Source organism: Sus scrofa, chromosome 13 (genome assembly GCF_054392235.1).
Source record: "Sus scrofa isolate SSC_HxYL_T2T_F1_AM1 chromosome 13, Sscrofa_HxYL_maternal_Yorkshire_Landrace_v2.0, whole genome shotgun sequence".
In the NCBI taxonomy this organism is placed as follows: Eukaryota; Metazoa; Chordata; class Mammalia; order Artiodactyla; family Suidae; genus Sus; species Sus scrofa.
Window position 1 is genome coordinate 136,930,753 of NC_139395.1, and position 134,731 is coordinate 137,065,483.

At 50.5% G+C, this 134,731-nt stretch overlaps 7 protein-coding genes and 1 non-coding gene across 101 annotated transcripts; 6 read left to right on the forward strand and 2 right to left on the reverse strand.

Moving 5' to 3' along the window:
- The first annotated feature begins 6,560 nt into the window (after positions 1–6,560).
- PSMD2 (proteasome 26S subunit ubiquitin receptor, non-ATPase 2) lies at positions 6,561–18,457 on the forward strand. Its single transcript, NM_001243477.1, is given in 21 exon segments — positions 6,561–6,759; positions 7,208–7,264; positions 7,637–7,801; positions 9,601–9,722; positions 9,888–10,112; positions 10,710–10,868; positions 11,025–11,169; positions 11,651–11,711; positions 11,963–12,109; positions 12,398–12,504; positions 12,700–12,827; positions 13,041–13,128; positions 14,763–14,925; positions 15,048–15,149; positions 15,334–15,479; positions 15,715–15,798; positions 16,018–16,186; positions 16,276–16,370; positions 16,600–16,726; positions 17,850–17,968; positions 18,118–18,457. Coding segments are annotated over 21 exon segments (2,727 nt in total). The 5' UTR covers positions 6,561–6,624; the 3' UTR covers positions 18,301–18,457.
- A 4,130-nt stretch (positions 18,458–22,587) lies between these two features.
- EIF4G1 (eukaryotic translation initiation factor 4 gamma 1) lies at positions 22,588–44,435 on the forward strand. 43 transcript variants are annotated; one of them, XM_005670027.4, is made up of 34 exons: positions 22,588–22,718; positions 23,540–23,596; positions 23,814–23,907; positions 24,204–24,290; positions 24,776–24,796; positions 25,342–25,518; positions 25,741–25,840; positions 26,919–27,031; positions 27,842–27,934; positions 28,114–28,180; positions 28,599–29,429; positions 29,687–29,775; positions 29,875–30,061; positions 30,154–30,287; positions 30,416–30,574; positions 30,719–30,907; positions 31,084–31,281; positions 31,508–31,654; positions 31,852–32,088; positions 32,264–32,368; positions 32,494–32,653; positions 32,857–32,957; positions 33,600–33,702; positions 34,366–34,468; positions 34,957–35,189; positions 35,326–35,444; positions 35,570–35,742; positions 36,271–36,396; positions 36,552–36,633; positions 39,326–39,424; positions 39,531–39,665; positions 39,785–39,866; positions 40,008–40,148; positions 43,798–44,427. In XM_005670027.4, exons 3-34 carry the CDS (start codon positions 23,848–23,850, stop codon positions 43,980–43,982), a joined length of 4,836 nt encoding a protein of 1,611 aa, XP_005670084.1. In that variant the 5' UTR covers positions 22,588–22,718; positions 23,540–23,596; positions 23,814–23,847; the 3' UTR covers positions 43,983–44,427.
- Positions 32,702–32,777, forward strand: LOC146397642 (small nucleolar RNA SNORD66). The gene has a single exon (XR_014825408.1). It is a non-coding gene; the product is annotated as a small nucleolar RNA SNORD66 (small nucleolar RNA).
- A 226-nt stretch (positions 44,436–44,661) lies between the features above and the next one.
- FAM131A (family with sequence similarity 131 member A) lies at positions 44,662–53,874 on the forward strand. 8 transcript variants are annotated; one of them, XM_084986930.1, is made up of 7 exons: positions 45,045–45,222; positions 46,651–47,065; positions 47,714–47,856; positions 50,028–50,121; positions 50,371–50,553; positions 50,737–50,853; positions 52,153–53,874. In XM_084986930.1, the coding sequence occupies exons 2-7, from the start codon at positions 46,978–46,980 to the stop codon at positions 52,626–52,628; spliced, it is 1,101 nt and encodes a 366-aa protein (XP_084843056.1). In that variant the 5' UTR covers positions 45,045–45,222; positions 46,651–46,977; the 3' UTR covers positions 52,629–53,874. The 8 variants fall into 8 exon arrangements, with proteins under 8 accessions (XP_005670082.3, XP_084843056.1, XP_084843058.1 ...); XM_084986932.1 differs by having other exon boundaries at positions 46,651–46,711; positions 47,714–49,172; positions 49,749–50,121; XM_005670026.4 differs by having other exon boundaries at positions 46,651–46,711.
- On the reverse strand, positions 53,813–68,922 carry CLCN2 (chloride voltage-gated channel 2). Of its 24 annotated transcripts, none has more exons than XR_014824477.1 (24): positions 68,664–68,922; positions 66,289–66,445; positions 66,018–66,149; positions 65,530–65,658; positions 65,310–65,443; positions 65,131–65,208; positions 64,965–65,043; positions 64,743–64,868; positions 64,562–64,646; positions 64,050–64,151; positions 62,820–62,904; positions 62,526–62,681; positions 62,070–62,139; positions 61,722–61,887; positions 61,282–61,495; positions 60,845–60,978; positions 60,440–60,612; positions 60,205–60,319; positions 59,906–59,979; positions 59,612–59,671; positions 59,430–59,468; positions 59,143–59,247; positions 54,538–54,624; positions 53,813–54,385 (listed from the first exon to the last, which is right to left on the reverse strand). XR_014824477.1 is itself a non-coding variant. In XM_084990581.1 (24 exons), the coding sequence occupies exons 4-24, from the start codon at positions 65,645–65,647 to the stop codon at positions 54,191–54,193; spliced, it is 2,340 nt and encodes a 779-aa protein (XP_084846707.1). In that variant the 5' UTR covers positions 65,648–65,653; positions 66,018–66,149; positions 66,289–66,445; positions 68,664–68,922; the 3' UTR covers positions 53,813–54,190. The 24 variants fall into 24 exon arrangements, 20 of the variants coding, with proteins under 20 accessions (XP_084846707.1, XP_005670099.1, XP_084846702.1 ...); XM_084990581.1 differs by having other exon boundaries at positions 61,722–61,832; positions 65,530–65,653; XM_005670042.4 differs by having other exon boundaries at positions 61,722–61,832.
- Positions 68,923–69,200: 278 nt separating this feature from the next.
- On the forward strand, positions 69,201–75,254 carry POLR2H (RNA polymerase II, I and III subunit H). Of its 4 annotated transcripts, none has more exons than XM_084986941.1 (6): positions 69,201–69,357; positions 69,605–69,711; positions 72,101–72,184; positions 72,257–72,350; positions 73,422–73,505; positions 74,429–75,251. In XM_084986941.1, exons 3-6 carry the CDS (start codon positions 72,136–72,138, stop codon positions 74,544–74,546), a joined length of 345 nt encoding a protein of 114 aa, XP_084843067.1. In that variant the 5' UTR covers positions 69,201–69,357; positions 69,605–69,711; positions 72,101–72,135; the 3' UTR covers positions 74,547–75,251.
- A 4,011-nt stretch (positions 75,255–79,265) lies between these two features.
- On the reverse strand, positions 79,266–85,609 carry THPO (thrombopoietin). Of its 4 annotated transcripts, XM_084986850.1 has the most exons (7): positions 85,476–85,572; positions 83,791–83,953; positions 83,193–83,320; positions 82,811–82,897; positions 80,419–80,586; positions 80,103–80,183; positions 79,266–79,555 (listed from the first exon to the last, which is right to left on the reverse strand). In XM_084986850.1, exons 4-7 carry the CDS (start codon positions 82,824–82,826, stop codon positions 79,518–79,520), a joined length of 303 nt encoding a protein of 100 aa, XP_084842976.1. In that variant the 5' UTR covers positions 82,827–82,897; positions 83,193–83,320; positions 83,791–83,953; positions 85,476–85,572; the 3' UTR covers positions 79,266–79,517. The 4 variants fall into 4 exon arrangements, with proteins under 4 accessions (XP_084842976.1, NP_001431830.1, NP_001431829.1 ...); NM_001444901.1 differs by having other exon boundaries at positions 79,266–80,171; positions 85,476–85,609; NM_001444900.1 differs by having other exon boundaries at positions 79,266–80,183; positions 85,476–85,609.
- Positions 85,610–87,380: 1,771 nt separating this feature from the next.
- CHRD (chordin) lies at positions 87,381–96,566 on the forward strand. 16 transcript variants are annotated; one of them, XR_014824472.1, is made up of 23 exons: positions 87,381–87,885; positions 88,118–88,221; positions 88,685–88,817; positions 88,972–89,100; positions 89,195–89,294; positions 89,418–89,505; positions 89,869–90,010; positions 90,125–90,265; positions 90,354–90,436; positions 90,514–90,661; positions 90,820–90,926; positions 91,051–91,170; positions 91,772–91,928; positions 92,273–92,493; positions 92,921–93,034; positions 93,358–93,630; positions 93,709–93,802; positions 93,918–93,974; positions 94,267–94,370; positions 94,652–94,945; positions 95,331–95,485; positions 95,656–95,755; positions 96,105–96,566. XR_014824472.1 is itself a non-coding variant. In XM_084990561.1 (23 exons), the coding sequence occupies exons 1-23, from the start codon at positions 87,738–87,740 to the stop codon at positions 95,925–95,927; spliced, it is 2,889 nt and encodes a 962-aa protein (XP_084846687.1). In that variant the 5' UTR covers positions 87,381–87,737; the 3' UTR covers positions 95,928–96,566. The 16 variants fall into 16 exon arrangements, 13 of the variants coding, with proteins under 13 accessions (XP_084846687.1, XP_020925617.1, XP_084846683.1 ...); XR_014824473.1 differs by having other exon boundaries at positions 88,688–88,817; XM_084990561.1 differs by having other exon boundaries at positions 94,843–94,945; positions 95,615–95,755; positions 95,901–96,566.
- The last annotated feature ends 38,165 nt before the right edge of the window (positions 96,567–134,731 follow it).

The window sequence follows — 134,731 nt, forward strand, 5'->3', positions numbered from 1 at the left end:
GGGTTTATAAAGTTTGGAGGAGTAAGGGTGAAGCTTTGGCAGTGATTGCTTCTAGGGTCCTTGGTTGCTGGGAGATGGTTCCAGCGTGTGTCCCACAGACTGTATCCTGTCCCAACATCAGACCATCCCCGTAAAGAGCTGTATGTGGGTCTCTATCACATTACCTGGAAGTGCTGCTCACCAAGGGAAGGAAATAGCTGGCTACTCAGAAAGAAGCAAAGTGGCCTTGGGAACTTTAAGACCAAGAGAAAGCATGGCTTGAGTTTCTGCTCTGAGAGCACAACTTTAGGAGGGACGGCAGAGTGTACTAGAAAGATAAGGACCATCACGTCTGGAAACCTGGTTCTGGCTCCAGCTCTGCCATCGCCTAGCTGTGACACTCTACATGGCTTAGCCCCTCTTCAGACCTCAGTAACCTTAGCAGTCTCTAAAATAAGCGGGTTGGATGAGTTGATCTCTGAGGACTAAATCAGCTTTGATGTTTTAAGAAGTGAGCTTAGCAAGTTCCAGAACTCAAAAAAATATTTAAAAATGGCTTGTGAAGTTTGGGCACTGCACAGAAAACAAGCTTTATAATGTCAGTGTAATGGTAGAAGAAAGAGGCTTGGCACCATAAAGCCTTGCCCTTCCCTTGACACCTGATTTCAGAGGCCAGCTTAGGACACTGACCAGCTGGCTGTTGTGGCATTAAAGTTCCATATTTACAAAAGGTCAGAGTGTCAAATAATGATGGTGACAATAACAATAAGCACCCCTCATTTACCAAGTCCTTTTTATGCTTAGGTCTGTGTGAAGCACTTTTAAAACATTATCTCATATGGAGTTCCCGTCGTGGCTCAGTGGTTAATGAATGAATCCGACTAGGAACCATGAAGTTGCCAGTTTGATCCCTGGCCTCGCTCAGTGGGTTGAGGATCTGGTGTTGCCGTGAGCTGTGGTGTAGGTTGCAGATGCGGCTCGGATCTGGCGTTGCTGTGGCTGTGGTGGCTACGGCTCTGATTAGACCCCTAGCCTGGGAACCTCCATATGCTGTGGGTGCGGCCCTAGAAAAGGCAAAAAGACAAAAAAAAAAAAAAATACCTAATAGAAATTCCCTTTGGTGCAGTGGGTTAAGGATCCAGCATTGCCAGCTGTGGTGCAGGCCACAACTGCAGTATGAGTTCAATCCCTGGCCCGGGAACTTCCCCATGCCATGGGTGCACCACCCCCATCATCTCATTAAATTCCCACAACAACTTATAAGGAGGTTCTATCATTATCTCTCTTTTACAAGTGGAGAAACTCAGGAAAAAGATTCTATAACTTCTAGTGTCAGCTACAACACATTACATTAAAGCCAAATTTGGAACACAGATTCTCAGATTTGGAACTCAGGTGCTCTTAATCACCACCATTTAGTCTTCTGAGTTATAACAGAGTTTGATATTTATTTATTTTTAATGGCCACACCCGCAGCCTTTGGAAGTTCCTGGGTCAGGGACTGTATTCGAGCCACTGCTGCAACCTACTCCATAGCTGCAACCTATGCCACAGCTGCAGCAACACAGGATCCTTTAACCTACTGTGCCAGGCTGGGAGTTGAACCCATGCTGTGCAGCAACCCAAGCCACTATAGTTGGATTCTTAACCTACTGCACCACAACAGGAACTCCCATGACAGAGTTTAGAGTTGAGCATATACATCTGTCTTCTGGGCAATTTTATCATGCTGCCAACTGAGACCATCACCAGCAGTGCATTTCCATGGCACCAAGCTCACCTGGGCCAGGTACACATGGCAACCAGGAAGCTTCAGTAAACCTAGGCACATGTTGAACTGAAATTAAGCCAGGTAGCACTGTTTGTTGAGCACTCTGCAGGTGCTCGGTTTCTGAGGCAAGGCAAGGTGAACATCAAGTGACAGATGTGACCTTCACCCTCAGTAGCCTCTCAAGCTGATAAATATGCATCTGTGATATATTCTGGTGTATTAAGGCAGAAGGAAGAATAAAGGATGGTGCTCCTGAGTGGACACATGAGTTATTTGTAAGGTTCTAGGCTATACCCCACACCATCCCATTGGAAGTTCAACTAATTCCCATGTGCAATGAGGTACCATATGCCAAACAATGTGATTTCACACTTGGAAGTGCCCTGGAAGTGTCAGGTTGGAATAGAGTCTCCCATAAAATAAGTACAGTTTTAGTAGACCTATCACGACTCACAAATGGAGACTCCTGATAGTTTCCAAATGCTGGGCTCTGGGCTCCAAAGAGAGCCCCCAATGGGTCATTATTATATACAAAGACGACCTGAAGATAGATACAAATCCATTCAGTCAGTCATTTATTCAACAACTATTTGTCAAGACCTACCACGAGCCATGTATTAAATTGAGTGCTAGAGGCATAAACATAAATAAGACACAGTGCCTGTCCTCTGAGAACTCAGTGGAGGGAGGGAGAGGTATGTACTAAGCATGATAGGAGCACAGGGAAGAAATGAATAACTTGAAGGATAAAACAGGAAAGGCTGGAGTTCCCTCATGGCACAGTGGAAAAGAATCCAGCTAGGAACCATGAAGTTGCGGGTTCGATCCCTGGCCTCGCTCAGTGGGTTAAGGATCTGGCGTTGCTGTGGCTGTGGTGTAGGCCAGCAGCTGTAGCTCCAGTTGGACCCCTCGCCTAGGAACCTCCATATGCTGCGGGTGAGGCCCTAAACAAAACAAAACAAAAAAACAGGAAAGGCTTCCTAAACAGGTGGTACTGAGCTGAGGTACAGAGGATGGGAGAATTTGCTAGCTGAAAACAGTGAAGAGCATTCCGTACAGAAGGAATAGCAATGTGAAAAGGCTGCTCATCTCAAAGGAATAGCTACGCTCAAAAATGGTGAAATGTTTCTGCTGATCAGAAGGAGGCAGGTGAGAGTCTTTAGATGGGAAGTTGTAACAGCAGGCATGAAAAAGAGGGGATTGTAAAAACTGCTTTCAGTCCTGGGAATTAACAATAAGAAGGACCACAATGCAATCTGTTTTTGAAAAATACCACACAAAGAAAGTAGCAACCCAGTGGGAACATTGCAATTCTGTGTCCTGCCTGGAGCATTTTTGGTGTTACATAAGTGATACTTTGAGTTGAGGGATTCTCAGATGATTAGAGCCATCCACAAAATGTGTAGCTCGAGAATTCAGGCCAGAAGTTTGGGGGAAGCATGGCTGGTTAGTGGATGCAATTGGAAGGAAGCTGGTAGGAAGGGACAGGTAATAGGTTGCCCCCCTGATTAGAGAGCAATTTGGTCATAAGGCTGGGAGTTTGGCCAAATGGTAGCAAGAGGTGCTTCTGGGAGAGCAACTGGACTGAAATAAAACTTCAGGCAGGATATCAGTGTTATCACGAGGCCTTGAAAATAACTGCTAGACATTTGCATTTGGCCAGGGAGGCTTGGGGCTTGAGTGCTTGGAGGTGGGGAGTAAGGGGCAGCACTACAAATTTGAGGAAGTTGGAAAATGACAGCTGCCTCCTCTCCAGTTGCCAGGCACCTAGACAGGCACTTTGTATACACTGCCTTGTTTCATTCTCATAAAAAATGATGAGGGAGATACTTTATTACCCACATATCACAGGCGAAACCAAGCTGAGAGGTTAGGAAGCTTGCTCAAGTATCACAGCTGATGAAAGGCAGTGGGTTTTTTTTGTTTGTTTGTTTGTTTGTTTGTTTTGCTTTTTAGGGCCACACTTTTAGCACATGGAAGTTCCCGGGCTAGGGGTCAAATCAGAGCTACAGCTGCCAGCATATGCCACAGTCACAGCAAAGCTGGATCTGAGCCACATCTGTGCCTTACACCACAGCTTGTGGCAATGCTGGATCCTTAACCCACTGAGCAAGGCCAGGGATTGAACCTGCATTCATACAAACACTAAGCTGGGTTCTTAACCTGCTGAGCCACCACAGGAACTCCTGGAATTTGGGGTTTTTGTGTGTGTGTTTTTCCTTTCTCTCTTTTTTTTTTTTTTTCAGCCGGGTCTGGGGCATGCGGAAGTTTACCTTCTGGGCCAGGGATCAAACGTGCACCACAGCAGCTACCCAAGCTGCTGCAGTGACAACACTGGATCCTTAACCTGCTGTGCCACCAAAGAACTCCAGAATTTGGTTTTAAACACCAGATCTGTCCTCTCTAAAGCTCATGTTCTCTAACCCATCTCCAACCTTTTATTTTGAAACATTTAATTTTTTTCTTTCAAATATTTTGAAACATTTTAAACCTACAAAAAAGCTGAAACATGGCACAACAAACATTCAATACCTGCCAGCCTTTTAAGGGGCTGGTGGAGCTATTTCCTGTATAGAAGACAAAATCTGATAATCTGATAGAAGGAAGTCACAGAAAAAAAGAAATTTAGAAGAAATACCTCTGCAGAGGATTGAAGAAAGCATAACAAAGTATGGACATCTTGAAGCCAGATGTAGAATAGGCAGAACAGCTATGGATTGCCCAATTTTTGTCAGCTGACCATGGAAGGTCATCCCCAGAATCCAAGCACTGAATGGAAAAGAGGAACAAGTTATAAAGTGGGCATCAATTCTCTTACTGTGTATCGGGTTAAGGATCTAGCTGTTGTCACTGGTTAGTGGCTCCCGCTGCTGCTGTGGTGAGGGTTTGATCCCTGGCCTGGGAATTTCCACATGCTGCAGCTGCACCTGGAAAAAAAGGAGGGCATCAGATCTTTACATCTATATCTGTACAGATATTTAGCCAGTGTTCATTCAGTGCTAACTGCGCTGGGCCAGGTAGTTTGTTTGTTTTAAACAAACACTTTCGGCATTCTTCAATGCCTCAGGACCCATAAAATAAGACTCCAGGCCAAATGGTGAATGATCCCACCAGATTAAGGAGAGAAGAGTTACTTCTCTTTTCTCACCTTCCAGATACATACACATAGCTCTAACTGAAGAACTTTGAGGTTTGCTAAAATAGCCAAGAGCTTGGGAGTCTGAAAGATCAATATTCATATTCTGATTCTACCACATATTTTAAATGTCCTCTATAAAATGGATACAATCCTACCAGACTCAAAAGGTTTTGCAGAAAAAAACATATGTCATTTAAAATCAGTCGTTCTGGCGTTCCCGTGATGGGGCAGCGGAAATGAATCCGTCTAGGAACCATGAGGTTGTGGGTTCAATCCCTGGCCTCGCTCAGTGGGTTAAGGATCTGGCACTGCTGTGAGCTGTGGTGTATGTTGCAGATGCAGCTCAGATCTGATGTTGTTGTGGCTGTGGTGTAGGCCGGCAGCTGTAGCTCCGATTCAGCCCCTAGGCTGGGAACCTCCATATGCTGTGGGTTCAGCCCTAAAAAGCAGAAAAAAATAAATAAAAATCAGGAGTTCCCATTGTGGCTCAGTGGGTTAAGAACCAGACTAGTATCCATGAAGATGAGGGTTTGATCCCTGGCCTTGCTCAGTGGGTTAAGGATCTGGCACTGAAAGCTGCTGCAGAGATTGCAGATGTGGCTTAGCTCCGACCTGGTGTTGCCGTGGCTGTTGCTTAGGCCTGAGGCTGCAACTCTTATTTGACCCCTAGCCTGGGAACTTCCATATCCCACAGGTGTGACCGTAAAAAGAAAAAAAAAAAAAAAAAAAAAAAAAAGACAGACTGAGGACAAGTCAAAAAGACAGCTCTTATCTTCTTTTGTTTTCAGTTCCAGGATTTCGCATTAGTGCCTAGGACTTCATGTATTCATTTCTTTTTTTTTTTTTTTTTTTTTTTTTTTTTTTTTTTTTTGTCTTTTTGTTGTTGTTGTTGTTGCTATTTCTTGGGCCGCTCCTGCGGCATATGGAGGTTCCCAGGCCAGGGGTTGAATCGGAGCTGTAGCTGCTGGCCTACGCCAGAGCCACAGCAACGCGGGATCCGAGCCGTGTCTGCAACCTACACCACAGCTCACGGCAACGCCGGATCATTAACCCACTGAGCAAGGGCAGGGACCGAACCCGCAACCTCATGGTTCCTAGTCGGATTCGTTAACCACTGCGCCACGACGGGAACTCCCCATGTATTCATTTCTACTCCATCTGGCAACCCTGTGATTTTAAGATGGTATCCACATGTAATATCAGAGCACCTTCCTCAAGGCGCGGGGGAGGGGGGTGAAATGGGGAGGTGGGGGATGTTATGAGGTTAATATTCCATAGTGTTGTGGGTTATAAACACATATTACACAGACTTCACACAGAGGGCATTCAAGCGTCCTGGAGTTCAAGAATCTTGTCTGTTGATCCCACCACGTTGCAAACTGGAGTATCACTGTAGGTTCTATTCACACCGCTATAAGGGACCCTAGGGGCAGTCTCGGCTCGCAGCCGGCTCAACTCCTACAGCAGCAGGCGCCCCAAATCCCGACAGCTCAGGAAACTCCAGGTTCGAGCCGGCGCCCGGAAAACTGGGAATTGTAGTTTCCTTGCGGCTTCGGAGGGCGGGGTCGGAGGGCAAGGGCTCCCAGGCCGCCGGGGTAGGTGGGGCGCCGCGGCGTTTCCGGTCGCAGGCGGGCTCTGGAGAAGGAGGGGCGCCGTGGGCGAAGAGCGCGAGGCCCTCTGGGAAACCGGGCGGTGCGCACGGTGTGCGCGCAGCGGGCCGGCAGTGGCAGCAGAGATGGAGGAGGGCGGCCGGGATAAGGCGTCGCTGCAGACTCAGCAGCCCCCAGCGACGTCCCCCGGCGGCGGGGACGAGAAGTCGAGCAGCAAGGAGCGGCGAGATGCCGGGGACAAGGACAAAGAGCAGGAGCTGGTGAGGCGCAGCCCCGGGAGCCGGCGGAGGAGGCCGCGGCGGGCTGAGTCACGGCGGCTCCGCAGGCCTCGGGCTCGACTCCCAACGGCCGCACAGTGCGGGGGAGAGGGCGGATAGGGCGATCCTCGGGGCTCCCGGCGCCCTGCCTTTCTACCCCCCATCCTCCATTCCGCGCTGTTACCTCCTCCGCCCCTACCAGGCCTCATCACCATCTCTTGTGGGCCCGGGCGTGTCATTGTCACCCCCGCTTTTCAAAACGGCGTTCGAGCAGAGCCTGGCCCAGAAGCCAGGCGGCCTTCCCACCAGGGCTTTCCATTCCTCTCTCTTCCCTTGTCGACCTGATGCCTCCTAAGGAGGCGGACTCACTCTCCACCTGCCCCAGGGTGAATGGGAGGAGGATGGGTTTGGGATTCCTTCTCTTGATGCGCATCTTCCCCCAATCTTCCAGTCTGAGGAGGACAAACAACTTCAGGATGAACTGGAGATGCTCGTGGAACGACTTGGGGTGAGTCAGAATGTCAGCAAGAGCTGGTGTATATATGAATCTTACTCACTTGTTTGCTTTATTCCACTTTGGGGCAACAACTCATAGGTGAGGTATAGGGAACGATGGACCATATTTTAGGTCCATCAGTGTTAGAACCATGTTGTGAGGAAAGGGAGGAAAAAAGATAATTGAAAGATTTTATAGCCTTGTCTTGTGGGAGAAGCCATTCTTGAACTCTTACCTGGAGACATTTGTTTTTGTGCCAGGCGTGTGCAAGGAGGCGGGCAATTGCAGACACAGTTCCTTTCCTAGGGAAGTTGTTAAACACTTCTATATTATGACTTAAGGGATGAGACTCCTTTTGTCTGAGCCCTAACATCTCCTGATCAGGAGAAGGACACGTCCCTGTACCGACCAGCCCTGGAAGAACTGCGGAGACAGATTCGTTCTTCTACAACTTCCATGACATCAGTACCCAAGCCTCTTAAATTTCTGCGTCCACACTATGGCAAACTGAAGGAGATCTATGAGAACATGGCCCCTGGGGAGAATAAGGTAAAACTATTTTGGAAGCTGATGGAAGCCTAGTTTAGGAATTCTTTTCCATCTAGACATGGGGCTAATGGTGAGTCTCAGGAAACCTGATGATGTGAGATCTGAGCTAGTTGAAGGGAGCTCATAATCAAAATGCTCACGTAAGAGCTTGTAGGAGTATTGTCTTCAGAAAAGACATTGTTTCTATCATTTATGATGAACTTATTTTATTGTTAACTTTGTTCTATATATTCCCTGCACTTTCATTTGTTTTAACTCTAAAATACAGCTCCAGCTCATAACTTCTGCCTGTTGGTTCAACTATTACCCAAGAAATTTTCAGATCTCACCTAAACCACTGTAGCAGCCTCCTAATTGGCCCTTTTCCTTTTGTCTGTGACCTCTTACACAGTTTGTCTTTCATACAGCAGCCATAGTGATCTTTCTAGAGTGACTTTTTTCTGCTTAAAAGCTTTTAAAAAATTGTTATTGTGATTGGAATAAAATTCAAAATCTCGGAGTTACCTTGTGGTGCAGTGGGTTAAAGATCTGGCATTGTCCATAAAAAAGAATGAAATAACGCCTTTTGCAGCAACATGGGTGGAACTTGAGTGAAGCAAGTCAGAAAGAGAAAGACAAATACCATATGATATCACTTATATCTGGAATCTAATATAAGGCACAAGTGAACTTTTCCACAGAAAAGAAAATCATGGACTTGCAGAATAGACTTGTGGTTGCCAGGGGGGAGGGGGAGAGAGTGAGGTGGTTGGGGAGCTTGGGGTTAATAGATACAAACTATTGCCTTTGGAATGGATTGGTGATGAGATCCTGCTGTGTAGCACTGGGAACTGTGTCTAGTTACTTATGATAGAACATGATAATGTGTGAAAATAGAATGTGTACATGTATATGTAACTGGGTCACCATGCTGTACAGTAGAAAAAAAAATTGTATTGGGGAAATAACTGTGGCTCAGTGGTTAACGAATCTGACTAGGAACGATGAGGTTGCGGGTTCGATCCCTGGCCTCCCTCAGTGGGTTGAGAATCTGGCATTGCTGTGGCTGTGGTGTAGGCTGGCAGCTACAGCTCTGATTAGACCCTTAGCCTGGGAACCTCCTTATGCCGTGGGAGAGGCCCTAGAAAAGGCAAAAAGACAAAAAAAAAAAAAAAAAAGTATCTAACACACAAGCTTATACAGAACCTTATTGAAAACATTTGTTTCATACAAATTATAGATTATATAAAATTAATATAAATTTATTATTGCATAATTTCTTGTTAGCTTATATTATGCTAATATCTAAAAATATGTACAGAATAAGACAAGGTTAAAATGGCAAAAAAAAAAAAGATCTAGCATTGTCATTGCAGCAGTTTAGGTTGTTGCTACTGTGGCACAGGTTCTGTCCCTGGCCCGGAAACTTCCACATGCCATGGGCACGGCCCCCCACCCCAGAAGATTCAGAGTTCCTGCTGTGGTGCAGTAGGTTAAGGATCAGCATTGCCAAACTGTGGCTCTGGATTTGATCCCTGGCCTTATGCCATGGGTACAGCCAGAAAAAGAAATCAAAGTTTCCATCTTTCTCCACTTTCCCCTTGGTATTACCCTTCAGTCATGTTGGTTCAAAGGGAGGTTGCAGTGGTAACCTTAGGGTTATTATGAGGCTTGGCTGAGATAACATGTTTAAATTTTTAGTACAGAGGCTGGTAATATAATTAACACTTAATTTGGAGGATAGGGACAGTGATCTTGATTCCATAATGTAACATTCCCCTTACCCTGCATTTGACTTAAAAGGACTGCTTTCTTTATAGCGTTTTGCTGCTGACATCATCTCTGTTTTGGCCATGACCATGAGCGGGGAGCGAGAGTGCCTCAAATATCGTCTAGTGGGCTCCCAGGAGGAGTTGGCATCATGGGGTCATGAATATGTCAGGTAAGACCTTTTTTTCTTGGGAATCTGAAGGGGTTCTGAGGTATAGTTCTGAGTTCTGTCATGGAGTACTAGTATATTTAGTTTCCCATACAGTGAATTCCTTGACCCATAGAAAAATGCTTCCCTTAATGCTGTGCTCCCCTAATAGTCTGGGCTTATCCATAGACATCTGGCAGGAGAGGTGGCTAAGGAGTGGCAGGAGCTGGATGATGCGGAGAAGACTCAGCGGGAGCCACTGCTGACCTTGGTAAAGGAGATTGTCCCATACAACATGGCCCACAATGCAGAACATGAGGCCTGTGACCTGCTCATGGAAATTGAGCAGGTGGATATGCTGGAGAAAGACATTGATGAGAATGCATATGCAAAAGTCTGCCTCTATCTTACTAGGTGAGTGAACAAGGTTGGGAATGGTGACAGGCTTACCCTTCCCAGCACTTCTTTCTCAATTGTGTCTTCTTTATTCTCTGAGAGAATCTGCTTCAAAGGTAGCAGTCAATTAGGCTGTAGTTAATTCATTGACACCTGTGTGTTTCTTTTGTATGGGTGTGTGGTTTTTTTTCCTTTTGGTACTTTTAGGACTGTACCCACGGCATATGTAAGTTCCCAGGCTAGGGGTCAAATCAGAGCTGTAGCTGCTGGACTATGCCATAGCCACAGCAGTGCCAGATCTGAGCCATGCCTGCAGCCTACACTGCAGCTCACAGCAACACCAGATCCTTAATTAACCCACTGAGCGAGGCCAGGGATTGAACCTGCATCCTCGTGGGTACTAGTTGGGTTTGTTACTGCTGAGCCACAATGGGAACTCCCAGCATCTGTGAGTTTCTTGAGAGCAGAGACATCATGTTTCCCTACTGGTCCCAATAACTAGCATAAAGCCTGGTATATAGTAGGCATTCAGTGTTTAATTTTGGGTAAGTAAATTAAACTGGGTAAATGAAGGTCTGGTACTTTCTGATTCCTTTATTATTCTCATCTTTATAGTTGTGTGAATTATGTGCCCGAGCCTGAGAACTCCGCCCTACTACGTTGCGCCTTGGGTGTGTTCCGAAAGTTCAGTCGCTTCCCTGAAGCTCTGAGATTGGCACTGATGCTCAATGACATGGAGCTGGTAGAAGATATTTTCACCTCCTGCAAGGATGTGTATGTAAAGGAAAAAGTTGGCAAAGAAAGAGCTAAGCTCTTGGATGGGACATTCACATGAAGTGCTGAGACTTGTAGTTTCTGACTAGGGCTTGAAGGGCTTTTCTGCACCTTTGGTGGATGGGGCTGAGCAGATGTGTTCACTTTCTCCCTCAGGGTTGTACAGAAGCAAATGGCATTCATGCTAGGCCGGCATGGAGTGTTTTTAGAGCTGAGTGAAGATGTGGAGGAGTATGAGGACCTGACAGAGATCATGTCCAATGTACAGCTCAACAGCAACTTCTTGGCATTAGCTCGGGAGGTGAGATTCTTCCCCCTTTTTCATCAGGTTTTTTGTTTGTTTGTTTTTTGTTTTGTTTGTTTGTTTTTTTGTCTTTTTGCTATTTCTTTGGGCCGCTCCTGCGGCATATGGAGGTTCCCAGGCTAGGGGTCGAATTGGAGCTGTAGCCGCCAGTCTACGCCAGAGCCACAGCAGTGCGGGATCTGAGCCACATCTGCAACCTACACCACAGCTCACGGCAACGCCGGATCGTTAACCCACTGAGCAAGGGCAGGGACCGAACCCGCAACCTCATGGTTCCTAGTCGGATTCATTAACCACTGTGCCACGACGGGAACTCCTCATCAGGGTTTTTTGGTTGTGGTTCTACTTGGCATTTCACCTTCCCGATTATGCCTCTGATTAGACTCTCCTTGGTTAAAATTGCTGTTCAATGGGATAACAGAAGGGACAGCTAGGGGAGGACTGGGGGAGCAGTTATGACCCTCTGACTTCTCTTCAGCTGGACATCATGGAGCCCAAGGTGCCTGATGACATCTATAAAACCCACCTAGAGAACAACAGTAAGTAGCCATCTCATGTATGTGGGGATTGGGGATTGTTAATTATGCCCCTTGTATTGGGAATGATGGCTTGGCCTAAACATGCTTGTCCTGTAAGAGCTCAAATTCTTAACATATCTTTTCTCTGGTCACTGTTGGGGTTGTAGATAGAGGATCTTAAGGGGCCAGCTCAGAATCGGAGTCCAGCTGCCATGCTGCGTTCCTTTCTTGTGTACTCTAAACCTCCCTTTCCTCCTTTCCCTACTTTGCAGGGTTTGGGGGCAGTGGCTCTCAAGTGGACTCTGCCCGTATGAACCTGGCCTCCTCTTTTGTGAACGGCTTCGTGAATGCAGCCTTTGGCCAAGACAAGTTGCTGACTGATGATGGCAACAAATGGCTTTATAAGAACAAGGACCATGGTATAGTTCTGTTCCTATTCTACCTTTATGTAGCTTTAGTCACTGTTGTTTCCTTTCTAGGTTCACATGTTACCTGACAATCCCCACTGCAGTTCTTTCAAGAGCTTTTTTTTTTTTTTTTTTTTTTAATTCTAGTTGATTTATAATGTTCTATGAGTTTTTGCTGTACATATATATACACACACACACATATATACACATTCTTTTTCTTGGAGAGCTCTTTGTAAGTTTTCTCATGGTAGGGCCATTTTAAGACTGATAGATTTTTTTTTTTTCCCCTTGGTATAGGAATGTTGAGTGCAGCTGCCTCCCTTGGCATGATTCTGCTGTGGGATGTGGATGGTGGCCTTACCCAGATCGATAAGTACCTGTACTCTTCTGAGGACTATATCAAGGTTGGTCTGGGCACAGCCTGCCAATGCAGACATTCGTCCCCCATGTTTTAGGGCCCTCAGGGCTTCCCTTCCACTGGTAAAGTCCACCTGGGTTTAACTCCACTTAAGGCAGGTGCTCTCATGAGGCCCATGTTGCATCCTTTGTGGTCAGGAAGGTAGAGCAGCCTGAGTGAAGAATCTGTTTGCATTTTGTAGTCAGGAGCCCTCCTGGCCTGTGGCATCGTGAACTCTGGTGTCCGAAATGAGTGTGACCCTGCTCTAGCACTGCTCTCAGACTATGTCCTCCACAATAGCAACACTATGAGACTTGGTTCCATCTTTGGGTAAGGCTTCTTGCTTCTCCTTCTGGTAGTGCTCAGCCTGTAAGTTCTGTGAAAACAGAATCAGGCCGCTTTACCTTTGTACTGCCAAAGACAACCACTGTGCCTGTTGAGTATTTGGCTCTTGGTTATTGTTGAAATGACCAGTCCTCTTTTTGTTTCTTCCTTGCCTTATCCTCGGATGTGTGTTGGGGACTCCCTCTCCCTGGCTTGCAGGCTTGGCCTGGCCTATGCCGGCTCTAATCGCGAAGATGTTCTAACACTGCTGCTACCTGTGATGGGAGATTCCAAATCTAGTATGGAGGTGAGTAGAGGCTGTTGGTCATTTCGGGGAGAGTGAGAGGTGTTTTGAGTTCTAACAGTCTCTGATAAACGGTGGGGAAAAAATGTGTGTGTGTGAGGGGGAGGTGTATCATTTCAGTGAAATTGCTTGGAATTGGGCTTCTCAGCCTCAGGTGATTTTGGTATTGAGTTCTGGCCTATGGGATTCATGAGGAAGTACCAGATTAGAGTGGGGAGTAACTTGACCCGGCTTGGGGTGGATTATTCTCACTCACTGTTTTAGTCATTAGCCAACTTTATTTATTTTTTTGTTTTTTTGTCTTTTTAGGGCCATACCCGTGGCATATGGAAGTTCCCGGGCTAGGGGTCTAATCGGAGCTACAGCTGCCACAGCAACGCGGGATCTGAGCTGAATCTATGACCTGTACCATAGCTCACAGCAATACTTAACCCACTGAACGAGACCAGGGATTGAACCCATGTCCTCATGGATACTAGTCGGGTTTGCTACTACTGAGCCACAACAGGAATTCCAAGTCATTAGCCAACTTTAAATTTTCTTACTTGTGCAAAATTGTTTTAGTGATGGGTAAATATAGTATGGTGGCTAAAAGCATGGATTTGCGTAAGAAAGACCTCAGTTCAAATCCTGCCACCTCTGCTTACAAGCAGTGTGATCTAGGACACATAACAGAATCTTTTCAGGCATCATTTTTCTCTTCAGTAAAAAGGAGAATAACAACAAGACCTGTTTCGTGGCATTGTTTTGAGAATTAAATGTTAGTAGTACACAGAGCAGTTGGCATAGTGGCTGACATGTAGTAAGTAATGGAATGATTACTGCTATTGTTATTTTTTAATTTTTATGTTTATTTTATGGCTATACCACGACATACTGGGCCAGGGATTGAATCTGAGCTACAGGTACTATATATGCCACAGCTGCAGTTACTAACACCAGATTCTTTAACCCACTGTGCTGGGCCGGGGATCAAACCTGCTCCTCTGCAGTGACCTAAGCTGCAGCAGTTTGTTTTTGTTTTTTGTTTTTTTTCTGTTTAGGGCCACACCTGTGGCATATGGAAGTTCTCAGGCTAGGGGTCAAATTGGAGCTGTAGCTGCTGGCCAACACCAGAGCCACAAGGCAGGATCCAAGCCATGTCTACAACTTGCACCACAGCTCACAGCAACACTGGATCCTTAAGCCACTAAGTGAGGCTAGGGGTTGAACCTGCATCCTCACGGATACTAGTTGGATTATTTCTGCTGAGCCACAACGGGAGCTCCAGCAGTTGGATTCTTAACCCACTGAGCCATGGCTATGCTGCTATTGTTTTTTGTTGTTGCTGCTGTTTTTCTTTTAAGGGTTGTACCTATAGCATATGGAGGTTCCCAGGCTAGGCATTGAATTGGAGCTGCAGTTGTTGACCTACACCGCAGCTTTCAGATGAGGCCAGGTGAGTGAGGCCAGGGATTAACCTGCTGAGCTACAATGGGAATTCCCCCATGCTGCTGCTGTTATTTTGACCTACCCTTAGAAAGAAATCACCTAATGTGATTTCAATGGACTGTAGGAATTGGCTATCTGGACTCAAGATAAGTAAACAACTATTTTAATAACTTACCATGTGTAATACTGCTCTTCCCTATTTTTAGGTGGCAGGTGTGACAGCTCTAGCCTGTGGAATGATAGCAGTAGGATCCTGCAATGGAGATGTCACCTCCACTATCCTTCAGACCATCATGGAGAAGTCAGAGACTGAGCTTAAGGACACTTATGCTCGTTGGCTTCCTCTTGGACTTGGCCTCAACCACCTGGGTGAGCGGATGTCTATTTGGGTAAAAAGACTGGTAGTGACTGGATGCAACAGAGAGAGTTAATATATCAGGCTGTGCTAGAAGGGACTGTGTATCCTCTGACCTCTTGAATCTCTCCTGTAGGGAAGGGAGAGGCTATCGAGGCCATCCTGGCTGCGCTAGAGGTTGTGTCAGAACCGTTCCGAAGTTTTGCCAACACACTGGTGGATGTGTGTGCCTATGCAGGTCTGTGTCTTTGATCTTCTCCAGTGACTCTTCACTTCTTTCCTGGACCTTGCTTCAGATCATTTCTCCTTTCTCAGATTGTCCGAACTGCCTTAGATACTTTTGCCTCAGTTTCTAAAGTAGGCTTTTCCTTGGTGCCTCCTTCTCACTTCTACCCTTTCTCACCCTTAACACCCTGTCCCAGGCTCTGGGAATGTACTCAAGGTGCAGCAGCTGCTCCATATTTGCAGTGAACACTTTGACTCCAAGGAAAAGGAGGAAGACAAAGACAAGAAGGAAAAGAAGGACAAGGACAAGAAGGAAGCCCCTGCTGACATGGGAGCACATCAGGTTCTGTGGGCGGCTGGGCACACTCCGAGGGAGAGAGATAAGCATGGCTTTGGATTTGGTTTAGAGCCCCTCTTTGTATCACTGTGTATTGAAATAGCATGAGACTGGGTACAGTACATGAGAGGTTGAGGCATGTGCCTCACAGGACAGCTTTTTCTTCTTAGGTGGGACTTGAGTCAAGGGTGAATTTTTTGTTCCTTGAGCTTATTGAGTTCTGCTACCTCTTCAATTGCAGGGAGTGGCTGTGCTGGGCATTGCCCTTATTGCTATGGGGGAGGAGATTGGTGCAGAGATGGCACTGCGAACCTTTGGCCACCTGGTGAGTATCACATGGAGAAAATTGGAATGTGTTGGTTTTGATGTCTGGGCTTCCCTTAAGAGACTTACCTGATGAGTTTCTTTTTGGTGGAGAAATGGTCTTTTTGCTGTGCCCTTTCTACAAAAAATTAAGGCTCCTTCTGCTCAGTAGTCTATTCCTGAAACCAAGCTTGTTTTTCCTGTTTTCTATGATACCTTTGTTATCCTCTTTAATCACCAGCTGAGGTACGGGGAGCCAACACTCCGAAGGGCTGTGCCTTTAGCACTGGCCTTAATCTCTGTTTCAAATCCACGACTCAACATCCTGGATACCCTGAGCAAATTCTCTCATGATGCTGACCCGGAGGTCTCTTATAACTCAATCTTTGCCATGGGCATGGTGGGCAGTGGTGAGTATCAGTCAGAAAGACATCATAAGCATCTTAGGGGAAAAGTTGAGGTCCCTTTTTCAAGCCTCTGTAATGGTTAATATTTCCAGGTACCAATAATGCCCGTCTGGCTGCAATGCTTCGGCAGTTAGCCCAGTATCATGCCAAGGACCCCAACAACCTCTTCATGGTGCGCTTGGCACAGGTAAAGAATACAACTCTCCTCCTTAGAGTGAGTGTGCCAAGGGAGGTGTCTGTGTGATGGAAGGGAGGAGACATGAGGCTCCGTGAAGGGGACCATTAGCCTAGAAGGGACAATGTGAATGAGTTGTGGGATTTCTGTGTGGCTGGGTTAGGTGAATTCTTCTCAGATGCAACTCCTCACTTCCAGTTCTCTTGGGGTTTTTGTTTTGTTTTGTTTTGTTTTTTTTCAGGGCCTGACACATTTGGGGAAGGGCACACTCACCCTCTGCCCCTACCACAGTGACCGGCAGCTTATGAGTCAAGTGGCTGTGGCGGGGTTGCTCACCGTGCTTGTCTCTTTCCTGGATGTTCGCAACAGTGAGTTCCTGTCAGGAAGCTTACATGGTGGCACATGGTGCCCTCTCTCCACCCCTATCAGGGCCTCCTTGATGATTTGGGAGCCAGACTCCAAATTAACTCTGTACCACTCTGGGTTCCTGAGGTTCTTTGGGTGTCACAAGACTTGCATCTCCCACACTTTTGAACTGACCCAAAGAGATTTTCTTTTGAAGATGAAGAACTGAGCCCAGTTTTTGTCCCTGAGTGACTGGAGACAAGTGATTATCGAGTCTGCAGGCTGGGAGTTCCCACTGTGGCTCAGTGAGTTAAGGACCTGACTGGTATCCATGAGGATGTGGGTTCCATCCCTGGCCTTGCCCAGTGGATTAAGGATCTGGTGTTGCCATGAGTGGAGTAGGTTGCAGATGTGGTTTGGATCCAGCATTGCTGTGGCTGGGGCATAGGCTGGCAGCTGCAGCTCTGATTCGACCCCTAGCCTAGGAATTTTCATGTGCTGCAGGTGCAGCTGTAAAAAGAAAAAAGTCTGTAGGCTATAGGCAGAGTAAGATGGTGGCATCTCCAGTTTGTAGTAGGCTATTTGAGGGAAGGTGTATGGGTTCAGCATTGTAACTGAGGGGTTAAAGGGTCAGGGCTGGGGAGTTCCTGTCATGACTCAGCAGTTAACGAACCTGACTAGCATCCATGAGTACGTGGGTTCAGTCCCTGGCCTTGCTCAGTGGGTTAAGGATCCAGCATTGCCATGAGCTGTGACTTTGCTGTGAGCTGTGGTGTAGGTTGCAGTTGCGGCTAGGATCTGGTGCTACTGTGGCTGTGGTGTGGGCTGGCAGCTACAGCTCCAATGAGACCCCTAGCCTGAGAACCTCCATATGCTGTGAGTGCGGCCCTAAAAAGACAAAAAGGCCAAAAAAAAAAAAAAAGGCTGGGACTCTAATGGGGCAGTGAGTTAAGGATGATTTAGCATTGTCACTGTAACAGCCTGGGTCTCTGCTTTGACATGGGTTCAGTCCCTGGGGGGAACTTCTGCATGCTGCAGGCACAGCCAAAAAAATAAAAAAATTCAGGGCTGGAGTGGGGTCCTAAGGTTCAAGCCAGGGCTGCCCTGATGCCTCTAAAATATACTTGTCCTGTGTTCTTTCCTCAGTCATTCTAGGCAAGTCACACTATGTATTATATGGGCTGGTGGCTGCCATGCAGCCCCGAATGCTGGTCACATTTGATGAGGAGCTGCGGCCATTGCCAGTGTCTGTCCGTGTGGGCCAGGTGAGAGGCTGAACAGAGGGAAAAGCTTAGGCTGTACTTTAGAACTTCTAGAACATGTGTGTACCTATTTCTCTGAAACTGGTGCGGGCACTGGATTGCTGCTGCACTTCTATCCAGAGACCCTTCATCTTAGTTTTCTTACCCTACAGGCAGTAGATGTGGTGGGCCAGGCCGGCAAGCCTAAGACCATCACAGGGTTCCAGACGCACACAACCCCAGTGTTGTTGGCTCATGGGGAGCGGGCAGAATTGGCCACTGAGGAATTTCTTCCCGTCACCCCCATCCTGGAAGGTTTTGTTATCCTTCGGAAGAACCCCAACTATGACCTCTAAGTGGCCACCAAAGACTCTGAGCTGCAGCTGGTATGTCAGCAGGCCATGCATCCTGCTGCTGCGGGTAGATACTGCTCCAGACCTTTGGGGGAATTGTTACCTCCTGTTCTTTTGTTACTGAATGAGATAAATTTGTTGAATAAAGACCTTTATCCCCGAGGTTCCTCTGTGTCTGTTTTCTGGGGTATTGTGGCTGGAGGCCAAACTGGGGTGGGGAGTGGATGTGAGAGGGTATTGTTTGTAGCAACTCTGAGCCTGGGCTAGCAGGGAGGCTGCCCTGAATGGAAAAAACTAAGCCCCTTCTCCTTCTCCCCTCCTTGCTAATCATAAAAACAATGCTTCGTCTTTAGTGGGTGAACCCTTGAGAAGCTGATAAATATAACAGGTCTTTCTAGGAGATGTAAGTATACAGATTTTTTTTTTTTTTTTTTTTTGGTCTTTTTAGTGCCGCATCTGCGGCATATGGAGGTTCCCAGGCTAGGGATTGAATTGGAGCTGCAGATGCCGACCCGCGCCACAGCCTCAGCAACGCAGGATCCAAACTGCATCTGTGACATGGCCACGATAGATTTTTAACCCACTGGGCAAGCCAGAGATTGAACCTGTATCCCCGTGGATACCAGTTGGATTTGTTTCCGCTGAGCTACAAGGGAAACTCTGTGTATACGGATTTTTACACATACTCTTACAAGTAACTTTACAAGGGGTTCATGGGTCCCATACACCCCCATTCCTGCCTGCCAGTGCACAACTTCCTCAAGCCCATCATTCTTTAGACTGTGTTTTATTTTTTGGGGTTTTTTTTTGTTTTGTTTTTTTGGCTTTTTGCCTTTTCTAGGGCCGCTTCCGTGGCATATGGAGATTCCCAGGCTAGGGGTCTAATTGGAGCTGTAGCCATCGGCCTACACCAGAGCCACAGCAACGTGGGATCCGAGCCACGTCTGCAACCTACACCACAGCTCACGGCAATGCTGGATCCTTAACCCACTGAGCAAGGCCAGGGATCGAACCTGCAACCTCATGGTTCCTAGTTGGATTCGTTAACCACTGCATCACAACGGGAACTCCTAGACTGTGTTCTTAAGGGGCATCAGAGTTAGCCCCACTCTCTAATTTCTGTGGTGTTAAGTGAAAGGGACATTTTTACCTCTTATGACTGGCTTGTCCTTTTTGGGAGGCTGCTATTTGAGATTCGATCATGTTAACATCTACCTCTGGGCTATATCCTTGCAGAAAAGGTGCAAGAAAGCTTGAACCTGACCTTCCTCTTAGTAGGGTAATGAGAAAGAAATGGCCTCTTTCCTGGAATATAATCACTCTTGATCTGTATTACTCCTTCCTGGTGGGGCTAGTATGAGTATAGCTACATTGCCCTTGGGGACATGGACCCCCTCCATACAGCAGAGGAGAACATGTGGCCCTGTCAGATAATTGCTGGCATTCATTTAACACTGTGGGTTTAACCTCTGAACAGTGACCATTACTTAATAGATCGTCAATAAATGTTGAATGAACAGTTATACTTCTGAGATGTCAAAACAACTTTGAGAGGTCGGTATTATCCCTGTGTTTTGGTGAGGAACATAAAGTTTGGAGAGGTTCAATAACTTATTCAAAGTCGCATAGTAGTAGAGCCAGGATAGCAATCTAAGTCCATCTGACTTCAAAACACATTCCCTTATTCACTATGTTAATCAGCCTCTGTAGCCTTGAAGAGTTGTGGACCCTATTGCAGTCCAAACTTTTGGCTAGCTGAAAAGAAACAGCGGCTTTGGATTGAGTGTCTCCTTTGCCTTCTCTCTGCTCTCACTTGGCAGCCTGTGTAAAAACCTTTATAAAAGGTGGAAATGCTGGACTTGGGAGTCAACAGACCTGTAAAGCCCCTTTAATGGGAACTGCCATAGTCTTAAGCATATAGCACTTAAGAATGATGAGCCTCTATTATAGCAGGGTTATAGTAATTGCCTTACCTGATTTCTAATGGTGGTGATGTTAAAACAAATTGGAAAGTGACTTCCATCCAAAGAAACATCAACAATAAAAAGTAACAAGTGACACAAGTAACAACGTGAATGAATTTCAAATTTATTATTTTGCATGAAATAATCCAGTTTTTTAAAGTACACTGTTAATTCATATAAAATTTCACTTTTATACAATTTCTAGTGACAAGGTCAGTTGTTATCTGTGGGAGTGGAGAGAAAGATGGTTCCAAAGGAAAGGAGTAAAAGTTGAGAGTGATGGAATTAGTATCTTGATTTGCAGTGGTAGTGGTAGTGATGATATATATCTCAAAACTCATCAAGTTGTACATATATATGTATTTTTTGTTGTCGTTTGTTTTTTAGGGCCGCACCCAAGGTGTATGGAGGTTCCCAGGCTAGGGGTCTAATTGAAGCTACAGCTGCCAGCTTACGCCATGGCAATGCCAGATCTGAGCTGTCTGTGACCTACACCACAGCTTACGGCCACACTAGATCCTTAACCCACTGATCAAGGCCAGGGATCAAACATGCAACCTCATGATTCCTAGTCAGATTTGTTTCCGCTGTGCCACGATGGGAACTCCCAGAAGAATTTTTAAAGATGAAATCAACAGGACTTGATTTTGATCCAAACATCAATAGGAACTGATATCTGCTGAGATGATGTAACATGTGGATGGGAAGGAATTTAGGGGTGAATCCCAGATTTCCTGGTTAGGCCCGCCTATTCACCACATGTGTAATTTCCTGGGCCAGGGATCAAATTCTTACCACAGTATCAACCCAAACCACTGAGGTGATACCACTGGGTCCTTAACCTGCTCTGCCACAAGGGATCTCTGGTAGTACCTTGGTTCTGACTGTTGTTCAAGAGTGATTTCTGAGCTGGGAACGAATTGGCATGTAGGCAGTAATTGATTTTTATTTATAAGTTTGCTTAGGGAGAAAGAGAAATGAGAAGACCAGAGAAGGGAGCCAGCCAGTCAGACATGATAAAGTCACAGAACTCAAATGAAGAGCATCACAGAGAACACTCTAGATCTTTCATTTTTCTATGGTTCCTCCTCTATGTGTCTATTCTGCTCTCCTTTCTTTGGAGCATCAGTTACTCATCCAATGGGAATAATGATACAATCCATTTTGTAAGAAGTTGTAAGGATTGAGATCACAAGGGTCATATATTCAGAGTGACCAGTTCATCATTGGTGCCAAAGAAATTGTTTTCCTGTGAGATTATATGTGTTTGGATACAGAAGGGGGCAGATGTGGAGGAGAGAGAAGAAATAGCCTTTGCTAGGCACCTAGGCACTGTTTTAAGCACTTTCACAGGAATTAACTCCTTTAAATCCTCACAATGGTGGGTAAAAGTTCAAACTTGAGCTAGACTGCCTAGTTTCAAGTATTTCCTTTTTTTTTTTGTCATGCCCATGGCTTCCTGCAGTTTCTAATTTCTAAGCTAGGGATCAAACCTGTGCCACAGCAGTGACACCAGCCAATGCAGCTGAGCCACACAGAAACTCCAAATAGTTCCATTTTACAACCTATAAGTAAGTAGTAGAGTTTGGATTAAATTCTGGGGCTGACTAGGAGTAAGTAGATTTGACTCTAGTATGTCCCTTCAGGCAGTTTAAAATCTTTTGGCTACTGGGCAGGGAGGGGTCTTGGGATTACTTGTTCCACCACTATTTGAAGTTTGTGTGATTGCTTTTAGTTCCTCCCTGGGAATGGCCGATTTTTATTCTTTATAAAAGACAAATCTAGTAGTTCCCTTATTAAAGATCCCACGTTGTCACTGCAGCGGCTCGGGCTGCTACTGTGGCACGGATTCCATCCGAGGTCAGGGGACTTCCATATGCTGGAAGATGTGGCAAAAAAAAAAAAAAAGAGACAAATTTACTAATTCCCTAGTTAGAATGTTTCAATCCTTATTAAACATATAAACATTCAGTTTAATAAGTCTTTTATTGATCTAATCTACATTACTTTCAAAGGCTGCCTAACGTGTGTTTCTTTCCGCATTTGTACCATGATTTACTTCGGCAGGACTGAGTCTTTAATTTCAGTATTCTCAGCCCCCTGCCAGCACTTAGCCTAGCATTCAGTATGCACTCAATAAATGCCTGCTCAAAGTATGAATGAACTAAAGAATCGCGGAACTGAGTCGCAGAGGGGGATCGGTCTGGGAATTCCAAAGTTCGGGAGGGGACACGGGGGCGGGCAGTGGCTGTCACATGACTAGGCGGGGCAAATCCCATGTGCTTCGCGGCACCGGGCAAGGCTCCGCCCTCTGCGCCGGTCACGTGGGGGCGCCGGCTGCGCCTGCGGAGAAGCGGTGGCCGCCGAGCGGGATCCGTGCGGGGAGCCGGAAATGGTTGTGGACTACGTCTGTGCGGCTGCGTGGGGCTCGGCCGCGCGGACTGAAGGAGACTGAAGGTAAAGCCGCCATGTCCGGGCCCGACCCGGCCCCCCCATCCCCTCCCCCCGCATCCGCCGCCATCCGGGCCGGGACCGGCTACCCTGCGCCGCCTCCCCGGCGCCCTGGCTCCTCGGCCCAAGCCCGGGCCCCGGGCCGCCAGGGCCCGATCCCCGGCCCACGTGTGCCCGGCCTGGCCCGGCCTGGCTGCTGGGTGGGGGTGGGGGAGCGCGGGGCCGGAATATGCGGTCCCCGCGGGCTGGGAGGGCGCCGGGTTTCCCGGCTGCTAAGTGCCACCTCGGCCCGACCCGAGGAGGCCCTACGGGCGCAGGCACCGCGACTCCCGGCCCGCCGCCCCCTCCCCCCTTTGCGGCCCGGCCGCCGGGAAGTGACACGTTGTTCTTTGGCACTGGCCGGCGCTGCGCAGGGAGGGCGCAGGGGAGGGAGGCGGCGGCGGCGGGCAGGGAGGAGCCCCCGGCCCCGCCCGCCCTCCAGGCCGACCCTCACTTGCTTCAAACCGGCTCTTCTTCGGCCGCCGCCCGCCTGGCCTTTTACGGCCCGACTGCCGCTTTTCCTGGCCTCCACTCCTGGGCGGCGGCAGGCCTCGCCTCTAGCCCCGTGCGGGTGCACCCGCGGCCACCCGCGGCAGGCGTGCCTTGTGTGCCCCTGGGCCAGGCCCCGAACCCGGTGTCCCCGGGTGGGGGGGTGGGGACACCACGGCCGAAGCTGCTAGCTCCGTTTGTGATCCGGGAGCCTGGTGCCAGCGAGACCTGGAATTTCCGGTCTGGTTGGTCTTGGGCCCCGCGGAGCCAGGTTGATACCCCCCACCTCCCAACCCCAGGCCCTCGGATGCCCAGAACCTGTAGGCCGCACCGTGGATTTATTCTTAACCGAGGGGGTGAGTGAGGGGCTGTTTCAGCAGATCAGGGGGGGTGGTTGGAGCTGCGGGTCTGACAAGGTGTCGGTGGGGACATAGGCTGGGTTTTATGCTCCTTCACCTTTTTGGCGATTCCGGGGCTTGTTGTGGGACCCAGACCTTGCTTCATCCCTCCCCCACTCCATTTGCCTTAAGCTTGGGTCCCTTCCCCTTTCCGAGCTCCGCTCTTTCCCAACAGGTGCTGGGGGGACCCTGATGTGGCACCAAATGAAATGAACAAAGCTCCACAGCCCACAGGCCCCCCACCTGCCCCATCCCCTGGACTCCCACAGGTAATTAGGGAGGAATTAGCAGCAACTGGGGTGGGGGTGGGGGAGACCAGGCAGCCGGGTCAGGAACAGGTTCCAACCTCTGGATTTTCCCACCCCCTTCTGTGTCAGGGCAAAGTGCAGCTTCCTGCTGCCAAATTGAGGCAGGGCCCCGGGGCTGTTCTTAGGGGCTGTCTTGGGGAGGGTATATGTGGACTGTTGAGGCTCTTGCCACAGCTCTGCTCCCCTTACTTCACCAGCTTGAGTTTCTGCCCCACCTGGGTTTCCCCTCTTGCTGAATTCTGGTCTCCCCCCTTCAGCCAGCGTTTCCCCCGGGGCAGACAGCACCGGTGGTGTTCAGTACGCCTCAAGCGACACAAATGAACACGCCTTCTCAGCCCCGCCAGGTGAGGGGCTGTGGGGAGGGGAGTAGGGGGCCTGGGTGGGAACCATGTGAAGCTTAGGCCAGTTTGGGCCTAGGATGGAAACTATGGAGGCCTTGTACCTGCCCCAACTTCCTGACAGTTGCTTTCATGCGGTTCTGCACTTTGCACTGTTGATTACTTACGGTGGCTGGCCCCTTGGAGTATGTAGTTGGTGGGGATGGCATTCCTAGGGGTCCTGGTGCCTTGGGGGCAGTGCTTTGGGCCCTGCTGCCAACTCCTGCTTTCCTGTTTTCTTTTACTGGGAGGTTGCCATTGCTCCATTCCCCATCCATCTTTCTCTTTTGGACTGTGGCAAGATAAACACTCCAGCTAGTTCTTGCCTTTCTCTGTTCCCTAAATTCTTCCTCACAAGTGGGAGAGGATTCTTGTCCTGCTTCCTTCATTTTCTTTCCCTCCTCATCACCTTGGGGATAATTCTTTTCTTTCCTGTCCCCATGTGCTCTCAGGGAGGATTCAGGTCTCTGCAGGTAATACCCCATTGCTAATCCTGAACTCTCTCCGGGTCTCACCCTTACACTCTGCCCTAGTCAGGGGCTAGACTCAGTCTGGGTCCTCAGTCTGAGGCTGACCGATGCATGTTAGGGGCTAAATCTTGTGTAGTTCACATCTGGGAACTGGGAGACTGTTGCATGTTAGCGGTGAGCTCCTCAGTACCTTAGGGTGGAGCAGTGCATGCTGGGGAGTATGTTGCTGAAAAAGGCTTTACTTAGGCATGATGCATCTGGGTGTTAGGAAGCCTCTGCTGAAGGATAGCCTGGTGAGGTGATCTGAGTATGCATGGCAGGGAGGGAGTAAATATACAGAGTGCCAAGTGTATACCTGAGTTTGGAGGGCGTATGTGAGTATAAGAGGCCACTTAGCCATCACTTGGTCAAGTGAGTCTTGGAAGTGTTGGTCTTCATGCTCCAAAGCCCCTGGTACTTCTCTCCTGACTAGAGACATAGTGGAATGGCCCTTTTGCTGTCCACCTCCTCCCCTTCCCATTGCCAACTGCCTTCCTCCCTCCTGACAGCACTTCTACCCTAGCCGGGCCCAGCCCCCGAGCAGTGCAGCCTCCCGAGTGCAGAGTGCAGCCCCTGCCCGCCCTGGCCCAGCTGCCCATGTCTACCCTGCTGGATCCCAAGTAATGATGATCCCTTCCCAGATCTCCTACCCAGCCTCCCAGGGGGCCTACTACATCCCTGGACAGGTGAGGCTGGAGGCTTGGGGGCTGGAAGCCACAGAACCTTGTACCCTCCCACCCTCCCCCCTCCCCTCCAGTCCCATCTCTTCTCCAGAGGTGGGACTTCCTTCTGGTCATTGCCTAGAGTTGGCTTGTCCTGTCTTGTCCTACATACTCTTTGTAGTCTGATATGGTCTTCATAGCTCCCTTAACTCCTTCATTCTCATCCTCCCCTTTCCCCTCCACCAGGGGCGTTCCACATATGTTGTCCCGACACAGCAGTATCCTGTGCAGCCGGGAGCCCCAAGCTTCTATCCAGGTGCAAACCCTACAGAGTTTGGGACCTACGGTAAGCAGGGGAGGGAGTTAGGTGAGAGTGAGTCCCAGGGAACATCTAAACTTGCTTACTAATTCCTAAGACCCTTCCCAGGTTTGTCTCTTGGTCTAAAAATGGTAGAGGTAGTAGGGATTGGTGCTTAATATGTAATTGGTGTGGGGGTGGCGGGAGAGGGTCTTATAGTATCGCTGAGAGTTGGGAGTCCTCCCCACATCAAGGAGTATAGTTCAGGCACCAGTTTGAGGGCCTTTGAGTAAATATTCCCTGTGACACTCATTCCATGCTTGGGGGGAGCCCATGTAACATGGATTTGGGAAGTTTTTGTAGCTGTTTTTCATTTATATTCTAGGAAAGGATTAGTCTGTTCTTTATGGCAGTGGTTTCCAAAATTTTTTGATCATCAGGAAAAATTTTGAGTATGTACCTCTAATACGGGTATGTTTCTATTTGTTTATATGTATGCATCATTTAAACAAATAACACTTATGTTGCTTGTCAGAAACAACTGGAAGCTATGGATGATGTTAAAGAACGCATCTCATTTTGGAGACCATTGCTTTAAGGAATTTTCCGCATCCTGGGCCCAGTTCATAATGTGACTTTTTGTTTCCTTGCCCCTTAGCAAAGGGCTGGAGACTGGAACTGGACTCAGGTTGAATGGAACAGGGCTGGCAGATGTTTTTATCATTCCCAGCCAAAGACCTGATTCTGTTTCAGGTTAAGTAGTAGCTGCTCTCTGAGTGTATGTGTATGTTTTGGTGGGGTGCATACATGGTACCTTATGGAGTAGAAGAGGAACAGACAGAGTCCGGGTGGCTGGAGTGTGGTGGGGAGCGAGTGCCTGCCTATAAGGGGTGTGTGTGTGTCAGTGTTAGGAATGCTTGTAAACGCCGTTCAGACTGGTTCCCCAGCTTTGATAGACACCTAATTCCCTTGGGGAGGAGGGTAGGGCAGGGCAAGGGGCTGGCTGTGGGAGAGGAGAGGTGGGTGGGGAAGGGGTGGGAGGTTTTTAGGCAGACATTTGTTGTGTGGTTGGGCCCTAACCCTGCCACTGTTCTTCTTTTCCCTGTGTGTTTTTCCCCTCCTCAAGCTGGCGCCTACTACCCAGCCCAGGGTGTGCAGCAGTTTCCCACTGGTGTGGCCCCCGCCCCAGTTTTGATGAACCAGCCACCCCAGATTGCTCCCAAGAGGGAGCGGAAGACTGTGAGTAATAGCAAGGGGCTTTAGGACATCTGGGAAAGGGAGAGTCAAGGTCAGGCATGTTGCAGGTCAGGGAGCAGGAAGTTGAGGGAGATCTTCAGCTGAGAGAAGGCAGAGAATGGGGGTCTGTGAAGTGCTCTGGTTCTTTGTAAGGTATAAAGGTACCAGTGTAAAAGAAGTTTATAGGAAAGACTGAAGTGCCTGCTGGGGAAATTTCTGAGAGACCCGAGTTCTGTGGTCCATAAGATAGAAGTTTGGTTTGGGGTTTCTGGTGGCTTGCCTTGGAAATGGTTTGTTTTCTGTGGCCCCACCCCCCAGTCCTGGAAGCTCTTGAGGCCTCCGCCTCTGCTCAATCCTCAAGCCTTGGGCGTGGTGCCCAGAATAGGGTGCCAGGGCTGGGGAAGCCGCTGAGTCACCCTGGCTCCACCCACTGGATCTGGGCCCTGCCCCCAGAGATCAGGCAGACTAGCCACAAGTGAGCCGGATGGGTGCTAGATGGGGGTCTTGGGCCCCAGGGCTTGCAGCCATTGCCTTGGGGACTGCTGGTGGGGCAGGGATGAGGGAGGGAGGGGCATTGTGATGTACGTCTCTGTCTCTTCTCTGTGAGGTCAATGATGTCTTAGGGGTGGGGGCTAGGGCAGGGACTACAAGAGCAGCCGGATGGGTTGACAGTAGAACTCATGGGATTTCTTGCACTCACCCACCTGCTTCTTGGTGGGGGGTGGGGGCTTGGCCTAGAGTCTTAGGAGTGGGGCAGGGTGGAGAGGTGGGTTCCTCCAGCTTCCCACTCATCCCTTAGCTTTCTTTCCCCAGATCCGAATTCGAGACCCAAACCAAGGAGGGAAGGATATCACAGAGGAAATCATGTCTGGGGCCCGAACTGCCTCCACACCCACCCCTCCCCAGGTACTGTCTGTTCTTTGAGTGATGCCTTGGACTCCTAGGTCCCTTGGTCTTTTTTTCAACTAAGGGATTTATTTCCTTGCTTTCCTGGATTTCTAGGCAGCTAATGTAGAAGCGACTCTAATAAAGAAGGGGTGCGGGACCCTTTTAGGGCAAACTTGGTAACCCTTTGTGTCCTGCAGATGGGAGGCGGTCTGGAGCCTCAGGCTAATGGGGAGACACCCCAGGTTGCTGTTGTAGTCCGGCCAGGTAAGTAAGTGGGGCAGAGTTTTAACGGGGGAAAGGAGTGTGACTTAAAAATGCCAAGGAAAGAGGTTCCTTGTGGTATAGCTGGTTAAGGTTCCAGCATTGTCACTGCTGTGGCTCTGGTCCCTGCTGTGGCGTGAGTTTGATCCCTGGCCCAGGAACTTCTGCATGTCCTGGGTGGTGGTAAAAATATGCCACGGAAGTGGAGTGACTTGAACCGGGTGTCAGAAGAATGACGTAGGTTTCAGGCAGTAGGATTTCAAGTAAGAATGGAAAAGACCTGGGTAGGAGAAGACGGATGGTATGGTGGTGATCTGGATCATGGCAGCTGGGTATTAGGTTGGGAATGCTAGGCTGGGAGGAGGAAGAACAACAGCAGTGAAGGACTTGCCTCTAATTACTCGTTCTTCCTGTGCTGCAGATGACCGGTCGCAGGGAGCAAGCACTGGGGACCGGTCAGGGCTGCCCGGCCCAGAGCACAGCCCTTCAGAATCCCAGCCTTCATCACCTTCTCCGACCCCATCACCACCTCCAATCTTGGAACCGGGGTCTGAGCCTGATCTTACAGTCCTCTCTATTCCTGGGGACACTCTGACAGCGGGGATGATGCAGATGTCTGTGGAAGAGTCAACTCCCATAACCCGTGAAACTGGGGAGTCATACTGTCTCTCTCCAGAACCCACTCCCCTGGCTGAACCCATACTGGAAGTAGAAGTGACGCTTAGCAAACCAGTTCCGGAATCTGAGTTCTCTTCCAGTCCTCTCCAGGTTCCCACCCCCCTGGCATCTCACAAGGTGGAAATTCTTCCTGAGCCTAATGGCACAGTCACATCTGAGAATTTGGAACCAGAGGTGGAGTCAAGCCCTGAGCTTGCCCCTCTCCCTTCCCCAGCTTGCCCTTCTGAATCCCCCATGCCCATTGCTCCAACTGCCCAACCCGAGGAACTGCTCAACGGAGCCCCCTCGCCACCAGCTGTGGACTTAAGCCCAGTCAGTGAGCCGGAGGAACAGGCCAAGGAGGCTTCAGCATCGGTGGCTCCCCCCACCATCCTTTCTGCCACTTCAGCTGTGTCTCCTCCAGCTGCTTCCCTTGCTCAGGAGGAGAACATGGAGGAAGAGGAAGAAGAGGAAGAGGAAGGAGAAGCAGGAGAAGCTGAGGGTGAGAAGGGAGGAGAGGAACCACTCCCCCTAGAGAGCACCCCTGCTCCAGCCCACCTGTCCCAGAATTTGGAGGCAGCAGCAGCCACCCAAGGTAAGGTGTGGCTGAGTAGTAGAGGTGGGGCAGACTGGGAGGGTGTGGTTCTTGTTCTTCACTGGTGACCTCCTGTTGGTGCCATTTCGTCTGGGTCCTAGAGGCCCTGGTAATGGAACCTAAGGGCTAGATTTAGGAATTTTAAGTTTAGAGAGGGTGTGACGTAAGAAATACTGTACAGTGGCTGCTTTTTCTTTTTCCCAGGGGTTAGAACTGCTTCTTAAGTTATTCTCACTCCTTCCCCCCCCCCCCAATAGTGGCAGTATCTGTGCCAAAGAGGAGACGGAAAATTAAGGAGCTCAATAAAAAGGAGACTGTAGGAGACCTTCTAGATGCCTTCAAGGAGGTAAGGGAACAGAAAGTAGCAGAGGAAGAAGGGCTAAGTTTGGGTATGGAACAGTGGTCTCACTGCAACCAAAACGGAATATCCCAACAATGGTTACAGGTGAACCCAGGAGTACCAGAGGTGGAAAACCAGCCTCCTCTAGAGAATAATCCCAGCCCAGAACCTGAGGGCAACAGTGTGCCCCTGCAGCCTGCGGAAACGGATGAGACCTGGGACTCAAAGGAGGACAAGATTCAAAATGCTGAGAACATCCAGCCCGCTGAACAGAAGTATGAATATAAGTCAGGTATGCCGAAGGAGGGGATGGAAAGGGCTGAGTATTCTGATCAGGGCCTCAGGAGAGATCACTGGGATTAGTTCATCCTGTTTTCCTTGCAGATCAGTGGAAGCCTCTAAACCTTGAAGAGAAAAAGCGTTATGACCGTGAGTTCCTGCTTGGCTTTCAGTTCATCTTTGCCAGTATGCAGAAGCCTGAGGGATTGCCCCATATCAGTGATGTGGTGTTGGATAAGGTTGGTAGGCTTGACGGGGAGGTTAAGTTTGGGCTGGTTGGCTGGCTGGAGAGGAGCCAGAGGTCCTGAAAGAGTTGTCTGTAGCCCTAACTAGCCTGTTTTTGATACTTCTCCTGTCCTTTTTGCAGGCCAATAAGACACCGTTGCGACCGTTGGATCCCACTCGGCCTCAAGGCATAAACTGTGGCCCAGACTTCACTCCGTCCTTTGCCAACCTTGGCCGACCAGCCCTTAGCAACCGTGGGCCCCCAAGGGGTGGGCCAGGTGGGGAGCTGCCCCGAGGGCCGGTGAGTGGGACTGGCAAGGGGAGTGAGGGTGTTGGATCCCTGTATCTCATAGTGGAGTAGGAAGAAGTCAGCCCTGGAGATGTGATGGTGTCACAGGTTGGCTGACTCATTCTGTGTCTTTTCTTGTCTCTGCTCCTTGCTTAGCAGGCTGGCCTGGGACCCCGGCGGTCTCAGCAGGGTCCCCGAAAGGAACCACGCAAGATCATTGCCACAGTATCAATGACTGAAGACATAAAGCTGAATAAAGCAGAGAAGGCCTGGAAACCCAGCAGCAAGCGGACGGCAGCCGATAAGGACCGAGGGGAAGAGGATGCTGATGGCAGTAAAACCCAGGTACCTGCAAGTCCTACGAGCCTCCGTTCCTTCTCTTCAAGGTCTGCCCTCTTTGCCTCTGTCCATTCTCATCCCTACTGCCTAAATCTCTACCACCCTCTTCATCTTTCCCAGTAGCCCCTGTTCTTCTGAGAACTTCACTGGATCCTTTGTCTTTTCTCTCCTTTCCCCTCTAGGACCTGTTCCGCAGAGTGCGCTCCATCCTAAATAAGCTGACACCCCAGATGTTCCAGCAGCTGATGAAGCAGGTGACGCAGCTGGCCATCGACACTGAGGAACGGCTCAAGGGGGTCATTGACCTCATCTTTGAAAAGGCCATTTCAGAGCCCAACTTCTCCGTGGCCTATGCCAACATGTGCCGCTGCCTCATGGCGGTTAGTTTCCACTGTTTTCTAAACCTTGTGGTCTAGCTTCCCGCTTGTCTTCCTGAGCTGCTTTGAGTCTAGTTTCTTGGTTCTCCTCCAGCCTGTGCTGTTGGGGGCAGCCAGGAGGAGGCAGAGCCAGGGCCAGAGGTGTTCCTGAGCCAGGAGTTGAAGACTCTTGGAGGGTTTTACCCTGTCCTGGACTGGTCTGAATGTGACATTCTCTTTGACACAACAGCTGAAAGTGCCCACTACAGAAAAGCCAACAGTGACTGTGAACTTTCGAAAACTGTTGTTGAATCGATGTCAGAAGGAGTTTGAAAAAGACAAAGATGATGATGAGGTTTTTGAGAAGAAGCAAAAAGAGATGGATGAAGCTGCCACGGTGAGAAAAAAACACCACTGCTCACCCAGATGCCATTCCGCTGCAGAAGTGGCAGGGTAGGGGGAATAGTGGTGTTTTGAGAGTTCTGCTTTTGGATGGGACTGCTTGCTGCTAGGTTTAGGATCTAGATGAGGAGAGAAGGGTTTGAGCTGAATGGCTGGGTGCCTTTGATGTGATCCTTGTCCCATGACTGGCAGGCAGAAGAACGGGGACGCCTGAAGGAAGAGTTGGAAGAAGCTCGAGACACAGCCCGGCGGCGCTCTTTAGGGAATATCAAATTTATCGGGGAATTGTTCAAACTGAAGATGTTAACAGAGGCAATCATGCACGACTGTGTGGTTAAACTCCTTAAGAACCATGATGAAGAGTCTCTTGAATGCCTTTGCCGTCTGCTCACCACCATTGGCAAAGACCTGGACTTTGAAAAGGCCAAGGTAGGGGTCCTGGGATATGGCAGAGAACAGGCTGAAGCGCCTCGGGTCTGCTGTCTGAGTGGCAGTGTGTGCCACTGAGCTGCAGCGGTGGAGCCAAGGGTCAGAGGAGGAGCAGGGCCCACAGCTGGAGGCGAGGTTTTCAAGTTCCTGACCTGATCCCTTTGCTTCTTACTAGCCCCGAATGGATCAGTATTTTAACCAGATGGAGAAAATCATTAAGGAAAAGAAGACTTCATCCCGAATCCGCTTTATGCTGCAAGATGTGCTGGATCTGCGACGAGTACGTGTCCCCTTTATGCCACTGTTAGTCTACTGCCTCTGACCCCACAGTCACAGCTCATGACACTGGTTTGTATAGCCTGCTCTGATGTCATTACCTCCCTTGTGACTGGCCTGTTCCCACAGAGCAATTGGGTCCCGCGCCGAGGGGACCAGGGTCCCAAGACCATCGACCAGATCCACAAGGAAGCTGAGATGGAGGAGCATCGGGAGCACATAAAAGTGCAGCAGCTAATGGCCAAGGGCAGCGACAAGCGTCGGGGTGGCCCTCCAGGCCCACCCATCAGTGAGTTTGAGGCTGGGACTGGGGAGGGACAGTTTGAGGAGTTGTGCTTTCCACTGATGACTTCTTGTTAGTGCCACGTGTCTGGGCCACTGAGACCCCCTGATGGAACTGAGGATCTGAGGAAGGGATCTGGGGAAAATCCCAAAGGAACAAGGTTGCTGGGACTTACTCATCATTCCATCATGCGTTCCTTTTTTTCCCAGGCCGTGGCCTTCCACTTGTGGATGATGGTGGCTGGAACACAGTCCCCATCAGCAAGGGCAGCCGCCCTATTGACACCTCACGACTCACCAAGATCACAAAGGTGGGTGGGTGTGTGTGTGTGTGGTGCGTGCGCGCGCCCATGTTGGGGGGGGTGACCTCAATGATGGGAGGGGTCAAATGGGTTTTAAGCACAGGTTTGGATCTTTGTTCCCTCATTTGCTGAGGTTGGGAAGGTGACAGCTGATTTTTCCTTTTAGACTGATGGTTAGATTGCTGGAGATGGGACTGCCGATTTTAAGGGGTGTGTTCACATTGGTCTGGACTAGTGGTCAGCACCCTGGCAGCATTGCCAGACCCAGCCATTCCCTGCTTCTGTATAGCCCACCAGCTAAGAATGAAAGTTTGCTATGTTTTTTAATGGTTGAGAAAAATCAAAAAGTAAAGTGAAACTGCGTGACAAGAGATTATGTAAAATTTGAATTTCAGTTTCCATAATTTTATTGGAACATAACAACCACGTTCATTCCTTTTATGTGCTGTCTGTAACTCCTCTCGTACCACAGCAGCAAAGTTGAGTTGTTGAAACTTAGTGATCTGTAAAGTTTAAGATGTTTATCATCTGGCCCTTTACGGAAAACGTCTGCTTGATCCTGGTCCAGGCTACTTGCAGCTATGTATGGTAGGGGCTGGCTGGGGGCTTTGGTTAGATTAGACCCACTCTCCACTCCCTTTTCTTCCTCAGCCTGGCTCCATCGATTCTAACAACCAGTTGTTTGCACCTGGAGGGCGATTGAGCTGGGGCAAGGGCAGCAGTGGAGGCTCAGGAGCCAAGCCCTCTGATGCAGGTATGGAGGCCACTGTAAAGAGCCGGGTGGGTATTAGGAGTTTTTCTGGTGGTCTAGCGGTTAGGACTCAGGTGCTTTCAATGAATGGGGTGGCCGGGGTTCAGTCTCTGTTCTGGAAACAGATCCCACATCAAGCCACTATATGCTGCAGTACCCTCGTCTCCCCAAAAAAGAGCTGGGTGGTTACTGATCACCTCTTTAGAGGGCAGAGCCGCCTCTTTTTTTTTTTTTTTTTGCCATTTCTAGGGCCGCTCCCATGGCATATGGAGATTCCCAGGCTAGGGGTCTAATCGGAGCTGTAGCCACCAGCCTACACCAGGGCCACAGCAACATGGGATCTGAGCCACGAGTGCAATCTACACCACAGCTCACGGTAACGCTGGATCCTTAACCCACTGAGCAAGGCCAGGGATCGAACCCACAACCTCATAGTTCCTAGTCGGATTCGTTAACCACTGAGTCACAACGGGAACTCCGGGCAGAGCCTTCTCTATGCAGGAGGCTTTCCGTACAGAAGTGGTTCGATAACATAGGCAGTATTTACTTAGAATTAGGGACTGAACTGCTTTAGGGTCAGGACTAGGACCAGGTGTCCTAAACTGGCCAGTGGGATATGGGATGTAAGGAAATAGAGATTTTAATCTGGGTTTTCTGCCTCCCCAGCATCAGAAGCTGCTCGTCCAGCTACTAGTACCTTGAACCGCTTCTCAGCCCTTCAACAAGCAGTACCTACAGAAAGCACAGATAACAGACGTGTGGTACAGAGGTGAGGTTTCCTTGGTGTCTTTGTTCTTCACACTGAATACTGATTGGATTTTTTTTTTTCCTTTTATTTATTTATTTATTTATTTTTGCTATTTCTTGGGCCGCTCCTGCGGCATATGGAGGTTCCCAGGCTAGGGGTCGAACTGGAGCTGTAGCCACCGGCCTATGCCAGAGCCACAAAAACGCGGGATTCGAGCCGCGTCTGCAACCCACACCACAGCCTGCGGCAACGCCGGATCATTAACCCACTGAGCAAGGGCAGGGACCGAACCCACAACCTCACTGCGCCACGACGGGAACTCCCTGATTGGATTTTGACTGTTGCCATAGGAATCCTCACACCTGTAATGCTCAGAGCTCCTGACTAACATTGGGATCTATTCCTGATGCCAAGACCAAGGCCTGACAGTTGCTCAGCTTGTTGGATAGTTAAATAAGAGGGTACCTGGTCAGTACAGATAAGAGAGGATGTGCTTATCTGTCTTCTAGGAGTAGCTTGAGCCGGGAACGAGGTGAGAAAGCTGGGGACCGAGGAGATCGCCTAGAGCGGAGTGAACGGGGAGGTGACCGTGGGGACCGGCTTGATCGCGCACGGACGCCTGCTACCAAGCGGAGCTTCAGCAAGGAAGTGGAAGAGCGGAGTAGAGAGCGGCCCTCCCAGCCTGAGGGACTGCGTAAGGCAGCTAGCCTCACGGAGGATCGGGACCGGGGGCGGGATGCTGGTAAGGAGCTGAAAGGGGAAAGGAAGGGTGTGGGCTGTTTGGGGACTAGCCAGTCCCGTCAGTGTCTTCAGAGCTCTAGATCCTGTGCTAGAAAGTCTGGTCTGAAAAATCTTAAATCTATTTTTCCCTCTCTCAGTGAAGCGAGAAGCCACCTTACCCCCTGTGAGCCCCCCGAAGGCAGCACTGTCCGAAGAGGAGCTGGAGAAGAAATCCAAGGCCATCATTGAGGAATACCTCCATCTCAATGACATGAAGGTAGGCAGCGGGAATGGTGGAGTGGTCTGAATGATGGCAGGGTGGGTGGGGAGGGGCCTGTGCTGACAGGTGTGGGTGTAGGATCTGGACCAGGTGGTGACTGTCCTCCCTCCTGTGCCCTGTAGGAGGCAGTGCAGTGTGTGCAGGAGCTGGCCTCACCCTCACTGCTCTTCATCTTTGTGCGGCACGGCATTGAGTCCACGCTAGAGCGAAGCGCCATTGCCCGTGAGCATATGGGGAGGCTGTTGCACCAGCTGCTCTGTGTTGGACACCTCTCCACTGCTCAGTACTACCAAGGGTATGACCGCTTTTACATACCCACTAATTTCTCTCCTTCGTAGCACCTGTGGAACCTTGGATAAGCGTGTAGGCTCCTCAGCCATGCTGGTCAATGCTATTTTGGGGGATGAGCCATCTAAGGAAAAGGTGGCCTTTGGAGTTCCTGCTGTGACTCAGCGGGTTGAGAATCTGACATAGTGTCCGAAGATGCAGGTTTAATTCCTGGTCTTGCTCAGTGGGTTTCTTTAAGCTGCGGCATAGGTCAAAGTTGCTGCTCGGATCTGGCATTGCTGTGGCTGTGGTGAAGGCCGGCAGCTGCAGCTTCGATTCAACCCCTAGCCAGGGAACTTCCACATGCTGCAGGTGTGGCTATTAAGAGAAAAAAAATGAGAAGGTGGCCTGTGCCTGAAATAATTGCCCCATTTTAGGAAATGTTCTTGAGGGGCTCCATGGTTGATCTTTTAGCCATGACTTGGTTGTCCCAGAGGATGGGTAGGAGTGCAGCTTAGCTTTACTAGATTGCCCTGACTTTGAACTCTCTTTACAGGCTATATGAAATCCTAGAATTGGCCGAAGACATGGAAATTGACATCCCTCATGTGTGGCTCTACCTAGCAGAACTGGTAACGCCCATTCTGCAGGAAGGTGGGGTGCCCATGGGGGAGCTGTTCAGGTAAGCCCCTTGGGTGGAATTCAGGGGAGGTAAAGACTGGAAAAGCCTGGGAGAGGGAAGGGAGGTGTGGCAGGTTAGACCCCTGGGTTTAGAGGGGTAGCCTAGTGTGTTGAGAGGGCGTGGGAGGCTATCAACACTGAATTTTTCTCTTGTAGGGAGATTACAAAACCTCTCAGACCCCTGGGCAAAGCTGCTTCTCTGTTGCTGGAGATCCTGGGGCTCTTATGCAAAAGTATGGTGAGTGAGAGCCTTTCAGAGGTGATATGTTGAGGATTTCTCTTCCCACTTTGTGCTTTGGGCTGCTGGCAGTGACCCTGAGGCCCCATGACCCTTTGGTGGGATGGCATTGCTGGTGATGGTAGTGCTGCGTTGGTACCTGGGAGAGGAAATGTCGAGGCTAGCACACACTCTCCGACCAGTTCCTCTCATGTGTTCTGGCCAAGGCTGGAGGAAAATGGAAACCTAGGCCTTGATTCATTGATTGATTCAACTAGCACTTTTTAAGAACATTTACCACATACTAGGTGCTGGAAACAAAGCAGTGAATAAAAGAGGAAACAAGTTAGAAAAGAAAAATGTGAGAAATAAATGACAGCTTAATAAAAACAACAGTGAAGTAAAGTGTGAAATAAAGTAGTTGAAATGGAGTGCCTTAAGTATTGTGAGGTTGCAAAAGGATGTCTATTTGGTAATGTTCATGACAAACTGCTTTGTGAAAGTTAATTTTGACTAGTGAGTAGAAAGGTGAGATGATGGGAAAGGCAGGTTGGGTGTGGTGCTTGGTGGTGAGCTGTTGGAAAGTAGTTTTAGGAGTTCAGCTAGAAGTTCCCATTGTGGCTTGGTGAATTAAGGACCTGACATTGTCTCTGTGAGGATGCAGGTTCGAGCCCTGGCCTCGCTCAGTGCGTTAAGTATCTGACGTTGCTACAAGCTGTGGCATATGCTGCAGGTGCAGCCATAAAAAGAAAAAAAAAAAAAAAAGAGTTCAGCTACATGGAACTTGGAGGAATGAATCTTTGAATTAAGAAGTATTGTCCTTTTAGTATCATGTTAATTCTCTTAGGTAGAAATATATGCCAGGATAATTTCTGTTTCAAAGAAAAAACATTTTGAACTACTTATGTTTCTCACTGACCCTGAGGTACCACAGATTATACAATATCATATTTATGCACTATTAAGAAAGAAAAGACTGTGGTGATATTTTTAAAATGTGAGGAGCTCCCTTGTGGTGCGGTGAGTTAAGGATCTGGCATTGTCACTGCAGTGACCTGGGTTCCTGCTGTGACATGGGTTTGATCCTTGGCCTGGGAACTTTCACACATACAGGTGCAGCCAAAATAAATAAAATAAAAACAATGTATATAACTGAAGTACTTTTTGTGCAGCAGAAATTATCACAATGTTATAAAACAACTATATGTCAATAAAACTTAAAAAAAGTTTTAAAATGTGATGTGTCAATTGTGAGACAGTTCAATTTTAGTGGTGTTAAAATGGGCATTCTTTTTTTTGTTTTTTTGCTTTTTAGGGCCGAATCCATGGCATATGGAAGTTCCCAGGCTACACTGGTTGAATCAGAGCTACACCTGCCCGGCCTACGTCCACAGTCACAGCAATACAGTATCTGAGCCGCATCTGCAACCTATACCACAGCTCATGGCAACGCTGGATCCTTAACCCACTGAGCGAGGCCAGGAATCAAACCTGCAACCTCATGGTTCCTAGGTGGATTCGTTTCTGCTGCTCCATGATGGGCATTCTTAAAACCCAGGAGTTATAGTAATTTTGTCAAGGGTTTGAATATCTGTTATTGTAAAACAGTGATGCCTTCAGAATATCATGCCCCTTACAGAAAATGAACTCAGACTGCTGTTTATGTGAAGATTTTCTGATTTGTGTTGGGGATGGAAGTTATATCTGCTTCTAAAATTTTCTGGATTTGGGAACCAAATAAGCATACTTGTAAGTTGTTCTTTCCTAGTTCCCCGCTGTGGCTCAGTGGTAACAAACCCCACTAGCATCCATGAGGATGCGGGTTTGGTCCCTGGCCTCACTCAGTGGGTTAAGGATCCAGCATTGCCGTGAGCTGTGGTGTAGGTTGCAGATGTGGCTCAGATATTTGCTGTGGCTGTAGGTGTGGACTGGCAGCTGTACCTCCGATTGGACCCCTAGCGTGGGGTTGCAGGTGTGGCCCTAAAAAGAAAAAGAAAAAAAAAAGTTATTCTCTTCCATAAGTGTTTGTTACCTGAATAATGGAAAACAAAGCTTTTTTTTTTTTTTTTTTTTGTCTTTGTCTTTTTTGCTATTTCTTGGGCTGCTCCCGAGGCATATGGAGGTTCCCAGGCTAGGGGTCGAATTGGAGCTGTTAGGCCTCCGGCCTACGCCAGATCCACAGCAACGCGGGATCCGAGCCGCATCTGCAACCTACACCACAGCTCACGGCAACGCCGGATTGTTAACCCACTGAGCAAGGGCAGGGACCGAACCCGCAACCTCATGGTTCCTAGTCGGATTCGTTAACCACTGCGCCACGACGGGAACTCCAAACAAAGCTATTTTAGGAAAAGAAGTGTGGAAGACTAGGATGAGTTATTTGGATTTGGTCATTGACCTTTTTGTGGTCCATTCATTCTTTGAGAATCCTGTGACAGCTAATTGACATTTTTTTGGAGGCTCTTAGGCCATCCTTCAGGTCTCATAACACTGTAGTGGATGAATTCTTGTGACTTTGGGTGATTATTTGACTGATGTCCGTGCCCAATACTAGACTGTAGGTAGGCATGGAGGGTCTGTTCCCATTCAGTGCCTCTGTGGCATCTAGGCTCCTAGTGGGCTTCCAGTGTGTATTTATTTGTTGACATTTGTGGAGCCATTGTATTCTTGGAGAGAAAAAGAGTTGCTGAGTTTTATGTTTTATGTTTTTCAGGGTCCCAAAAAGGTGGGATCACTGTGGCGAGAGGCTGGACTCAGCTGGAAAGAATTCCTACCTGAAGGCCAGGATGTCAGCGCCTTCATCACTGCACAGGTTTGTGGCTGGAGTTAGGTTCTCTCTCACATCTGGGGCCAGCCAGTCCACACCTCTTCCCTCATCTCATGAGATGCACTTACCTGCCTCCAACTCTTGCTTGCAGAAGGTGGAGTATACCTTGGGAGAGGAGTCAGAAGCCCCTGGCCAGAGGTTATTCTCCTCTGAGGAGCTGAGCAGGCAGCTGGAGAAGCTGCTGAAGGAGGGCAGCAGTAACCAGCGGGTGTTTGACTGGATAGAGGTATATTTTTCCTGGATAAAGAAGAGGTGGTTATTGATGTGTGGGTGGGGGCAGCAAGAATAGATCCTTCCAGCATAATTAACTTATAATATCTGCTCGTTGCTTTTTCTCCTGCACAGGCCAACCTGAGTGAGCAGCAGGTAGCATCCAACACATTGGTTCGAGCCCTCATGACAACTGTCTGCTATTCTGCAATTATCTGTAAGAGAAGCCAGGGAGTGGGTGGGGCAAGGGTGGGCCCAGCAGCCATGTGGAGGGAGGGAGGGAGGTTTTGGTCTTTGCCTCCAGTTCTGAACCAGGCTGAGTGCATTATTCCACTTATCCCTGTCTTCCTCCCTCTAGTTGAGACGCCTCTCCGGGTGGATGTTGCGGTGTTGAAAGCACGAGCGAAACTGCTACAGAAATACCTGTGTGATGAGCAGAAGGAGCTGCAGGCGCTCTATGCTCTCCAGGCCCTTGTAGTGACCTTAGAACAGCCCGCCAGTAAGAGCCAGGCCACAGGAGTGGGAGTGGGTTGGAGGAACTGCCAGATAGTAGGGGTAGTTGTGAAGGGGTCTCAACTCAAGAAAGGTGGGTGGTCATTGGAGCAAAATATCCCGATGGTTGAGCCCTTTCCCCTGCAACACTGGTGTCCTTACCTACAAGTGAAAGGAGTCAGACTCAGCCTTGAAGGTTAATTGACCATCCACTTTGTGCCTAGAAGTGCAGAGGTGATAAATGGTAACATTTTCTTAGTGTGGGCCCTCTGCCTGACAATAGGGCTGAGCTGCTTTTCTTTCTTTGCCTCAGTTACTTCTCACAACTGTTGTTTAGGGTAGATGGTGTTGCCCCCTTTTCCATTTTGGGAGGCTGAGGCTTAGTGTAACATGCCTGAGATTATGTATTCAGCAAATAGGCATGCGCCAAGGCATTGGGGTGGTGGCAGTGCTTAAGTCAAGTGTAGTTCTGTTGGCATGAGTCAGGTGGATGTTGGAAGATGTGTCCTGTAGGGTACTCTCTCGGGGAATATACTGAGTCAGAGAGAATAATGGAAATTGACACGTGGGAGATAAATGACAGATGGGAGGGGGGAGACTTCACAAGAAAAAACTGTATAAAGGGGTGCCTGAGGTGGAAAATATGACACAAGGTAAAAACTGTTGAAGGAGGAAGACCAGGGTGGGAAGCACAGCACCTAGTGTATGTGAGGCAACATGGGTAGAGAGATGGACATGGTCAGGTCATGCAGGGCAGTGTAAGTCATGGGATAGATTTTGGGCTTTAACCTAAGGATGAGAAAAGGCCTTTTGTGGGTTTGTTTTTTTGTTGTTTGTGTTTTTGTTTTTGTTTTTGTTTTTTTTGCTTTTTAGGGCTGCACCTGAAGCATATGGAGGTTCCCAGGCTAGGGGTTGAATCACGGCTGCAGCTGCTGGCCTACACCATAGCCACAGCAGTGTGGGCTCCTCAATCCACTGAGTGAGGCCAGGGATTAAACCCGTGTCCTTATGGACGCTAGTCGGGTTTGTCAACCACTGAGCCCTGACAGGAACTCCTTTTTTTAGTTTTTAGATCATCCTGGCCATTAGTGGGAGGAGTGGTTTGGAGTGGGCTGAGTGTGACTATGGCAGATCAGCAGATCAGGGAGCACGTCGGTAGTGGCTTAGCCTTACTGGTGACAGTGGAGATGGGAGGAGGAGCGGGCAGACTCTAGACATACAGTACACTGGCCTGGGGAGGGCATGATGTGAGATAGGAAGCCGTATGACTCCCAGGAGAGTTTTAGCAGGTGAGGTGCCATTCCCTGGTGGGAAGGGAACATTGGGTCAGGTTGAGTTGTTTGTAGTCCTTGGTGAGGGTGAACAGAGATGTCAGTTGGGTAGATGACGTGGTATCTGAATTCATGGAGGAGGAAGAGGTCAGGGCTGGAGGCCCATCTCTTGAGTTGCTGGTACAGGACAACACACGTGCAAGTCATAAGAAGGGGGGTATTCCCGTTGAGGCTCAGTGGTAATGAACCCAACTAGTGTCCATGAGAATTCAAGTTTGATTCCTGGCTTCTCTCAGTGGGTTAAGGATCCGGCGTTGACGTGAGCTGTGGTGAAAGTTGCAGATGTGGCTCAGATACTGCGTGGCTGTGGCATAGGCCGGCAGCTGCAGTTCGGTTCACCCCCCTAGCCTGAGAACATCCATATGTTGAACTGTGGCCCTAAAAAGCAAAAAAAAAAAAAAGGAAGAAAGGAAAGAAACACACGAGGGTATGGGATTGTCCGAGGAATAGAGCCTTGAAAGGGTAGCGGTCCCACAGGTAGGGACCAAAGGAGGACAGGACCCTTTGAACAAAGGACAGAGTGATTTTTTAGGAGAGAGAGGTGGTCAGTAGTGCTAGATGCTGCTTGAGTTCCACAGGACGACGTAATTTAGGGCCTCTAGAGTGTGAAAACAAGGAGGCAACCCTGGCAGGAACATTATTTGGGGCGCAGGGGGCAGAACCTGTATTGGAAAAGACAGTGTAATACTCACTGAATCAACAAGAAAACAGCAAGTGCTGATAAAATCTTTGACAGGTCTTTTGTTTGGCCGTCAAGAAGTAGTGGCTGTAAAGGAGGTCATTTGTGTTTAGATTGGAGAAACTTGGGCTTGAAGACACACACATCATTTATCCACGGTAGAGTGGATAAATGATTGTGTAAGGTCCTTGGGGTTGGTGTGCATGGGATTTGGAGAACAGGTTTGGGATAAATGATCTGCTGTTGCCATTGCTGCGGAATGAGGGTGGGAGGCTACCCATAGACAGTGGTTGTGGATTTGAGGGTGTGCATGCCCTGAGGAGCTGTCCTGGCTTGCAGCTTCTCATAGACGGCTCAGTCATTGTTTAACCCAGGCCTGGACTCTAGATTCTCTGCTTTATTCAGAGGAAATGCATTCACTACTCAGTCTCCCTCTGCTCTTAAGAATGTCATGTTTGGAGTTCCGTCGTGGCGCAGCAGAAACCAATCCGACTAGGAACCATGAGGTTGCGGGTTTGATCCCTGGCCTCGCTCAGTGGGTTAAGGATCTGGCATTGCCGTGAGCTGTGGTGTAAGGCACAGACACAGCTCGGATCTGGTGTTGCTGCGGCGGCTACATCTCTGATTAAGACCCCTAGCATGGGAACTTCCATGTGCCATGGGTACGGCCCTAAAAAGACATGTATATATAACATGTTTGCTTTGGAAGGACTGGCAGTGTGATGTATTGGTAGTGGAATAGATTTTTTTTTTTTTGGCTTTTTCTAGGATGCACCTGCGGCATATGGAGGTTCCCAGGCTAGGGTTCTATATTGGAGCTGTAGCCACCAGCCTACACCATAGCCATAACAACGTGGGATCCAAGCTGTGTCTGTCAACTACACCACAGCTCAGGGCAACGCCGGATCCTTAACCCACTGAGCAAGGCCAGGGATTGAACCTGCAACCTCATGGTCCCTAGTCGGATTCGTCAACCACTGGGCCACGATGGGAACTCCTGGAATAGATTATATTCAGGGGTTATTCGGGTGCTTCGGAATTTGGAGTAGCTCTGGGTGAAGGAGAAAGAGGGTCAGAGCAAGGGGTGCCTGAGTTGAGCCTAAAGGAATTCACTAGGAAGGTGATAAAAGGTGAAAGAGAAAGGATATTCCTGGCAGTGGATACAGCACACACAAAGTGTTAAAGCACAGAGGTGGTGTGTATGTTTAGGAGATGTGTGGAAAGTAAAGAGAAGATTGAGAGTTTGTTGGGATCTGTAATGAGGGCCAGTGAATGTTCCAGGTTGTACCCTTGACTTTTGTTAAGAGATACATCTGAGGCTTTTGTGATTTCCTAAATTCAGGAGTACCAACTCTGCAGTTTTGCCCATTAAGTATATCATGAATGGAGAAGTTTGAAGCTGCTGAGGTGAGGCTGGGCAGGTTTCTAAGTTTTGTCCAAGTGACTCATTCTTGTGCACCGTCTCTTAGATCATGAGATTAGCGTCCTGTCAGAGACCTAGCCACTCTGGAATGGCCAGACACAAATGTCAGCATAGTGGGTCAGGGTCTTATCTCAACAGTGGAGCTTAGAGGAGGGATCCCTGGGGGGTGGGATGGGCTGGTTGTGGGCAGTATGCCTCTAACTACTGTCCTGCCTGCTTACAGACTTGCTTCGGACGTTCTTTGATGCGCTGTATGATGAGGACGTGGTGAAGGAGGACGCCTTCTATAGCTGGGAGAGTAGCAAGGACCCCGCTGAGCAGCAGGGCAAGGGTGTGGCCCTTAAATCTGTCACAGCTTTCTTCAAGTGGCTTCGTGAGGCGGAGGAGGAGGAGTCTGACCACAACTGAGAGCGGGTGGGGTCGGGGCCTCAGAGCCCCATGGACACTCGGATGGCCAAGCCAGCCGCCCGGACTGCAAGGGGGGGCGGCGGCAGCAGTGGCGGCGGCAGTGGGTGCCTGTAGTGCGATGTGTCTTGAGCTAATAAAGTGGCTGAAGAGGCAGGATGGCTTGGGGCTGCCTGGGGCCCCCCTCCAGGATGCTGCCAGGTGTCCCTCTCCTCCCCCTGGGGCACAGAGATATATTATATATAAAGTCTTGAAATTTGGTGTGTCTTGGGGGGGGCACCACCGCCTGCCCCTGGGGTCCTTTTTTATTTTCTGAAAATCACTCTTGGGACTGCCGTCCTCGCTGCTGGGGGCATAATGCCCCAGCCCCTGCACCACCCCTGCTGCTGCCTGGGCAGGGGGAAGGGGGGGCACGGTGCCTGTAATTATTAAACATGAATTCAATTAACTCACTGCCTCTCTGCTTTATGGCCTGCTCCCTCTGGAGAAGGGGTCTGGATAGGTGGGCAGCCTCCTTTCCAGAGCTGGCACCGTAGCACTGTTCCCTGAAACTTGGCACCCCCTCTTGCCTCTTCCCCTGTCCATGATTGCAAGGGCTAGGAAATCAAAGTGGACGTGGTGGGGGTTCCTTGCTGAGGGGAGAAGGGGAACACAGGTGTGAAGTACTAGACAGAACACACTTCCTGGTCTTGGTCTCCTATCAAAATGTGATGCAGACCCCAGTGTGTGGAGGAAGCCTTGGTTTTGGAGGTGTTTATAGCCGAAGCCCTCTGGCTTTGAGGTCTCATCTATAAAATGAGGGGCCTGGATGCACCGACGGCTTCTGACCCCATGCAGTTTGACTGGCAGCCTGGATTCTGTGAGTCTATCCAAACCTGCCGGTCTCCACCTTCCCCTGCCTTTGGGTCTGGAAGCAGCAGACGAGCGTTTTTTTTTTTTGCTGAGGGACTCTGCCCCAGGCAGCCTCTGCGTGGCTGTGACGTAGGCTCCGCCCCGCCTTCTTTGGGTAGTGACGTGAAGGCCACGCCCCCACACTTACGTCACTGGCCCGGTTCCCTCTCCCGGGAGCGTTGGCGGACGAGCGGCTCCCACCCCCTCCCCTCTCACCGACTCTTCCCCTCCCCGGTGCGGCGACCGCGGCCCGACCCTCTGCAAGGCGATGGCCCGGGCCCCGAGTGCGGGCTAGCGTGCCTAGGTACCCCGGCCATGGGCTGTATTGGCTCTCGGAGCCCGGCGGGTCAGGGTAAGAGGCAGAGGCCGGTGTTGGGGAGCCTGGCTGCGGCTGGGGGCGGAGGGTGCGGGCCGTTGGGGAGGGGGGGCCTGAGGAGGGGGCCGGTGTTGGGAGAGGGAGGAGCCTGCACTGGGGAGGCGGGCCGGCAAGAGGAGGGAGCGGCCCGAGCGGGGAGGGGGCTAAACTGAGTCGGGCTCGCTCCAAAGGCCTTCTTGCCTCTGGGCTTTGCAGGGTGGACTTGTGGTCTTTCTGTCTGCATTCCCACTGCTGAGGGTGGCAGGAGGCGCACAGCTTAAGGGAGGGGCTGGTTAACCTTCTTCAGCCCGTGGCTACTGCCCTTGCACGCCCACTCACAGTCACCCCCCTCTGCCTACACCTCTTCTCTCAGTCCTGGGAGTGGCCCTATGCTGGGAACCTGCCTTAGCAGTGTCCCAGCCCCCTTCAGGAGGTAGCTTGCAAATGCTGGCCAAGCATCCTTCCACGGAGTTTTTGGCTTCATTACCTCCTTCAGAGTCTGCCGGTTGATGAAGGCGACCGCAGCCCCACTGGGGGCACCTGTGAGCACCTGATCACCTCTCACTTCTTAAAACTGTTTTAGTTCTTTACCCTACTCTCACCAAAAAACATCACCATACCCTATGGAGGGAAATAGGAGCCCAGAGAGAGGCCATCAGGGCATCCTTCCCACAACTGCTAATCCCTGCTTGGACCTTGGTTCCCATGAATGGTGGTGCACACAGGGGCCTGCCTGGCCTTAATTCTGTGTGTCTGAGGTGGGCCAGCCTGCTTTACTCTAGTGTCGTGGATTTCCCCAAGTTCAAGGCCAGGCAGGAACTTGTGATGATTAGGGCTGGGTTTGGAATGGGTCCTGGGCTTTCAGGGCAGGTGGTCAGTCACACAGGCCTTGGTATGGTTGTTACTTGAGGTTCTTTGGCCCTGAGACATTAGCTGAGATTTGTTCTTTTTTTTTTTTAAAAAAAAAAAGGTTTTTATGGTCGGACCAGCTGCACATGGAAGTTCCTGGGCCAGAGGTTGAATCCAAGCTGCATCTGCAACCTACCCTGCAGGTGCAGCAAAGCTGCATACTTTAACCCACTGGGCTGGGGATCGAACCCATGTGTCCACAGCAACCCAAGCCGCTGCAGTCAGATTCTTAACCCACTGTGCGGGTGGGAACTCCTGAGATTTACGCTGTACTTGAGTTCCCATGAGGAATTCTGGGATTTGTAGTCCTAAATTAATCTCCTGACTTTTGAAGCTGAGAAGCAGCAGGCTGCTCTGATCCTTCTGGTCCTGCTAAGGCTTGGAGTTCAGGAAGTCATTCTCTCCTGTAGTCAGGAGAGCTTCGCTGGCCTCATGACTGGCCTTGAGAGCCCTGATTAGGTACCAGCTAGGGGCCAGGGATGGCCTGTAACTTTGTGTCTTCCTTCTGGTTGGTAGCATTTCTGGGGACCACCAGCTGGCTGAAGCTCAGGGACAGAGACGGCTGCTCCAGCTAAAGGTCAGTTGTGATGTACATTGCCTGTTGGCATTGTCTAAGGGATGGGTCTCCTCTCTCAGCTCCCTGAGCTCCAGAGAGCTCGGCTGGGCCCCAGCACTCCCACCTCCTCAAAGCCATGAGGCAGAAGTGTTCTCCTTATGTGACTAGGCACAGGTTCCAAGTGGGGAGGGGACTGGCTCAGCATCCGGAGCCAAAATAGGAATAGAACTGGGAGCTGAGCCTGGAGCTGTTCTGGGCTTTTGGTTCTCTGCATCAACACAGCCAGCATGCCTATGATTTCTGTGCTGGGCAAAATGTTTCTGTGGCAGCGTGAAGGGCCTGGAGGACGATGGACTTGTCAGACAAGTCGCAGAGGTGAGACTGGAGACATAGATATGATTTGGGAGGTGATGGGAAGCTGAGGAGTAGGGTGCTCAGGTGGCAAGAGGAAAATTACTCTGGTTGAGATATTGGGAACCAGGCTAAACAGGAACAATGAGGCTGGGGCTGGACAAGGCATCTGGAAAAAGCCTTAGGGGACTGGGGCAAAGGTCAAAAAAAAAAAATCACTGGTTTATCAGAAAAGAAGAGTAAAGAGCTCATGCAAACTGAGGCTGGTGAGAGGAAAAGAACCAAAGCAAGGCTGCAAAGCTCCCAAGGTGACTGTGGGGAGGAGGCGACGGTGGTAGTGGAAGAATGTGGTATGCTTTCCAGGAGGGGCTGAGAAACCCAAGAAAATTCAGAATTTGTCAAAGTTTAGGTTTCATACCTAGGGTTTTGGTGGCAGAACATATCTTGAGGAGGACAGTGGGGAGTGGCTGCCATAAAATGGCCCCAGAGGCTTGAAGGTCAGGGCAAGGCTGTGGGATAGGGGCTTTCAGACTTGTGGTGAGCACCAGGTGGGTCCTTATATCTGGGAGGTGGGGGAAGCGGTGAGGAGAAATGATATGGCAACATCTGATGAAAATGGGGACCTTGGCAGAAGTGGGAGCCCAGCTGAAAAGTCTTTTCCCCAACCCTCAGTGGCCTCGGACCCGGCTTGGGCTGTGGAGTGGATCGAACTTCCTCGGGGCCTCTCTCTATCTTCCTTGGGATCTGCTCGGACCCTCCGAGGCTGGAGCCGGTCCTCTCGCCCTTCTTCCGTGGACAGCCAGGACTTGCCGGAGGTGCTGGGCCCCTGTGTTGGGAGGGGGACGGGGACCCGCATCCACGTGAAGGGGATTTGTGTGCCCCACCTCCGCTTCCCCAGCCTGCTTCTGGCTCCCTTTTCCTGCTAGCGGAGGCGCTATCCGGCTTTGGCGGGGGGTGGGGGGGGCAATGCCGCCCCCGCACCGGTCTGCTCCGCTCGGCTTCGTGCCAGTCGGCGGGCTTGCTTGCGCCTTGGGCCCTGACGTCAGCGCATCCCAGGCCGTATCCCAGGAGACCCTGTTGCATGGTGATGGGTTGCCAGGGAGACATACACCTTTTCTCTGGGCCTGGGACGCAGCTGCGCAGAGCGCAGGCAAGGATGGCAGTGGCTGGGGGAAGTGATGGGAGGGAGGGAGAGCAAGCTAGGAAACACCCAGCAGGTGCTCCTCCTCCCAGGCCTGGCCAGAAGCTGCCTGCGCCACCCTGGGGGCCCTGTCAGCCAGGTACTGAAGGGGAGGGACAGTGGGTGGGCCTGAGGTCGAGGGGCAGGTGGAGTCCCTTTTCTGAGGGTGGGAAGGTGATATGGGAGAGCCTAGGCAGTGCTGGGGAAGGGGCGTGTCCTGATTTCGTTCATTCATTGAGGAAAATGTTTGCCTGGACTGCCAAGGAGCACTGAGGCAGCTGCTGGGTGGAGGTAGGAACCAAGGTGAACCAAGCCTTGCCATCCCAAGATCCCGCAGGAGAGATTCAAGGGCACTGCTGGGGTGGGGTTGCAGGTATCCAAGACAGAGAAACTGTGGACTGAAGCCTTAAAAGGTAGGGGTGTTTTGTTAGGCAAGGACAGTATTCTTAGCCTAGGAGAAAGCTGAGTTCCTTTGCCTGGAGGCGGGTGGAGGTTGGGGGCTGCTTGTTGACAGGGGAGGTGGAGAGGTGGGCTTTTATTGGGCAGAGGAGGTCAGTGGTGAATTCCAAGCAGGCCTGGAGAGGCCGAGGCCTCACCGAGTGGGTTCCTTCAGTGCCTGACTGTGAAGCTTGCAGCTTATTGGGCATTGGAGGAACCCAGAAAAGATCCTAAATAGGGACGTGTTGTTACCAGTTGCACTCCAGGGAAATTATTTTTTTACATTTATACTCTGCCTCGTTCATTCAGCCTATGTATTTTGAGAGACCACTCTACCATCACTGTGTTAAACACAAGGCTGCAACAGTGACCAAAAGAGACTGAATTCCTGAAAGAGTTAAAAGACCAACAAGAAGTAAGGAAACACACAAAATAGACCATAATGACACAGAGAGGGTACGCTGATAGAGGATGGTGACTTGTTACAGACCACAGAAGAAGAATGGACAACTGGTAGGCTGGCCAGGAGGGTTCTCTGAGGGAGTGTTATTTCAGCCAAAACCCAAAAGATGAGAAAGAGCCAGATGATCATGGGAAGAGGGGAGGGGAACACTTACCCAACATTCTGGGCTGAGAAAACAGCACGGAATTGGAGCCTGGGGGACAACCACTTGCACTAATCTGGGTAAAGGGCACTGAGGGCTTGCTCTTGAGGAAGAGCAGTGGCGGCGGGAGTAGAAGCAGGGAGGGTAGTATAAAAGGCACTTGGGAGGTGGAATCAGTAGGTCTTCACAACAGGTGCAGGTCAGCAAGGCTTAGGGGAGAACTGATGGCAATGCTGAGGTTTGGAGCCAGGCTGAATGGGAGAGTGGCAGGGTGATGCGAAGTAAGGAAGTCTGGAAGCAGGGCCAGATGTGGGGAGAAGGTGTTGGGCTTGGTTTTTGTCATGCTCAGTTGGTGGCCCTAGTAGGCTCTAGAAATAGCTAGAATGGGGTTCTGAAAACTGAGAGGAGGGAGAGGGACAAGGGGGAGAGGACCTGGAGGAAGTGTCCGATGCCATTCCCTTCTCTCTTCCTCTTCTCCTCCAAGGCCCTACTCCATTTACTTCCAGCCTGCTGCCTTCCCCTCTGCAAGCTGAGACGTGGCGGGTTAGCAGCAGCTCTGCTCCTTGGGGCCTGCCGGAGTCTCTGTTGCTTCCTGGGAGGACACAGTTTGCTGATCCTGGCTTCTTACTCTCTTACATGTCCCAGCAGCCACTGGGACATAAGTGCTGCCCTAGCATCTCTTCCCAGCTCCCATATCCCCTTGATGCCTTGGGTGGAGTGTGGGCATGCGGGGGGCACTTACCCTCTGCTGCTGTCCCCCAAGGTGAATGTTGGAGACACAGTCGCGATGCTGCCCAAGTCCCGGAGAGCCCTAACTATCCAGGAGATTGCTGCGCTGGCCAGATCCTCCCTGCATGGTAGGCATGCCCTCCCATGCCTCTGGCCATTTGCTCCTTTCCTCTCTCTTTTGCACATGCCCTTGGGGACTGTTTCCTGTGAGCTCTTGCTGGGATCACCCTTTCACTCCCTTTTTCAGATGAGTCCCATGCCCTTTCTTCCACCCAAAGGCACATGTGGTCCCTAACCACCGCCACCCTTCCACTTCCCTCCCAGGTGCTCCCTGGCCTGGGCCCTTACCAAGTTCTCTCACTCTGCCCCGCCTCCAGGTATTTCCCAGGTGGTGAAGGACCACGTGACCAAGCCCACTGCTATGGCCCAGGGCCGAGTGGCTCACCTCATTGAGTGGAAGGGCTGGAGCAAGCCCAGTGACTCTCCCACAGCCCTGGAATCAGCCTTTTCCTCCTATTCGGACCTCAGTGAGGGTGAACAAGAGGCTCGCTTTGCAGCAGGTAGGTACAGAAAGAGGGTCAAGCCACCCATCTGTCATAGGGATGCTTGCACTCATCTCTTCAGGCCTGATGTGGGGGTCGGAGTCTTTCTATACCCCTGTGTCTTCCCTTCTGTGTGTCCAAGCTGAGCCCTAGTCTTCACACGCCCTCTCTGCTAAATGAATTCTGTGCCCTTCCTGTCAGGAGTGGCCGAGCAGTTTGCCATTGCAGAAGCCAAGCTCCGGGCATGGTCTTCGGTGGATGGTGAGGACTCCACCGATGAATCCTATGATGAGGACTTTGTTGGGGGAACTGACTCAGGTGAGGGGACATCTCCTGCTAGTGCTGCCACCTGGGCTGGAACTGCCTGATAGGCCTTGTGGTTCAGAGCTCAGCCTTAGTTTTGGTAGGGGAGATCCAGAATGTCCTCAGCTTGCGGAAGAGGAGAGGGACAGGCTCTGTCCAGGCGGTCCTTGACATTCCAGGGTGGGTTGTCCACTGGGTGGGCAATCAGCAATTGGAAATAGAGTGCTTCCTTTCCCACAGGCACTGAGCCTTCTCTGCCTATTTGTGCAGTTGTGCCTTGCAGTCCTCCACAAGAAAAATCCCAGAGACCTCAGCAATACCTTCTGTGGGGCTGATCTCTGGGAGGATCTGTGCCTTACCTTTCTCAAGGCAGCCTTCTGGCAGCACAGAGGAGGCACAGTGCAGCAGCACATAGCTCATCACAGGGCTGGGGCCCAGGCAAACAGGAAGGCTTGCTGGGCTTGGGCCACCTACAGGGCTGCTGGCTTCAGCTCAGCATCCTTGCCTTCCAGCCGAGGCCTGCCTGTGGGCCATTCTCTGGGCTGGGGCTTGCAGAGAGGACCCCGTGGGGGCCGTGCAGCTGTGCAAAGGCCCTCCTTTCATCTTCCACTCTTTGAACCACATGGCTGACTTTCTCTGTAGCTTCTGGGTTCAAGCCTCACAGGCTCTCCCCCACCCCCCTCTTCGCCTTTGAAGATTGCCTCCACCCACCCTGACCCCTCCAGCTAATTAACAAGTTCTCCAAGGTGGGTGATACATTAGAGCCCATTGGAGACTGCTGCTGTGGTCTGGAGGGGACTGATTTGGATGTATGAGGCTAAGATGAAGCCCTAAACCACAATCGGTTTTGTTTTGACTTCTAGGCCTGCTTTGATCCCTAGTATAATGATAATAACTAACATTTATCCAAGGCCACTAGTAGCCCGTGTGGAATCTTTGTGCAAATTAGAAAAAGACTCCCCCTTTTCTGGTGGGCATAGCCCCCTGCTAGGGAATGTTGCTTGGTGAGCAGTGTGGGCTGAATTTCAGCCCTCAGTCACCGCCTTGGCAGGCTGCTCTCGTGCAGTGAACAACCTGCATGACCATGGATGTCATCCCTGTATTTATTGCTTTCTTACTTGGTGCCAGACTCTGTTGTTCTCTCAACAACCATGTAACACTGGAAACCCCATTTCACCTTCAAAGAGACCGAGGCACTGAGGGGTTAGGTGACTTGCTCCAAGGTTCCTAGGCTCCTATGAGGGTGGAGCGAGGAGGACAGTTGGCCAATTGAAATGAGGCCAGCAGGGCTGTCTTCTTTCTCTCCCCTTGCAGACCTGGCTGGGCAGCTGCCCCTGGGGCCCCACCTCCAGGACCTCTTCACTGGCCACCGGTTCTCCCGGCCTATGCGCCAGGGCTCCGTGGAACCTGAGAGCGACTGCTCGCAGACCGTGTCCCCAGAGACCCTGTGCTCCAGTCTGTGCAGCCTGGAGGACGGGTTGCTGGGCTCCCCAGCCCGCCTGGCTTCCCAGCTGCTGGGCGACGAGCTGCTCCTCGCCAAACTGCCCCCCAGCCGGGAAAGTGCCTTCCGCAGCCTGGGCCCATTGGAGGCCCAGGACTCGCTCTACAACTCGCCCCTCACAGAGTCCTGCCTTTCTCCCGCCGAGGAGGAGCCAGCCCCCTGCAAGGACTGCCAGCCGCTCTGCCCGCCGCCAGCGGGCAGCTGGGAACGGCAGCGGCAAGCCTCTGACGTAGCTTCTTCTGGGGTGGTGTCCTTAGACGAGGATGAGGTGGAGCCAGAGGAACAGTGACCCAAATCATGCCCGGTGGTGGCATGTGTCCCCTGGCTGCTGCTGGGGGCAGAGCCTCTGCCCAGGCACGGGCGAGGCTTCCAGCAGAGCTCCACAGCCTGGAGGGCTCCTGGGAGCACTCACTTCTTCGTTGTGTGTTTGCATGAAAGTGTTCAGAGGAGGCAGGGGCCAGGCTGGGGGCGCATGTCCTGCCCCCACTCCGGGGGTTTGCCGGGGGTTGCCCGGGGCCCCTGGGGCATGGCTACAGCTGTGGCAGACAGTGATGTTCATGTTCTTCAATCAAAAACACCACATACACATTTCCTCCTCGGGTGATGTGAACCCCTAAGGGGGTGGCTGTGACTGGGCTGTGTGGGGTAGAGTGGGAGGGAGACCTGCCTCCCCCGCCCTCCACCGCTTCTCTCTTCTCCGCTTTTCTCCTCACCTCTGAGTCCATGTGCAGTGCTTGACAGAATCACCCCTGCCCAGGGGGCTGGCTCTGGCCCTCCTGGATCCTCTGGATTGAGCCGTCCCCCAAGGGCCCCTTGCCCAGCTGGGCTCATGCTGTGCTTCACCTCTCCATCGTCTCTAAATCTTGTTTTTCCTAAAGAGGGGTTTTGGTCTGTTCTTTCAGTCGGATCTTCTCTGGGAGGCATCAGGGCGACGAAAGCCTGTATTCTTGGCCCTTTTCCTGCCCCCCCAGGGACTGGGCCCTGGAGGCTCCCAGCCCGTGGCTGCCCCATTCACTCAGAGTTCTCTTTGGAGTAGAATTGGAGGGAGGGGTGGCCCTGATTACCACAGAGCTGTGATTTGGATGTTCTTCCAGAGAGGGCCACAAGGGGGCCACATGGTGGCCGGGCAGTTGTCTGCAGGAATTGTGCCAAGGAGTGACAGTCATGAGGGAGCTCTCAGTGGGGAGGAAAGAGGGTGGTGCCTTTCTTGGCTGAATGAAAGGCCAAAGCTACCTTACTGGGGGCCTGCACCCCAGCCAGGGTGCTGGTGAGCAAGCAGTGGCAGCCTCAGCAGATCCTGCATTCCATGGACAGCAGGCTCTGGAGTTTTATGGCCATGGGGTGGGGCAGGGGGAGGGGTGTGTGTGTGGCTGCTGAATTTGGCGCCTCGTAAGCTTTAGCAGTTGAGAGGGCCCAAGGTAAGAACAGAGCTGATGGGCAGAGGCATTCTATATATAAGTGGCTCATTAGGTGTTTATTTTGTTCTATTTAAGAATTTGTTTTATTAAATTAATATAAAAATCTTTGTAAATCTCTATATACATCTGGTCATTGGAGGTTCCAGTATAAACCCATCTTAGTCCTACCCCTTCCCCCATCACAAGGGGAGCAGGGGTCAAGCAACTCCACTCCCATCCTACCAGGGCAGTGCTCATCTTTCTGCCTTTAGAACACTTGCTGCAGGTGGGCACTGGATCAGATTCCAGGTAGGATGAGCCAGGAGAAGCTAGCACTCCAGGTCTGGAAGTGGGGCTGGAGCTCCTGCCTTCCCAAGGCAGAAGGAATAGGAGAGCTGCAAGATCTGGGCCAACAGCCATGACCACCGCCATCCAGGGCTGTCCCTCAAGGGGATCACTGGCACTTGTCGTCGCTGTCAGAAGGGCTGCCCTCCCGAGGGAGGCCGTGGCGAGAGCGGGGCCCCCAGAGTGCATGCACCTCGGTGGTCTCCGTGTCACTGCTGCTGGTGGCGCTGTCACGGAAGCTGGCAAGGGGCGGCCGGACTTTCACACCCTGTGCTGTCACAGAGCCCTCGATAGCTTTCCGGAGCTGGAAAGGTGAGAGGGTCGGATGTGTGGACTCAAGCTGGTCGGATGTGTGGACTCAAGCTCCCTGCCCAGACTCCTCCCCAGGTGAACTGGACATAAGCCTCTGTGCCTTTTTGGAAGTGGAAGTGGCTTTGATGGCCACTATCATCTCACCTCCTTTAGGGTGACAATTCCAATGAGTCTGCCAATACTGGTGACATAAGCATGGTCCACTCCCAGCAGTGAGAAGATGGTGTGAGTCTGTGGGATGGGGAGAAAACACATTGGTCTTGAGGTGTGAGGGGACAGCTCTAGATGACAGGCCAGAGGGACCCAGAACAAGGTGGTAGTGGGGAGTAGAGGGGTGCTATGGATGGTGAGGGGAAGGGGACAGGACCTCTAGAGGAAGATGAAGAAGAATGAGAATGTTTCTGTATCTAGGCCTCAGAAAATTGACAGTGGGAATCTTTATGTTGCTTATGTTGAGGAAGCAGTGGATGGGGGATGGCTTCTTTGTCTCACGTTAGAGAGGAGGACAGAGGAGAGAACAACTGTTCAAGTACGACACGTGGTAGGTAATTTGCCAGGCACCGGGCTATGTCTTTTATACATTAGCATTTAATTTCACTAGTGTCCTGAGGCAGCATGAGGCTCAGAGCTAAAGTGCTCAGGGGCATGAGCAAGAAGTGGCCTTGCTGCTCCCAGGCCACTTTTCATCACACTATAGGAGGAAGCAGAGCTCCAGTTGTCCTGTGCAGCTGTCTGATTAGTCATGGACATATTCAGGACAGAGGCTCCACAGGCACCCCACTCCCTCTTAGGGGTACTGGCCCTGAATCCCCTGCCTCTAACTCATCTCCATGGCTGACACAGTCTTCCCTCACTGGCTGGCTGGTTTGGGTGCCCCTTTACCCTTGCTCTGATACTCTAGTTTTGGTCTGCAGCAGTTTTGGCCTACATCCCTCATAGACTGCCTTTTCTGGGGCCCAAGCAGCATCTGGGTCCTTCTGAGATGTAGCTTACAGTCCAACAGTCACTCCTATCCCCTTGTGTTTTTCTTGTTTTGGGCCCTCCCCCAAGCTTCTAAATCAGAAATTGTCAGCCAGTTCCCCTTGTGCTCTAAGTGGATTTTCTTGGGCCAGCTGTCTTGAAAAACACTACTGACTCAGCAGTTCCTGAAATTTTTGGCCTTTTTTTTCTTCTTCTCTGGCTGTACTCTCAGCATATGGAAGTTCCTGGGCAAGGGATTGAATCCAAGCCGCAGCTGCGACCTACACCACAATGCCAGATCTTTAACCACTGCGCTGGGCCGGGGATCGAACCCATGTCACCACAGAGACAACACCAGATCCTTAACCCACTGTGCCACAGCAGGAACTCCTGGCCTATTGTTTTTAATCTCACAATTTTGAGTTTACTCAGTACTCATTCTAGTCATCTTAACATTTTAAAAATCTTTTCTTGGATGGTCCCTTGTAGTGCAGCAGGTTAAGGATCTGATGCTGCAGCTGAGATGCAGGCCACAACTACAGTGCAGGTTGAATCCCTGACCCAGGAACCTCCACATGCTACAGGTGTGGCCAAGAAAAAAGGTTTTCTTATCCAGTTGCTAAATTATTTAGGAGAGGACTTCCAGAACTTCCCTCACTTTCTCCGTCTAAGACATGACAGTATTTATAAAAGGAACTGGAAGTTCAGTTTTAGCATAAGCTTTTCCGATAACTATGTCATAACTGTAATGTTATCAAGTTCTTCCTCATGTCTAACTTGAATCCCATGAGCTACAAGTTATCTTTAATTTCTTTATCTGACTTTGGAGGGAAACATATCATTGTTAGAACATTTCTGGTTCCAAAAATCCCTTAGCCTTGCTTGCTTATGGTTTAATAGTCCCTCTCATCTCCCAAGGATCCTATTAAATAAGTTCCCCCTGACTTTCTGTTCTCCACAATCCTAATCAGAGCACGCTTCTGGCAGACTATATGCTTTTTAGGTTTGGAAACCACTTGTCCCACTAAACCCTACTGATGTACTTTCCGAATATTCTGGATATTCTCTCCAACTCCCTCACCATCCTCACCAGGACAGGGCTGCAACATTCTAATAGGTTCTGCTTTTAGCCTCCCTTCCCTCCAACTTGGCCCTGCCATTCTAAGAGCTTTCCCACAAATCTGAGTTAGACTCCAGAATCCCTCCCCAAGTCCACTCCAGCCTGTTTTTCCAGCCTCAGATGTCGGGACCCTAGCTTCCAGCCTCACATAATCATCCTTTATTGAAAACACCCATTTCTTCCACACTTCGGCACTTCCCTCATGACACCGTCTTTTAAAGTCCTCTGTTGTGGCTCAGCGGTAATGAACCTGACCAGTATCCGTGAGGATACGGGTTCAATACCTGGCCTCGCTCAGTGGGTTAAGGATCTGGCATTGCCGTGAGCTGTGGTGTAGGTCGCAGATGTGGCTTGGATCCTGAGTTGCTATGGCCATGGTGTAGGCTGGCAGCCGCATGTCTGATCCGACCCCTAGACTGGGACCTTCCATATGCCACACGTGTGGCCCTAAAAAATAAAAAATAAAGTCCCCTGTTGTTCACCTCTCAGTGTAAGTAGTAACAGTAATTCCTAACATATATCACATACTTATTATGTGCCAGGCACTGTTCTGAGTGCTTCAGACCTTATCAACTTTAATCCTCAGAAAACCCTCTGATGTAGGTACCGTGATCCCATTTTACAGCTAAGGAAAGTGAAGCACACAGAGGCTGAGAAATGTGGCAAGGTTAAAAAGCCAGCCACCACGTGGTGGAGTGAAGATTCAGGTTCAGCCCACTGGCCTCCTGTTGACGCTCCAGCTTCCCTCCTCCACCCACAGCTGCTCTGAATGTCCCTATAGGCGGCCCCTGAATGAATGAGGCACTGAACTGGTACAGGGCTGTCCAGCTGCACAACCTTCTGAATGTTCCTTTCCTGGACTTAATTGGGCTACTACTTACTCCTGGCTCCTCAGGCCTGCAAGGACATTCTGAATCCTCATCTTTTATGTTCTTATAGGTTCCAAATCTTTGTACTTTTGTTAGCTGGTACCTCAAAGGCTACTTTTCTTCCTCTTCTGTTTAAGTTTGTAACAAATACCTACTTTGTTCTTTTTCACTCTAATTTAATTAGACACCAGTGAGCCCTTTGGAGGGCCTGCACTTTGGGGGCTTGGGAACAGTGACTTGACAGGGAGAGGGACAGTGTGGCCTTCTGAAAGACTCCTGGGATTGGGGCCAGGAAATCTGGCCTCTGGGCCTGACTGGTGCTATCCTGACTCGGGTAAGTGACCGCCTCACTTCCTCGGTTTCCCCAGGTATTAAATTGGTTAAATCCACAGGCTTTTGGGTCAGACCATCTTGGATTCCAGGCCTGATTCTGCTACTTACTATGACCTTGTGCAACCTGCTTAACCTCTCTGAATCTCAATGTCCTTATCTATAAAAACTGGAGTATCACAATATCCATTTTACAAGGTGGTTGTGAAGATTAAATTAAACATGTGAAGAGCTTAGCCCACTGCCTGGCATACAGCAGGCAGTAAAAAAAAATGCCAGTGTTATCATCATCATGCGATGTTTGAGGATTAAGTAAGATGATGGAAAAGCTTTAGAGTCTTAGGGAAAAGGCTTTAAATAAAAGCCAAATGTATTATTCAGAGGCCTATCTTTTTTTTTTTTTTTTTTTTTTTTAGTGCAACTGCATTGCAGTTCCCCGCCCACTTTGATTCGAGGTCTTCACCCAAAGGCTTATAAGTATCTTCATTACTTTGGCTTTTTGTGGTTTCTGTTCCCTATCTTTCCTGCCCTGGCCCCTGTTGGTCTGTGCTAGGCTGGCTCTTAGGCATAGCCTGCATCTAAGCCAGCTGCCCAAGCTGCAGACCTTGGGAGTTCCCCCCTTTCCTCGTGCCTCAGAGGCTTGCATGTTGAATCTGTCAACAATTTAGCTAAAACCCCCTGGTTTCTGCCCTAGCAGCCTGCTGGGTGTGCCTATACTCCCTGCCTTTACTTAGAGGCCTGGAGATGCCCACTGATGCCAGCCGCCCCATCCTGGGGAGCCTGAGGGGGTCCTCCAAAGAGAGTCCCCATCTCTGTTAGCATCGGCCTCACTCAGCACCAACCTATCCACGCTCCAGTTTTCTCTCCATTTATATGTGATACAGGCTGTCTTGCCCTTCTGCTGAGCTATTTTCCTATGTTCCTACAGTTTTCCTTTGGCCTATATTAAGTCAGACTTTCTGGGGTCTGACATTCCAAGCCCCCCACTAGGCACTTCTCATCTTTGTTTATCTCTTCTCTGCAGTGTCCCCACCCCTACTTGGATGTTTGTTAGCTTGTTTGTTCAATTTTCTTAGCCTGCCTGTTTCTCGCCTGTTTTTTCCAGCATGGGTGTATCAGCCCTGTCGGGCACTGGCAGCCTCCCGCTTAGGTCCGACTCTAGAGGGTCAGAGGCCTTCTGGCTTCCACCCAGCTCAAGCCCTGTCTTTGTTGCTGCTTTGGTCCAGAGTTCCCTGGGGGCAAGCCTGAGCAGGGAAAAATGATGCCTGGCTCCTTCGTAGGCAGGAACAGGCTAAGGAGCCTTGGCTCCAGGCCACCCATCGTCTGTAGCAATGTGTTTGAAAAACAGCTCAGAGCCCACTCTTTGCTGTCTCTTTCTTCCCCACTGGCTTGAGTCCAAACTTGCGGGAGGACCTAGATCCCCACCCTGCACTCCTGAGAGCCCAGGCAGCCCTGGGCCTCTGGCCCTACCTTGTGCAATGAAGTCCGCTCCACCAGCTGGAAGGGGGCAGGGTCAATTTTGCAGTCACTAAAGTTGACAGGCTCATCTAGTTGCTGCTCCTCCCACTCCAGAATCTGAGAGGGAAAGACCAGAAGGATTAAGAAGCAGGTGCCAAGAGCTGCTCTCACCTCCCTGGAAGTTGGCCTGCCCTTTTTCCTACCCCCTCCCACAGGGTCCCTCCCATGGGGACAGCAGCCAAGATGATGACTGAACACACCCAGGAAGAAACAGAGTCCAGAGTCCAGTCACACCTTACCTCCTCAGGGGTCATCTCGCCTTCTAGGTCTGAGTCGCTCTAGGAGAGAGGAAGGAAGGTTGGCAGCCAGAGGCTGGGAGGAGGCGGGTGTATCTCCCCAGTGCAGGGAAAGCTTACCCCACCTAGACCCTGGCTCTCCCTGTCTAGTGCTCTTGAGTTGCGGGAAGAAAGTGAGCACTTACCGCCAAGGAGATTCGGACCCGCTTCAGCTTGCGCTTGTCGCATTTTCCCGACTTCTCCAACTTTGTTAGAGCCAAATCAGAGAGAAGAGGAGTTGATGTTATGGGGAGGAGGGAGGTGAGGGAAAGTGGTGGGGTCAGGAGGAAGGGCACACTGCAGGGACAGAGCTGACATCCAGGAGGGCAGAAGGGCAGGGAGAATGGAGGCAGGCACTGCAGGGTTAACGGAGAGGTGGTCTCGGCGTCAGAGAGAGAGCTGGAAAGAAAGAGCCAGATGGAGAGGCTCCAACCACTCACCTCTGAGGCAGCCTCGGGGGGTGGACTGCCACAGAAGAGGCTTCTGAGGGCGATGCCTGCCTGCTCCACGTTCCCTGTGTTCCCAAACACAAGGCCCCGAGGGCAATGTCATCTTTGCCAGAGAGGACCAGGAGAAGTGACGAGGGCAAGGGGAGAGGTGTCCTGGTTCTACCCTGGGCCCATCCGGGCCACCTTTTTGCCAGGACGTGCTCCAGTAAAAAGGTTGGGCAGGGGCCCTAGTGGGCTCAGGGGTCAGGCCCCAGCCCCGGCCCTGCCATGCTGGCAGGAGATAGGCTCACCTGTGGGACTCTCCTTGAGGTTTGTGGTGCTACTGGAGCCCCTCTTGAGAGCAGGCTTCAGGGGCTTGTGAGTCTCCCCCCGGGCCGCAGGGAAGCCTGGGTCCTCTGTGTTCACCTGCACAGCCAGGAAGGGGTTGGGGAGCCAGTGTCCCTGGACCACCCGATGTCACCCTGCCAATGAGTCCACACAACATTTTGGAGGTCTGCATGCTGCTTTGGAGCTTTTCCCCCTCACCTGGAAGCGGACGGAGGTCTCAGGGCCGGGGGGACTCTCCTGGTCAGAGGGTGAAGAGGTCTGGGCAGCCCGACGCTCCTGCATGTACTGCCGCCTGCGGGCTGGGCTCAGCTGGGCCCCCAGCAATGCCACCACCTGTGAGCGCTCGATGGAGCCCAGGAGGATCATGGACTCTGGATAGAGCAGGTAGGGGACTCAGGAGCTGGGGGTGAGGCCCTCCTACCCCCTGGCCTTCCCTCACACCCCGTGTGGGGCCCTGGACACATGCCTTACATCTGAGGGAAGCCTGGCTGGGATTGCTGGCTTACTGCCCTTGGAACCTAGGAGACTGGCTCCTGCCCCTCGCCCTCCTGAGCCGCAACCCTGGGAGATGACCCTAGCACCTGGGCCCCCTCCTGGTCTCACCAGGGGACTCTACTAGGGCCAACATGCGGCCCTTGGTCCTGTGCAGTGCCAACCGCAGGTCCCGGAAGGTGCAGCTCAGGGCCACGTGGGGAACATCCCGCACCATGATGTCTTCCACTCGCACCCGGTACTGCCTGAGGGCACAGAGAGGTACTTGGTTTGTGGTCAGCAAGGGAAGGGTAGCCCGGAGCACTACAACTCAGGGCCATGAGGAAGGCCGCAGAGAGCCAGGGAGTACCCACAGCCCTGGTTCTATGTAGGTGGGCTAGCCGCTGCTCCCGCAGGGAGGGGACAAGGGTGGCAGTGGCCAAGAGGGAGCAGGATGGCTGGTCTCCCAGCGTCACTGGCGGAGGACCGTGCTGGAGGTGAATTGAGGGGGTCATAGGATGCCTTCTGCCCCTCACCCACAGCCCCCTTTGTCACCCGGTTCTCCGTACTGGTGGCGGCCCCAGCCCAGCTCAGGCAGATAGGGCAGTTTCTTGATCCGGATGATGCTGTCATAGAGTGAGGGCTGCAGGCTCTGAGCAACTGCGTTGGCCAGAATAACGGCGATCATAACAGGCAGGATGTGGGCGATCTGGCCTGTGAGCTCGAACACGATCACGGCCGTGGACACTGTGTGTGTCACTGCTCCTGCCAGCGCAGCCGCCCCTGGGGACAGCCACCCTCAGTCTCCTCAGGGTGCCCAGGCCCCAGATGACCCCCTCTCCCAGCCCTCATAGTTCTGCAGAGGTCCTCAGGGCTGCCCAGTATAATCCTGAGGAGTGGGCTTCTGCATCTGAGGGAAGCCTGCTTTCTGCCAGCAGGGGGCGCCAGAGCCTAGGCCCTGCGGCCCGCCAGGGCTTTATCAAGGCAGACTGGGACCTGGAACACTCACCGACCACTGCATAGCCTCCAGGCACAATCCGGTAAGTGCTGCTGTCTGTGTGAATCCCATCTGGGAACCAGGCGGCCATGCTTTCGCCCACCAGCCGCCCAAATGCTGCTCCTTCAGGGAGGGGTGTGGGAAGAGAAACAGGTAGTGGAGGGGGAGGGCAGGGACACTAGGAAGAGAGAGGGTCAGAGGGTGGGGAAGGGGGCCAGTGGGTCATTCAGTGCAGGGGACTGCCCTGCAGGGGTGGGGATTGGGGCTGGGCTGGACCAAAACCCGCTCCCAGGCAGAGAAGGGATGGCCAGCGGGTGGCCAGAGGGTGCAGGCTGGGAGAACAGGCAGCTGAGGACTCACCAATGACAAAGACAGGCATGAAGGCCCCGCAGGGCACTGGGATGGTAGTGGCCAGTGCAGACATCCAGAACTGCAGGCAGGAGGTCATTCAAACAGGTGGAGGTGCCACCCGGCCCCAGGTGGCCCCCCAGCTCCATCCCGAAGCCTACCTTGCTTATCCATTGGGCACAAGCGTCCCAGCTATCTCGGAATCCCTCAGAGGTGAAGGAAAGGGGAAGGACTCCAGAACCAGGAGACGTGGGTTCAGGTCCTCACTCTGCCATCTAGCTGGGTGACTTTGGGCCAGTTACTTAACCTTGTTGGGCCTCAACTTCCCATCTTTAAAATGGGGATACTAAAAGTACCTTTCTCAGACTATTGTCGTGAGGCTTAAGGAGTTAATGTATGGAGAGTACTTAGAACAGTGCTCATCACCTAGTGGTCCTATTCTGCCTGTACATGTGTGAGGAGCCCCACCTTCATGAGAATGAAGATGACCAGGGTGAGGAAGACATTGGCGCGTGGTGGGCTCCATGCCTGTGAGGTTCCAGGTGGCTCTACCTCCTCCATCAGGCCTTGGCGGACCCATGTCCGGTTGTCAAACAGGGTGACCAGCGTCTCTTTCTGGGAGAGCTATTGGTGAACAGGGTGCCTCAGGCTGGGGGACAGACAAGATGAAGGGCAGGGGCCCACAGGACAGTAGGGGCTGATGGTTTTTAGGAGGGATGCATCCCAAGAGAAAGTACACGTTCCAGTTCTGCCTGGGGTTACCTGTCCAGCCATGAACTGTCCAAAGCCAGGGGGGAAGGTCAGAGTAGAGATGAGCAGGGTCACCAGAGCTGGGAAGAGCAGGCGTCTAGAAAGGTAGGTTTCACAGCATCAAACACCTACTGCATGCAGACTGGTGATAGGCTTGGGTGCCCTCACATATCTCAGGGCTGAGGTCATGGCAGAGCCTTGGCTCTTACATAAAAGAACACAGTTCTTTTTCTTTTTCTTTTTTTTTTTTCTCTTTAGTGCTGCACCCTTGGCATATGGAGGTTCCCAGGCTAGGGGTCCAATCGAGCTGTAGCCACTGGTCTATGCCAGCGCCACAGCAATGCTGGATCCGAGCCACATCTGCGACCTACATCACAGCTCACGGCAATGCCGGATCCTTAACCCACTGAGCGAGGCCAGGGACCGAACCTGAGTCCTCATGGATGCTAGTTTGGGTCATTAACTGCTGAGCACTGACGGGAACTCCCATAAAAGAACACAGTTCTGAGAGAAGGCCCCTTTTGCCATTCATGATAAGACAACCCTGAGGATGATGGCCATCCAAGGTTATAATGAGCCCAGGCTCCTGACTCCCTAAGCAGGTAGCGGCAGCAGAAAACCCATTCCCCCCAGCCCTCTTCAGACACTTTGGAGCCTTGACTCCTCCCCTGCCCTCAGAATGCCTGGCTGAAGGGCGCACTGTGTGAGAGTGTGGAGAAGTTTCTGCCTCTCTCTGTTTCTCTGTGGTACTTAAGAGGTCAGTGTTGGAGGAAGCTGGTGTCACTCATGAAGTTGAAGTTGACTGAAAATGCCAAAAGAGCAGGTTCAGTTGACTGTTCTTTCCCTGAAGGACATTGGTTCCAACAGAAGTCATGGCTCAGGCCTCCCGACTCCCAGTCCTTGCGGTTACAACTGAGAGAGCTGTGCCGAATGGCAGAGGAACTGAGGCTCAAACATTCCCCAGGGAGCACTGCTATCTGGGCCTGGCCAAGGGCCTACAGGAAGCCTTAGTCTTTGATCCAAAAAGCCCTCTGCCACTGACTAAAAATTCAAGTGTCAATTTTCAGGTAATTTAAATAAAAAACAAAAATGTTCAATCGGCCTGGAAAACACTCTTCACAACCAAGTGACTGTTTTTGGACTGGGCCCCTATTTGCCATCTCACCTGTCATCTCCCTCCCACGCCCCCCCCTCCTCCCCTCCCCGGGGCCGTGACCCTCACACAACCCAGAACCAACTCACTTCTTCATGAGGAAACGGTTGATGGTTTTCTGCTTCCGCATCACCTGGACAATCTTACGGTTCAGGTAGACGAAGAGCGCTCCCCCAAAGCCACTAGCGATCCTGGAAAGGGAAGAAGTACTTGGATAAAAGGAGGTCTTCCTGGAGTTCCTGTCGTGGCTCAACGGTTAACAAACCTGACTAGTGTCCATGAGGACACAGGTTCGATCCCTGGCCCCACTAAGTGGGTTAAGAATCCGCTGTTGCTATGAGCTGTGGTGTAGGTCGTAGACACAGCTTGGATCTGGAGTGGCTGTGGCTGTGGGATAGGCTGGCAGCTGTAGCTCTGATTGGACCCCTAGCCTGGGAACCTCCATATGCCCTGGGTGCAGCCCTAAAAAGATAAAAAAAAATAAGTAAATAAATAATAAACTAAAATAAAAAAATAAAGGCTTTGTCATAAAAAAAAAAAGGAGGTCTTCCCTCTTTTACCTTCTCCTCTCTGACCCACCCCAGCTCCCTCAGCTCCTCACCCAATGACAGCAAAGGCTGGCAGCTCCTGGAGGTCAAAGGGGAAGTCAAGCCGGAACCGGGTTTTGAAGAGAGCCGTAATGGTCTCTGTAGGGAAGCAGAGTCACAGAGGGAAGGGGTGTAGCCTTGAGCATCCCCACCTGAGCCATCTCAAGGCTCCCCTCCTGCCCCAGGTCTCCCCACCTTCATCGCGGTTCCAGACTGCCAGCACGCGGAAGATGAAGGCACTGAAGGTGGCAGCAAAGAAGCCGCGCCAGTAGTTACGCACAGCAAAGAAGGTGGAAGTGACCTCGATGCTGAACAGCACGCCTGTGGGGGCAAGGAGAGGGGAGCGCCCCTTGAGGCCTGGGCCTGGCCTATGGCCTCAGACTCAAGGGCAGCGCTGGGGCTGGTCTGACTGCCTACCTCCAATGGGTGCTGCAAAGCAGCAGCCCACTCCCACGGCACAGGCAGCGGCCAGCATCTCTGTGTTGCGGGATTCGTTCTGGCGAGAGTGTGGGGAAAGGCAAGTCAATGTGAGTCCAGCAGCCCACCCGTCCCCTCTGCCTTCCCCACCCAGGGTCCCCCTTACCTCATAGATGCCCCCAAACAAGGAGAGGAACTTGCTGAGGAGGGCAGCGCACATGCTTGCGATATGCACAAAGGGGCCCTGTGGGGTGGGGGCAGGTGGTGACTCAGGTGCACACCCTGACCTTGGCCTGGTTCTCCCTCCATTTGGAGGCTCCTCTTCATCCCCCAACCTGCACCTACCTCTTTGCCAAGGGGCATCCCGCTGCCTAGGGCACAGGTCAGCCCGATGACCTTAGCTACGAAGGTCTTGAGGGTGAGGTATTCCTTCAGCACCACTCCCCGCAAGATGGTCTTCATCTCAGGGATGCCGGACCCTGGAAACCCACAGGCCCGGAACAGTCATTTGATGTGCCCGTTTCAGGAGGTCCCGTTTCCACCCTTCGGTTCTCTCCTAGTGTACCGACAGCCTGAGGAGCCAGGATCTGTGTGAATCCGGCCGAGAAAGTGATGAGGACAACGGGGTAGGTGACCCAGGCCAGGTACTGGAGCAAGATGTTAGTGTTCAAGCCCCGGGACATCCACTGCTGAGCTGTGGAGAGAGGACGTGCCACTGGAGCTCCGATGCACACACATCCAGTCCCTGCCTGGCCAGTGGCCATCCTAATGTGACAAGTTACCCCAGGGAGTGCCGTACAGAACCAGGGTGCGAGGGGTAGGAGGGGGCTAGAGGGCTTTCACTGGGACGGAGGTAAGAGGTAAGAGGGTCAGCTGGATAGGGGAGGCAAGTTGTGGCCCATGGGAGTGGCCGTGACTATGCCTGAAGATGGGACAGTCAGAGTGGCTGGGGGAAGTGGTCAGTGGCCAAGCAGCCAAGACAGTCGGACAAGTGGGGCACAGGGGAAGCAGGTTGGTTCTTCCCAGTCCTCCCCCGCCAGCCCTTGTCCTCACCCTGCAGACAGGCAGCTATGGCATAGTCCATGGCCCAGCTGACCAGCGCCATGAGGAGCCCCAGCAGGACCAGGAAGATCCAGTCTTCACCAACCCTGGACACTAGGAACTTATGGCAGTGTACGGTACAGACTGGGAGCAGGGGAGTAAAGAAGGAGAGGTTGGCACCAAAGTGCTCCTCCCTCCGCCCCCCTCCCCCATGGGCAACTCTAATGGTCTCTGTCCTGCTCGGCACACACAGCCAAGTCCCTCGCCCCAACCCAGGTCTCACTGCGGCATCGGGCGCAACGGCTCTGTCCGTATTCCAGAAGCTCGGGGGGAGCCCGAGGGGAAGGTGGACCCTTCCAGGGCTCGGGCCCTCCCAGGCGGATCCGAGCGGCTTCCTCTTTGGCAAACGCCCCAAGGTCCTGAGTATACCGGCCATACATCTAAGCAATAGGGAGATGGGGGTTAGCAGACATGGGCTGAGAGGGGATGCAGGGAGGGCTCCTGGGGCCTCAACTTTCCTCCCAGCCCCCACATTATATACCCCCTCCTGAATCCACAGTTCCCTTTTTGGCTTGGGGTGTGGGAACAATGCACAGTGCAGACTGTGGGGGCTGTCCTGGCCAGAGTGATGGGGACAGCCAAGGTACAGAGACATAGCTCTGGGGGTGGCAGAATAATTAGTCCTCTTCTCACAGGCCTGGGGAGGGTAGGGGGGAGAAGCACTGAGGCAGAGTGGGAGGGAAGTCTTCAGAGGAGGAAAAGATGGAAAAACCTAAGGCAGTCTGAAAGTGGGAGGAGGGAAGGTCAGAGAATAAGGGATGGTCAAGGGCATGTGAGTAACAATAAAGGCTTCACGGAACTGGGGGCAGCTGAGTTGGGCCTAGGAACAGGCGGGGCCCCAATCCTTATCACGTTCCTGCTGGGCCTCTGGCCTGTGACCCACTCAGCTGCACCCCTCCCACCCACCCTAATCCCCTTGTCCCCATTCTCCACCTCCACCCCCCACCAGCCTGCCAGCCCAGCTGGGAGTGGAAAGTCTCTCTGGGTGGGTGGAGAGTGCTTAGTGGCCTCAGCCCCACTCTGGAGCTACCCTGAGACCAGTGGTGGGTTGGGGGACAGCAGAAGCTGGCGGCTGGGCTGTGACTGTGGATGCTGGGGTGATGGGACGGGACGGGAGAGTGGCTGAGCCATGGCTAGACTTGCCAAGCTGGGCATGTGTTGGGGGGTGGGGAGGAGTAGATTCCGGCTGCCACCCGCAGAGCTTCAGGACACAAAGGGCTCCTGTTGGGGCCGGGGTGGGGGGGGTGAGGGAGGGAAAGATAGAGAGAGAAAGAGAGAGAGGAGAGGGAACCAGAGAGAGGAAGAAGAGGGGAAAAGCGAGGCCAGGGGAGGGGGCAGAGAAGAGAAAGCAGACCAGAGGGGAAGAAGGGAAGAGCAAGGAGAGAAAGTAGCGTCTAAAGAGGCAGACACAGCATAGAAGGGGGAGGTGAGTGTTCGAGAGAAAGACAAAGGATCCGAAGGACAAGGGGGAGACACGGGAGCAGAGAGTGAACTTGACCCTGAGAAGTCATTCCAGAGATAGAGACCCAGGCGAAGGCGATGGAGAGGTGGCTGGTGCCTGGCTTTCTTGACCAATGGCCCATTCTCAGCCTGTGCAGATTGACTGACACTTCTAATCCTATGCAAAGGCTTACCCCTCTACCCTTGCTCCACCCCCACTCTTGCTACCTCTCCCTGTCATCCTGTTTCATCCAGTCACTCTTTCTTGTAACTGGTTCCCTCCCAGTCTCAGTTACAGCCTGGGCCCCATCTTCCTGGAGAGGTTCCTTCCCTGCCTCTTTCCTGGGCAAATTTCAGGCCACAGATAAAAAAGGGGCTTCAGGGCCCACTCCCTTCCCTAGAGTCTGGTTTCCCCCACCCCAGTGACACAAACAGAGGCAAAAGGTTTCTCAAACATTAAGTTACAATGGTGACCAAGAGTCAGCTCCGATCCCAAGGACCCCTGCTTCTCATGATGCCAAGGGATAGCCCTGGAGTGGGTGGGGGCTGGATGCCCAGGGTCAGCATGGACAAAGGTCCCAATTCCCACACCTTTTCCTGCTTGACCCATCCTCCAGTAAAGCTCCAGTAAAGCTCCTGTCCCCCAGGATGGCAGGCCACATTTTTCCAGAAAATTGACTGAGGGGTTCCTCCTGCCAATGTTGGGTTGCCAGCCCCCAGGGGTAAGGGCCGGGTTTGGGTTTCTCCGTCTAGCACAGTGCCATGCACATAGTGGAGACACAAGTGATGTCTTGGATGGCAGAGACAGGAGTACAGAGAGAGTTCAAGGATGTGAGTGGTGCTGGTAAGGGGTAGTGAGGTGCTGAGGCTTGGACCCAGGTGGTGATAGGAGGAGCAAGGAAACGTTGGTGGGGAGAGTAAACGGAAGGACACCTGGGATTAGCACCTGAAGTCCTGTCCTCCGCAGGCCCCCAGCCTCAGCCAGAAACCTGCGTGCAGCCTCCCACCCCCAGCTCCCCAGCCCTCCAGCCTCTCAGGCCCTCGAGCCTCAGTTTCCCCAACTCAGAGGGCTGGGGCAAGGTGAGGGTAGGCCCGACGCGGGGAGAAGGGTAACCAGGAGCAGAGGTCTGGAAGTACACTCCTCAGGGCTCGGCTTACCAGGGTCTGCTCGTACTGCAGCGCCCGCGGCTCCATCCCGTCCTCTGTGGCCGCCGCCGCCGCCGCCGAGGCCGCCATCTCCGCTCACAGCCTTCTGGCCTCCCGCTGCGGCTCGGGGTCTGAACTGGACTCGCCTCCCAGCCCGCGGAGCCCGCGCCCACTCGCGTCCCGTCCCGTCCCCGCAGCCGGGGCGCCGAGTGCAGAGTGCGGCGGGCCCCGGGCGGGCGCCGCCGGCGCAGCCTCCCGCTCGCGTCCCCTCCTCGGCGGGCGGGCCGAGGGCGGTGCCCTCCGTGCTGCTCCGCCCGCCGGCCCATCCACCGGAGCCGGCCCAGCCCGGCTGGGGTCCGCGTTGGGGCCGCCTCCCGGGCTCCGGAGAGGCGGCAGGGGGCGCTTGCAACGCGCAAGCCCGCGTCCCCTCTCCGCGGAGGCGGGTGGCTGAGAGGGGCGTCCGGGCCTGGGTGGGGGCGGGTCCGCTGGCACGTGGAGGGGCTGGGCAGTGTCTGCGGCTCCCCGCGTCCGGCCGGGGGCGGCTACCGAGGTCGGCGCTCAGTAGGACCTGGGGCTGCAGGCTGCTGAACCGTCTAAAGCCGACTTTCGGGCCCAATCTCTCTCGAGAGAGCGGTGCCCTCACTTGCTTTGCTGAAGGAGCCAACGGCTCAGACCGGCCTGGCAAGGCCCCTCTGCTCCGTGGGGGGTGAGAAACAGAACTGGGGAGACTCGGAGGGGGACGCTAGGCCCAGAAGAGGGGTGCTTGGAACTGGAAACTTCGGTTTCTCTCATCCCCCTTCCTTTCTTTGCGACTGTCCCGGGGAGGTGCACCTGGAGCTAGCTGGCCTGAGGCTTGTGCGTGGGTGGAGCCGGAGGGAAGGGAGGTCTAGGTGCTGGGGAGGCCGCTCCTGGGAGGCGGGCGTGGGGGGACAGAGGTCGCTTCTCCTTGGCAGGGCTGAAGAAGAAACCCGAGTAGCTGCTGACGTCTAGCTGCCAAGGGGGAACAGCCTGCTGGGGCTCTGCGTTCTCTATCAGGCTCCGGAGAAGAAAAGTGCAAAGGGTGGGGTGAACAAGTGTGGGGTGAACACAGTCAGAGATAGAGTCAGGGGACAGGCCAGTGCCCAGGAAAACAGGCATTGTGCAGGAGGAGGCAGTACCAGGGTGAAGGGGCAGGTGGGAGGCAGAGGGGGTTCCCAGGAGGGAGTGCCCAGGAAGGGGACAGTGTGAGAACCAGCACCCTAGAGGAACGGGCAGTGTAAAGGAAGAGGTGGTATCCATAGGAGAGGACAATGCCGGGATGAAGGAGCACTTAGGAGAACGTGTCCAGAAGGTGAGCGCAGTGGTGGAGGAAAGGCCAGAACCGAGCCGAAGGGGCAGTACTGAGGAGAGCAGTGTGATGGGGTTAATACCATGCTGAAGGGGCGGTGCGAGGTAAGAAATCAGGGGTGGGGAGGGTGCAGTACCAGAGGAGGAGACAGTGCAGACTTCCCTCTTCCCCATGGTGACATCATGGCAAATTCCCAAAGTGGATATCACCGGGTCGGGTGACATCCAGCTGGGCCCAGCCGGCCTGGGCCAGCCCGGGATTCCTCAGTGCCAGCTAGAAGGACTGGGTACGGCACCCTACTTGGCCATCGCCCTGGGGGCGTGGTTCTGCTCCGCTAGCCCTTTGCGCGGACTGTGCCCTCGGCAGACCCGCGGACCGACAGGGTAGGGCTAGGGCCAGGATTCTCTGGGCCAAGGATCAAGGTCCCTGGCTGGGGTAGGCCCCCAAGCACTCCAGTCTTCCTAACCCGGCATCTGAAGAGGGCGCACTAGAGCCTCCGGAGAGAGCGGGACACCAAGCCACCCCCGGCTGGAGGTGGGACCTATCGTGTTCCCGCCCTGGGAGGAGTTATCTGGACGTGAGACCGCCCTAAACACTGAAGCCTCTCGGAAGCAATCGTTCGGGGCGGAAGTTAAGAAGCCCCGAGAGCTAGGCGGCGGAAGTAGCTGCGTTACTGCTGGTCTGTGCGCATGCGTCCTTCTATTTCTTTGCTGCCGCTCTTCAGGCGCTGCATTTTCCTCTCTCATTTTTCTCCACGCGGGGCCGTGCCCTGCTCCGTAGTCTTCGTCACGCGCTCAGCACCTCTGCTTCTCTCGTGGCCCCCTCACCATGGCGGGCATTCTGTTCGAGGATATTTTTGATGTGAAAGACATTGACCCAGAGGGCAAGAAGTTTGACCGAGGTGAGTAAGGTTTGTAGGGGCGGTTTGGGAGAAGCGGCTGATCTCAGGGACACGCCCCTGGGCCTCTTGTCCACACATTTCATGTGGTCTTCCCCTACCGGCAGGTCCTGACCTAGGGGCCTCTCTCAGGAAACGTTTTATAGATGAGAAAACGGAGACTTCGAGCTCTCCCTCGCTTCACACATGCTGTGCCCGGTGCCTGGGTGACCTTTCTTCATGGTGCTGGTAACCTCCTTGGCATCTTTTTAATCGCTGCCCACTCTGCTAGGCGCTGTGCTGTGCACTTTACACACATTGCCTTACTTATTCCTTTCGAGAGTCTCCACGAGGTAGGTGGTGTCTTACCCATCTTCTGAGAGGCTGAGCAACCCACCCAAGGCTGTACAGCAAATAATCCGACCTCAGGGCCTGTTGCCCTCAGAGTCTTAGCTCTTTGTGAAATCCTCTCTAAGAGTTGACTGCTTGGTATACACCTCCTTGTTCTGACGTTGATCAAGAATTATTTGTCCTTGGTGTCTCTTCCTTTGCTTAGAGACTGAGATATTCTTCAGAACAAACAGCAGGTGTTTGTTTGTTTGTTTGATTTTGTCTTTTTAGGGCCAGACGTAAGGACATATGGAGGTTCTCAGGCTAAGGGTCGAGTCAGAGCTACAGCTGCAGGCCCCACACCACAGCCACAGCAACGCCAGATCCAAGCCCCGTCTGAGACTTATACCACAGCTCACAGCAACACCAGATCCTTAATCCCCTGAGCTGATCCTTAACCCACAGAGTGAGGCCAGGGATTGAACCCCCATCCTCATGGATACTAATCAGGTTTGTTACCACTGAGCCACGGACAAGACCTCCCCAAACAGCAGTTCTTAATAATCTCCTTAGCACAGCGCCTGGCACGGAAAGGCAAAACCTTTGGATGACTGACTTGCCCCAGAGCAGGTTGTTTCTTAGTCACCCATGCAGGCCTAGAACGTGATATTATTTGTTGCCAGAGGACCTTTGATTCTTTTCTGGGCATTCTGTCCACCAGCCATAGTTTTCTGCCTCTTTGCTTGTATATGTGGTTCTTATTGAGCCTGTACTTCTATGAGAGCAGATGAGAGGCCATTGGATACAGATTAAGTATTCTGTGCATACAGTTTCTCAAAGTGGGGTCTGCCCTGCCCTTGAGGGTCTACTTGGCCAGGCAGTTACCTCTGCTGCTCTTTTTCTGTTTCCCTCCAGTGTCTCGACTGCATTGTGAGAGTGAATCTTTCAAGATGGACCTCATCTTAGATGTAAACATTCAGATTTATCCTGTTGACCTGGGTAAGTGTTGAACACAAACAATAACAGCAAGTGTTTTTGCATTTCAGACTCTGATATTGCTGTTATTTTCAGGTGACAAGTTCCGGTTGGTGATAGCCAGTACTTTGTATGAAGATGGTACTCTGGATGATGGTGAATACAACCCCACAGATGATAGGCCTTCCAGGTGAGGAAGTACTTGAAATATGCCTGAGGACTAAATAGATAAGTAGTACAGAAAGACCCTTAGTTACTTCATAGAATAAATGTTTATGAACAGAATCTATGTAAACTTAAGGAAATTGCCGCACTTAATTCAAACAGGAGTTCCTGTTGTGCCTCAGTGGTAATGAACCTAACTAGCATCCATGAGGATGCAGCTTCCATCCCTGGCCCTGCTCAGTGGGTTAAGGATCCGGCGTTGCTGTGAGCTGTGGTGTAGGTTGCAGACATAGCTTAGATCTGGTGTTGCTGTGGCTGTGGTGTAGACGTGTAGCTGCAACTCCGATTCTACCCCTAGCCTTGGAACTTCTATATGCCTTGAGTGCGGCCCTTAAAAAAAAAAAAAAGACAACAACGAAGGATACAAACAATGAGTTCTCTGGGAGCTCAGCAGGTTAAGGATCTGCTGTGGCTCGGGTTGCTGCTGTGGCCTGGGTTTGATCCCTGGCCTGGGAACTTCCTTGTGCTGTGGGTGTGGCCCCCCCAAAAAAATAAATAAAAGGGAGAGTTCAGACATCCAGGTGTTTATCCAGAGCAGTGATTACAGCATGAGTTGCAGCTTTTTGGGGGAAGGGGGGCATGCCCACAGCATGCAGAAGGTCCTGGGGCCAGGGATCGAACCTCTGCCACAGCAGTGACATTTCCAGATCCTTAATCATTAGGCCACCAGGAAACCTCGAGTTGTAGCTTTTTGATGGCTGAGGAAATGACCACTGAATGACGTAGGCTGTGTAAGTCTTGTGTCTCAGGAGGGAATTTTGTGTGAGGAAAGGCTTTAGAGCCCCACTCAGTTCACATCTCATCTCTATCACTTATTTGTTGAATAACATTTGACTTCCTTCAACCTTAGTTTCTTCATCAGTGAAATACCTACAGTTATACCTCGCTCACAGGGTTGCTGTCGGGACTAAATGATGTGATGTTTGGAAAGTGCCTGTTGTTATGATGTTGGCACTTAGTTATCAGTTACCATTTTTAAAGGGTCTCTTATTATTGTTGACTGTGTATAACAATAACTGCCACTATTGTTCCACAGGGCTGACCAATTTGAGTATGTAATGTATGGGAAAGTGTACAGGATTGAGGGAGATGAAACTTCTACTGAGGCAGCAACACGCCTGTAAGTTCCATGGTCTTGTGAGAATCTTCTCCCCCTTCCCTTTTGTGAGAATCTGGACTATGCTCTGAAAATTTGGGCCAGGCTCAGGCTTCTTGGGTCTCTCTCCCCAAGCACCTTAGACCTAAGCAGGACCTGGAAAGAAGCTGTTCTGGGAACAGTTTTCAGTGTGGAATATAAATGCCCTCTGTGAGGACCTCAGGGCCTGGTGGTCCAAATGAGAAGCTGGTAATCTTGCTGTGTGAAAATGCAAAGAAAGATTACTTCTCTAAGAACTAAATGCAGCACAAGTGATTAAACTGCTAGGCTTCTGTGTGTGTGTGTGTATGTTTTGCCACTCTGCAATCCAATCTCTAGTAGTTCTTTGGTTTTTCTGCCCAACTATTTTTTCTCTTCTTTAAAATCTTATTAAAACAATATGTGCCCTTTGTAAGAAATTTGAAAAGCATAGGAGTAATGTGAAAGGAAAGGAAAAAAGTCACCTATAATTCTATACCCAGAAGGAATTTTTTACATAAACATTCTTGAATATTCTAGGTTTTTTTTCTGTGTACTTTTTCTTTGAAATCATGTTGTTTATTACAGTGTTTTGTTCTGTTCTTTTTGCTTAATGTTATGTAAAACATGTTTCTTTATGTCTTTAAATATTACTAGGGACATTTTAATAGCTATATAACATTTCAATAAATGGATATATCTTAATCCATTTGGTCATTTCACTTATTCTGGTCATGGAATGTTTTCTACCTTTGCTAATATAAAGAACACTGCCTTGCACATATCTATATCTATGCATTCATCTTTGTTTGAATTTTGGTTCCTGATGGCAAAATTCTAAAAGGGTGTTACTTTTTCTTGGGCTGGGATGGAGACCCACTGAATCAGTTGTTCTGGTGCTCAGACTTATGGGACTGGGTCTTTTTCAGCTCTGCCTATGTGTCCTATGGTGGCCTGCTCATGAGGCTGCAGGGTGATGCCAACAACCTGCATGGATTTGAAGTGGATTCCAGAGTTTATCTGCTGATGAAGAAACTGGCCTTCTGAACTACCCAGGAAGCCTACCTGGTTGCTTAGTCACTCAGGTCATGGACATTAATTCAAGCCTGAGTAGCAGTTGCTGTTGGTCACCTGTTCGGGAGGGCTGGCTCTGTGTCACTGTGCGTGTATCTTTAGGAGGTTTGGACTCAGTGGGAAACACCTGTTTGTGAAAGATCCAGTGTTTTGGCAAGCTTAAAATGAATCAGAAATTGTTCTGTGTATATGATTTTTTAATTAAACTTTACTTTTTCAGACTCTTCCCCCCACCCCCTTTGGCCATGCCCACAGCTTGCCGACGTTTTTGGGCCAGGGATCAAACCTGTACCACAGCAGTGACCCAAGCCATGCAGTGACATCACCAGATCCTTAACCCTGAGACACCAGTGAACTCTTCTCCTTCCTTTAAAAAAACCTTTTTTTTCTGTTTACTTTAAAGTTGTTTTTTCTGGGAGTTCCCATTGTGGCTCAGTGGGTTAGGAACCCCATAGTATTTTGTGAGGATGCAGGTTTGATCCCTGGCCTCACTTAGTGGATTAAAGATCCAGTGTTGCCATAAGATGCAGCATAGGCCACAGATGTGGCTCAGATCTGGTGTGGCTGTGGCTGTGGCCTCAGCTGCAGCTTCGATTTGACCCCAGTCTGGGAACTTCCATATGACACAGGTGCAGCTGTAAAAAAAAAAAATGGTAACAATAAAATTATTTTTTTCAACTTGCCTATGGTACATTTATGTTTCTGGCCCGTAGCCAGATGATCACATGTCAATGTAGGATCTATCCCAGCCTTTCAGTCTTTGGGCTCAGGGTGAACTCAGTCTCCTGGCTGACTATCCTCAACATTTATCCTCCAATGTGATTTTCTATCTGGGAAAGAGAATGTTGTGCTTTTGGCTTCTGAGGGCACCCCAGGCCTGGAACATACCACCCATTTGGCATAGAACTTTGAATAGACAAGGAGCCCTGCTCATGTTCTTCCAACACTTTCAGTCTCTTAGGAAGTCAGATCACGTTTATTTGAATGAGCTGCTTGCATAGCCTGACCATCATTTTTATGGAAGCTTTGAGTTGAGGCTTTTAGGCACAGACTTGGGAAAAGACCCGAAAGAAGAGCGGAAGAGCTGCGCTTTGGTGGTCATGAAAGCAGGTGGGGGAGCTGGCTCTCTGCTCTACATTCTAGTGGTAACTTGGGAGGAGGATAAGTGGTGGTGGATTTTACCAGTGACGCTGAAGAGGGAGTGCCGCCCAGACCAGTGAAGTGGACAAGGCAGCAATACCAATGCAGTTGGCAGTTCAGTGCCAGTGCCTGGGACAATACAGGAGCCCCACTGCAGTCACTCATTTAACAGTGGGGGAGGAACAAAGTCGAGGAAATGGTGAAGCTTACAAGGACTCTAACGAAGGAGTTGGATCTTCAGAGAGGCATTTGAGGTCTCAGAAATATGTGGGACCCTGATTTCCCCTCTAGATAACAATCCAGAAAGATTGTGAGTGTGTGTGGCAAGCAGTGGTCTCTTTTGATCTAGTTTTGCCGTGAGGGCGGGTCCTCCTGCTGGGTTGCCTAAGGTATTTCCTTCCCCATCATTTTCAGGTCTTTAGGAAGGTGTTAGAAATAGTATTTAGGGAAATGGATTGAAAATGAATGGCCTCTGCAGGGGGGAGGAAGAGGTGTTTCTTTTGCTTTACTGTGGGGTGGAGGTGAGGGGACAGGGAAATAGGAGATGGAGTGGGGGTTGGGATGAATTTTTGTGGAATCTTAGAACCTTTCTGTGCAATCACACTTTTTTTTTTTTTTTTTTTGGTAGGGGTCGGAGAAGGATACATTTAGGTTGGAGTGGGAGAATCTAATTACCAGTAATAGTTTGTGGGGTAACATAGCAGACTGTCCTAGGTGCCTTGGGGTGGCAGAAGAAACGGAACTGGCATAGAGTTGGATAGAGATAGGAGTATCTTTGTTGTAACAGAGTTTTATGTTTTTGTTTTTTCTTTTTTCTCTTCTGTAAAGAGAATAAGGGACAGAATCAGCCAGATAGAATGATTTGGGAATAGGTTAGATCCTTAATAAGGGAATTTTTAGTGCACACTGGAAAAGCCCATGAGTTTGTTGCATTTGTCCTGTGGAAAGTCAAATGCCAATGCTGGGAGCCTGGGACTTTCTGGCTATGTACTTCATTCAGTTTTACCATCTTTGTCTCTATCTGGCTGTGCTAAGAACCCTTAATCTTTTGTCTCTGGTCCCTTTGGCATGTCTTGTCCTGGATGCTAGCTTTCGTGTGCTATAAAGTTTTTCATTTGATTAGATTTAATCTACTTGAATATTTCAGTAAGTTAAAATCTCCACTTACCATTCCCTTGACTGTGTGCTGGAATTTGTAGTGTGGATCAATGGATTCACTTCCATGCAGAAACTGACACCATCTGAAATTTGGACAGCACTTTGGAGCTTGTGTGCATTTGTTGATTTTTTTTTTCTCCCTCTCCATGGCAACTGTTCTGTCCAGGAGGGGAAAGAGGGACACCTGGAGATGTATAAATTGGTCACACCACCAAGAGCTTTGGTTTTCTGCTCAGAACTCTAACTGTTGGCGTGGTTACTCCCTAAGGACTTGGAAATCTTTCCTAATAAGTAGAGTCACTGACTGATATATTGGACAGTGCACCACACTGGGGAGAGTATGGCTCCAGACTAAGTCAGACTAGAGTGTTTCTTTTCCTGTTCACAGGCTGCGAAACCACTGGGACTTTCCTTGGCTTCTCAGCCTGTTTCCTCACCTGCAATGTAGAGATGATAAATACCTATCTTATAGAGATGTATGAGCGTTAAAATAGGTGATGTGTGTAAGGTTCCTGACGCACTGGCTTTCATTCTTCTGTTTTGGAATGCCTTTAATGATCCTGGGGGAGTTCCCGTTGTGTCACAGTGGAAACAAATCTGACTGGGAACCATAAGGTTGTGGGTTTGATCCCTGGCCTTGCTCAGTGAGTTGAAGATCCAGCATTGCCGTGAGCTGTGGCGTATGTTGCAGACATGGCTTGGGTCCTGCGTTGCTGTGGCTGTGGTGTAGGTTGGCAGCTACAGCTGGGATTGGATCCCTGGCCTGGGAATCTCTGTATGACATGTGTGAAGCCCTAAAAAAAAAAAAAAAAAAAAAGGAAAGGAAAAAGATCCTGGGGGATTTGTGGCAGTGTTTGGAACCCTAGGTTTCTGGTCCTCTGCCTACATGGTAGCTTTTCTTCTCCTTTGAGGGGTTGAGGTGGGAAAGAAAAAGCTTCCATTGGTTTTCCTTCAGGAGTCTCTGGAGGTGGCATTGACCTTTGCGATGGAATTTTTGTTTGGGGCAGCATAAATATCCTCTTCCTAAACACCAAGGTGGCATTTATTTGCAAAGTCCCATAAGCCTGGCTTCTTTTCTAGAGATCCCTTGGCAGAGTTTATGGTGGTTGCACAGGGTTGCATTTTAGATACTGTCCACTTCTGGGAATTGGGAGATGAGCCTTCAACTTGTACTTGGCTCTCCTGCTGTGTGAGCCCTAGGAGACTGACTCTTGCCACTTCCTGCACTTCCCCCTGACCTCCACAGGAGGGAGGCAGGAACCCGTGCCTGGTGAAGCTTCCTGCTGAGCTGCTCAAGCACTGGCTGTTTGCTCAGCTGTCACATCTAGGTCTTGTCTTGATGGACCCATCTGCACAGCCTTACCTGAAGTGTGAGGCTGTCCAAGCCTTCCTGTTAGCTTTTTTCAGGGAAGGGGGATCTGTTATCCCAAGAACATTTTCCACTTGCTTTTCAGGTAGCTTTTGGGTGGTCTTACTTATTCTTTATTTATACAGGCTCTGTTTTGTCTATTGTGGGATTGCTCTTTTTGACAATTTCTCATTTATTTCTCAAGAGTAAGGATCACCTCAGAAAAGGAGATCAGAGCCCCTTTAAGAATAATAGTAGGGGTTCCCATCGTGGTGCACTGGTTAACGAATCTGACTAGGAACCATGAGGTTGCAGGTTCGGTTCCTGGCCTTGCTCAGTGGGTTAAGGATCTGGTGTTGCCATGAACTGTGATGTAGGTTGCAGACAGGGCTCAGATCCCATGTTGCTGTGGCTCTGACGCAGGCCGGTGGCTTCAGCTCCGATTAGACCCCTAGCCTGGAAACTTCCATATGCCGAGGCAAAGGCATATGGAGAAAAGGCAAAAAGACCAAAAGAAAAAAGAAAAAAAATGAAGAGTAACAGTAAAGGAGTTAAAGAAACTAACCTTAGTTCTGAGCAGAAAACCAAAGCTCTTTTTTCTCTGACATAAACTTGGTCTCTACCTCTGTTTAGAAGCCAGGCCAGTTCAGGCCTTTGCAGAATTAGCATATGAAAAGGAGCATCTAGAGAATTAGTAAATTGTAAATTTGTGCAGAAAATAGAACAGTGATAACTAACTGCTCTAATGAATTAATGGCTTAGAAATGTTTTGAAGTTTTGTAGTTTTATGACTACAAAACTAAAATTTTTTGTCCTGCCTGTCGCCCTTCACCAGGGCTTTGGGTTTCAGGTAAAAGCAGGAAATCTGGTACAGGCATACCTCAGAGATGTGGGTTCGGTTCCAGACCACTGCAATCAAGGGACTGTGACAATAAAGCAAGTCATACAAATTTTTTTGGTTTCCCAGTGCGTATGAAAGTTATGTTTACATGATACTGTGATCTCTGAAGTGTGCTATAGCATTATGTCTAAAAAAGCAACGTATATACCTTCATTAAAAAATACTTTATTGCTAAAAAATGCTAATCATCATCTGACAATGCAGGCAGGGTTGCCATAAACCTTCAATTTGTAAAAAAAAAAAAAAAAAAAAATCCAGTATCTGCGAAGCACAATAAAATGAAGCGCAATAAAAACGAGGTATGCCTGTATAGCTGCAGTTATTTCCCAGGGCCTCTCCTCCAAGTAAGGAGATTGTACGTGGGAGGCGATGCTGAAGTTGGCAGGGTCTGAGCACCTTACTCTTCCTGAGACAGGTTCTGGAAATGAGGGTGAGCTGCAAATAGAAGAGGACTGGTAGAGTTGGGTGTGATCGCAGAGGGGTCAGGAAGCAGAGGCTGGAGCTGGACTGTGGGGGAGGGCGAGGTGGGTGAAGGAGAGAAGAGAGTGTATCGTCCAGGAGAAGGGTGAGCTGGGGAAGGAGACTCTCCAGGCTGGAGGTAGGTTGGCCGGGAGCCCATGCCTGAAGTTGCTGGAGGAATGTCTGGAGCTCCGAGGGCCCCGGGTTGGGGTCCAGGAAAGAGTCCATGAATTCCACTCAAGGGTCCGTGTGTCCCATTCTGGTGTCCAGGGATTTGGTCTAGGGACCTGGAGGTTTGGTTCAGCAGACCAGGAATCTTGGCTCTGAATGCCTGCAGCCTCTTGAGAAATCCAGAGCCAGTAGTTCTGGCTGAGATACTGGAGTTTGTCTCCAACAATCCAGAGGTCCTGTTTGGGAGCTTGTTCAGTGTGTGGAATGGAGAGGTGCTGCTCGGGACAGCTATGGCGGGTGGGGCCCTCTTGGCACAGAGGGAGGGCCCCACTACAAGGAGCAGGAAACGCACCTTTCCTCGGAGCAGTTGTTGGAAGTTCAGGAAGATGGCACTGGGATCCTTGTGAGCTGTGGTCCTTCCCTGTGGAGGAAGCTGAGGGCAGAGGATGGGCCTGAGGCCAGATACCTGGGCCAGAAATCATGCCTCCCGGTCTATGTGGGAAAGATAAGGTACCAGCACCCGGGCTTTGTGACTGGGAGGAAGCGCTTCTTGGCAGGTCATCTCTTCCACCCTAAGATTTCTAGAGTTCCCCTTTCTTCTCTCAGGTCTTCTGAGGAGACCGAGTCAGCAAAGGACAGCTTCTCTAGTTCCTTGACTGGGGACTTACCTGCATTCCAAGGAGGTCCTGCAGGGCCCCGAGGAGGAGGCGAACCTGTCCAGAAAGCTGCACCAGCAGGGATGAGAGGCAAGGGGGTCCCACTTGTCCCCGTGCTGTCATCACTGCCTCCAGCAGAAGGGTTGTGGCTCCCAGGACATCCTGTGCCTTTGTCTGCTCCTGGGAAAGAGATGGAAGGAAGAGGCAGACAGCTTCAAAGGCTATGCTGGTAGCGGGTGGGGAGCCTGGAGGAGTAGCCAGCAGAATGAATCATAGGAGCTGAGAACTGGACAGGACCTGGGTCCCACCCAGCACAGGAATTCCTTCACAGTCTCCCGACAATTGGTCATCGGCCTCCACTCCAATAACTCCAGTGTCTGGTAACCCAGCCTGGTCTTACACTTGATTTCAGTCAGAAAAGCTCCTGTTTTTCCTTACATTATGGTGAAATCTACTCTATCACAGTTATTACCTCTTGGTTCTAGTGCTGTACATCTACTCTTTCTGCCACAAAATCTTAGGATCATATGATTTTTTAAAAATTTAAAAGATGAGTGGGAGTTCCCATCGTGGCTCAGTGGTTAATGAATCTGACTAGGAACCATGAGGTTGTGGGTTTGATCCCTGGCCTTGCTCAGTGGGTTAGGGATCTGGTGTTGCTGTGAGCTGTGGTGTAGGTCGCAGATACAGCTCGGATCCCAAGTTGCTGTGGCTCTGGCGCAGGCCGGCGGCTACAGTTCTGATTAGACCCCTAGCCTGGGAACCTCCATATGCTGCAGGAATAGCCCTAGAAAAGGCAAAAAGACAAAAAAATAAAATAAAATAAAATAAAATAAAATAAAATAAAAGATGAGACCATCATAAAGATTATGAAGACGAAAGGAAGGGGCTTACTGATAAATGGCAGAGTTGGCACTACAAGGGATCCCTAACAATTGCCCTTCCTTCCTTCCTTCCAGAAGACCTGAGGGAAGGGAGGGAATTCTAGGGATCTTGAGGGTAGAAGAGCTGACTTTGTAAGAAATGCTCCCTCCCAGTAGGTTTCCTGCGTCTCAGACTAAAGCACTTTGTCTGAGTGGCACAAGACTGCCACTCTTCTCTAAGCTAATCACACAAGCTTTATTATTTTTTAAAACCAGTCCTCACATAACAAATTTTCTAACCTCTTATGGTTCAGGTTGCTTCCTCCTTTTGGGAACATGCTAGTTTAATATAGTCCCTCTGAAAAAAATTAGCACATGTCTAAAAGAGTGTGGCTAGTACTCAGTGCAGTAGTTCAAGTGCAGTCCACTTGGAACAGAGTTTTTAAGGAATATTTCTACAATGTGGACGTTAATCTTCTAAATCTAGGATGTGGGTTTGATCCCTGACCTCACTCAGTGGGTTAAGGATCCGGCGTTGCTGTGAGCTGTAGTGTAGGTCGAAGACTCGGCTTGGATCTGGCGTGGCTATGGTTGTGGTGTAGGCCGGCAGCTGTAATTCTGATTTGACCCCTAGCCTGGGAAGTTCTATATGTCCCAGGCCAGACCCTAAAAAGCAAGCAAGCAAACAAACAAAACCTACCTAGAATCCCTAGTTGCTTTTTTTTTTTTTTTTTTTTGGTCTTTTCTAGGGCTGCACCCGCGGCATATGGAGGTTCTCAGGCTACGGTCTAATTGGAGCTGTTGCTGCCGGTCTACACCAGAGCCACAGAAATGCTGGATCCTTAACCCACTGAGCCAGGCCACGGATGGAACCTGCAAGCTCATGGTTCCTAGTTGGATTCGTAAACCATTGAGCCACAACAAGAACTCCTAGAATTCCTAGTTTCTAAGGCAGCTGCTTCAGTAATGTTATAAGGCTAAGTGTGGCGTCAATCCAGCCCTCCCAGATCTTTTTCATAGTAAGTACTAGGGCTAGAAGTTTATACAAGGGAAGCAGTGGCACTATGGCCTGAAAGTGAAATAAGACTTTATTCAATTACTTTACACATGTAGAATTTTACATACATCTCTGTTAAATTTCACCTGTTTTTGACCTAGCTTTTTAGCAATTTGCTCCTTAATTCTACTTTTTGTTATTTTGGCTGTGCTTCCCAGTTTTGTGTCATCTGAGGATGACAAATCAGTCTTGCTTCTTCATGCTGACTTAAGACTGAATGGAAATAGATCAAAGGGATAGCCATGAGAGACTTCTATCCAGCTGTTCATCGTGGTCAGCTTTGACTCTGTTTAACATACTGGACCACAAACCATTATCTTGTCCAGAGGATATCCCCATAGCAGAATGTAGATTGGGTTAGGGTGGCCAAGCTGAAGGTGAGATCTTTTTAGGGAGCTCAGGAATGTTGAAGAATCTATGGGAAGCAGTAGGAAATAGATGAAGATGGGATTAGGGAGACCAAAGGAAAAGATGGCTTTCTTACCGTCTGGGTTTTCCATTCTCCCAAGGTGAAGTCCACAGCAGGCAGCAGGACAGGTGTGGACAAAGGGTTAATGTCTGGGCACTGGCTCTGTTGAAAAAGATTGGCGGGAAGGTGGTGGAGAGGGTGCTGAAGGAAAGGAGGGTATGGTGGCCCAATGACCAGGATAGGCTCCCATGAGTAATATGGCCAGACTGGAGCTTTCAAAAGAGGGTTTGATTGCCAGCCATAATCCTTGTCAAGAGGTCATGATCGGGAGGTGGTGATCTTACCCAAGACGATATTGGAAGAGTAGAAACTGAATCAGGGAGTGAGAGGAAGTGATGGGAGGGAGGGTATCTCACCGGTTAGGTGGATAGAGGGGAGAGTGCTCGGGGATTCTCACCAGTCTGCCGTGAAGGACATGGGAGTCACGAAGCAGTTTATTTAGGAGTCGGGGGTCACAGGCAGGAGGAGCCGGGCTGGACAGAGTTAGTCTTGGAGTTAGGAGAAGCATGACCACGAGGAGCAATTCTTAGATGAGGAGGTGAGGTTGAAAGGGGTGGATAAGGAAGAAATCATTTGTTGGGCGGTGGTCCAGGAATTCCCCTTTAGGACCCAGACCTGAAATCCAGGGAACCTCCCACTCAAAGGCCCTATCCCTGGGAGATTGGGTGTCCTCGCACCCCCACCCCCACTCCACCCACTGCAGCACATCTCCTTTCTCTTCCCCCTTGACCAACTTCCCATTTGGCCCTAAGCCTCTCAAGGGTGTTTGGAGGCCTATGGAGGTTCCCAGGCTAGGGGTCTAATCGGAGCTGCAGCTGCTGGCTTATTCCAGAGCCACAGCAATGCAGGATCCAAGTCACGTCTGCGACCTACACCACAGCTCAGAGCAACACTGGATCCTTAACCCACTGAGGGAGGCCAGGGATCGAACCTGCGTCCTCATGGATGCTAGTCAGATTTGTTAACCACTGAGCCATGAAGGGAACTCCTCTTACCAGTCAGCTCCATTCTGGCCAGGCTGTCTTGTTGGAATGGCTCCCTGTATGGGGCCTTTCCCCTGAATCCTTCCTGGGGCCATGGAGGCGGCTTGGGCTCTTGTACTTCTGGGCAGAGTGGGTGGAGCACAAGTGGGGTGAGGAAGAGGGTGTAGAATCTATCCTGCAAGTGACAGGAATAAGGAACATTTAATCTAGATTCAAGGAAAAGACTCTGCCTGGATGGGGGAACAGGTGCTGGGGGTGTGAGATGCTGACCAGCCTAGAACTGCTAAAGCTCAGACTGCTCCCCTGTCTTCTTGTGATTGTAGTGTATGGTGTCTCTGGTCTGTCAGGGTTCCTCAATATAATTGAGGGAAGTCTGGTGCCCCTGCCACCTACTGAGAGTGGGGGCGGGGGGGGGGGAATGGGACAGGATATGTACACACACATCTTAATTGGCCTGAGCAACCCCTGTTATCTGGTTGGAGAAAAATCTCGGATGGGGGTAGAGAATGGAAATACTGTGGCACAAGCATGGAGACTGGAAACACGATATAGAAATGGCATAAAGGGCCAGGGTGGGGACCTAGCAAACACGCACAATGTGCTCAGGGGTAGCTTGGGTAGTGGGATTGAGGTGGGGAATTGCAAAAAGTAAAACTGGACTTAAACAAAAAAGGGAGTTCCCTGGTGGTCTAGTGATTAGGATTCAGTTCCCAGACCAGGGTTAGGTTCAATCTCTGGTCTGGGAACTGAGATCTCATATCAAGCCACTGCATGATGACAACGATGACAAACTATGACAAGCCAAAACAAAACAAACTGGATTACTGGAGGTCAGTGATTAAAAGATCTCAACCTTGAGATTAGGAGAAGGTGGTGCAGGGAGAAATTTCTTTCTTTTTCTCTTTACCCCAACACATAAAGCCTCTTGGAATTTTTCTTCACACTCTAAGGTCTGAAATAGTTATCCAAGGTGAAGGGATGGGCCAACAGTCCTGGAACTTCCTTCCTGAAGCCGGTTGCCCAGGAATGAGCACTTGCTGGGTGAGGTGATGTCCGCCTCACAGGGCTTACCCCACCTTAGACACCCACATATCTCTTATAGCCCCCACCTTCCTCCCTGCCCCCTCCGCAGACCCCTTCCGGTTCCTTTGCAAGACCCCCCACATGGCTTCCTCCTCCTTTCACAAGTTGTGCAAAGAGGGCTGCACCTGATTCAATATTGGGATTTCCTGTAGGTCTGTCAACATGCAGGAGCCCTCCTCTCATTACCCTCTCCTGGCTTGCCTGGCCCAGCTTCCCCAGCCCCCAGGATTCTGAACCCCATAAGCTACCTAGGCGTGACTGGGTGAGAATAGGGATAGAGGCTGTGTGCAGCTTGGGGCTGTGTTCCTTAGGCGCGAAAGGTACCTCCTTTCTTATTTCCTCCCTGGGCCCATGTCCCCTTTCCTTTGGGCCAGCCAGGACTGTGCTACAGCAAGTCTGTGGTCACCAAGTCTGTGATCACTCCCTCAGAACCAGCACCCCACCCCCTACCCTGCTCTGGCCTGCTCCTCCCATTCTGGGAAGGCTACACGCTTCTCGACAAAGGTCAGTGCATGTAGGTTCCAGTTTGCCTGCCCCTCCCCCAGCAGAGAGCCCAATTCCTCTCTCCTGTCCTTCCTACTCTCGCTTAACTCCAAATCTTGCTTGCCACTCACCGGGTGGAGAAGGGCTCCAGGACTCAGGTGCAGAGTGGGCAGCCCTCTCGGGAGCGGATGGGTAGGAAGACAGGTGGCGTTGGGGCACAGCCCCTCCAGGGCAGTAGGGTCACACGCTTGCCCAGGCCACTTCTGCCCAATCAGAGCAGGGAGCACCAGACACTGGCGATGGCCCCCGGAAGTGACGCCTTCTCCTCCCACCAGCGCAGGACTTGGAGCCCCCTCCTGGACCATGGTCCACCAGCAGAGCCCAGCTCCTCCACCCACGCACAGCACATGGAGGATTTGAAAAGGGGGGTCTGTCTTTTCCTAGGAGATGGGAAATCTGGGACCTGGCTGGAGGAGGAGATGGAAGGGAAACAGGTTTTTTTTTTCCAGGAGGAATCTGGCAGGACATTTTTGTCCCTGAGGAAGAGGCACAGAGGTCTGGTTTTAGACTGGTGGGTCTTTCAGTTCCTTGCTGTCCAAATTTCTTTTCCCTGGACACCACACCTGCTGTTAAAATCTAGTAGGGCTCTAGCATTCCTGCTTTTCTCTCTGATAACTCTCCTGGGGGGGGGGGTCACATCTTATTCCTCCATTATAAGTGGGAATGTGGTATTGCCTGTATTAGAGAAGACCCTGTCAGGGGTCAGTGTTATCAGGAGGAGTTTGGACGGTCTGAGAGGATGTCAAGGTGAGGGGTTTGTGGGCTGGATTAAGCTGGGCTCAGGTGCCCCTCTGCTGGAGCTCAGTGGCTCCAACGGCTAAGCCTGCTTATCTCTGTGCTGGTGCCCTCCTTTGCCTGCCCTTTCTCCCTCTTCCATCTCCTACCACTCCACATGTGACAAGAGGAATAACCAGGCCCATGTGTCCCTGTCTTAGGAAAGACAGCTGCTGAGCCTCCCCCGCAAATACCTCCCACTGGCCCCCCTCTTCCTTTGGCCCTGGCTCTAGTTCCTTTGCTTTCCCCTCCGTCCCAATCTCCCCATAGTCTGTCCTCGGGGGCCTCCTGGCCTGACCTTGTTCTCATGCCCCCTCCCCGTTCTTCCTTAGGCTGTCTCCTGCTCCTCCTCCCAAGGATGGGGCTGTCTGCTAAGGAGTATGGCCTAGATCCCGGAATTCTCCAGTTCAGCCAGACGAGATGCCTCCCAAGATTAGGAAGGAGGGTGCTGGGATGGTTGGGAGGGCGGTGGGAGTGTGGGGGTAGGAGGGGGCTGGGAGGCTGTCATGATCAGAAAACCAAGACAATAGAGGTTGTGGGTGGGGTGGAGAGCCAGAGGGTCCCCTGGGTGATGAAAGAGACTGAGAGAGCATGTCAGGCTGGAGACAGTGATGGTTGGGTGGGCTTGGGCACAGGTAACAGGAGGGAGAGAAACACTGTCACCAGACAGAAAGGGGACACAGTCTGTTTCTGGCTAAGTCCCCATCCTGGGGAACAGTGCAACAGAAAAGATGTCAGAGAAGAGATAGGGACATGGGCTGGGCAGGGAGGGTGGTGTGGGTTTGAGAGGTGTTGTGGGCCCAGAGGCAGGGTAAGATGAGTTGACAGGCCTTTCCTGCACGTTGTCATCCTTAAAGACAATTCTTCATCCTTCCAGCAGGAACTAAGTCCTAGCTCAGTGGCCGGCCCAGGCCTCAGGCCCAGTCTCTGCCCCTCCCTGGCCTGGGACTCCCATCCTGGGCCGGACACGCACCTCCTGGTCCAGCCGCCCTGTGGCCGCCGGCAGCGAAGGGGGGTGCAGACCCGCCTCTCCTCCCCTCTTCGCGCCCCCTGGTCCCTCCCCTCCCATCCCCCTCCGCTCCCCCTCCCCCCTCCGCTCCCCCTTCCCCTACAGCCCCTCCCTCCTCCCCTGCCCGGTCCCAGCCCCTCCCTCCCCTCCCCCACTCGCGATCCGGGCCGCTGTTGCTGGGCCGGACCCCCCGGGCTCAGCCCGGCCCCTCGCCGAGCCGCCGCCGCCGCCCCGTTTGCTGAGGAGGAGGCCCCCGGCCGGGGCGCCGGGCGCGGGGCATAAAACGGGCCAGAGCCGGCGCCCGGGGCACTAGAGTCGCGTACGGCCCGGGTCAGCGCCCGCACGCCCGCGCTCCTCCCGGCCGCTCCTCCTGCCCCGCCCGGCCCGGCGCCGACTCCGCGGCCGCTCGACGAGCCCCTCGCCGCACTGCTCGGGCCCTGGCCCCGGCCCCCTCCCGCCGTACCGCCCCCGACCCGGCCCTCCTCCCGTCTCCCTCCTCCCTCTCCTGCCCCCTCCTCCCTCCCGCCTCCTCAGCTGTCCCGTTCGCGTCATGCCGAGCCTCCTGGCCCCGCCGGCCCCGCTGCTGCTCCTCGGGTTGCTGCTGCTCGGCTCCCGGCTGGCCCGCGGCGCCGGCCCCGAGTCCCTTGCGCTGCCCATCCGGCCCGAGAAGGAGCCGCTGCCTATTCGGGGAGCAGCAGGTAGGTGGGCGCCCCGGGGGAGGCACGGTCTGGGAGTCCGGCTCGGGGCAAGTCCGCGGCCGCCCGGAGGGGGCGCCGGGCGCAGGTGGCTCGGCGCGGCTGGCGGCCCGGAGGGGTGGGCGGGGGCCGCGAGGCGCGTGGTGCCCGAGGCTCCAGGGCCCGGCCCGCAGCGCCCGGGGCGGGCACGCGGTAGGAGCGGGACAGCGGCTGCCAGCCAAGCCCGTCCCCGCAGGCTGCTCCTTCGGCGGGAAGGTCTATGCCTTGGACGAGACGTGGCACCCGGACCTGGGGGAGCCCTTCGGGGTGATGCGCTGCGTGCTGTGCGCCTGCGAGGCGGTGAGTGGACCCAGTGACCGTGGCCAGGGCCCTCACGGGTTGGGGGAGCGCTGGGGTCTTGGGCTGTCGGAGTGGACTTGGAGCTGCTGAAGAAGCCAGTCTGCAGATATTTAGAATATTTTTCTGGCAGAGGAAGAGGGTAGCAAGCGCCTCCTTCAAGTCTCAGGTGTTGCCTATTATTGATCGTCCACTGTGTGTCAGGCTCTTTGCCAGCTCCCTTTCTCTTCTCACTTAACTCCTAGTACAGCCATGCTAGATAAATACCATCGTTACTCCCATTTTCCAGATAGGGACCCTGAAGCCCAGGGAAGTTAAGTAACTTGTCTAGAGTCAGCAGCCTGTAAGTAGCAGAGCAGTCTGATTCCTTGGGGCGATCTTGCCCTGGGACCATGCCTCTTCCTGGCTCACCTTTGAGTCTCACCAGCTGACATATTGCCCTCACTCTTTTCCCATTTTCTGTTAGCAGCCTCAATGGGGTCGTCGCGCGAGGGGCGCGGCGAGAGTCAGCTGCAAGAACATTAAACCTGAGTGCCCAACCCTGGCTTGCGGACAGCCCCGCCAGCTGCCTGGACACTGCTGTCAGACCTGCCCCCCGGGTAAGACCTGCTCCGTGGTGAGGGGAGGGCAGCAGGGTTGCGATGCTTGGACCTGGGCCACGCGGAAGGGGCTGTCGGAGCGCAGCCAAGTGTCCCTCCCAGTGCCCAGCTGAAGCTCCCGTTTCCCAACCCCCCCACCCCCCACCCCGAGCAGAGCGCAGCGGTCTGGAAAAGCAGGCGCCGGGCCTGGCCTTCGAGTATCCGCGGGACCCAGAGCACCGAAGCTACAGCGACCGCGGGGAGCCGGGCGCTGAGGATCGGGCGCGTGGAGACGGCCACACGGGTAGGCAGGGGCTGGCAGGGACTGGGATCTTGGTTGGGGCCGGTCGAAAGCAGCGCGTGGCGATACTAGGGATATCTTCCTTCTTTCCTCGCAGACTTCGTGGCGCTGCTGACGGGGCCAAGTTCGCAAGCCGCGGCCCGGGCCCGAGTGTCGCTGCTGCGCTCTAATCTGAGGTTCTCCATCTCCTACCGGCGGTGAGAAAAGGGAAGGGGGCGGGGAGGGGTCAGCTGGGGGCCAGGGAAGCAGAATTGGGAGAGGCTGAAGGGGCTGCTTCTGGCCCAGGCTCAGAGTCTTTCTCACAAGACCCTCATTACCAGGCTGGACCGCCCTACCCGAATCCGCTTCTCAGACTCCACTGGCGGCATCCTGTTTGAACACCCTGCATCCCCTACTCAAGATGGCTTGGTGAGATGATGCCGTTAATAAGTGCTTATCCAGTCTGGGCACTGTGCTGAGAGCATAGACTGCATTGCCTCCTTGGGTCCCCCCAAAAGCCCAGTACGAGAAAGGCACTGATGTTATGATGCCCATTTTACAGATGAGGGAACTGAGGCTCAATAGCAGAATGTAACTTGCTGATGGTCACACAGCTAGTAAGTGGTAGAGCCAGGATTTGGACCCTGGCATCTGGCTCCAGGGTCCCCTTCTTAAACTTCCTAGGAGGGCCTGGGGGCATCTTCCCATATTCTTTCCTCACCAGAGGTGGACCTCTCAGTAGACCTGTCCTGCATACGGTCTGAGTAGGGCCTTTTTGCCTCTCTGCTCCAGGTCTGTGGGGTGTGGCGGGCAGTGCCTCGGTCATCTCTGCGGCTCCTTAGGGCAGAACAGCTGCATGTGGCACTCGTGACACCCACTCACCCTTCAGGGGAGGTCTGGGGGCCTCTCATCCGGCACCGGGCCCTGGCTGCAGGTGAGGGGAGCAAACAGGCCCCGGAAGTGAAGTTGGGAGTCTTCTCCCCCAGGAATGGGAGGGGTGCTGAGGAGGGAAATTTCTGGTGGGCTCCCATGGTTCTTCCTCCCTCAGAGACCTTCAGCGCCATCCTGACCCTGGAAGGCCCCCCACAGCAGGGCATAGGGGGCATTGCCCTACTCACTCTCAGTGACACAGAGGACTCCTTGCATTTTTTGCTGCTCTTCCGTGGGCTGCTGGAATCCAGAAGTGGAGGTAGGCAGGATGAGGGCGTGCGTGTGAGGAGGCTGGGGAGAACACCTGCCTCTCAGAGGTGCACAGTCCACATGTGCGGCCATTGTAGGAGCAGCCCAGGTTCCCTTGCGGCTCCAGATTCTCCACCAGGGGAAGGTATTGAGAGAGCTCCAGGCCAACGCCTCGGCACAGGTGAGTGAGGGTCTCACTCTTGCTGCCACCCGCTCCTGGCCTCTTGCTGTGCCCACCATATCCTGCTCTGCCCCCAGGAGCTGGGCTTTGCTGAAGTGCTGCCCAACCTGACAGCCCAGGAGATGGACTGGCTGGTGCTGGGGGAGCTGCAGATGGCCCTGGAGAGGGCAAGTGGGCCAGGGCTGCGCATCAGTGGACACATTGCTGCCAGGCAGAGCTGTGATGGTGAGGCAGGCTGAAGCCTGGCACCTTGGGCATGCACAACTGAGAGGCACAGAGAAGTTCTAGAGGAGGGGCCAGGGTGGGTATTGGAGGGATCCTGGGGGCTGGGGGTGTGCATGGTCGTGGGGCAACCCTGCCTCTACCTGTCTTGCCCTCTGTAGTCCTGCAAAGTGTCCTTTGTGGGGCCGATGCCCTAATCCCAGTTCAGACGGGTGCAGCCGGCTCAGCCAGCCTTACACTGCTAGGAAACGGCTCCCTTATCTACCAAGTAAGAGTCAGGGAATGCAGGAGGTGGGAGGGCAGCAGGGGGTGTAGGGCTTTGCCCTGCAATGGTTCAGGGGCCCAGGCCTTCTTTGCTACTCCAATTTGCCCTCCCTGGCCCTGCCCACCAGGTACAGGTAGTTGGCACGAGCAGTGAGGTGGTGGCCGTGACGCTGGAGACCAAGCCTCAGCGGAGGAACCAGCACACTGTCCTGTGCCACATGGCTGGATTCCAGCCGGGAGGACACACAGTGAGTACTTTGGGCAGAGCTGGCCTGCAGGGCCCAGGCACCACAGCTGACAGCGCGGGGGCTGAGGGAAGCCGTGTTGGATGAGCAGGGGTGTTCAGCATCATTCAGTCACTGACAGGCTCTCTCATGAACACATTGATAGACTGGGTGCATTTTTTGGGAGCCTCAGGCTAAGGATTGCAGTACAAAGAAAATCAGATGGGACTCCTGTCTTCAGCAAGCTCATGTCAAGTGGGAGGAGTTACACAGGGAGCCCAGTGCAGCAGATGGTATAATAATAAATGTGAGAGCAATGGTTGCCATTTATCGAGCCTTTCTATGTGCCACGTACTGCACTGGTTTCCTTGCTTTTGTTATTTTTGGCCCTCCCACTGCTCGTTTAATAGATGATGGAGTGAAGGATCAGAGAGGTTAAGTAACTCCTCAGGATGGTTGCATCGGTAGGAGGTGGCAGAGAAGGGACTTGAACCTGGGCCCGCCAGGTTCTTCTCTAGCAGTGTGTGGAAGTGTGTTTGGGTTTCGTGGGGGCAAAATCTCGAGCTGTGTGTTCATCTGGGACCTGGCAGGCTGCAGCTAAGGCTCGCTCTTCCCTGCCCCCCAGGCTGTGGGTGTCTGCCCTGGGCTGGGTGCCCGGGGGGCTCATATGCTGCTGCAGAATGAGCTGTTCCTAAACGTGGCCACCAAGGACTTCCCAGATGGAGAGCTGCGGGGGCACGTGGCTGCCCTGCCCTACAGTGGGCACAGCGCCCGCCACGACAGTGAGTGCTCTGGGGGTCTCTCTCTGCCCGTCGGCATCCACTAACCCATGACTCAAACACATGAGGGATGGTGCTGGAGGGCCAGAGCCTGGCGTGTCTTTCTCTGTGCCTGCGCTCTAGGTTGGCATCTGGAGAGGGTGGGGATATATAAGGTGGCCCTGCGGGGAGACCCTCCCTATTACTGTGATGCAAGCCTTTAACTTGCTGCTCCCTCCACCCTGGGCCCATGGACCATGCCTGTCCGCTTGCGGAGATACACATGTTGGGGGAGATGGGGAATGTGGGGCTGAGTAGCTGCTCTGGGCTGCCTTCTCATCTGTCACCTCTCCTCTGTCTGGATCCAGCACTACCCGTGCCCCTGGCAGGAGCCCTGGTGTTGCCCCCGGTGCAGAGCCAGGCAGCCGGGCACGCCTGGCTCTCCCTGGATACCCACTGTCACCTACACTACGAAGTGCTGCTGGCTGGGCTTGGTGGCTCAGAACAGGGCACCATCACTGCCCACCTCCTCGGGCCCCCTGGGATGCCAGGGCCCCGGCGGTTGCTGAAGGGATTCTATGGCCCAGAGGTGAGGACGTGATGGTGGGAGGCCGTTTGAAGAATATCTGCTTTTGACCATGAAAGGCTGTGTGGGCCTGTGGCAGGGGAAGCAGAGAGCAGGAGGCAGACAGCCCCGGGTATGAATCTGACTCAGCCCTTTATTGTCCATTTTCCTTCCCGTGTCCTGCTCTGGTGGGATCCCATGGATCATATGCAATATCCTGGACCTTCAGGGGGGTAGGTGGGATGGACCAAGCTCCTGAGGTGGGGTGGGTTGCCATGGACTTGGGGCCAGGGAGTCCTGGATTTTGAGCTCTACACCATTGCTGATGGGTTTTGCTATCCTAGAGTCCTTCCTTAACCTCCCCGGGTCTCAGTTCCCTCATCTGCAAATTGGGAATGGTAGGCTCAGGCCTGAGTGTCTTGTTCCTGTGCCTTATCCTGTCTGCTCGCAGGCCCAGGGTGTGGTGAAGGATCTGGAGCCTGAGCTGTTGCGGCACCTGGCACAGGGCACTGCTTCCCTGCTGATCACCACCAAGGGGAGCCCCCAAGGGGAGCTGCGAGGGCAGGTGGGCCAGCAGTGTGGGCCAGGGGGCCAGGGTGTGGGCATGGGAGGATGGTCCAGAATTGGCCTAAGCCCTCTGTGCCCTGTTAGTCACTTTCTCTCTCTGAATCCCAGGGGAGGCAGAATCATACTCCCTGGCTGGTAGGGAGAATGAAGCCAAAGTACTTAATGAGCTGGCAGCTGACCACCTGTCCTTGGTGGCTGGGATGATTGCTGTGCCTAATAGCATCCTCCTGGGGTGTGAGGCCCTTAGGGTGTCTTGGGTTGGCTGGCTGCCTCTGGTGGAGGTGAGGGGCGTCCCTCATCTCAACCAGCCTCTCCTTGCAGGTGCACATCGCCAACCAGTGCGAGGTGGGCGGCCTGCGCTTGGCCGCAGCAGGAACTGAGGAGGTGCAAGTACCTGGGGCTCCGGATGCCATGGTGGCCCCTGCGGCCGTGCTGCCTGCTGTGCCAGGCCCGGATGCCCCAGTGCCAGCCAAACCTGGTGGCCCTGGGCGGCTCCGAGACCCCAACTCCTGCTTCTTTGAGGGGCAGCAGCGCCCCCATGGGGCTCGCTGGGCTCCTAACTATGACCCGCTCTGCTCGCTCTGCACCTGCCAGGTAGGAGGCCCCGGAACGGCATACCGGGGCCTGGCTTCTGGGGCAGGACCCTGGTCAACCCCCAGCCTCTCCCCGCAGAGACGCACAGTGATTTGTGACCCTGTGGTATGCCCACCACCCGGCTGCCCCAGCCCGGTGCAGGCACCGGACCAGTGCTGCCCTGTGTGCCCCGGTGAGTGCCCTGCAGGAGTGGGGAGGGTAATGGAAGGTCCACTGTGGGGGATGAGGCCTCTGGGGAGGAGATAAGGGGGCCACCCTCCGCCTTCACTGTTTCTTTGGATCCACAGAGAAACAAGATGTTAGAGACCTGCCGGGGATGCCGAGGAACAGGGACCCTGGAGAGGGTGAGCTGGAAGTGTGCGTGCAGGGGTATGGAATCCAGAGATGCTGTTGGGTGAGGCCAGGGGTGTGGGGAGGAGAGCGGGGGGGATGGGGAGGGGCAAAGTGTATAGAGGAGTGGAAGGAGGCTGAGGGGCACAGGTTACAAGTGACACCTGATAGGCTTCACTAATGTCAGTGGCTCACCAGTGGGCCCTGGGGTTAACTAGCATGGGGTTGGCCTGAGGCTCAATCCTTGGCCGTGGACCTCACCAGTGAGCTCGGTGTTAATGGCAGCTGGGCACTGTCCCCCACCAGGCTGCTATTTTGATGGTGATCGGAGCTGGCGGGCAGCGGGCACCCGGTGGCACCCTGTCGTACCCCCATTTGGCTTAATTAAGTGTGCTGTCTGCACTTGCAAGGTATGTCCCCCCACCCCCTGTCCGATCGTCTCTGGCCCTGGAACCCAGCTGGGTCTGAAGAGCTGGGGAGGAGGCTGCCAGGAGAGGAAAGCCCTGCCTTGATGAGAAGGGCTCAAGGATCAAAGTACAATGAGAGGAGTCCTTTGCGCTTTGAGAGTTGGCTTCCTGTAGGAAAAGGGCAAGGGTTGACCTGGGTCTGGGCTCTGCCAGCTGACTAGCTCCATGTAGCCCTGGGGACTTTCAGTATGTCCCTGAGTCTCCCTTTCCTCTCCTATAAGCAGATGTGGTAGCACCTACCTTGCGGGGCTACAATGAGGATTTGGGCTCAGAAATATAAAGCCCCAGCCCAGGGCCTCTGAGCAAAAGCCCACGGACACATGACATTGGAGGTATGGGAAAGGAGAGGTGGGGAGCAGGAGGCTTATGTGCTTCTCATTTTTCCTGACACCCCTCATGCAATGGATCCCGCCAGGGGGGCACTGGAGAGGTGCACTGTGAGAAGGTGCAGTGTCCCCGGCTGGCCTGTGCCCAGCCTGTCCGTGTCAACCCCACTGACTGCTGCAAACAGTGTCCAGGTGAGGGGGGTGGGCGCGGAGGCCTCTTGGGGCAGAGAAGGCTCTTTGCTGCCTTGTCCTGGGCAGGGGGTGTGTGGTGAGGGGATGCTTCGGTGGGGGTGGTGGTGGATACGAGGGGCTCCTCAGCTAATTCAGCATTTATCCAGTGCTGTTCTGTGCCAGCCTGGAGCCAAGGATCTGCACACGGCGGGAAGAATGTGCGTGTGTTAGTGGGCTGTGATGGCATCCAGTACCTGCCCCATTCGGCCACGCATCCATCCAAATTAACCACCTACTAAGTCTCTGGGTGATGGAGACTCAAAGACAAATAAGACCTGGAGGGCCCTCACTGAGCTCCCATCTACTGACCTTGTCTTCCTTCCCTCCCTTCTCTCCCTTCCAACAGTAGGGTCAGGGTCCCACCCCCAACTGGGGGACCCCATGCAGGCTGATGGCCCCCGGGGCTGCCGTTTTGCAGGGCAGTGGTTCCCAGAGAGCCAGAGCTGGCACCCCTCGGTGCCCCCCTTTGGGGAGATGAGCTGCATCACCTGCAGATGTGGGGTGAGTGGGCAGTGGGGGCTCATGTGAGGTGGGCATTGGGGGCCTGGCCTGAGGGCGGGGAGCTTCCTAGGGAGGGCAGGCCCCTGGGAGCGGGCTTCCCCCAAGAGGCTGAAGGCATTTGTGCCCCAGCGGCTCTGGGGACCCTCAGGATGTGGTCTGTCCTGCACCAGGCAGGGGTGCCCCACTGCGAGCGGGATGACTGTTCACTACCACTGTCCTGCGGCCCAGGGAAGGAAAGCCGTTGCTGCTCCCACTGCACACCCCAGCGGCGTAAGTGAGGGCTCTGGCTCGGGCGGCAGCTCTGGGCTGGTCTGCCGGTGGGACACGCGGAGAGGGAAGGGAGGGGGGACCTGCCCTGTCCCCAGACAGCATCTGCTGCTATATATGTGTCATCCCATCCTCCCCCCTCTCACAGCAACCTAGTGCACTGGTTTACAGATGAGATTTCTGAGGCTCAGAGGAAGCAGGCAGTTAGACTGAAGTCACACAACTGCTGCGAGCTGACTTGCTTAACAACCATGACCTCGCTGGGACCCGAACAGAGATGTGCTGCCATGCCCTCTGTGCCACCCTTTCCCTCTCCCCTCCTCCAGAGTTCACTCCCTTCTGTCTCCAGCAGCTGCAGAGACCAGGACCGTTCCAGAGCTGGAGAAAGATGCTGAAGGCTCCTAGGGAGCCGTCGGAAGGCCACATGACCAAGAGGACGGGGCCTGGGCCGGGGGAAGGAGTGGTGCCGAGGACCCCGCATGCTCCTGTGGGAAACCCAGTGCCTTTGGCCCCTCTTTTCTGCCTCTTCTCCCTCCCCCACTACCTCTGGGAACCACAACTCCACAAGGGGGAGGGGTAGCCAGGGCAGACCAAGGCCATGTCCACTCCAGCTCCTACCTTGTTGCCCTCTGGCTTCTGCCTTGGAAGCCCAACCCCTTTCCTTCTGTACATAATGTCACTGGCTTGTTGGGATTTTTAATTTATCCTCACTCAGCACCAAGGGTCCCCCCTCCACTTCACTCCTGCTGCCCCTGAGCTGAGCAGAGTCATTACTGGAGATTTTTGTATTTATTAAAACCTTTTTTTTTCAGTCTTTGGGCTCATGGTTGTTTCTTTGTGACCAGGGGCCTGAGTGGGCCCCCGTGGAGAAGGGTCTGAAGGGGCAGGAGAGAGATGACCCCTGGTACAGGGGCTTCCCTCCGACCCTTGGGGATAGGGACAGTGCAGCATTTGGCCACAGGCGGCATATGCCAGGATTCTGCAGAGGGCCTTGGGCTGTCTTTAAACAGAGCTGCAAGAACTCAGGCAACCTGAAGCAGGATTTGGATGCAAGTTTAGTTTCCACTGGCCTGCCCATGGCTGGCACTTTTGCAGAGTATTACAGTGTCTCAAAACAGTTGCTGGTAGGATTTAAAATTTGATCTGTCACCTTGGGATCAGTCAGGCCTCCTACTTTGCAGAGCATTTGACTGGGCCTGCCAGCCTCTCTAGCAGGAAGAGACAGAAGGTAATACACAGGGGCTCTGGCCAGAGGAGAAATGGGAGTGGGTCTGATACTCCTGGCCTCTGAAGAGAAAACTCCTTCTTGTGCAGTCTTCCACTCTGCCACTTTTTACTTGTCAACCACCTTTCAGCATCTCCAGTGGCTCCCCTTTGCCATCTTTTATGTGACACTTTGGATGGGGGTATGTCGGATGAGAAACAGCTACTCGGAGCCATCGCGTGGTGGCGCTGCTGGCAGCCTCCAGTTCACTTTGGGCCAAGTCCGTGTCAGTGCTGGTTTTGAGTAATTGATGAGGATAGACATGTGAAGCTGCCTTCCCCAGGCAGAGGGCGAAGTGAGGGCTGGAGAGAGGTGGCTCAGGTGCTTACTGGGAGTGGGGAGTGCAGGGTCTGTTGCTCTAAGGCACATCAGCTGCTCAGTTTCTAGGAGAGCCTGTATTCTAAAGAAGAGTTGGTTGCTTTCAAAAAAGTTTCCAGGAGTTCCCGTCGTGGTGCAGCAGAAACGAATCCAACTAGGAACCATGAGGTTTCAGGTTCAATCCCTGGCCTTGCTCAGCGGGTTGAGGATCTGGCATTGCTGTGAGCTGTGGTGTAGGTCTCAGATGCGGCTCAGATCTGGTGTTGCTGTGGCTCTGGCGTAGGCCAGCAACTGTAGCTCTGATTTGACCCCTAGCCCGGGAACCTCCATGTGCTGCAGGTGTGGCCCTAAAAAAGCAAAAAAAGGGAGTTCCCGTCGTGGCTCAGTGGTTAACGAACCTGACTAGGAACCATGAGGTTGCAGGTTCGATCCCTGGCCTTGCTCAGTGGGTTAAGGATTCGGCATTGCTGTGAGCTGTGGTGTAGGTCGCAGACTCAGCCCAGATTCCGCTCCGTGGGTTAAGGATCCAGTCTTGCTGTGAGCTGTGGTGTAGGCCGCAGATGAGGCTCAGATCTGGCGTTGCTGTGGCTCTGGTGTAGCCAGGGCTACAGCTCCGATTAGACCCCTAACCCGGGAGCGGCCCTGGAAAAGGCAAAAAGACAAAAAAAAAAAAAAGAGAGAAGTTTCCAGAACAACTGTTTCATCACATTTCACCTTTAGTCTTTTATGAAAAGAATGGGAAATAGGAAAATAAAAGTGTGACACTTTTTTTTGTGTGTGTCTTTTTAGGGCCGTACCTGTTGCCTATGGAGATTCCCAGGCCAGGGGTCCAATCTGAGCTGTAGCTGCCAGCCTACACCACAACCACAGCAACGCCAGATCTGAGCCTCATCTGCGGCCTACACCACAGCTCACAGCAAGACTGGATCCTTAACCCACAGAGCAAGGTCAGGGATCAAACCCGTGTCCTCATGGATACTAATCAGATTCATTAACCACTGAGCCACGACGGGAACTCCAAAAGTGTGACACTTCTGACAGCAACAAAAGTGACAGGAGGTGGGGTAGTCGCATAAAGTAACACAACTGGGACAAGAAGAGAGTCCGCCAGGCATTCTGGGGCACATTTTAGCTCATCAGATTTTAGGTAGTCAAAGAGGATGACCGAAGGGAGAAAACAGAAATTTCTGAAATACTGGAGATATACTGCTGTTGGTGACAAAAGGGTAAAAATTCTTAGGGATTGTGAAATGATTATGGTGTTCTGAGAATGGCATCTAAGCCGCATCTGTCACCTATACCACAGTTCACTGCAATGCTGGATCCTTAACCCACTGAGTGAGGCCAGGGTTGGAACCCGCAACCTCATCTTTCCTAGTCGGATGGCTATAGCTCTGATTAGACCCCTAGCCTGGGAACCTCCATATGTCGCAGGTGTGGCCCTAAAAAGAACCCCAAAAAACAAAACAAAGAAACCGCTGGCTTTGATATATGATCTCACGAACAAAGGGAGTTGCTAGAAAGATTTTTGCTCAACAAAAGTAGATCAGTAGTTCCCATTGTGGCTCAGTGGGTTAAGGACCTAACATTGTCTCTGTGAGAATGTGGGTTTGATCCCTGGCTTTGCTCGGTGGGTTAAGGATCTGGTGTTGCTGCAAGCTGCAGCACAGGTTGCAGATGTGATTCTGATCTGGTATTACTGTGGCTGCAACTCCAATTCGATCCCTGGCCTGGGAACTTCCACATGTCACAGGTGTGGCTGTAAAAAAAGAAAAAAGAAAAAAGTAAATTGCTGTGAACAATTATGGTAATACACACATGTGTGACAAAGAAAAATTCACCTGTTTGAAAGAAGTCCAACCCCTAGATAATGGCTATCAAAAAATCACTATTTTCCTAGTTTTTTTTTTTTTTGCCCAGCCCCAGCCCCACTTGGGGTCCTGCCCTGCAGCACTTCTGTTCCCACTTGTGAAGCAGGTATGACGTAAATCTGCATAAATAGGGAAAGCAGGAGATTGCATTTAAGCGTTTTTTTCCTTTTTATGGCAGTACCCTCGGCGTGTGGATACTAGTAGGAATCCTAACCCGCTGAGCTGCAGTAGGAACTCCCTGACCCTCTTCATTTAAAGTGTCAGGGGGGAGTTCCCGTTGTGGCTCAGTGGTTAACTAATCCGACTAGGAACTATGAGGTTGTGGGTTCAATCCCCGACCTTGCTCAGTGGGTTAAGGATCTGGCGTTGCTGTGAGCTGTGGTGTAGTTTGCAGACTCAGTTCGGATCCTGCGTTGCTGTGGCTCTGGTGTAGGCCGGTGGCTGCGGCTCTGATTAGACCCCTAGCCTGGGAACCTCCATATGCCGCGGGAGCTGCCCTAGAAAAAGGCAAAAAGAGAAAAAAAAAATTAAAGTATCAGGCAAAGGGAATTCCCTGGAGGCCTAGTGGGTTAAGAATGTGGTGTTGTCACTGCTATGACTCTGGTTATTGCTGTGACGAACATTTGATCCATAGCCTGGGGAACTTGTGCATACCTCGGGTGTGGCCAAAAAAAAAAAAAAAAAATGTAGTAGGGGAGACAAAACTGCCAAAATTTAAAAAAAATCCTCATCAACTCAGAGACCTTGGCAAGTTAGCATTCAGTGATTTGTCTATCAGCAAATTAACTGGAGCCCACCAGTGGGGTCCCAGGTCCTCAGCTGATGGGTGTTGGAGAAGCCAGAGTGTTGTCCCATCCTCTGGGGGCAGCAGAAGTTGGCCAGGGGGGCTGTCTCTTGGTGGGCCAGGGCCCCAGGTGTCCCTTGGGAGGAGTCATTCACAGTCATTCGCAGTCTCTCACTCTCTATCTCTTATATTTTTTCAGGGCCGCACCCATGGCATATGGAGGTTCCCAGGCTAGGGGTCAAATCGGAGGTACAGCTGCTGGCCTATACCACAGCCACAGCAACAAGAGATCCAAGCCACATCTGCGACCTACACCACAGCTCATGGCAACGCTGGATCCTTCACCCACTGAGCAAGGCCAGGGATCAAACCCACAGCCTCATGGTTCCTAGTCGGATTTGTCAACCACTGAGCCATGACAGGAAATCCCACAGTTGCTTTTTGTCTACCTGCCTTGGCTGGGCTGGACTCTAGGCTGAGACATGGCATCCTTGTGAGATGCCAGGCTTTTTCCTCCTCTTTCAGAGCCCCTCATGTGTGGTTGGGTTCCCCTCTACTGTGAGGGATAGAGACTCTTCACTCTGCATTTGTGCAGTGGGACAAGAGGGGGGACAGGTGGAGGTAGCAGGTGCTGGTGTGAAGGGGGTTGTGACAGGGATCTTACTGAGTCCTTCTCCATGTAGACGGTGGTGAGGCTGCTGTCCAGGGACTGCAGAGACAGTCTGCCAAGTAGCTGGTGGACCTCATAAGCCTGGTGTAGCTGATGAAGGAGTACATGAGCTGGAGCAGGTGGCCATGCTGCCAATTTCTGCCTCACAGCAAGAGCGACGTGCATCGCCTGTTGTCGCTGCCCCTGGTTTTGGTGGCTTTGGTGGCCCTGGTGCTTACCATGGAGAAGTGGGATCCTGACCAGCCCTACTCTGAGGGGAGATGAGGGCAGATGAGAGGAAAGCAGAAGTAAGTTTGTGTCTCTTTTTTTGGCTGCACCTGCAGCATGTGGAAGTTCCCTGGGCCAGTGACAACGCACCACAGCAGTGACAACACCAGATCTTTAAGTGTTAGGCCACCAGGGAACTCTCTGAACATGTTCTTTAAAACCCAAACCTTCTGTAGTCCTTTCTGCCTTCTAAGTGGGTAGTCGCAGAGATATATTCTTTGTACTGGTACTGGCAGGGGGAGCAGATCATAAGTAGCAAGATGAGAGGCTACAAAGAAAGAAGGTCAGGGAGAAACACCCCATGGAGAAGCAGCAGCAGGACCTTTATTGCACACTATATATCTCACAAGTAATCAATTTAATTGCTTTTAAATAGCTACTAATTGCATGCAAAAGGCCCAATATTCCTAGGAAATAGTTTCTCCCTTCCACCCCTATGCCTTGGCCAAACAGGTCCCCTCTCCAGAGACCCCCTGTTACCTATTTCTTGCATACAAGAAAGTCTCTGAAGAATGGTTGTCCAAGATCCAAGTTTAAGTTGTGTTGTTGTGATATAGATCAGGGCTTTTCAAACTTGAATGTGCATATGAATCTTCTGGGAGTCTTTTTGTTTTTGTTGCTGTTTCTTTTTTTCTTTTTTCTTTTTTTTTTGGCTTTTTAGGGCTGTGCCTGCGGCATATGGAGGTTCCCAGGCTAGGGGTCCAATCGGAGCTATAGCTTCTGGCCTACACCACAGCCACAGCAACATCAGATCTGAGCTGCATCTGTGGCCTACACCACAGCTCACAGCAATGCCAGATCCTTAATCTACTGAGCGAGGCCAGGGATTGAACCTGCATCCTCGTGGCTGCTAGTCAGTCATTAACCGCTGAGCCACAATGGGAACTCCCTGGGAGTCTTGTTTAAGTGCAGATTCTGATTCAGAAGGTCTAGAGTGCACGCCTAAGATTCTGCATTGCTGACAAGCACCCAGGGGATGTGATACTGTTGGTCCAGAAACACACTGTGAGTGGCAATCACTTCACATTTTGGCAAATGTGCCATGCCACTCAACGAATTTATTGAACATCTTTTTTTTTTTTTTTTTTGGCCAGGCACAGTTCTTGGTGCTGGGGACTCAGCAGTGAATTAAATTGGCTAAAAGTCCCCCCTGTGTGGAGTTTATAATCTAGAGAGGGAAGACAGACAAAACATAACAATATGTGTATAGCGTGCTGGGAAAAGATGGAAAAAACATAGAGCAGTAACAGGGGAACTGGGTGTTTTGGGGGAGGAGGATCTGAGTGAGTTTTAATAAGGATGACCACAGAATGCTCTCGTGAGGAGACATGTGAAGAAAGACTTGAGGGAAGGGAGGGAATGAACCATAGGAATGTGTAATATATTTTTTTGGTCCCTTATTTTTATTTTATTTGGCTGCACCTGTAGCATGCGAAAGTTCCTGGGCCAGGGATCAAATCTGTGACACAGCAGTGACCATGCCAGATCCTTAACACACGGCACCACCAGGGAACTCCAGGAATATGCAATAATTAAAAACAATTCTGAGTAGGCCTAAGTTCCTTATTAGGAGAGAAGAAGAAAAGAGACCTGCATAATTGTGAGATACAGTGAAATCAATATGTTGGTAGATATTTAAACTCAGAGAATGGATTCTGGGAAAAAGACCCCCTTGGAATATTAAGAAGTGGACCTCCACAAGAATAGAGCATGAGGTCTTGATTCAGGAGTAGGAAATCTCTTCTTCTAACATTTGAATTACATGCTATATAAAGAGGAAGTACGACTAGCCTAAGAGTTAAAGAAATAACTACCACCTGGTACAATTAGGTCACATACCTTAATGTGCCAGCTCTGCCTGCACGGGGTTTGCTTACATCATACAACTCGCCCAAGCATTTTTGAGCCTGGCCCAAGAGGAAGAAGGGAGGAGGTTTCTATTCACCTTGGAGAAGATTCCTTACAGCAAAAATCTCTACCAAGGAAGAGGTTGCAATTTAAGTACATATTTTGTGGTTGGAAATGTTAGAGGCCAAAATGCCATACGAAACATGAAGAGGTTTTCAGGCTGGCAGACGAGGCTGGCTGCAGTTTGAAATCTCACTGAAGGCCACCTAAAGAAGCACCATGCTAGGAAACTCCCAGGAAAGGGGTTGATATGAAGGAACGGGAGCAGAGGGAAGATGGTGGGGGCTGGTAGAGGGCAGGATCTGATGGACCCATCCTGGAAGGGTGGGCTGCAGAGCTTGGAGGACAAAAGATGCCTCATTTTCCCCAAGCAGCTGGAACCAGACCAGCTCCAGCTCATCTTCTAGAGGAATGGGGAGCCCACCTGGGGGGAGGCCCAGTGCCTTTCCTTTTGACCACGTCACCAGGTTCCAGGAGGTTGAAATCACGTTTACATCCAGGACTCATCCCCCTCCCCCCTGCACCTGCTGGCTGATGCCTGAAATTCCTTTAGCAGACGTTTTTGAAAGAGGGGATTTTTAAAATGCACATCACTGGTTAAGACATTAGGTCACCTGCTAAAGTCAAACTACCAGTCGACAAATGTAAATGATTATCATTAAATCCTGTTCCTTTTTGACAAGGGGAAGATTAGAAAAAAAGGTAAACTGAAGTGGGAGGAGGCAGAGAAATGGGGACTTCGCAGCCCACTCTTCAGGCGGGACATTCACGAGGGCCAGGCTGTTTTTACCTTCAGCAGCTCCACGGAGGAGTAGTCGCTGTGCAGGGTGGAATTTCTGTCCTGCACATCTGTGTGCTCTCTCAGCTTAGCGGGAACTCAGCCACTCAGACATATGATTCACATCAACTGTGTTTTTCATAAGTTTTAGAGGCTTTTTTTTGAAAAGCAAGGTTGACGTCATCATGAAGGAACTTTTTCTCATAGGTTCCAACCGAGGTACCCCTAGCAATGACACTAGAGAATACCTTCAGAAGTAGCTTTTTTTTTTTTTTTTTGTCTTTTTGCCTTTTCTGGGGCCGCTCCTGCAGCTTATGGAGGTTCCCTGGCTAGGGGTCTAATCGGAGCTGTAGCCACCGGCCTACGCCAGAGCCACAGCAATGCGGGATCCGAGCCACGTCTGCAACCTACACCACAGCTCACGGCAACACCAGATCCTTAACCCACTGAACAAAGCCAGGATTGAACCCGCAACCTCATGGTTCCTAGTCAGATTCATTAAACACTGAGCTACGATGGGAACTCCCAGAAGCAGCTTTTAAATTCTCCCTCCCTGGAGTTCCCATTGTGGTTCGGCAGTAACAAACCTGTCTAGTATCCATGAGGTTGCAGGTTCAATCCCTGGCCTCGCTCAGTGGGTTAAGGATCCGGTGTTGCCGTGAGCTGTGGCTTGGGTCCTGTGTTGCTATGGCTGTGGCATAGGCTGGCAGTTGTAGCTCTGATTCAACCCCTAGCCTGGGAACTTCCATATGATGCGGGTGTGGCCACTAAAAAAATTTTTTTTTCTCTTCCCTCCTCCAGAGATGAATGAGAGGACTTCCTGACAGGAATAAATGAAGTAGTGTTTTATTTTTGTTTGATCAAATGTAATGATTCTTTAAGAATGATTCTACATTCTTCATAAATATAATGCTTTGTTTTGGCAAACAGAACAGGATAAAATGGAGGAAATTCCATGTTAATTATTTAGTAAAATTAAAATGCCAGCTCAGAAATAACCCTCACTTACCTCAGATTTTTTTCTCAAATCTTTTTTCCTGCACATGAATAGACCATGGTTTATTTGAACATTTCAAATGGTATTTCTAGTGAACTCTCTTTTTTAATTATAAAAATAATGTTTGCTTGAAGTAGACAATTTGGTTAAAGAAAAAAACCAGGCGAAATTCTTTGTAGAGAATACAAAGTTTTTTTTGAAATATTGTCTTTTTTCTGTGGGCTTTGTTTACCCTATGTTTATAGCTTTTTATCCCTCTTTTCTTCACTTGGCCCAAATGTCATACATCTCATGAGCTCCTGCCGTGAATTGTCAGAGTTTGAAGAGAGACAGTGCCTGTTTTTGTCACATCTGGATGAAGCCAGACACAGAGGCCGAGGGATAAGCTGAAAATCCCGCAGTCTGAGCGCCTTCTCTATGGCATTAACTTGGCCCTTGGTCCTGGTCCAGGAAGATAACAGCAGGGTAAGTACTTGGTGGTACTTGGTGCCTTAGATGAGGAAGGAATAGATTTGGACACCTACAGTTGGGGGGCAGCCGTAGCAGGAGGGCACTGGAAGGTGGCAGTCAGAGGGGGGCAGGGATGCTAACGGGGGTGGGGTTGGGGGCATGCTCCCCGTGGGGTTGGGGGCATGCTCCCCGAGGTCAGTCAAAAGCAGCTCCAGGAGTTCCCAGTGTGGCTCAGCAGTAAGGAATCCATGAGGACTCGGGTTCCATCCCTGGCCCTGCTCAGTGGGTTGAAGATGTGGCATGACGTAGGTTATAGATTCGGCTCAGATCTGGCATGGCTGTGGCTGTGGCTGTGGCCGGCAGCTGTAGCTCCGTTGACCCCTGGCCTGGGAAACTTCATATGCCCTAAAAAGCAAGGGGAAAAAAAAAAAAAAAAAAAAAAGCAGCTCCAAAGCTGGACCAAACTCTCCCTGCATAGCTGTGGTCACCTTAATAGTTTGCAATGTGTGTATTCATTTCGGTTGCCAAGAATGTTCAGCTGAGTGGATGTGGGCTCAGTAGATGACATTTTGTGAGAAGAAGGGAGCAACTGAGGGAGTGTCGGGGAAAAGGGACCTGGGGAGCTAGGAAAGCCTGCTTTGTGAGTAACCCTCCTAGTTACTTGACCTCCTCCATCGCCTCAGTTTCCTTTGCCCTGGAAAAGATTCCGGAACTGTGGCCAATCCTCAACTAGCAGCAGCTTAGTATCGTGGTTTGAAACCAAGGCCTGATGGTTTTGGTTGCGTGACCTTGGGCAAGTCATTTAACACACCTGAGCCTCAGTCATGATTGTTATAAGCAGTATAGAGAAGGTCTGGAACGTGCTTGGCACGTAGCTGGCTCTCAATGACTTCATTATCATTAGATCTGGTGGGTGTGAGAATCACTAGGGGAGTGGAAAATGCTAGGCGTTCTCGTGAAAGGGTGAGGTTATTCTGGAGGGGAAAAAAGGGAGTGCTAAGGTCTCCATTGCGTGAAGGGATGAAAATGATTACTGTAGACGCGTCCAAGGGCTTCCACCGACCGTCAAAGAGCCCTTCGTACCCAGCCTAGTCCTCCCTCTCCTTTCCCAGCCCAGAGGAAGCATTCTTTCTTACTGGGAGTGAAGCTAATCAACCGGTGAGAGAATGGGGGTTCTGGCGGGGGAGGGGGGAGGAGGGGCGAGTGAGGGGGCGGAGCGTGCAGCAATGCGCATGCGGGCTGAGACGGGGGGGGGGGGGGGTGGGTGGACACCAGAGCAAAGAGATTCTCATATGTTGCTATGTGCTGGGTTTCCTTGAATATTTTTTGAGCTATGAATAAAAAGTGGAATTCTTTTTTGTGTGGTAAAATAGAAATTTTTTTCTTCCTTTTTTTTTTTTTGTCTTTTTGCCGTTTCTAGGGCCGCTCCTGCGGCATATGGAGGTTCCCTGGCTAGGGGTCGAATCGGAGCTGCAGCTGCGGGCCTACACCAGAGCCACAGCAACGCGGGATCCGAGCTGCGTCTGCAACCTACACCACAGCTCACGGCAATGCCAGATCCTTAACCCACTGAGCAAGGCCAGGGGTCGAACCCCCAACCTCGCAGTTCCTAGTCGGATTCGTTAACCACTGAGCCACGATGGGAAATCCTAGAAATTTTTTTTTTTTTTTTGCCTTTTCTAGGGCCGCTCCCATGGCATATGGAGGTTCCCAGGCTAGGGGTTGAATCGGAGCTGTAGCCACCGGCCTATGCCAGAGCCACAGCAATGCCAGATCAGAGCCGTCCGTGTCTGTGACCTATACCACAGCTCACCGCAACGCCGGATCCTTAACCCACTGAGCAAGGCCAGGGATTGAACCCGCAACCTCATGGTTCCTAGTCAGATTCGTTAACCACTGCACCAGGATGGAAACTCCCTAGAAATTTTTTTTTTAATAAAATATAAAAACCATTGAATTTTTATAAAATATAAAAAACAAAATTTGCCACTTGAACCATTTTTAGGTGCACAATTCAGTGGCATTAAGTACATTCACAATGTTGTGCAACCATCGCCACTACTCATTTCCAGAACTTTTTCATCATCCCAAACAGGAACTTTGTACCCATGAACCATAAGTCCCCATTCCCCCGCCCCCAGTCCCTGGTAACCTTTATTCGGCTTTCTTTCTGTCTGTATGAATTTGCCTGTTCTAGGTATGTTACAGAAGTGGAATCATAAAATATTTGCCTTCTGTGTCAGGCTTATTTCACTTAGCATAATGTTTTCACAGGTCTTTCATGTACTATCATGCATCAGAATTTGATTTCCTGTTTTTTTTTTTTAGGACTGAACCCACCAGCATATTAAAGTTCCCAGGCTAGGGGTCAGATCTGAGCTGCAGGTTCCAGCCTACACCACAGCCATAGCAAAGCCAGATCTGAGCTGCATCTGTGACCTACACCACAACTCAGGGCAATGCCAGATCCTTAATCCATGGAGCGAGGCCAAGGATCAAATCGGCATCCTTATGGATACTAGTTGGGTTCTCAACCTGATGAGCCACTCCTATATTCTCCATTGTTTTCCACTCACCTGTTAATGGATATTTGGGTTGTTCCCACCTTTATTCTATTGTGGATAATGCTGCTGTGAACTTTTGTGTACAAGTGTTTGGTTGAGTCCCTGCTTTGGGCATGTATCTAGAAATGGATTTGCTGGTTGATTTTATTGTTTAACCTAGGATTGCCTCTTAAAAGTACCTTTTGTGCATCTTTGGTTCTTATTGTGTTTCTCAAATCCTCTTACTCTGTTATAGGCCCTCCCCTTCTTTATTTCATGACATTGACTTATTGGAGAAACTGGATTATTTGTCTGTAGAGAATGATCCACATTCTAGATTTATGTATTGCCTCCCTGTAGGGCCATTTAATGTGCTCCTCCTTATCCCCTATATTTCCTGTAAACTGAAAGACAGTCTTGATTAGATTCACGTTCACCTTCCACAGGAACATTTCACAGGGGTGCTTTATATTTCCCATTGGATCATATCAGGAGGCACAAATTCTACTTCTTAAACATAAATCTACTCTGAGAAGGAACCAGGAAGGTACCTGGCTTATTAGGGTTAGAGCTCTTTTTTTTTTTTTTTTTTTTTTTTTTTTTTGGCTTTTTAGGCCTGCAACTGGGGCATATGGAAGTTCCTGAGCTAGGGGTTGAATTGGAGCTGTAGCTGACAGATCCTTAACCCAGGCACCGAATCCACATCCTAACAGATCCTAGTCAGGTTCATTTCTGCTGAGCCACAATGGAAATTCCTTCTTCTTCTTCTTTTTTTTTTAAAGCTTTATTGAAGTATAGTTGATTCACAAGGTTGTGCTAAATTTCTGCTGTACAACAAAGTGATTTTGTTATATGTGTACACGCATCCACTCTCTTTCAGATTCTCTTTCCACACAGATCATCACAGAATATTGGGGAGAGTTCTCTGTGCTATACGGCAGGTCCCCATTGGCCAATCATTAGTTCTTGGAGCTGCATTTCATAGGGAAGTAACTGTCAGGGGCTGCAGTGCTCCTTGTTCAGGCTCTCTGGGGAGAGTGTCCCCTCTCCCCTCCAGGCATCCCTCAGGACGTGGACTGCCCAGGGCTCCTAAATGAAGCTTTTGTAGCTCACTGGGCAGGGCTGGTGGAGGTGGGGTAGCTGCATCCTGGACAGAAGGGGAAAGTAAAGAGTGAGAAGAGAGGCCCCATGCCTGGCTCTGGGCTTTGTACTCAGCTGATGCCCAGGGAATGTTTGTCTACAGTGCTGCTGGGCTATGGATACGGTGAGGAAAGAACAAAAAAGATACTGCGGACAGGGAGTTTCTGTTGTGCCAAAGTGGAAACGAATCCGACTAGTATCCATGAGGATTCAAGTTTTTTTTTTTTTTTTTTTTTTTTCTTTTTATGGCTGCACCCACGGCACATGGAGGTCCCCAGGCTAGGGGTCTAATCGGAGCTGTTGCTGCCAGCCTATGCCACAGCCACAGCAACGCCAGATCCAAGCCGTGTCTGTGACCTACACCACAGCTCATGGCAACGCAGGATCCTTAACCCACTGAGCGAGGCCGAAATCTCATGGTTCCTAGTTGGATTTGTTTCCGCTACACCATGACGGGAACTCCCATGAGGATTCAAGTTTGATCCCTGGCCTCACTCAGGGGGATCAGGGATCCAGGGTTGTTGTAAGCTGCTGTGTAGGTTGCAGACGTGGCTTGGATTCCCAGTTGCTGTGGCTGTGGCGTAGGCCCGCAGCTGCAGCTCTGATTTGCCCCTAGCCTGGGAACTTCCACGTACAGTAAGTATGGCCCTAAAAAGCACACATACCCAAAAAAAGATTGCTGACACACGCTGGTGAGAATGTGGAGCAACTGGAACTCTCATTGCTGGTGGAAATGAAGAATGGTACTGTTGCTTTGGAAAGCAGTTTGGTAGTTTGGCAGTTTCTTAGAAAGTTAAACATATATTTTTATCACCCAATTGAGCAATTGCCCCCTTATGTATTTACCTAGTGAGATGAAAACTATATTTAAACAAAACTCAGTACATCTATGTTTATGGAGGTATTAACAACTATCAACAACTGAGAACAGCCCAAATGTTTGCAACAGGTGAACAGATGAACAAACCATGCTACAGCATCAAGGGAACCACACCTGCTTGGCAATAAAGAGTAATGAACTATGAAGAGGTGCCGCAGCATGGATGAATCTCAAAATTATTCCACTCAGCAAAAGGAGCCACTCCCCAAAGACGACCTACGGTGTGATGCCAGTCATGTGATCTTCTAGAAAAAGAAAAACTATATGGACAGAAAGGAGATCAGTGGTTCTCAGAGACTGGGGCTGGGGAGAGATTAACGATGCAGGAGCCCAGCGGAGTTTTTATGGGTGGCGGAACAATTCTATATCTGAATTGTGGTGGTTTTTACATGACTGTGTGCATTTGGCACAAACTCTCGGAACTAGATATTAAAAAGGGAGTTCCCTGGTGGCCTATCTGTTAAGAATCCAGTAGCTCTGGTTGCTTCTGTGGGGGCAGGTTTGATTCCTGGCCAGGGAACTTCCATGTGCTGTGGGCATGGCCAAAAAAATAATAAAAAATAAAAAGGGCAGATTTGATTATATGTAAATTATACCTTTATACCAATTGGGGGAAAAAACAATAGTGTAGTGATCACTCGTCATTTTGAGGCTGCCAATCAAATCTCCCAAGCTCCAAGATCAGCCGGGTGATCACCCTTCTCAGACATCACCCACCGTGTCTGAGTTTTTCACCCTCAGAAGTCCTGATCAGAGGCTTGCCCACAGTTTGTTGTGTAAACCAAAGGGACCACTTGTCCCTCTCTCTGGAACAGCGGTGAGTGGGCAATTGACCAGGGCTCAATGGATCAGATACCCTCTCCTGGGATTGTGAATCTTGAGAATTCATGATCAAAAAGCTTTGAGGATGGTGGCAGGTGAGTTTTGCTGTGTCCGCAGCAGCGGCATGTGGACAGATAGATGGTCCTGTGCCAGGACCTTGGCATTCTTCTTACTGCTCTGGAGACCTTCCCTGCTTCCTTCTCCTATCCTACCAATTCTTAGTGTGCTTACAATGGCAAGTGTTAGTTTCTGTTGCTTGCAGTTCAGGAAACTTGATAATACAAATAGAGTAAGAGCAGCTGGAAATGAGGAGATAGGAAAATAGAAGTAAAGATGGGAAAGAATATGAAGAGGGAAGTAAGTAGAGGCAGATGGACAAAGCTGAGGAAAGAATTCAGGGCAAGCCCTCCTTAGGGAGGCTGGTCCTGGTTCAAAGGGAGGGTCTCTAATTTGGTCCTGATGCTGCCTCACTGCAAGCAGTGTTATCTGGCTCCTCTGCTGTTGTGCTTTGTGGAGGTAGGTGGTGGTATGCTGGGGGGTTTGCTGTGGCAGATGTGCTCATGGGCTCATTCTGTCCTTCCTGGTCTGGGGTAGTGATAAAATGAGCAATAACAGCTTTATTTATTTATTTATTGTCTTTTAGGGCCACACCCGAGGCATATGGAGGTTCCCAGGTCGAATCAGAGCTGTAGCCGCAGGCTTACACCACAGCCACAACAACACAGGATCCAAGCCAAGTTTTCGAGCTACGCCACAGCTCAGGGCAACGCCGGATCCTTAATCCACTGAGTAAGGCTAGGGATCAAACCTGCATCCTCATGGATGCTAGTCAGATTCCTTTCCACTGAGCCATGATGGGAACTCCCACTTTTTATTTTTTATTTTTTTTGGCCACTCCCACAGCATATGGACGTTCCCTGGCTAGGGACAGAATCTGAGTTGCAGCAGCAGCCCAAGCTGCTGCAATCAGATTCTTAACCCACTGCTCCACAGCAGGAACTCCAACAGCTGTCATTTTTTAAGCGCCTGCCTTGTGCCATGCATTCTTAATTTCATCCACAATGCCCCAGGGTAGGTATGGTTCTTCCCACTTTGCAGAAGAGGAAACAGAGGCAGGGCATACAGAGACACACTGTTCCTAAATGGCTGAGCCAGGGTTCACATGCAGGGTTGACTCATGAACATGGATCATTTCAGTTTTAAGAGAGGGGACAGGAGGTCGAAGTGTCCACAGACTCTGTGCCCAGAAGCCAGGTCCCTTCAAGGAAGGCTCATGGGGCCTCATCCTTCACAGCATTCTCTAGCAAGTCAAACCTGTTTCATTGTAGTTCTTTTTTTTGTCTTTTTGCCTTTTCTAGGGCCGCTCCCACGGCATATGGAGGTTCCCAGGCTAGGGGTCGCATCAGAGCTGTAGCCACCGGCCTATGCCAGAGCCACAGCAACGCGGGATCCGAGCCCATCTACACCACAGCTCACGGCAATGCCAGATCCTTAATCCACTGAGCAAGGGCAGGGATCGAACCTGCAACCTCATGGTTCCTAGTCAGATTAGTTAACCACTGCGCCACAACGGGAACTCCCATAGTAGTTCTTTAAGAGGTCTGCAAGGTACAGGTTCAATAGAGGAGTAGCTCTGACCTGGGGGTGTTTACAAATACTTATGCCCAACTCCTAAAGCAGAATTTCTGGGGATGAGGTTCCTGGCAATAAGTGCTAAACAGCCCCAGGGGATTTTGATGCAGGAGAGGGATGAGGACAAGGGCAGGCTTTGGAGGCGGGGGTCAGGAGATGTGACTGGCACTTCCTCAGCACAGAGCTCTCCCTCAGCTGCTGGCCTGGAAGGGTACAGCAACTTAGGGATGCTGTGGCCAAGGGAGCCATGATCATGATGTTATCCATGCCCAGGAGGAAATAGTTCTCGATGGTGCCAGAGGGCTCAGAGGTTTCCCATTGGAGGATCCCAAACCCTCCACACCTGTGGGTTCTGGGTAAGGTTACTGATTTCCCTTAGCAAGAGGTCAATTGTGATCACCTGCCAGAAGGTAGGGCCCATGCCTTTCCCGATATTGTGTTTCTCTAGGTGTCCTGGAATCAAAGATGAGAATGGAAGAGTTCTCTTGTGGCGCAGTCCATTAAAGATCTGGTGACTTGGGTCGCTGCTGCTATGGCTCGGGTTTGGTCCCTGGCCTGGGGAACTTCCACATGTGGTCAAGAGAAAAAAAAAAAAAAAGGATTAGGAGGGAGACAGAGATGGGTGGGGGAGGCTCATTTAAATTAGAGCGGCCCTGTGATGCTTGGACTTCCTCTTCCCAGTTGCTGCTTTCACCACCTCTCTGCTCCGTGGTGCAGTGTCTCCCTGCTCCCTGCTCCCTGCTGTGGGTCTCTGTCTCTGCTCTTGGCTCCTTGGGCACCTCTGTCTTGGTGCTGGCTGCCCACGTGGAGATGGCCACCCTCACCTTCTGTCCTTGAGTCTGTTATTTTTCTTTCCATGCCTAAGAGCGCCTTGTGTCTCCCCCCCCACCCCACCCCCCGCCCCTGCCCCATCTCTGGGGCACGCAGTCCTTTTTCAGTTTAGCTTTTGAAGGGGGCGTGTACATATGCGTCCCATGCTTGGGTTCCTAATGGTGATTCCTCCCTGTGCCACCCTGGCCCTGGTTTGACTCTGTAGCCCCCTGCATGAGGCCTGCCTCCTTCATCAGCATCATGACCCATTACTGAATACTTACCATGAACCGAGGGGCCGTATGATAAGAGCTAAGCATACGCGTGGTCCTCCAGACAACCATGTGAGGTCCTTAGTATTTTCATCTCATCCCCATTTTGCAGATGAGGCAAACAGGTACCTAGAAGTCATTTTCCAAAGTAATGCAGCTGGTCAGTTCCTCATGCTCTACCTCTCCCCTCCTCTGAAACTTCAGATCTTTACATGCAGGCAGGAGGTGAGTTTGGAATTCAGGAGCTGCCTCCTCTCACTACTGCCCCAACATTCACACCGTGGTATTGAGTCTGGACCACCTCCTCCCTCACTGTGCTTTCTTTCCTGGGGTTCCAGGTGTGGATCACGGGCCCCAGTTAATCACCTCACCAACCCCCAACTGTGCGTTATTGCTGTCTGTACACGTGTGAACCTTGAATGTGGTTAGAGTTCAACTTATTTTGCATGGGGTGCAAAACACTTACTGTTTCCAAACATTTTGTGACCACTTCACTGGCACAAGGGTACCTCCAGGGTGGTGTCACTTCACTCCACAGGCCGCAGAATGTGTGTATGTGTGTCCAAGGTAAGAGGCCAGAACGTTAATCATCACGATCCCTGAGTGTCAAGATTCTTTCTAAAAAAAAAAAAAAAAAATGTTATTTTTCTTTACAATTTTTACTATATCAGGTATTTTGTACTTATATAATAAAAGTAAAATAAATATCTGGGAAAAATTCAAAAAGCATATAAAAGAGTTCCCGTTGTGACTCAGCAGGTTAAGGACCTGATGTTGTCTCCATGAGGATGTGGGTTTGATCCCTGGCCTCGCTCAGCAGGTTAAGGATCCAGCATTGCCACACGTTGCAGTGTAGGTCCCAGATGGGGCTAGTTTCTTGCGTGGCTGTGGCTGTGGTGTAGGCCGGCCCCTGCAGATCCACTTTGACCGCTGGCCTGGGAACTGGAGCTATTAAAAAAAAAAGGAGTTCCCGTCGTGGCGCAGTGGTTAACGAATCCGACTAGGAACCATGAGGTTGCGGGTTCGGTCCCTGCCCTTGCTCAGTGGGTTAACAATCTGGCATTGCCGTGAGCTGTGCTGTAGGTTGCAGATGCGGCTCGGGTCCCGTGTTGCTGTGGCTGTGGTGTAGGCCAGTGGCTACAGCTCCAATTGAACCCCTAGCCTGGGAACCTCCATATGCCGCGGGAGCGGCCCAAAGAAATAGCAAAAAGACAAAAAAAAAAAAAAAAAAAAAGCATAGAAAGAAGAAAACTAAAATAATCTATCCTCTCAATACCCAGAAATAACTCCTGTTAATATTTTGGTATAACCACCCAGCTTTTTCCTGCACTGTTATAGATATGCATGATTGGGGCCGTCTGGCTTTTCTGGTCACAAATCATAGAAATCATCGTCTGTAAGAATTACCAAAAAGGAAAAAATGCGTTTGGAGGATTAAAGAGATTCCACCCAAACATGGTGCTTGACCTTCCGAGGCTGGAGCCAGACATTGCTCTTTGCTTCAAACAGCACTGAGGTCAATGGGCTTCTGGACAGCTCACCATGCTTGCGCAGCCCCACCCAGCTTCTGGCGTTTCGGGGGCCTCTCTCCCAGCCACCACCCCTGGTTCACGCAGACCTTCTCCGGCCGCTTCCTCCCTCAGCGCTGGTGTGGTCCAAGGTCAGTTAGGGTCTCCTGTGGGCAGAGCCGTGAGCCTGAGGGGAGGAAGTCACACTTCCCTGGCATTTCTGAAGGCCTTTACATCTATGATGGGAAAGAATTAGACCCAAGGAGAGTCAAAAAGTGGAGAGAAGAACAAGCTCTGGCGCGGGGGCGCGGCCCTCTTGCGCTTGGCAGCTGCTGCGCAGAGCTGTCCCTTCTCGCTCCAGCTGGCTTGATCTGGGTTTGTCACTTGTTTCTTAACGAGACCTGGCCAAAACCCCTGATCGCGGCTCATCTGCTGCAGTTCCCTCTTTTGGTCACTGGTGTTGGCTGCCTTTCCAAGTATAAGCTGGTCTCCGCACCGGCCCGGGGTGGGGGGTTGGGTTATACGCAGTCCCAGCTGTGCTCAGGGACTTCCTGGCTGGATTGAGCCCCAGATCCCTGGACAGGGAATTTGGCCAGAGAAGGGAGTCACATGGGAGAACTGTGGCTGCCTGGGTCCCATGTTGTGTGTGTGTGTGTGTGTGTGTGTGTGTTGGGGGGCGGGTAGGTAGGTGGTGGAGGGATTCACAAACAGAAAGAACCACCATGAGCCAGGCAGGCACCCTCAGGTACTTTCTAGGGGCCAGAGTATCCTTATGCAATGCATACCCTTTTTTTTTTTTTTTTTTTTTTTTTTTATGACAGCACCCATAGCATATGGAAGTTCCCAAGCCAGGCACAGAGTCTGTGGTGTAGGTCGCTGCTGGGGCTTAGCTGTGGACATTACCTGTGGAGGGAAGGCCCTGGGCCCTGGGGTGGGAGACTGCCAGGGGAGAGCATGGGTTCGGTGGGGTGGGAGAAGGAATACGAGGTGGGGGGTTGAGGGAGGTAGGGAGGGCTTTGCACGTCACAGGCCTCTGCCCAAGAAGAATCAAGGCTGTGAGGAGAGATAGGAGGTGAACCATCTCCTTGAGCCAGTATGGCCCTTAGATATGGGTAAGTAGGTTCCTGCCTGGGCTGGGCCTCAGAGGGCCCAGTGCTTTTTTTTTGGAGGTTCCCAGGCTAGGGGTCCAGTCGGAGCTACAGCTGCTGGCCTATACCACAGCCACAGCAATGCCAGATCCGAGCTTCATCTGCGACCTACACCACAGCTCATGACAATGCTGGATCCTTAACCCACTGAGCGAGGCCAGGGATCGATCCTGCAACCTCCTGTTTCCTAGTCAGATTCGTTTCTGCTCCACCACGATGGGAACTCCTAGCCCAGTGCTTTTGAGTGCTTTCCTTAGATTATTCTAAATCCGGAGTTCCCGTCGTGGAGCAGTGGTTAACGAATCTGACTAGGAACCATGAGGTTGCGGGTTCGGTCCCTGCCCTTGCTCAGTGGGTTAACGATCCGGTGTTGCCATGAGCTGTGGTGTAGGTTGCAGATGCGGCTCGGATCCCGAGTTGCTGTGGCTCTGGCGTAGGCCAGTGGCTACAGCTCCAATTGAACCCCTAGCCTGGGAACCTCCATATGCCGCGGGAGCGGCCCAAAGAAATAGCAAAAAGACAAAAAAAAAAAAAAAATTATTCTAAATCCACTTGGATATCTGGGAGGGGCATGGTCTCCAGAAGCTTATTTCTCAAAAAAAATTTCTTTTTTTCTGGCGGCTCCCATAGCATGTGGAAGTTCCTGGGCCGGGGACTGAACCCAAGCCATGGCAGGAACCTGGGCCACTACAGTAACAACAACAGATACCTAACCCACTGTGCCATAAGGGAACTCCCCTCAAAAATTTTTGTCAGGGAGTTCCCACTGTGGCTCAGCAGTAATGAACCCAACTAGTGTCCATGAGGATGCAGGTTCAATCTGTGGCCTTGCTCAGTGGGTTAAGGATCCGGTGCTGCTATGAACTGTGATGTATGTTGCAGACAGAGCTTGGATCTGGCATTGCTGTGGCTGCAGTGTAGGCCAGAAGCTGCAGCTCCAATTTGACCCCTAGCCTGGGAACTTCCATAAGCCACAGGTGTGGCCCTAAAAAGAAAAAAAATTTTTTTTTTTTTTTTGGTTTCACTCCAGTGACCTAGACCAGCCAGAGCTACCCTCCTGGCAGAGCCTATGAGTTAGGACCAGGACCCATGTGGGCCCCAGCCCCTGTCTCTCTCCTCTGCAGTGTCTCTGACCCCCGGCTCTGGTTGTGGGGTGAACCAGAGGCCCTGAGGAGTTCCAGAATTCTTACCAATGGTGTGGCCCTGGGGCTTGTGCATGGGCCCCACTTCCCGGAGGACAGCCTGGGAGTGGATGACTCCTGCTGACCAGCACTGTATTTTCATGTGGGATCACATGAGTTTGAGTCATCCAGGACTCAGGACAAATTCAAGGCTCTGGGCTTCTGCCAGCTCTGGGGCCTGCGTGTGTCCATGTTTTAGCTCTTACTCTAATCACAGTGCTGCCTCCAGGGCCACAGCAGCAGAGAGGGGTTGGGGGGGCAGTGAGCATTCCCTGGGTGCCCTCCTTGCCCTGCCAGGGGCCTCCCAGCACCTGTCAGGCCATCCTCTGAGGTGGCCCAGCCATCTCCTCTGAGGGTTTCAGACCAGCTCCACAACAAGGGGCCTTTCCCACAGGGGTCTGCACTTGCTATGAGGTGATGGGGAGCTTGAACCAGGCTGTTCCTTTCAGAGTTCCTGTTGTGGCTCAGCGGTTAATGGCTCTGACTAGCATCCATGAGGATGCAGTTCGATCCCTGGCCTTGCTCCGTGGATTAAGGATCTGGCGTTATTGTGAGCTGTGGTGTAGGTTGCAGACATGGCTCGGATCTCACGTTGCTGTGGCTCTGGTATAGGCCGGTGGCTGTTGCTCTGCTTCGAATCCTAGCCTGGGAACCTCTATTATGCCCCTGGTGCAGGCCTAAAAAAGGGGAAAAAAAAAGACTGTTCCTTTCACTTTGGCCAGGGGCTCCCTCCTCTTTCCTGGTGTGTTAACGGCAGAGGTGTGGTCAACAGAGGTCACATTCTAAAAATTCCATGATTATGGCCTAAAGAAGGCTCACGGTTAGAAGATGTGCTGTTCTATGTTCACACTGTAAAATCCCCAGGGGTAAATTTAACATAATGTGAAAATAAATAATTGCCTTTTTTTTTTTTTTTTTGGTCTTTTCTCTTTTTAGGGCTGCACCCTCAGCATGTGGAGGTTCCCAGGCTAGGGGTCTAATCGGAGCTGTTGCTGCCAGCCACAGCCACAGCCACAGTCACAGCAACGCCGGATCTGAGTCGCATCTGCAACCTACACCACAGCTCATGGCAACGCTGGATCCTTAACCCACTGAGTGAGGCCAGGGATCGACTCCACGACCTCATGGTTTCTAGTCGGATTCATTTCCACTGTGCCGTGACGGGAACTCCTACTTTTTTTTTTTAATACGTTGGGTAAGACATGCATTTGTGGAGCTCCCATCATGGCTCTGTGGAGATGAATGCAACCAGTGGCCATGAGGTTGAGGGTTCAATCCCTGGGATCGATCAGTGGGTTAAGGATCTGGCTTTGCCGGCGAGCTGTGGTATAGGTCTCGGAAACGGCTCAGATCCTGCATTGCTGTATCTGTGGTGTAGGCCGGCAGCTGTAGCTTTGATTTGACCCCTAGCCTGGGAACTTCCATATGCTGCAGGTTTGGCCCTGAAAAACCAAAAAAAAAAAGACATGCATTTTTGATCATTATCAAGGAAGCATCTTTGCCACCTTGGAGAGGCTCATTGGAAGCCAATACTCACGGCCACAAGCTGCATGGATTGTGCAATGTCATGAGTAGGAGATGGGACTGGCACTAAATAAATATTATTTGAGAACCACAGAGTCAGGGAGGGCTATTTTGTTTCAATACAAATGGGTTCCAAAGAGGCATGGTTTTGTGAGTAATAACAGCTTTGCTACCTTTTCTTTGAGGTGAAATTTATGAAGGTAGCCAAGAATGACAGCCTTGGCCATAGACGACTTGAAGAGATGGTTCCGAGACTGGACAGGAAGAGATAGTGCCTGTCCATATTATGGAGTCTTTAGTGCTCTGAGTGGACAATAAACAAATACAGAAGTGCCTCTTCAATCCATCAGTGGCTCGTGTGGGCCTATGAATTCTGGTGATACATGAGCAAATCAAAATGTTTAGGTTGATGAGGCTCTGCAACAATTTTTGTCCAAGGCCTGCCTCCCCCAGGGGAGGTCCTGGCTTGGATGATACTGGAGAGACCACGGGCCCCACCCCCTCACCCCTGTGGGCAGCTCCATCTCTCCTGGCCTTGAGGGGATGGTCACTGCCCTTCCCCGGAACCCAAGGCCCACATCCCGGGCTTCAGTGCCTGCCGGGCCCTATGCCCCGCTGGACCTAGGGGACAAGAGATGTGTGATGGCATAAGAGACCTGGAGCAGGGAGGAAAAGGTCACAAGCCAGGAGGACAGGATTGGTGTGAGCAGGTGTGTGGGTCTGTCTCTTTGGGGACCAGATGAACAGAAACAAGGTACCATCTGGGCTCCTCTGTCCCTCACCCACTGTGGGAGTTGCCAGGTCTAGCCTGCTTGCTGTAGGAAGTGCTGCTGGCTGGGCTGGGCTGGGCAGGGCTGCTTCACCAGGGTGGCTTTCAGGATCTTTGGGGCTTTCTTCTTGGGCTGCTCAGATTCCTGCAGGTGGCTCTTCCAGAGGCTGAGGGAGCAGATGGGTGAGGAGGCTGTGGATGACGAGGCATGAAATTTGATCCCATTTTCAGTGTGGGGCTCTGCCCTCCCTCTGCCTCGCATGCCAGTCCAGAGGCCTTCAATGTTACCTTTTCAGACCCCAAGATCCACCCCAGTGTCTGTTGGAATGAGGGGTGGAATGGGGTGGGAGTGGGGCAGGACTCAACCCTCACTTCTCCTGTGTTTGGCTCCACCTCCACCAGCATCCCTCTCGCCTCTCCACTTTCAAGGGTACCTGGTGCTAGTGACTCCTGAGCCATTTGACAGTTCTGGGATATACAAGGGATTTTTTTCTTTATTGCTCCACAGCTCAGGATTGAACTTTTTTTGTTTTGCTGCATTGGTTTCTGTTTGCCTCGTTCTTTCCAGCTTCCAAAATACTGCTTTTGACATCTCTCCTGTTCTCTCTTTCCTTATGGATTTTAATATTTAACATATTTTTTATTTTTAAAATTTTAATAACATACAGCTTATCAATTGTATATTTCACAAAGTGTGCCTTAGATATTACATCAATAGAGTCATCACCATTCCTAAATTCGTCTAGATTTTTTTTGTCTTTTTGTCTTTCTAGGGCCGCACCTGCAGCATATGGAGGGAGGTTCCAGGTTAGGGGCCGAATCCGAGCTATAGGCACCAGCCTACACCACAGCAACGCCAGATCCGAGTGAGCCGTGTCTGCGACTTACTCCACAGCTCCTGGCAATGCTGGATCCTTAACCCACTGAGTTAAAAATGTTTTTTTTAAAAAAAGGGTTTCAAAAAGCAGTGGAGTTGAATGCGTGGGCCCAACCCACCACCGTTAAGCTACCAGAGTGATCTTTCTAACATTTAAAGACAATATCTCCCTTCTGTTCAAAAATACTTCCATGGCTCCTGATTCACCGCAAATTCAGAAATAGAAATCCAGTGCATGGCATTTTTTAGGCTCTGCCCCAAGTCTGAGTTTACTCTTCTCATGGACTAGACTATACTTAATTCTATTAATTTTAATGAAACAAGTGTCAGGACCTAGAGAAAGAATTCAAAGTTCACTTTTGTTCTCTGTTACATGCCAAAGCTAAAACAGTACTTGGCTATTACTTGCATAACTTCTAAAGCCTTTTTTATCTGAGGAACTTTAGTTGCTGAGTGGTCCTGAGCCCTGAGCTGGCTGGGGTTGGGGCTCAGCGATGGTGTGGTGTGTGTGGGGTGTGTGTGTGTGTTCACACCTGTGGCCCAAAGCCCTGAGTTGGTGCAGGGAATTTCCGGTTTATTTTGCCAGCAATGAGGAGGCAGACTCTTTTTTTGGTATTCTTTCCAGGGCATAAATTGCAGCTGGTGATAAAATTTTGTTCACTCCACTGCACGCTTAAATCACACTGGACCACACAAATGCTTGGCCTATGTTAGCCCATTAGAGCTATTCCAAAGGGACAGGCTTTCCCCTAGATGGTTAGAGAGACATATACCCACAGGGTGACCTGGCAGGATCATCCAAAGGTGGCGGGGAGGGGGGTCTCCCTTTGGTGGACCATGCTCAGAGACAGAACGTATCCACCTATTTACTCTCTTATCATAGCAAAGAAAAATGCCATCATGAGTGGCTCCAACAGAGCCTTGGGACCCATGGTGACTTTGTAAAAATTCTCTTTGGAAAGGCTCTTGTCCCTCTTCCTCAAAACAAGACTATAGGCTTGGCCCCCCAAGATGTCTGTTCTCTTGCTCTCTGTACATCCCCTGCTCCCCCAGTGCCTGCTTCGCCTACGCCCTACTCACCTGATGGACCTTCCTGCATCCTTGCCCCTGCCCCAGCTGGTGACTGTTGTAGCTTTAGATCAGAACATCTCCACCTGAGAGCTTATCCCAGGGGCGGTGAGGGGCATGCCCTTCTGCTAGTTTCCCGGGTCACGCAGGAGCCCACCTGATGTCAATTCCCCCCTAACTGGTAACCTCCCCCGCCCCCAGGAGCGAAGCCCGCCCCCACCGAGTCCTGTCTGCTGCATGTGGTGGGGTGTCTCTCCAGGACCTTGCTTCAGACATGTAAGCTCCCCCATCCATTCAGCCACCGATGTCTCTCACTAACTCCGGCTCTTTCTTTGAACTTGAAGCTGGGCAAGCACAGGGCTGGTAGGCCTGCGGGGTGCAGACCAACTATGAGCGGATCCGCCAGGAGACTGAGGAAATGCCTGTGAGCACAATGTCTGGAAATAGGAACGGGGAGTGGAAAGTTGGGGGCGCTGGCTGTTAGCATGGGGCATGACCGTCACAAGGGTCATCCTGCAGGGGCCGTCTGCTGACATGTGGGGCCCCAACATGTTACAGAACACAAGTTCGTGTGCCCAATGCACAGCGAGGCCAAACAACCCAAAACATGGGAGTTTGTAGCAGGGAAATGTTTACTGCAGGGCTAAGCAAGGAGAACAGGTGGTTCCTGCTCAAGACCCCAAACTCCCTGATGGTTTTGGGGGTGTGTGAAAGTTTTTAGAGGCAAAATTTGGGGTGAGTGCTGCAGGGTGTGTGACTTTCTTCTGATCGGTTGGAGGTGAGGTAACAGGAGTCTGGTGCTCAGCCTGAGGTTACCATCCTCCCCCTGGGTAGGGGCCTTCATTCCAGTAGAAGAACTCAAAGATATTGTTCTGCATATTGCTTGAGGAGGAACTAGGACCCCACTTTAAGCGCTAAATATTGTTTCTTGATTCCTCTTCCTTTGTTTCTGCATTCCCTTACTTCCCTAATTAGCAACTGTTTGAATCTGCTCTTTGGTAACCAGGAAGGTCTAGGAGGCTGAAGCCTTTTTCCTGCAGATAAGAAACAAGGGTAACAAACCCTACTAGTATCCATGAGGATGCACGTTCGATCCCTGGCCTTGCAATAGTGGGTTAAGGATCTGGCGTTGCCATGAGCTGTGGTGTAGGTCGCAGACACGGCTTGGGTCTGGTGTTGCTGTGGCTGTGGTGTAGGCTGGTGGCAACAGCTCTGATCTGACCCCTAGCCTGGGAACCTCCATATGCCGCGTGTGTAGACCTAAAAAGACAAAAAAAAAAAAAAAAAAAAAGGACAGAAAGAGACAGGGGAACAGGGGACATGGAATGGGTTTTGTGCCCAGGAGGGCCCCACTGGGTCTTGCTTAGTTTCAATCCCCTCTTTTTTAAAATACTCAATTTTGGGAGGAACAAATGTTGAACAAGAAAGGGAATAACATTTTGGATAGAGAGGTTAGTCATAAACTTGGCAGAGGAGCTCGATTTTAGGGGGACTTGGTTTCAAAAGTTCTTGAGGTGGAGCTCCCACTGTGGCTCAGCGGTAATGAACCTGACCAGTATTCAAGAGGATTCAGGTTCAATCCCTGGCCTTGCTCAGTGGGCTAAGGACCCAGCATTGCTGTGAGCTGTGGTGTAGGTCGCAGATGCGGCTCGGATTCCATGTTGCTATGGCCATGGTGTAGGCCGGCAGCTACAGCTCTGATTCAACCCCTAGCTTGAGAAACTCAATATGCTGTGGGTGTGGCCCCAAAAAGACAAAAAAAAAAAAAAAAAAGACAAAAAAAAAAAAAGTCCATAGAGGCTGAACTAACAGTGAGGGGGAAGATTAACTTGAATGCTGATTCCCATTCCTCTAAAAGTCGGGCATGTGCATGTGAGTGAATGATGTGTATTATTGTCTGTAACTGCTATTCCTTTAAAATGAATTAGCTATTTAGAAACGGAAAAAAGTCCCTGAAAATGTCCTGCCTGCCGTCTGCCACACATGTGGGGTGTTGCTGCAGGACCTTGTTTCAGACCTATAAGTCCCCCCATTGATTAACAATTGAGGAGTTCTTGTGGCTCAGCAGGTTAAGAACCCGGTGTTGTCTCTGTGAGGATGCAGGTTTGATCCCTGGCTTTGCTCAGTGGGTTAAGGATCTGGCATTGCCATAAGCTGTGGTATAGGTCGCAGCTATGGCTCCACTGCAACACCTGGCCCAAGAACTTCCATATACCACGGGTGAGGCTGCAAAAAGAAAAGCAAACACCAAAAAAAAAAAAAAAAAAAAAAAACCATTTATGCCTCTGTCATTGACTCTAGACTCTTTCTTCCATTGGGAAGCTGGGAAAGCTTTGGTTTTGCAGGCCTGAGGGATGCAGCCCTACAAAGATACATTGACTGTGTCCTATTCAACCACATAGAACTACCCACACTTGCCAGGCAATGGCCTACTTTCTTTTCTTTTCCCTCTTTTTTGGCCATACCCATGGTATTTGGAAGTTTCTGGGCCACGGATTAAACTGGTGCCACAGCAGTGACAATGCTAGCTCCTTAACCCACTGAGCCACCGGGGAACTCCTGCCCTACTTTCTTTTACATGCAGTTTTGTATTGTCTATTCCCTCTGCCTGGAATACCTACTCTGACTTTCCTACTCTAGCTAGGTTGGCCCATTTGCTATTTTTCAAACATGTCTGTCATCTTCTCTCCTCAGAGCCTTTGCATTGGCTATTCTATTTGCCTGGAACATTCTTCCTCCATGTCTCCACTCAAATCCTACCTCTACATCATTACCGTAACAGCCTCCACCCAGAGACCACCAGGAACTCACCTGCAGCGGAGCAAGTTGGGTTTATTGATTGTTGCAGTGGAGGAGAACACACACCACTGTGAGCGGCAAGGTCTCAGTGTGGGGGTGTCAGAAAGGACTTACAGGGTTTGGGCTTGTTTATATCTAGATCCATCACGGTCACACAGTGGCCTTGTCTGAGGTTGATGTTCTGTGGAGTTGTTTATATTCCACTGGAGAGCGCCACAGCCTAGCTGTGGATGCCAGGCCAGGACTTGGATGGCAGAGACTGCTGTTCTCTTTAGCATCATGGAATCCCTAGTGCACAGAACAGGTGCTGGAGGAGAGGATGGCAAGGGCTGAGCAAAAACGTGTTGAATGAATTGATGAAGTTTGCTCTTGGCACATTTGTACTGCCCATTCAAGAGTCCAGCCAGCAGCCTCTCTTCTGGGAAGCGGTCTCTGATGATCCCAGGCTGACCCTGATCGGTGCTTCTACTGTGCGCTGAACCTCTCTTTACAGCATCATCAGAGGCCTGCTGAGAGGGTCTGCACTCAGCCTCCCTGCCCTGCTACAGATGCCTTCAGCACAGGGATACCTTAGAACCTCGGTGCTGAGCACACAGCAGGTACCTAATAATTTGCGGACTGACCAGGTGAATGCCCAGCTTGGCTGCTCTTGAATTACGACTCTGGCAGGCGTGTGGTCCCTGAGAGTACGGTCTACAGGCCACTGGATGGGAAATAGTTAAACAGGAGTGTCCCAGGCCCCAGGAGCCAGAGGGTATATTTGTGAATTTGTGATTCTCAGGGACAGCTTTAGGCTGAAGAACTTTGGCCCTCCTGTGGGGCCTCCTCTGCTGTATGGACTCTGTTGGGGTCTGGTTCCTCCAAAAAAATCCCCCCATCGCTGCTACCCAAGGTGCAGAAGAGGCTGATTGAAGCTTATCGTTCCCAGAAATAGGAAGGGGCTTTAAGAGCCCAGGGACCTCCAAAACAGGGGCCACATCTAGGGGAGATAATTCTAGTCTCACAGCAACCTATTAAAGCAGGAAATTATTACCCTTATTTATAGATAAAGTAGCAGGGGCACAGAGAAATTAAGTAACTAGTCCAGAGACACACAGCTAGTCAGTGACAGAGGTGGGATTCAGACTCAGGTCTATGTAATCCTAAACCCATTTTCGACCCCTGCACAGACTACCTTTCCATAGTCCTCTGGGTGGCCTCAGTGAGGGTGGGGCTCTGCTGGGCATTAGAGCTAAGGAACTCATTCAAATAGATATCTGGACCAAGTGGTACCTAGGGTCAATTCTGATGCTCAGAAGTGCCAGGCAGGAAGTAGCTGTCTTCACAGAACTGGCCTGAGTAGGGTGGGCTATGTTCTGGCACAGCAGGAGAGAAAGTAGAGAGAATTCCACCCTGAGGCCACTGTAAGCCAGACCTTGAGGCTGCCCTGTGCCATCGGCTGGGATTGGACATGCGGGGAAAACCTTAACTCCCCTGGGCATTTCCTTGGCTGTGGGGGCAGCAGCTTCCTCTTGTGGCCACTAGGGGGAGGCATACCTTGGTCCCCCTTTAGCAGCCGTTGGTCCCAGGGCCACTGCTGTTGGGCTCAGGCCCAGCTCCACTCTTAGGAGAGAGGAATGGATGCTAATAAGGCCTCTTCTGGGTCCTGTGGCCTCCCCTTTCAAAGAACAACTTGCAGAGTGTATGTGTGTGGAGTGGGCCTTGGGAACACACACACTCTACCTCCTTTATCCTGAGGGAGCAACGTGTTCTGAGAATCACAGATAGTTATTCACAGCAAAGCCCCCATGCACAAGAGCCTACTGAATTAAAAAAAACAAAAAACAAAAAACTCTCCTCTTTTACATTTAATAAAATGAAACATGGGACTTCTCTTTATGGACAGCAACCACACAACTCTATTCTCAACTTCCAGCTGAGATGGCATGGTGAGTTCATGCCGTGGCCTACGCCCTCTGTTCCAAGCACATAACCATAATAAATAAAATAGAAAAAATGATAAACAAAAGGACATAGTTGGGCCCTAAACCAAGATACATATCTTTGTGTACCAGAAGCAGATCAGAAATGCAGTGTGATGAGTGGGTCTGAGAGCCTGGTGGCCTCAGGGTCTAGAAGCAGTGGTAGCTGCCAGAGGCATAGCTCCTGGCTGCAAGCTAAAACAGGGGACAATAGCCAGGCTCCTTGAAGCCAGGGGTGGAATGAGGCTCCCTCTGCTTGTGAAAAGAGGCAAGGGGAAAAAAAAGCCTGCTGTTCATGTACAGCCTGGGGCTGGAAATGTGGGAAGATGAAGATAGGCTCTTGCCCAGGAGCTGAGCCAAGCCACCCTCTGGCTATGTGCCTGGGTCCGTGATGTCCTCATACCACAGCTGAGTGGGAGCCCTAAAGTGCTATTCTAGGACCCGGTTTTCAACTGGGCCTGGGGTCTCATCTCAGGACAGAGACAGAGTGAGACATAGATATGAAAACAAAATTAAAAAATTCTCCAACTCGCTGAGAGTCAACTCAAAATACACAAAAAATACTTAATGGTAAGAAAAACAGTCAACAGAATCAACATTTGGAATATGACTTCATTCCAGATTAATTTAATTTTGTGAAAATCTTATAAAGAATTAAAAATAATGTTAAGATTGCCTAAAAAGGCAAATGAAGGCTTAGCATTAGTAAGAAATGAACAGAGGCAGATAGAAATAAAATGAGAAAAGGAGATATAAAAAGAATCAAGATCTTGGAAACTACTTTAAAAAAATTTTTATTGAAGAATATTTGAAATATATCAAATATATATACATATATATTCTTTGTCATGTTCTTTTCCATAATGGTTTATCACAGGATGTTGAATATACATACTGTGCTGTATAGTAGGACCTCGTCGTTTATCCATCCTGTATATAATAGCTTGCATCTGCTAATCTCAAACTCTCAGTCTTTCCCCCTCCCCTTTGGCAACCACAAGTCTGTTCTCTATGTCTGTGCGTCTGTTTATGTTTCACAGATATGTTCATTTGTGTCATATTTTAGATTCCATATATAAGTGATATCATATGGTATTTGTCTTTTGGAAATAAGAACTTCGGTCATTAAAAAACATAGTGGACAAATAATGAAATATAAACGGCCAGTTAACATACTTAAAAAGTTCACTTTACCAGTGAACAAAGAAATGCAAAATAATGCAAAGTAGAAACTGGCAAAGAATACTCTGTCTTTTTTCAGGGATATATTACAACACATAAATACTCACATAATACCTAGAGTAAGGAGAGTCCAGCAAATTCATTCATTGCTGGAGCAGATATAACTGATACAGCTTTCTCAAATACAGTCTACCAAAAGTATCACCAAAGGCATAATTGAACTGACAGAAAATAGAATAGTCAGAGGAGAGGACTGGCTGCAAAGGGGCATAAGTGAACTTTCTAGTGTGATGTAAATGCTCTGCACCTTGTTTTGGTAGTGTTTACACGGGTACATAAAATCATCAAAACTTATGAAAGTGAGCAGATAACTGTGCGTTTTCTTATTTGTAAATTACACTTGAATTAAAATTTTTTTTCTGAATTAAAATTAAAAATTAAAAAAAACATAGTAGACAGAATGAATGTAGGTTAGCTACAAATAGAGAGTTAGGGAGTTAGAAGACATTACCTGGGAATGAATGCTAATATAGTACACAGAGAAAAGATTAAAAAATATAAAATTTGCTATGAGGCATGAAGGATAGTTTGCATGAAGGACAATGTGAGTCTAATAGGAGTTTTGGAAGAAGAAAATGAATGAAATCACAATGAAGCAATACATGAGGAAGTAGTAGCAGAGAATATTTTGGGGAAAATTGCAGATAAGCAAATGCAAAGAGAAAAAGATTTTTTCAGTAGACCTGAGAAAAAATATCACTTACAAAGGAACTTCTGGCCTCAGCAAAAACCAAGGCCAGAGATGTTGGAGTAGTCTCTTTAAAGTGCCAACTGGACTTTTATACCCAGCTAACTTACAGTTAAAAATAAAAGAAAAAGTGGCATTTCCATACATATGAAGTACAGACCTTCTTTGAAGAAATTATTGTAGGATATACTTTAGGAATAAAAGATGAATCCAGAAAGAAAGGGAAGGGTACAAGAAACAAAGTTAAGGACAAAAAGTGATAAAGATATGTTAACTCTAAATGAGCAATGACTATATGGAGTTCCTGTCGTGGCACAGTGGAAACAAATTCCACTAGGAACCATGAATGCAGGTTCGATCACTTGCCTTTCTCAGTGGGTTAAGGATCTGGTGTTGCTGTAGCTCTGGCGTGGAGTGGCAGTAACAGCTCTGACTAGACCTCCTAGCCTGGGATCCTCCATATGCCATGGGTGCGGCCCTAAAAAGTAGACCAAAATAATAATAATGAGCAATAACTATAAACAAAATTTAAAAAATTCTTATCTTTGTTAAAGATGTACATATAAAGGAGTTCCCTTGTAGTGCAGTGCGTTAAAGATCTGGTGTTGTCACTGCAGCAGCTCTGGTCGCAACTGCAGCAGCTCTGGTTGCAACTACAGCAAGGGTTCAATCCCTGGCCCAAGAAATTCTGCATGTCACATGCATGGCCGAAAAAAAAAATTATACGTGTATATATACATTTAAAATCCATTTAATTCTCAAAGGTCCTAAGGATGGCCCCCAATGATACTTGCCTCCTAGTCATGCCCTTCTGCTGTACCCTCCCACACTGAATAGAGTTAGGATATTGCAGAACATTATGGTCTGTGACATCTGAGGTTATATGATGGAAGCTTCCACCTGCTTTTCTCTAGGCTCACTTGCTCTCGGGGAAGGAAACTTCCTTGTGCTGAGGATACTCAAGCAGCCCCAAGTTTGTGTGGCAAGGCCTCATGCTAACAACCGGCACTAATTATAGGCATGTTAGTGGACCACTTTGGAAAGCTGTCCTCCAGCCTCAGTCAAGCTTTCAGATAATTATGGCCCTGGCTGGGATGTGACAGTGATCTTATGAGAGGATCTGGGCAAGAACCACCCAGCTAAACTTCTGAATTTCTGACTCACAGATACTAAATGAGATAACAAATGTTTATTTTTATTTTAAGCTGAGTAGTTTTGGATGATTTGTACAACAGATAATTAATACATGTGTATCTCATTTTACTGCACTTTGCATAATTGCACTTTGCTGATATGGTGTTTTTTTGTTTTTCTTTATACCACTGCACCTTTGGCATATGGAAGTTCCCAGGCTAGGGGGTTGAATTGGAGCTACAACTTCTGGTTTATGCCACAGCCATGGCAACACTGGATCTGAGCCACATCTGCAGCCTCTGCTGCAGCTTGTGGCAACATCGTATCCTTAACCTATGAGCAAGACCAGGGATCGAGCTTGCATCTTCACAGAGACCAGAGACCATGCTGGGTCCCTAACCTGCTGAGCCACAGCCAGAATTAATTCCCTTCTATTTTTTTTTTTTTTTTTGTCTTTTTGCCATTTCTTGGGCCGCTCCCGCGGCATATAGATGTTCCCAGGCTAGGGGTCGAATTGGAGCTGTAGCCACTGGTCTATGCTAGAGCCACAGCAATGCGGGATCCAAGCCAAGTCTGCAACCTACACCGTAGCTCATGGCAACGCTGGATCCTTAACCCACTGAGCAAGGCCAGGGATCGAACCCGCAACCTCATGGTTCCTAGTCGGATTCGTTAACCACTGCGCCACGACGGGAACTCCCACCCTTCTATTTTTAATCTCTGTCTCTCTCTCTTGCTCTTGAACCTTCAGATTCCTTGGTTTTATTTTTAAACCTCGTTTCATTTATTTTCTATTTTTACTATCCACACATCTCTGCTTATTTCTGAGGTTATTAATTATAGATTTTAAAACATTTTTTTCTTGTTCTCAAATTGCCTTTATTTCCTCAAAATTCCTTTGTATTTGCTTGTTTGTTTTTGTTTCTTCACAAAGCAAGCTCAAATGTTTGGGGGTACTTTTTAATATTTAGGATAAATGTTAAAAATCTGAATGGAAGCTCTGTGTACCTGGGTAAGGTTTGTCCCAGGTGGGTTTCACTTTAGGATTGTCTGGCTGGCCCATTTTCTCAGGGGTTCACCAATGTCAACATACGTAAGACTTTTTAAATTTTTTATTGAAAACATTTTTTGGCCACACCCTTGTCATGAGGAAGGTCCCAGGCCAGAAATTGAACCCGCACCCAGAGCAGCGACCTGAGCCACAGCAGTGCTGCCAGATCCTTAAACTGCTGAGCCAACAGGGAACTCCTGTAGGTCTTTTCTCTAGGGTTGGCCAGCTTCCCCAGGGAGAAATTTTCTATTCTGCTGACTGTGAGGTGTTAGCTGCCATGTTCTGGGAGCCCACTGGGATGATCCTTCTCATACAGATTTTAAATCAGTCATGCTTTGTTTAGTCCCACGGACATCCCTCATCTCAGGAATAGCTAGTGTCTTCATTTTGGTGACTTTTCGCAAAGGCCCTGTAAATACCATACCAGTTTGTTCTTGAATTTTCTATACCGTTGGCTTTGATGTCAGCTTATTCTGGCATATTGGGTCTGCTATTCCTTGTCCACTTACTTTCTGGTTTCCAACTTTTTTAGAAATTCTAACATGAAGATTGGGAAGGAGTTAGGTAATTGGAAATTTGCAACTTTCTCGCCCTAAATAACAGGTAAAAATAAAACCTTAGACCTTCGTTGTTCAATATGGTAGCTATTAGCCACATAGGGCTATTGAGCAATTGAAATGTGGCTGGTCAAAAGTGAGCTGTATTACACTTACAGTGAAATACATGTTGGATTTTTGAGACTTTGAACAAAAGCGTGTAAACACATGGAATACTTATGAAATACTAACTGCATACTAGGTGAAAAACGATGTGAGTCAACATTACACATATTGTGTTCTCCAACCACCAAACAAGTACATTGGAAATTAACAACAACAAAAAATGTTAATTTCCCACATGTTTAGTACTGTAAGGAGTCACTCCTGAATAAATGAGTTTTAAAAGATCACACAATGGAAATTACCAAGTATTTAGAATTGAATGATAACAGAAATACTTTATATCAGAACTCAAAGGATGAAGCCAAAACAATTCTAACTTTTCAGGCTTTTACTACAAACAAGACAGATTTAAAATTAATTAAGCACTCAATACAAGGTGCTAGAAAAAGTACAGCAGAGGAAGCTTAAGGAAAGTAGGGGAGAAGAATAATAAAAATAATGGAAGTTAGCAAAGTAGAACACAAAGATACAAAATGCCAAGGTAGTTCAGTTAAAAAGAAAGTGAAACAGGAGTTCGCATTGTGGCTCTGTGATTAATGAACCCAACTAGCATCCATGAGGACACTGGTTCGATCCCTGGCCTTGCTCGGTGGGTTAAGGGTCTGGGGTTGCTGCGAGCTGTGGTGTAGATCACAGATGCAGCTCGGATCTGGCATTGCTGTGGCTCTGGCATAGGCCAGTGGCTATAGCTCCGACTGGACCCCTAGCCTGGGAACCTCCATATGCTGCGGGTGTGGCCCTAAAAGGCAAAAAAAAAAAAAAAAAGCAAAACACACAAACTTTTAGCAAGGTTCATCAAAGGGGAAAAAAGAAAAAAGTCATAAATAAATAATGTTAGAAACAAAAAATAGCCCTACCTAGATATGAAGTAGAAATTTTAAAAAATTGTAGGAGAACAATAGAACAACTTCAAGTCAATGCAACTGAAAACAGAGAAAATGGATATTTTTCTAAAAAAATATGAATAATCAGATTTGACCCAAGAAGACATAGAAAGTTTGAAATAACCAATAATTATTATACAGTTAATCAAACATCTCTCCCTTCAAAAGACATGAATTTTACAGGAAGGCTTTACTGAACCTTCCAAGAACTGCTTCAGAGTATTGAACAAGGGATATTAATTTTTGAGTCTGGTATATATTCTTTTTTTTTTTTTTTTTTTTTTTTTTTTTGCTTTAGGGCCACACCTATGGCATATGCAGGTTCCCAGGCTAGGGGTCGAATTGGAGCTACAGCTGCTAGTCTACACCACAGCCACAGTAATGTTGGATCCCTGACCCACTAAGTGAGGCCAGGGTTGGAACCCGAACCCTCATGGATACTAGTTGGATTTGTTTCTGCTGCACCACAACAAGAACTCCAAGGCTGGTACATTCTTGATACAAACCAAATGAGATGAATTTAAGAAAATAAAATTAGGAGTTCCGTGGTGGCCTAGCAGTTAAGGATCCAACATTGTCACTGCTGTGGCTTGGGTCATTGCTGTGGCAAAGGTTCTATACCTGGCCTGAAAATTTTTGCATGCTGTGAGTGGCAATAGAACAAACAAAAAAAGGAGTTCCCGTTGTGGCTCATTGGTAATGAACCTGGACTAGTATCCATGAGGACATGGGTTCAATCCCTGGCCTTGCTCAGTTGGTTAGGGATCCAGATTTGCCATGAGTTTCAGTGTAGGTTGCAGACGTGGCTCCTGGATCCAGCATTGCTATGGCTGTGATGTAGGCTGTCAGCTGCAGCTCCGATTTGACCCTAGCCTGGGAACCTCCATATGTCCCAGATGCAGCCCTAAAAAAACAAAAACAACAACAACAAAAAAGAAAATTATTCCAACAAGGACTTATTGTATAGCATAGGGAACTATACTCAGTATCTTACAATAATCTATAATGGAAAATAATCTGAAAAAAGGTTTTATATATATCTATTATTTTTCAGTAATATGTACATTACTGAATCACTTTGCTATACATCCGAAATTAACATAACATTGTAGGAGTTCCCATTGTGGTTCAGTGGAAATGAATCTGACTAGTATCCATGAGCAGGCAGGTTCCATCCCTGGCATCACTCAGTGGGCTATGGATCTGGCATTGCTGTAAACGGTGGTGTCAGTTGCAGATGCAGCTCCAATCCTCCACTGCTATGGCTGTGGTATAGGCTACAGCTCTGATTTGACCCCTAGCCTGGGAACCTCCATTTTCTGTGGGTGCAGCCCTAAAAAGACAAAAACAAACCCCCAAACAAGAAACACTGTAAATCACCTATACTCCAATTAAAAAAATAAAATTAAAAAAATTTTAAAAAGGAGTTCCCATTGTGGCTCAGAGGTAATGAACCCAAATAGTATCCATGAGGATGCAGGTTTGATCCCTGGCCTCACTCAGTAGGTTGGGGATCCAGTGTTGCCATGAGCTGTGGTGTTGGTCACAGAAGTGGCTTGGATCTGGCATTGCTGTGGCTATGGTGTAGGGTCTCAGCTGCAGCTCCCATTTCACCTCTAGCCTGGGAACTTCCACATGCTGTGGGTGTGGCCCTAAAAATCAAAAAAAAAAAAAAAAAAAGAAAAAAGAAAAAAGAAAAAAAATTCAAAAAAAAGAAAAGAACATCATAAACCAGTCTCGCTGGTAGCTGATCTCCTGATAGTCACATCCTTTTGTAGATTCCCACACTGAATCATGACTTGTCTAGGTGTCCACTAGGGTGTGGCAGGAGTAACAGAATATGACTTTGGAAGCTAATTCATAAAAGCCCCTAGAGCTTCTCTGCCTTACTCTTTGGACAGCTTACTCTGGAGGAAGCCAGCTGCCATGTCATAAACACACTGAAGCATTCTTGTAGAGAGGTCGTCGTCGTGAGGAAGAACTGAGGCTTCTGTCAACAGCCAGCACTAGTTTGCTGGTGATGTGAGCAGGTCATCTTAGAAGTGTTTTGTCCAGCCATAATCAAGCCTTCAGGTGGCTGTAGCATTGGCCAATGTCTTAACTGCAGTTCTTGAGAGACCCCAAGGCAGAACCACCCAGCTACGTTGCTCCCATATTTCTGACCCACAAAAACTGAGATAGAATGTTTATGGTTTTAATCAATGAATTTGGGATAATTGTTATTATTGCAATAGAAAACTGATACTCTCACTTGAGAACCTAGATGCAAAAGTCGTAAATAAAATACTAGCAAAATGAATTTAAGTGGTATATCATTAGAGTGTATCCAAGAATGCAAGGATGTTTAACTTGGGAAAATTTATTAATGTGATTCACCATATTAAAAATTAAAGAAGAAAATATATAATCATCTTAAAAGATGCAGAGAAAGCATGTGGTGAAATTTTAAATCCATTCATGATAAAACTTAGCAGACTGGGAAGAGAAGGAAAGTTTTTGAACATGACAATAATTAATAACCATGTCAATAATCAAGAGCACACATACTCACATAGCATAGTTTCAGAAGCATTTCTTTTAAACTTGGGAGTTAGACAAGACTTTCCTTACTTCCTTTCCACATTGGAGAACTTCACCCATGCAACAACACAAGGAGAAAAAGAAAGAGCATAAGAATAGGGAAGGAAGAAATGCAAGTGTTTGCTTTTGCAGACTATAATGGTCTACATAGATAATTCAAAAGAATTTACAGATAAACTATTAAAGTACAAAATAAATTCAGCTATGCTGCTAGAGACAAAGTCAACATAGAAAAATTGCTAGTCTTCCAAGATTAGTCATCAGTCATGACCAGTTAGAAAGTATAATGCGAAAAACAAAGATCTCATTCATAACGGCAAGATAAAGTGTGAGGTGCCCAGTGACTAATCTAACAGAAGACAGGAGCATTTTTGTGAAGAAAATGACAAAGCATTGAGAGAAAAATCCAAAAAAAAAAAAAAAAAAACAACCAAAAC

What these genes read in the sequence shown, in the direction of transcription:
- FAM131A (XM_005670025.4), top strand. Translation starts at nt 44,775, where the DNA reads ATGAGGGGCCTGGATGCACCGACGGCTTCTGACCCCATGCAGTTTGAC. An exon ending in ACAGCCAGGACTTGCCGGAG is followed by an intron (nt 47,857 to 50,027) that starts GTGCTGGGCCCC and finishes CTGTCCCCCAAG; the next exon opens with GTGAATGTTGGAGACACAGT. An exon ending in TGTTGGGGGAACTGACTCAG is followed by an intron (nt 50,854 to 52,152) that starts GTGAGGGGACAT and finishes CTCCCCTTGCAG; the next exon opens with ACCTGGCTGGGCAGCTGCCC.
- POLR2H (XM_005670048.4), top strand. Translation starts at nt 71,023, where the DNA reads ATGAGAAAACGGAGACTTCGAGCTCTCCCTCGCTTCACACATGCTGTG. An exon ending in GATTTATCCTGTTGACCTGG is followed by an intron (nt 72,185 to 72,256) that starts GTAAGTGTTGAA and finishes TGTTATTTTCAG; the next exon opens with GTGACAAGTTCCGGTTGGTG. An exon ending in ACAGATGATAGGCCTTCCAG is followed by an intron (nt 72,351 to 73,421) that starts GTGAGGAAGTAC and finishes ATTGTTCCACAG; the next exon opens with GGCTGACCAATTTGAGTATG.
- CHRD (XM_021069958.2), top strand. Translation starts at nt 87,738, where the DNA reads ATGCCGAGCCTCCTGGCCCCGCCGGCCCCGCTGCTGCTCCTCGGGTTG. An exon ending in CCCCTACTCAAGATGGCTTG is followed by an intron (nt 89,506 to 89,868) that starts GTGAGATGATGC and finishes TCTCTGCTCCAG; the next exon opens with GTCTGTGGGGTGTGGCGGGC. An exon ending in GCATCACCTGCAGATGTGGG is followed by an intron (nt 95,486 to 95,614) that starts GTGAGTGGGCAG and finishes TTTGTGCCCCAG; the next exon opens with CGGCTCTGGGGACCCTCAGG.
- THPO (NM_001444900.1), bottom strand. An exon ending in GAGAATGGAAAACCCAGACG is followed by an intron (nt 80,587 to 82,810) that starts GTAAGAAAGCCA and finishes TCTCTTTCCCAG; the next exon opens with GAGCAGACAAAGGCACAGGA. An exon ending in AGGACCTCCTTGGAATGCAG is followed by an intron (nt 80,184 to 80,418) that starts GTAAGTCCCCAG and finishes CTCTGCCCTCAG; the next exon opens with CTTCCTCCACAGGGAAGGAC.
- EIF4G1 (XM_084987180.1), top strand. Translation starts at nt 23,848, where the DNA reads ATGAACAAAGCTCCACAGCCCACAGGCCCCCCACCTGCCCCATCCCCT. An exon ending in TGTGCCGCTGCCTCATGGCG is followed by an intron (nt 31,282 to 31,507) that starts GTTAGTTTCCAC and finishes TTGACACAACAG; the next exon opens with CTGAAAGTGCCCACTACAGA. An exon ending in TCCATCTCAATGACATGAAG is followed by an intron (nt 35,445 to 35,569) that starts GTAGGCAGCGGG and finishes TGTGCCCTGTAG; the next exon opens with GAGGCAGTGCAGTGTGTGCA.
- CLCN2 (XM_084990567.1), bottom strand. Translation starts at nt 66,441, where the DNA reads ATGGCCGGTATACTCAGGACCTTGGGGCGTTTGCCAAAGAGGAAGCCG. An exon ending in GGATGCCCCTTGGCAAAGAG is followed by an intron (nt 65,209 to 65,309) that starts GTAGGTGCAGGT and finishes CCCACCCCACAG; the next exon opens with GGCCCCTTTGTGCATATCGC. An exon ending in GCGAGATGACCCCTGAGGAG is followed by an intron (nt 59,248 to 59,429) that starts GTAAGGTGTGAC and finishes TTTCCCTCTCAG; the next exon opens with ATTCTGGAGTGGGAGGAGCA.